General features: G+C 38.0%; 2 protein-coding genes across 2 annotated transcripts; one reads left to right on the plus strand and one right to left on the minus strand.

Moving 5' to 3' along the window:
- Positions 1–506: 506 nt before the first annotated feature.
- On the minus strand, positions 507–95,944 carry SEPTIN10 (septin 10). Its single transcript, XM_049781370.1, is given in 14 exon segments — positions 507–749; positions 752–814; positions 2,343–2,383; positions 2,385–2,423; positions 2,895–3,079; positions 16,002–16,134; positions 23,172–23,340; positions 25,913–26,009; positions 27,188–27,349; positions 34,447–34,633; positions 43,213–43,408; positions 43,956–44,073; positions 55,709–55,768; positions 95,793–95,944. Coding segments are annotated over 14 exon segments (1,599 nt in total). The 5' UTR covers positions 95,820–95,944; the 3' UTR covers positions 507–627.
- A 600-nt stretch (positions 95,945–96,544) lies between these two features.
- SOWAHC (sosondowah ankyrin repeat domain family member C) lies at positions 96,545–98,140 on the plus strand. Its single transcript, XM_049781329.1, has one exon. It carries the CDS (start codon positions 96,545–96,547, stop codon positions 98,120–98,122), a length of 1,578 nt encoding a protein of 525 aa, XP_049637286.1. The 3' UTR covers positions 98,123–98,140.
- Positions 98,141–144,179: the final 46,039 nt, after the last annotated feature.

A 144,179-nucleotide genomic window follows, 5' to 3' on the forward strand; every position in this document is an offset into this window, starting at 1 on the left:
TGAGCATCACCAGGTGTGGCCCAAAAAGTAACTCCCCCCCAAAAGACTTTAGTAAAAAAATTCAGACATACATTTTAATCCAGAAACTGAAACATAGTTTTAAAGAAGTATCCAATTATATCAGTGAAGTAGTTAGCACCCAGGTTCAAGAGTATTCATCATAAAAATTACCTATATGTATTACCTTTAAACATACTTTGATTCATCATAAAAATACATCACCTTGCACATGGCAAGGCACATTGCACAACAGAAAGTTGTCATGTTATATATAATCTACTATAAAAGTTTAGCAATATAATAAATGGGATAACTACTAGAACATTCTATAAAAATATAATGAGATTAGAATTTTAGATACAGAGCACTTTTGAAAATATATTCCAAAATGTTTACTATTGTGTATAAAAATTTTAAAAATGTAATTACAACCAACTAGCCATACATAATTGAGTTCTGCATTCTCAATGAAACTGACACTTTGAGCTGTGTTATAGTCAGTGCAAAAGTAATAACTATAGAACAAGTGTAATAATCCAGATTCAAAACAAATCGGGAATTTACAATCTTCTAAAAAAATTGCAACTTTTAACACATATTTTATAAATGATCATCATACATTTTGTTTTATGTATTGACCTCATACTTACAGTATTTTGCTATAAATAGCATTAACTGTGGCCTTTGCCAGATACAGAATAGTGATACAGCAAATAAAAACAGCAAGAAATCAAAAGTAAGTATAATATTTTAATAAATGTTGCTTTTGATGAACTTCTGTGATCTGGAACCTTTGTTTTACACAAAGTTGGAGCTGGAAAGACAAAAAGAAAACCTTTTGATCAATGCAATGAAAAGCCATAGAGAGAATAAAAACTGCTAAAGCATTTAGATTTACAAAGTTTTTTTTATTCTTGATTTTGGGCTTGTGCTCAGGGATCACTTCTAGCAGTACTTAGGGGATAGTCAGAGGTGCTGGGCATTGAACCCAGGTTGGCCAAATGCAACGCATGTGCCCTACCCACTGTACAATCTTTACAGCTCCGATTTTACAAAGATTTTATAGGAGCAAATATAAATTTTAAATACTACAAAATATATGTCTATAAAGCTTTTGATACAAAAAATTAAAACCTCAACAATCCTTGTTTTGCTTTTGGGTCATACCTGGCAATGCTCAGGGTTTACTCCTGGCTCTGAAATCAGAAATTACTCCTGGAAATAGTTGGAGGACATTAAATGTCAAGCACCGAACTGAGGTCAATCATGTGCAAGGAAAACACTCTATACACTATACTATCTCTCTGGTCTAATCCCTGTTACTTGAGGAAAAAATTTTTCTTATTTCTCATGGCCTTAGCCCTAATTCTTTACACATACTAACAATTTTAAAACATTAGGTAAGTGTAAACTATCTCCATGTGTAAAATTAAACTGGGAATTTAAATTTAGTTAGCACTAGTTTGAGATAAGAGAATAAGGAGGTAAAATTACCGTCAGCTGCATAATAGAAAGTGTATATATAAGAGGTATTAGCTTATAATACTCAAAGCTTTAATACAATTATAATAAATTCTGTTTTAATTTTTTGACAATAAACATGACAGCATATATCAGACACTGTTCTTGATTCTAGGAAGATATGTATCAAGAAACAAAGCAAAACTTCATTTTACTGTAGAGTTTACAATAAAATACAATATAAATTACTTTATTCTTTCCTCTCCAAAACTGCATAATGCATAGATCAATTAAGTCCAATAAAATGGTGGATATACTTCTCCATAGTGAAAAAACAGAAAGACATCATGGGCTAAGGTTATTATTTCTTAATAAAGTATCAAAGTTTTAAGGAGATCATTGCCAACGATTTTTAGGTTTTAGGGAAAGTTCTTTGTGGTTGGGTCACAGCGCCTCACACAAGCAAGGTATGTACTATAAAACTTGAAAATTTTTATAAACCATTTTTAAATTAAATTTACACTATTCTAAAAATTCTGGGTTTGAAATAAGATAGAGAACCAAAAGTGCTGCTGTTAGAAATATAAGGAAGAACTTGAAGCTACTAAGTTAAATAAAAATGGTGAAATAAACTGAGGCACCCTAAAGCAGTATTCTGAAAATAATTATGAATATCAAGAATAGTCAAAGAGACAAACCAACAGGACATGCTATGTAGGGAGAAATAAAATGGAAACAAAGCACAGAGGAAGAAAGGAAACTCAAAGATGTAATCTAAAGCTTTGGTAATTTTGATTTTAACACATACCCCAAATCTACAAGACTTGAGATTATCATTCAAAGCCTATTCATATCTGCCCTGTTGCACTGGACCTTTCTACTTTCCTCTGAATCTTTACGTCCACCACTGGTTTCAGAAGTTGACATCACAGCACAGGAGTTCGAATCGATGGCCTGGTCCCCTTATTAAAATAAAAATTCTCATAAAATCATTATCAGTAGAAATTAATAATAAAAAGAAAATCTAGGAATTGGGACTTTCATAATCAAGAACAATTTTGTATCTATGATTCAAAAAAAATAGTTTCCAGTTGGGCATGAAACTCAAAATAGGCAACAGCCATTTAAATTTAGACTACAACTGGGCTATGGAATACAAGCAGCCATTGTGCCCACCCTCAAAAGTAAACTTGTGATGCTTTTGTAATTTTGTTTATTTAATCATTCATTTTGGAAAATGCATTAACACCCTACAAATTACCGATGTTCTAGATGCAGGAGAAATAGCAATAAAAGATAAGTTCTGTTTTCAAGAAACAGACATTTTAGGAAATATAGTGAGAAGTGAGAAGTGCAATGAAGATAAAATAGGGCAATGAGAGAGTGTGAGGGAACCAGGGATACCAAAGACAAGATGGTTGAGGGTGGCTTACTTCTTACGATCCTTGTCCTTTCTCAAACTGCTGTTTGATGGCAAATAGGTTTGACTGTATATCTCTGAGGTAGCTTTCTTTTTGGAGAAAGCAACTATTTCCTCTTCTAAAAGTCTTTTCATTTCATCAAGCTTCATTCTCTCTTCTAAGTGAAGCCTTTTAAGGTGCTCAAATTTGGTTTGCAGCTGTGAAACAAAGGTGCAATTTCCATTAGTGACACAGTGTGGCAGCACATATGGTTAAGGTTTCAATTGCTAAAATCTGTCTCCATATATGACAAGTAAATTTTGAATATAAAAATATCAACATTAACTAGGCTCTCATGCAAAATATGCACAAATAAGGCAGAAAATAATAAAAAATAAATCCTTTCAAACATGGCTGGTAAGATATTACCGTAAACTGTTTGCTTTGCATTCCAGTACCACACATGCATTCTTTCTACTTCTCTCATTACCATTGTCATGATAGTTGTTAGTGTAGTTATTTCTCTAACTGAACTCACCACTCTGTGGTGAGCTTCATAGCATGGGCGATCCTTCCAATTCTCATCTCTATTGTCTCTGGGTATTATTACAATAATGTCTTTTATTTTCTTTAAATCCCATAGATGAGTGAGACTATTCTGTGTCTATCTCTCTCCCTCTATCTTATTTCATTCAGCATAATAGTTCCTGTGTCCATCCATTTACAGGAAAATTTCATGACTTCATCTCTCCTGACGGCTTCATAGTATTCCATTGTTTATATGCCCCACAGTTCCTTCAGCCATTCTTCTGTTGTCGGGTATCTGGGTTGTCTCAGGATTCTGGCTATTGTGAATAGCAGTGCATGAATATAGGTGTGCAGAAGGCATATTTGTATTGTTTTTTTCCTAGGGTATAGCTGGATCATATGGTAGCTCAGTTTCCATTTTTTTGAATGTTCATATTACTTTTATTTTATTTTTAAAGATTATATTAACAAAATTCTTCTATTTTTGGCAAATGTACTATTAGTCATAACAAAGCAAAATTATTACATTAAGTTAGAATTAGTTTGGGTTACAGCTGCATTTTCTTTTTTATTTAAAATAATTTTTATTTAATTAAATACTTGGTTTACAAAGTTATTGATAGTTGTTTCAGGTATACAATATTTCAACATCAGTAGTTGAAGTTAAGCGTACAATATTTCAATACGAATTCCACCACCAGCATCAAATCCCACTACCAGTGGTCCCATACTAAGTCATCCCCATACCTAACCAACTCCCTATTCACTCACTGCCTGCTACCTTGATAGGCACTTAAAGTTTGGTGGTTTCAGCTTCCATCTCATGTTTTCAGTGTTGTCAAGTCTGCTTTGGATGTATAGCTATAGTACTCTTTCACATTTCACATCAAAGCCTAGAACCAAAGTTCTAGAACCCTGGAATCATTATTTCTCTTACTCATGTTCTTCCATCCCACTTTGACTTTACTTTTTTTTTTCTGAATGATTCAATTTTTTAAAATAATTTTTGTGAACAAATTAAATTACAAACCTTTCACAGTATATTTTAGGTACGTTGTGACATTGATTCAGGGGCATTCACACCACCAGTGTTGTCTTCCCTCTACCCCTGTTCCCATCATGCATCCCTTATCCCCCTCTCTTTATTGCTTTCCATAAAGGCTGGACTAGACAGCATTCCCATGAGTAGAGAAGTAGCTGCTATGAAAAGGCTTAGTATGGAGGCCATGTGAGGTGTGAAATAAAGCTGGCTGACTCCTGAAACTTCATCTGACTGCCTTGTGAATCTCTCCACCCTCACACTGCAACCTTCAGACCTTCCAGACCATAGAGGCTGCGGGAGCCGGTCAAGTCCAGTAAGGCCTCACCATCCCCCTCTAGCTCTAGGACTCTTTAATTTATATCAAGGCAACAAATGGCGCCTGAACCTTGGACTGATTTGAATCCTGGACCCAAGAATAAGACCTCAGCAATGGTGAATGCTAATTGTGTCTTGACCCTTTGGTGGGTTATCACCATGACAGCACCCCCAAGCTAGACTGAATTTGTTCTGCCTATTATTCCTTTTGTGAATGGCTTCATGTTGCTCTGGTCTATCTACCTGCATTTCTTACTCTGGACTGTGTCAGGCTCCCTAGAAATTCACCTGCACACATTCCACAAGAAAGGGAAAGAGTTGAGGACTCTGGGCAGCATCTCAAATGCCACTGTCTTTCCTCTTTCCTCTATGAGGTGCCTTTTGTGGGGACCTCGAACCCCTAACCTGCAGCAGATTACTGAAGAGAGCTCAGCAGCTTAACACAGAAGGTGATGATGGAGAAGATGGAGAATCCAAGACCAGGTGAAGATCGGCTGAAAAGAGGCTTTTAGAATTTCCTGTACCTGGGTTACCTCCAAAAATATCAACTTTTTTTCTAGGCTAATCTTTTGACTCTATTTGCATTGGTCATTGTCTTACTACTTAAATTGTCTCTTATCTCTATGTATCCTATTGTTTTGTTTTATGCCTTACTGCAATAAAACAATTTTGTATCTAATTTTAGTATTTGTTTGCACAATTCTGAAGAAATGCATTTTAGAGTTTTGGAAGTTCTCAGCTATCCTGGTGCATGTTTCCCAATTGCTATGTTATACTGTGTATCATACGTAATAATTTATACATATGTTATAGATTTATCAATAATGCTTCTGTAATAATACAAAAAAAGGTGGAGAATGTGGGTATCTCCCTTCCCCCAACTTCTTATTTATCCCACCTGAATGATCAGAACTGCCCACACCTGGAATGGGCAGGAAGAGGAGTCTGCATGGGGGAGAAAGAAGGGATAAGGAGAATTAGAGAGAGAAGTGTACGAGAGACATCATCATCAAAGATTCAGCATGACCAATTCAGCATTATCACTTGAGCATCATCAAAGAAGCAGCAGCAGTTGCATCACCAAAGGGAGTTAGTCAGCCTGGAAAAAGCAGCTGAAAGGGAGACAGAGGCTGAGAGAGCCGGAAGGAGAAGTAGCTGCTAGGAAAAGGCTTAGTATGGAGGCCATGTGAGGTGTGCATGGCGGAAGGGACTGTGAAATAAAGCTGGCTGACTCCTGAAACTTCATCTGCCTTGTGAATCTCTCCGTCCTCACACTGCAACCTTCAAACCTTCCAGAGTCTGGAATCCAGACCATAGGGGCTGTGGGAGCCGGGTCAAGTCCAGTAAGGCCTCAGGTCCCCCTAGTCAACACTAGAACTCTTTAGTTAAGACAAGAGTTTTGGGATAGCATTGACGTGTGTGTGTGTGTGTGTGTGTGTGTGTGTGTGTGTGTGTGTGTGTGTGTGTGTGTGTGTGTGTGTGAGAGAGAGAGAGAGAGAGAGAGAGAGAGAGAGAGAGAGAGAGAGAGAGAGAGAGAGAGAAATGGTATACACAAAGGGGCAGCAATGGGGGAAGACAAGAGCCTTTGATGCACTCATATGACAAAACCCAGCCTTAGCATTTTGCTTCCTTTGGATATGTTCTAGGTTCCAGAGGCCAGCGGTGGCACATGCTAGGGTTTTATTTGGAGGATTCTCAGTGCAAAAATGCTAGGGAGAAATGGCACATGTGCAGGAGCAGCCAGAGTAAGTCTTTTTTTTTTTTTTTTTTTTTTTTTGGGCCACACCCGGCAGTGCTCATAAATAGCTCCTGGCAGGCACGGGAGACCATATAGGATGCCGGGATTCGAACCAACCACCTTAGGTTCTGGGTCGGCTGCTTGAAAGGCAAACGCCGCTGTGCTATCTCTCCGGCCCCAAGAGTCAGAGTCTTTGATACAACTGTATGACAAAAGAAGCAAGCATTAGCATCATGGCTATTTTTAGGCATGTTCTGGGTTCCAGAAGTATGTGGTGGTTCCTGGTGCAACAGGGCCAGGGTAAATTGGCATACATGCACAGGCAGCAAGAGGGTAGGAATGATCAGAGCTTTTGACCCCCAGTATTGTTAATGCTATGAGTCCTTTCACATTCAACTCATGCTAAGAAGAATAAATTATATGGTCATCTTTCCTCCATCAATTGATATGGCTTGATCTAAAAGGTAATGATTATATTACCAGACTAATTCTCATTCTAGAATATTGTCAAGTTTGGGTTTTATATTATAAAAACTAGTTATGAAGTATCTGAAAATCTTTATAAGGCAGGTTAGTAAAATTACAACCTCTAATGCTATATAATTCAAGTCTTATATAATAAAAGTTTAAAATTCCTGTTACAATTTTGGCTTTTGAATTTAGACTGATTTTACTGTTACTTTAATAAGAAAAGGTTCCGGGCCCGAAGAGATAGCAGAGCGGCGTTTGCCTTGCAAGCAGCCAATCCAGGACCAAAGATGGTTGGTTCGAATCCTGGTGTCCCATATGGTCCCCTGTGCCTGCCAGGAGCTATTTCTGAGTAGACAGCCAGGAGTGACCCCTGAGCAACGCCAGGTGTGGCCCAAAAACCAAAATATAAATAAATAAATAAATAATAATAAAAAAAAAGGTTCCACAAATTAATCACTTCCTTTTCAGAAAAAAAATTGCTTAGCACCATTTTACTTTTTAATATTTCCTACTTAAAAAAAGGAAATCTACCTTTAACACAGCCACCCTGTGTAAGGAATTCTGACCCTGTGGCCATGGCTAAAGGAGAGTACCAGGCTCAAGAGGTTTTAGCTGCATATATTCAAAAGGGAGGGGATTAGGCTTGAAAGGGCTTAGCTGCTATAATTCTTATTGTTTATTTCCTTATGTAGACACAGTTTTCCCTATCCCTTTTTGGAATTTGTTTAGTAGGAAATTCTAGTAGATAAGTTTCTCTTGGGTTCTGAATTCATGTTAGAACCAGGTTATAGAAATTGTTTAGCTTATTATTTTTATTCCAATATGCATGTGGCATTGTTTCTTTTTGACAGGAACATTAAAATGGGGGTAATCTAATGTATAGAAAGAAGTTCTTATATAATAGTGACAAGGCTCATAAATTCTATATTGAAGTGGGGTCTTTCACACTGAACATTTGTCATAGTGACTTTACTTAGTCTTCATCGATCAGACATCAGCCATTCACCCCTGAACCTTGGCTCCCATCTTTGGAGCCAACAAGGTTTTCTGCACCAGCACCAGTAATCAAACTTCTATTAGAGAAGTCCCTGAAGCTGCCCTGACACTGACATTCTACAGAGTGGGTTCATATGGCGCCATGACTTGAAAACAGCAACAACTTGCTTTCAGGAAAGGTTTCCCTGTATCAACACCTAATGGTGAGATGAAAGGAGAAGATACTCCGTGACACCTAGACTTCGACATAGGATCTGTGCCAAAAACAAGATCTCTAATTACAGAAACCTGACTGCGACTACCATGATTGAGAACTTTTACTGGGACTATGAGGAAAGACTTTGTGATTAGACAACTTAATATTCATGGAACCTGTAATTGGTGTTTATGGCAGGATGCTTAATGGGTAAGGTCTCTCTAATTTTAGGCCAAAGGTTTTTCCTTTCTATTTTCCCCAACTTTTGGTGCACCTATGCAAAATAAATGACCCTCCCTTCTGTTTTTTCTTTTTTTAGCTTTTGAGTAGGGGGTACTGTCTTTTTCATAAAACTCTGGGAAACGGAATTATTTTGTTTTACCTTGTATATCTGCATTTTTCTATGAAATTAAGAAAGAAAAAGTGGGGCCCGGAGAGATAGCACAGCGGTGTTTGCCTTGCAAGCAGCCGATCCAGGACCAAAGGTGTTTGGTTCGAATCCCGGTGTCTCATATGGTCCCCCGTGCCTGTCAGGAGCTATTTCTGAGCAGACAGCCAGGAGTAACCCCTGAGCACCGCCGGGTGTGGCCCAAAAACCAAAAAGAAAAGAAAAGAAAAGAAAGAAAGAAAGAAAGAAAGAAAGAAAGAAAGAAAGAAAGAAAGAAAGAAAGAAAGAAAGAAAGAAAGAAAGAAAGAAAGAAAGAAAGAAAGAAAGAAAGAAAGAAAGAAAGAAAGAAAGAAGAAGAAAGAAAGAAAGAAAGAAAGAAAGAAAGAAAGAAAGAAAGAAAGAAAGAAAGAAAGAAAGAAAGAAAGAAAGAAAGAAAGAAAGAAAGAAAGAAAGAAAGAAAGAAAGAAAGAAAGAAAGAAAGAAAGAAAGAGTAATATTCCATGTATGCATAAAGCATAGATTATTTTATTCATTCATCTGTTCCTGGGCACTTCCATATCTTAGATATTGTGAATAGTGTTGCAATAAACATGAGTTCAAATGTTTTTTTCTGTATAGTTTTGGGTACTTGTAGTAAACCCAAGTGGAAATGTTTGGTCATATAGAAACTAAATTTGGAGTTGTCTGAAAACTGTGTATGTTGCTTTCCAAAAGGACTGGACTAATAACATTACCACCAGCTATGGATTAAGGTTCATCCATTCTGCAGATCTAACCCAACTCTGGTTGGTTTTGTTCTTTTAATGTGTCTCATTGGTTAGATATATCTTTGTTGTTTTGATTTGTATTTCCCCATGTCCAATGCTGTAGAGTACCTTTGCATATACCAATTAGCCATCTTTAAGTCTTAAAGAAATTTCTGTTCATTTCTCCTCACCAATTTCTGATGGGACTTATGCGTTATCACGATGTTTAAAATATATCTGATATTGACCCCCTGTCAAATAGTGGGTGCTAACTCTCTGACCCCCGGTACTGGAAGATTTTAAAAGTCTAAAAATATATCTATTTCTTCTCGGTCCTCTAATTTTGCATAAATGTAGTAGTCCCTGATAATCCTTTGAATATCTATGTATCTGATAGTTTAAAAGGGTCTTTATTTTTTCTGAGTCTCGCTAGTGGTTTGTCAATCCAGTTTATTCTTTCAAGGAAAGAGCTCGACTTCATAGTTTAATTGTTTTTGTGGGGTTTTTTTTGTTTTTAATTGATTCCTAATTTAAGTTTCATTATTTCATTCTTTCTTCTTGATTTGAGTTCCTTTTGTTCGTCTTTTAGTACTACCTAAGCTATGCTGTTAGGTTATTTATACAGATCCTTTTGCTTCCTGATCAACACTTGCATCACTATGAACTTTTGCTGTGTCCCATATGTTGTGATAACTCATTTCTTCATTCTCATTTGTTTCCCGAAATCTTTTGACCTCTTCCTTAGCCAAATGATTGTTTAATTGTTAAATTTTCAAGTGTTTCAGTTTTCCCCATAATTCTGTGATTAATTTCCATCATCAAAGCCTCGTGATCTGAGCAGAGTTTGAACAATTTGTCATCTTGATATTGTGCAAGTTTTGTGACCCAATATGGTCTATCTTTAGAAGTGTCAGCACTGGTGGAAATGCCAACTAGTCCAGCCTTTTGGGAAAACAATACAGACATTCCTCAAAAAACTAGTAATTGAGCTCTCATGTGACCTAGCAATTTCACTCCTGGTAATAAACTCTAATAGCCCCCAAACATGATGCAAAAAAGCATCAACACTTCAATGTTCACTAAAGCAATATATACAATATCCAAAATCTGGAAACAACCAAAGTTGAATGGAGATGCTATGACACATCTACACAATGGAATACTATGCAGTCATTGGGAAAAAAATAAAGTCATAATATTTGTTGAGAAATGGATGAACATGGAGAGTATTGTTTGAGTAAAATGAGTCAGAGGGAGAGGGATAGATTTAGAATAATCACACTTATTTGTAAGATAAAAAGAAACATGGAAGAATTTGCAAAGACAATAGAAACAAAAGCTAGGGGAACTTGTTCTTAAAAACGTGAGGATGTGGGCCCGGAGAGATAGCACAGCGGCTATCTGCTTGCAAGCAGCCGATCCAGGACCAAAGGTGGTTGGTTCGAATCCCGGTGTCCCATATGGTCCCCCGTGCCTGCCAGGAGCTATTTCTGAGCAGACAGCCAGGAGTAACTCCTGAGCACCGCCGGGTGTGGCCCAAAAACCAAAAAAAAAAACAAAAACAAAAAAAAAAAACGTGAGGATGAGGTTAGATCAGAGAGGAGAGAGCACATAACAATAAGAGAAGTGATCACTTTGTACAGAATTTGGTGATGAAGAGGGTTAAATAATATGTATAATACACTATCAGTAAAAATATTGCAAACCACAGTGCTTAAAAGGAAAAAAGAAAAAAATATCTTCCTACAGACAAGCTCAGGGGTGGGAGGGAAACTGGGGACGTTGGTGGAAGTAAATGAACGCTAGTGAAGGGACTGGTACCAGAACACTGTATTACGGAAATTCAATCATGAACAAGTTTATAACTTTGTATTTCATTATGATTAAAAAAAAGTCTCAAGGGCACTGGAGAATATGTATACAACTTATTATGGATAAAGGGCCCTATATATGAATGATAGGCCATCTTTCCCATTTCTTTCTTCAAGGCTAGTGTCTCCTTCTTGACTTTTTGCCTCATTAATTTGTGCAATTGTAACAGGGGAATGATAAATGTCTCCAATCACTATTGTGTTATCAACATCTTCCTTAATGTCTAGTAGTACTTGTTTAAAGTATTTTAGGACTGTGATCCCTTGACAAACATTTTTTGGTATTAAATATTTTGGGGGCACAGCTGGTAATATTCAGGGTTTACTCCTGGCTTTGTACTCAATGATCACTCTTGGTGGTATTCAGGCAATCATATGGGTGGGATGCAGAGATTAAACCAACACTGACTGACTATATGGAAAGCAAGTAATGTACTATCTGACTTTTGTCTCCTTAACCTTTTTAAAATTTGAAATCTCTGCAATCTGATAAAGTATGGCTATTATAGTCTGATTAAGGGAATTGTCTGTCTATACGACTATTTTCTAATCTTTGACTTTGTCTCTATATGACTATTGCAGGCTGTATAAAACTAAATTCAGATTTCTGATTCAACTTTCACTCTGTATCTCTTTATTAGGGAATTCAGGTCTTTGGTATTAAGGAACTTACTGAGATGAAGTAATTTATAGCCATAGTTTTGTAAAAATGTGACGTTTGTTTTTTAAAAGAAACTCATTTTCATCCTTTACATACTTTGCTGACTTTACATTTGGTGCATAAATGTTGATCATAATTAGTACTTCTTGGTCTACTGTTCCCCTGATCAATAAGTAGTTTGCATCCTTGTCTCTAATTATTTTCTTGAGGTTGAATGCTATTTGGTCTGATATAGTATGGCTGTCCCAGATTATTTGTTTTCTAGTAGTTTGTATAATTGCTTTCCATCCTTTTACTCTGAGCCTGTGTCTATCCTGAAATTTTAAGTGTGTTTCCTGCAAGAAGCAGATGGCTGGGTTTTGTTTCCTGATCCAACCTGCTACTCTGTGCATTTTGATGGAAATAAGTTTATTTAGTCCACTGACATTTAAAAAAACTATTGACAGAAAGGTCTGTTGTGCTGTTACATTGTGTAGGATTTTTGCTTTTACAATTGGGTATTTAGCTTATATAATTCATCTTTGAATGGTTCCTTTAGAGTCATTTGGGTTAGTGCAAATATTGCGAGTTTTTGGTCTGATAATAATTTTATCCCTCTCTCCCATCTAAATGAAAGGTTTGCTAGATAGTGGACAGTAGGTTGAAAGTTTTTATCATTTAGTAGTTTAAATATGTCATTCCACTCTTTTGCCTGGATTGGTTCAAATGGGGCACATCTGGTCTGATTCTTATGTTCTTTCCTTTATACTTAAGGTTTTTCTTCTCCTTTATTGCTTTAAGAAGTCCATCTCTGCTTATTTTTCTAGTTGGATCACTATATATCTTGGTGTTGTTCTATTTTGTTTGACACCCTTTTTGCCTCTTATGTTAGCAGAGCAGCCTCTTTCCAGAGAGTGGGAAAGATCTTTGCATTAATCTCCCTTACTACTTTGTTCTTCCCTTTTTCCTCCCCTTCTTGTATTCCTGGAGATTATTTCTTGTGTCTTTGTTTATTAAGTATCTTACATTTTCTTCTATTGTTTTGTCTCTCCTTTCTTTATTGAATTCTTTATCAATGCTGGATTGTACTTTGTCTTTAAGTTCATCTAAGCGGTTCTCCACCTTTGTAATTCTGCTACTATGGCTTGCTAACATTTTTTTTCCTTCAGTTCTATTTGTATGGATTATCTTCTGAAAGAGTTCTTCTTTGAAGTCGTTTGAATTGATCATCAATAGATTACTTGATTTCTATTGTTAAAACATTAATGATTCTTGCACACCTGGTTTCAAAGCCGAGTAAGTCCCTAAGCTATATTTTGTCCATGAAGCCTTGTATAACTGCTTATTATCTGAATGATAATCTAGCTGGGTAAATATATGTATATATATATATATATACATATATACATATATATATTTATTGGTTTTGGGGCCACACCTGGCAGCACTCAAAAATGTCTTTTATTTTCTGAAAACTCATACTATTCAGTGTCTATCTCTCCCTCTGACTTATTTCACTCACCAAAATAGATTCTATGTACATCCATGTATCAAAAAGTTGCATGACAAAAAAAAAAGTTGCATGACTTCATATTTCCTGACGGCTGCGTAATATTTCATTGTGTATATGTACCACAGTTTGTTTAGGTATTCATCTATTGAAGGGCACCTTGGTTGCTTCCAGTCTGGCTATTGTAAATAGTGCTGCAACGAATATAGGTGCAAGGAAGGGATTTTTGAATTGTATTTTTGTGTTCCTAGGATGTATCCCTAGGAGAGGTATAGCTCAGTGGTCGGCAACCTTTGTTTTCAATTGAGCCAAATCTCGCCAAAACCACGATTGAAATTTATTTTGAGAGCCACACAGGGCGTGCACTGACAGAGGTTAGGAGCAGAGTCCTGACTCCTGGAGCGGCCGCCGGCACACAGAAGAGTCAAATTAAAAGTGTAAAGAGCCACATGTGGCTCGTGAGCTGCAGGCTGATGACCATTGGTATAGCTGAATCATAGAGAAGCTCTATTTCCAGTTTTGAAGAATCTCCATATTGTTTTCCATAAAGGCTGGACTAGAGGGCATTCCTACCAGCAGTGAATGGGAGTTCCTTTCTCTCCATATCCCCTCCAGCACTGATTGTTCTTGTTCTTCGCAATATGCGCAAGTCTCTGTGGTATGGGATGGTACCTCATTGTTGTTTTGATTTGCATCTCCCTGATGATTAGTGATGAGGAGCATTTTTTCATGTGCTTTTGGCATTTGTATTTCATATTTCTTCTTTGAGAACTTGTTCATTGTTTCTCCCTATTTTTTGATGGGGTTAGATGTCTTTTTCTTATTAAGTTCTGTCAGTAACTTCTATATCTTTGTTATTACCCCCATATCTGATGGAAATTGGGTGAAAAGCTTCTCCAATTCTGTGAATGGGTTTTGTATCCCAGGCATTATTTCCTTTGAGGTGTAGAAGCTTCTCAATTTAATACAGTCCCATCTGTTTCTCTGCTTCCTCCTTAAAGATGCCTTTAGTCTCAATGTCATGGAATGTCATATCTACATGTTGTTCTATATCCCTTATAGCAGGGGTGGCGAACATGTGGCTCTCGAATCGCATGTGGTTCCCGGCCAAAATGAATGCGGCTCTTTGCCAAGTTTGGATTTTGTTATGCTGCTTCTGAGGAGGAACCTCTGAGGAGAGATCTCTGAGCACGTAGTCCCACCCCCAGGCTGTGTCATCCCATCTCCCATCCCTCAGAAACAACTGCATGGGCCAGCGAGTGGGGAGACCCGTGTGTCACATGTTGTGTCACATCTTGCCATTAGTTCTTAGTGTGGAGGACGCAGCACAACCTCACCATCACTGCAGGAATTTTACCCTTACTCAAAATGGCAAAATGCAATATGTGTTTAATATATTATTGTTAAAATTATATGCTTTTGTGTGTCTGTTTTGGCAGGTCACTGCGTGGTGTGGCTCTCTTACTCTCAGTTTAAAATTTTGGCTCTTTGTGTAGAACTTGTTCGCCACCACTGCCTTATAGTTTCAGGTCTTTAATCCATTTGGATTTGACCTTTGTGCATGGTGATAGATGGAGATCTGAGTTCGCTTTTTTGCAAATGGCTGACCAGTTCTCCCAACACCACTTGTTGAAGAGGCTTGAAGAGGCTTTCCTTGCTCCACTTTGCATTTCTTGCCCCTTTATCAAAGATTAATTGATTGTATGTCTGGGGACATTCTCTGAATACTCAAGTCTATTCCATTGATCTGATTGTCTGTGTTCATTCCAGTATACCTTGGAGTCAACTTAACCAAAGAGATGAAGGACCTATATAAAGAAAACTACAAAACCCCTTTTTAAGAAATAAGAGGACACACAAAAATGGAGACACATACCCTGCTCATAGACTGGGAGTATTAACATCATCAAAATGGCAATACTTCCCAAAGCATTGTACAGATTTAATGCAATCCCTTTAAGGATACCCATGATAATCTTCAAAGAAGTGGAATATACACTCCTAAAATTAATTTGGAACAATAAACACCCATGAATAGCTAGAGCAATCCTTGGGAAAAGGAATATGGGAGGCATCATTTTCCCCAACTTTAAATTGCATTACAAAGCTATAGTCATTAAAAGAGCATGGTGCTGTGTTTTATTTATATGTGTAATGACAGAAATAAAACACAGGCTTGAACAAAAAGCCTGAGATCAAATTTAATTCCAAGAATTTCAACAACTTTCAAAAATAAATCAAATATTCCTGGCTCATGACTAACATAGTTAAAACAATTCTTAATAATGTAATGTAGTCCATTGAGGATCACTTCTAATGAAAGACTATTTTCTCATGAAGTTCTTATTTTTATTTTATTTATTTAATGGTTTTTTGGTTCACACCAGTGATGCTCAGGGGTTACTCCTGGCTATGATCTCAGAAATCGCTCCTGGCTTGGGGGACCATATGGGATGCTGGGATTCGAACCACACTCCATCCTGGATGGGCTGTTTGCAAAGCAAACAACCTAATGCTGTACTATTGCTCTGGCTCCAATTTTATAATATTTAGAGTATTTAAAATTTGTTCTAAAAAGAATATTAAGACCTTTTCAAGAGCAAACTGTCCACAGATCAATTAAATTTTTGAGATAGATATCCCTATTAATAAGTCACTTAAAAAAATAAAAGAAAATTTCATCAAACAAGCATACTTGCCTCTCTTTCACTTTGTTTTAAGATGGCTTCTTTCTCCTTTACTCGCTGAATAAACATTTGTTTCATTTCTTCTTCCTTCCTCTGGCGTTCACCATATAATTGATTTTTTTTGGCTTCATAAGTTTCTTGAAGACTGAAAAGTTATTTGAGGCACTTTCATGTTAAAAAGATGATATAACAGACTTACAAACACAAAAGCATCTCGGGTTAAGCTTCATGTCGTAACATGCAGCAACATACTGTTTCATAGAGCAACCTAAAACATAAAATTTCCTATAGCACTAAAAACAAAAAATATCTCCAGAACTACATTTGGCATGGATTCTGGAATTTTGAAATCTCTGCGCTGTCAAGTTCTTCATAAGAAATAGTCAATTCATTCCTCCCAAAATATTGATTTCAATGTTCATTAATGGTATCAGGTCCTGAAAACTGAAGATCTAGAAGATCCTCTTAAACTTTTCCCTTCCTCTAATCCTTACATAAGAAGACCAAGATCTGTGATTTCAGCCTGGGAACCTAAAATCATTTATTCCAGCATGCTTTTGTTGTTTTGTGCCAAACGTAATGTACATGACATCTATTCAGTAATAGTATTGCAAGCCTTGGTACCTATTTGGAGAGAAAAAAATAGGTAGACAGGGGGGAGGGAGGGAGGGATGGGGGAGAGAGAGGAGAGAGAGGAGAGAGAGAGGAGAGAGAGAGAGAGAGAGAGAGAGAGAGAGAGAGAGGAGAGAGAGAGAGAGAGAGAGAGAGAGAGAGAGAGAGAGAGAGAGAGAGAGAGAGAGAGAGAGAGAGAGAGAGAGAGAGAGAGAGAGAGAGAGAGAGAGAGAGAGAGAGAGAGAGAGAGCCAGGCAGCCAGAGGGGGTGAAGCAAACAGACAGAAATATCAATCATACAGACAGGTAGGGAGGAGTGGGAGGGAATTTTGGGACAATGGTAGCTGGGAAATGTGCACTTATGAAAGGACTGGTGTTGGAACACTATAACTTGAATTCAATCACGGATATTTTGCAACTTTGTATTTCATGTTGATTCAATTAAAAAATCTATTATTGGGGCCGGAGAGATAGCATGGAGGTAAGGCGTTTGCCTTCCATGCAGGAGGTCATCGGTTCGAATCCCGGCACCCCATATGGTCCCCCGTGCCTGCCAGGAGCAATTTCTGAGCCTGGAGCCAGGAATAACCCCTGAGCACTGCCAGGTGTGACCCAAAAAAAACAAAACAAAAAAAAAATCTATTATTAAAAAAAATTTTTTTTTGAGCCAGTGAGGTGGCGCTAGAGGTAAGGTGTTTGCCTTGCAAGCGCTAGCCAAGGAAGGACCGCGGTTCAATCCCCCACAATTTCTGAGTGCTTAGCCAGGAGTAACCCCTGAGCATCGAACGGGTGTGGCCCCCCAAAAAAACAAAAATAAATAAATAAATAAATAAATAAAAATAAATAAAATTTGGGAAAAAATATACTTAACAACTAACCCCCCAAATAATTGCTGCTGAATCTTCCCATGTTGTGTGGTCCAGGCTGATACCTTTGGGAGCCTCCTAAAAAAGGGGTGGAGGCAGATTCCCCCTCACTGAAGCCACAGCATCCACAGCCACATCTCTTTTCAATATGTCCTATTTCTTCATTTTATTGCTCAAGGCATTTTCATTTCTAGATGTACTACCCCCCACCACCTGCAATCCCATGCATATACCTTTAAATTAACCATCTAATTGTCTAGACATTTAAGGTAATTCCTTTGGCAGAGCTTTCTCCTGTGGGCACCAGATAAATATCTAACTAAAGTACTCACTTGAATATTTTAGAGGAAATGCAAATTGAACAGGTCCTGAAGCAAGTTTCTAACCTCTAGCAAAACTATTCCTTCTCTAGAGATATGGTACTAGATGAATGATTCAAATGTCTATCAAACCAAAGGAACCATTAACCTGGAAATTAGAAGTGTCCTTCTAGAATATTTTGTTATTTCCTACTGCTTTACTGCATCATACCCAGAATTCAATTTAATCTTCTAACTATTACTAAGACTTTGACTCCTGTCTCCTAGTTCTAATCTTACACAATCACCACTTGTTCAGACAAACTGATTATCCTGCAGTACTAAAAGTTGCCATTCTTTTCCTTGGGGTATCTGTATATGTCATTCTTTAATAACATGCTCTTCCCAATGATATTTAAGAAATCAAGCAAGTAACTGCCTCATGGAAGTCATCCCAAACTTTATTAAATCAGAAAATACCCCTTCCCATTATATATTATCTCTCCTTAGTGTACATTGTACAACCTCAATTTATCATATTATTTAAATTTAAGAATGTTAATACACAAATATAAAATCCATAAGACTTAGAACTACATATTATTATTTAGTGTTATATCTCCAGCATTTAGGATTAGTTCTTGCAAATAGTAGACTTTAAAATACTTGAGGACTGGGGCTGGAGAGATAACATGGAGGTAAGGTTGCCTTGCATATAGAAGGTCGGTGGTTCGAATCCTGGCATCCCATATGGTCCCCCGAGCCTGCCAGGAGCGATTTCTGAGCATAGAGCCAGGAGTAACCCCTGGGTGCTGCCAGGTGTGACCCGAAAACCAATAAAAAACAACAACAAAACCAAACAAAAAAAAAAAACTTGAGGACCAAAGAGATAGTGGAGGAAGGCTTGCTTTGCATATAATTGAGCCAATAATGCTAGGAGTGAGCTAAAAGTAATCACTGAGTACTACCAGATGTACATCCCTAAATCCTAGAAATACATAAAAAATACCTGGAAAATCAAATGTAAAGAGCGAAAAAAAAAAAATCAGTGTTGCATTCTTATGCTCTGGGAATCACATTAAAATTACATCAAAACTTAGAATAATCTACACAGAAGCTGACTTAAAATCCTGACAAATTTTATAAAGCAAGCAACAAAAGGTCAGCTCTAGAATTAGAAATAAAGAAATATCCTCTCTTCTAAAAAATATCACTTATATGGTTATCATCTTGTTGCACAGAGCAACGAGCCATAACTGAGAAGCATCCAAGAGTGCAAAACTTAACTCTCTGTATGATACTAAGCATTGTGCTTAGCACCTACCACCCCAATCTTATGCTCTTCCATAATAGTGAAATGAGAGGAGAAAAATCTATAAGGCATAACAGGGTGTGTGCCAGCACACAATTTCTTAAAAACCTGTTCGACTTGCTGACAGTGGTGCTAGTTTGTCATTGGATCTCACTCTCCAAAGTGGTAAGATCCCCGATGACAATTCCCATGAGGGAGTGCTTGTCATCCATAGCAAACTGCCAACCTGCTAAGGACTAAAAGATAAGATCAAGATGGTTTCTAAAAGTCTAAGACAAACTGGACTAATCTCTCAAACTACATATGACTGTCTTATTTCCATCCTATTACAGCTTAGAGAATTTTAAATCACTTTTTATTCAGTTTCAAAGTTTACAGTTTATTTTTATTACTACCATTTATTTCTACCTTACGTCTCATAGTTTAATAGAATGTAGTTATATGAAATTTTTAAGAATATTTTACATTAATTCAAGATTTGGATCAGAGCAATGTTGGTCCACATGGATTTTCTTTTTCAACACTTTGGACTAACACTGCAAAGTCTGTTTTGAGTAGCAATTCACATTTCCTTTCACTTCTTTTATATTCATTGGAATGCTTTACTCTGATCTATCTGGTGTATAATTTATAGAGTTCAACAAGGTTATTTAATGTATAATTTACATAAAAATTGATATAACCATTTCACTACCCCTGCTACTAGCTCTCTAACTGCTAAATAATTACCTTAAATTTTCAGTTGTTCTAGGTGTCTCAAACTCTCTTCTCTCTTTCAAAGGTGAAAATTTCCACTTTTCAACAGCATTTTTAACCATTCTAGATGGTGTGTTTGTCTTTCCCACAAGCCTATAATTGTAAAATGGAAAGCTTTCTTTTCTGTTTTAACTTCTAAAATCTGTTTTCATTTCTGCATATCCTAATATACTTAGATAGTAACAAGTTTTTGTTTTGTGTTTATATTTTGTATAATTTATATTGTTACCTATAAAGTCCTTATACAATATGAACTTATTCCGTAAGGGTAATACTCTCAAATAGATATCCCTCATAATAAATATAAACATTATCAAAATCTGACTCCTCACTATCATATCACTTATTCTATAGTCCCATTTGCTCATAACTTACCAATCACACTTACTGTCTATAGGCATTCCAAAATAGTTCTCCATTAGGATATTTTTCTTATGTTTGTTTGTTTTAGGGCCATACCCTGCAGCTCAGGGAACCATAAGGGATGCTGTGGATCAAACTCCGGTAGGCCACATGCAAGGCAAAAGCCCTACCTGCTGTGCTATCACTTAGGTCCTATTTTTTTATATTTTTAACTGCAGAATATGTCTAATCCTAATTTTTCACTTACATGGTTGCCCATTTTTATTAAATTATCACTTATTTTTATTTTCTAACTAGAGGTCTCTTAGCTCACCAATGTTATTTGGCCCAGTGGTTTATGCCTGACGTTTGGTGCTGTAGACAGTGGAAAGGATAGAGGTTTACATGAATAAAAGAGATCAAACTCAGCTTCACATACTCTATATATCTAGGCTCTAGAACATCATTTTAGACATCAAGGATGAAAACAGTCAGTTAAAAATGTAAGTAAATGGCCCAGAGCAATAGTATAGTGGGTGGGACATTTAACTTGCATTCAATCAAACATGGATTTGATCCTTGGCAGCCTATATAGTCCTGAGCACGTCCAGGAATGATTCGAGTACAGAGCAAAGAGTATGTGCCCTGATTTCTGATGGTGTGGCCCCAAACCACCTCAAAATAATATGAATAAAGCTAATCTATAATCTTACAAAAGATCTGTACTTAAAATACTAAAGATTTTGTGTAGCATCATACACTGCTGACTCCCAATTTCAGCTTTAACTTCTAAGTCTCTAATTAGCTTACAATCTGAATACTTACTACTAAATAAAATAAATTTAATAATAGTAAACTTAAATTTAATACATCTGAAATATCTCGAATATCAACCACAAACTTTAAAATCTTACTCCGAATCTTATTCGCATCAGTAAACTTCACCACCATTCACTCAATTTCAAGTTAAAATTGTGGGTGATTAGTCATCTTGGTTTCTCTTTCCTTTATGCCCTACATTCAATCCATCTGAGTTCAACTAACTTTACCTTTAGATCACATCCTAATATGCTTCCGATCACTTCTATCATTACCACCTGATTCCAAGTCTCTAGCTTTTCATGCCTAAACTATCCTAGAAGTTTCCTAATGGGGTATTTATGGTATCCTTTCACTTATTAATTTTTTTTTGGTTTTGAGGCTATAACCTCGGCAATGACAAGGGTTACTTCTGGCTCTGCACTCAGGAATCATTATCTGGTGGTGCAAAAAAGGACCATATAAAGGACATATGTTTGTGCAAGGCAAACATCCTATCCACTGTACTATCTTTTTGGCTCCTTCTTTGACTTGATCCGCCTACCATACTCCATATTGGGACAAATTCTCTCTTTTACCGTCATATCTAATAAGTTCTACAAAGATAAAGTCTGTGCAATCCTGTAGTACCTAAATAGCCAGCTAGCATTGTTTTATGAAGATAGTTGATAAACAATAAGTATCTCCTGAATGGCAGTATAAGAATTTTAATCAATTATGAATATCTTTAGGATCCATCCTTACAAGTACTGAACCTCAATTTGCTAAATATCTATAGCATCTTTAATTATTTTTCTTTGACTACTTCAAAGCTGTTCCACTCAAGTCTCAGGGTACATTCTCTCATTAACACTGAGACTTCTGGGTGCGAGAGATTGCACAGCAGCGTTTGCCTTGTAAGCAGCCGACCCAGGACCTGAGGTGGCTGGTTCGAATGCTGTGTCCCATATGGTCCCCCATGCCTGCCAGGAGCTATTTCTGAGCAGATAGCCAGGAGTAACCCCTGAGCGCTGCCAGGTGTGGCCCAAAAACAAAATCAAAAACAAAAAACACTGAGACTTCTAACACTTGTCTTAGAAAAACAGATCCCCCCAGGAAACACTAAATAAGCCAACTCTAGATCTTTAATAGAGAAAATATTCATTTTATCAGAATTGTGCCCAAATTAGAAACTTATGATTGGTGGAGGAGCTTTTAAATATAATAAATTTATTATATAATCAGATCTAAACAAACTTTACCTAAATGTTTACCTAAAATGTTAAATCAATCCTATCTACTATTAAATTTAAAAAATTATATACCATTCAACATAATGTTCTCCTGCCCCTTCCTTTTTTTGTATACTATAGTGCAAAAATTAATTGCCAAAGAATAGAAAATAATACAATAAAGAATGGAAAGGAAATCCTTAATCTCTTAACATAGTTTAAGATAATGTTTAACCTGCTTTTCCTCCATAGAAAACATACCCTAGAATTTTACATCAAAAGAAATTTTACTTAGTATGTTATGGATTTAAATTTCATCTTTACATGTCTTAATTTTAAAAAGGATTATTTATAACACTTAATGCTCCAAATACTGAGCAAAAAGGTCATCAGATTCTAAAACTGTTATCAACCATTTGCATTACTATAAGAAAATCTTTATCTTTTCTTTTAAGAAACAGCTTAATCTCCTTATTCCTTTAATCCTTCCTTTTTAAGATTTAGTACCCTAGAACTAAATCATTTCAAACTTTTCATTAGGATAAAAACTTTTTGTTTAATAGAATTTATAAGCTAACTTTCTTTTATAAAAAAATTACTATTATATTTCATAAATTCAATAATAAAACTAAGTAAATTATTTAAGTTTTCCATAAAAAGATACAAAATTTTGTAGCAGACTTTGCAAAAATTCTTCCTTCTACTTAACAACTTAGAAATCCTCAAAAACAAGGAAGTGTCAAGACCATAAACAGCACAATAACTAACAAATGAAATAAATTAAAATGTTTAATTTATTAATGTTTAATTAAAATAAAAATGTTCTATTTAATAGTGGAGATATCTAAAGAGTTGGATAAACAAAGATAGATTAGACAGACATGTAGGCAGATAGAAGATAGACAGATAAATAGATTGCAATTCTAATTTTTTCTTTGGTTGGCTTAGCAAAGGGACCCTGCTTACCTGACTGGCTTACTCCCTGGGGACATGTCTAGAAAGCCCATTTCCTCCAGTCTGCAACGCCTATACAATTCATAATGCTTTGTGTGGGTCTGTTCTCGAAGATCCTCCATGTTTGTGCAGATGAGCATTTCACGAAGTTTTACAAAATCACAATGGTTTTCATTTTCCACTAGCCAGAAAAGCAAGAAAATAAAATGACCTAGTTTCATCCATAAAACCATCAGTATATTCTAAGTGATGAAATAGATCATGTTTAAAATAATGAAACAGGGGCCGGTGCGATAGCACAACGGTAGGGTGTTTTTCTTGCATGCAGCTGACCCAGGACAGACCTGGTTCGGTCTCCAGCATCCCATGTGGTCCCCCAAGCCAGGAGCAATTTCTAAGCGTATAGACAGGAGCAACCCCTGAGCATCACTGGCCATAAAGTAAAATAAAATAAATAAAATAAAATAAAATAAAATAAAATAATGAAACAGCAAAAATGACAAGTCTGATTAATAACTACCACTGTATCATACAAGTGACTAACATTTCTTTATACAAGAAACTACACTCTGAATTATGAGCAATTATAATGAGCAAACCAAGTCTGCTTTCAATTTAGTAGCCAAGAATAGGAAAGAGGATAAAATGTATTACTTCATTTATTTATTTGTTTGTTTGTTTGTTTTGTCACAGCTGGTGGCGCTCAGGAGTTACTCTTGGCTATGTGCTCAGATACCGCTCCTGGCTTGGAAGACTATATGGGACGCCGGGGGATCAAACCACGGTCCATCTAGGTTAGCAGGTGCAAGGCAGATAGATGCCCTACTGTTTGCTCCACCACTCTGGCCCCTGAAAATGTATTACGTTATGTAACAACAGACTCAAGTTATTTAATTCATCTTCTCTTTAGCAATTTAAAAACTATTCTGACATTTTCTAGCCACTCAAGTGCTTAGAATTAGGAGTAACATCATTTCAATAAAGCTTAAATGTAATAAATTTTGGGGCCAGAACAATAACACAGTAGTAGGGCATTTGCCTTATACATGGCTGATCCAGGACAGACCTGGTTCGATTCCTGGTATCCCATATGGTCCCTCTAGCCAGGTACAATTTCTGTGAGCATAGTCAGGGGTAACCCCTGAGCATCACTCGGTGTGGCCCCAAAACAAAACAAATAAAGAACAACACAAAATATATAACAAATTTTATATAAGACAAATAAAAATATATGTGCATACTATAAATAGTAACTTATTTTTACATAATGCTGCATTTGTGATTCTGTCTTAGGCACTACCCAAAATTAGTAATTTGTAAGTTAGACACCTTCTGCTTTTGATGATCCAAAACTACAAATAAATGTTACTTGGAACAATAGTTTCTGGGTGTACTTACTTTTATAAACTTAGAATGTTTTGCCAAAGTTTAAATACAAAATTTGTCAATTTATAAAATTCATGGATACTCAGTATGTAGTATTTGCACTGCTCCATTATCTACCTATATTAAAAATAATCTATTACTTACAGTACATAGTACAATGTGCATTCTATATACATCATTGTAATTCTGGATTATTCAAGATGAAAGATATGAATGATCGAGTACATAAGCAGCCCTGGTAAAACTATCTAGTATATATTTTCAAAGTATAGATGAACTAAATCTGCAGATAAAAAACCATGGATACTGGGGGAGTGTCTAATTATACTTCATTACAACGCTAGATAAAGCTACTAAACTTAACTTATTTTATTAACCGATTTGTTTTAGAAGTGATAATATTTTGATGAGCAGAAATATACAATAAATTTATGTAAAAATAAATTTATGTAATGTTTAATAGGCCCTGAATTATCCAGTAATTGGTTTATAAAATACATTTGGGCAGGGCTGGAGAGATAGCATGGAGGCATGGCATTTGCCTTGCATGCAGAAAGGCAGTGGTTTGAATCTCGGCATTCCACATAGTCCCTGAGCCTGCCAGGAGCAATTTCTTAGAATAGAGCCAGAAATAACCCGAGTGCTGCCAGGTATGACCCAAAAACCAAAAAACCCAGTAACATTTGGGCATTACTATTCATTCTCTATTTCTATTCAAAGTAAAGATACTCCTCGCTTAACGACCTACTTTTTTAGCCACTGTTCGCACTTAAGACCATCTCTTCACTTTTTTTTTATTTTAAATATCCTTTTACCATCTTGTACACCCTACAGTACAGTACTGTGGTTTTTGGTGCTTTAATGTACCTACTTTACTAATTTTATGTTCTGTAATACATTGCAATACAGTGTGAAAATTATACAACCTATGCAAATTAAAACAAGTGGAAGTTTCAGTTTGATCTTTCTTATTATTTTATTTATTCAGATTACTGTATTGTCAAGTACTATGCATATACTGTACTACTGTATGCAGTACAAGCAGTTCCTCATTTAACGACCTATTCGCTTAACAATCAAGTCTTTGAAACGAAACTTGATCGTTAAGCAAGGAGTATCTGTACTCAAATAATACTTCTCCTTTCTAAATATTTTTGTACACCCAGGAATGTAACATAATGTGTAAACAATGAGCAATGTTGTGTAATGTAGTAAATAAGTAAATTCTGCCAGACTTTATATATTTAGTTAAAACAACACCTAGCGACCAATCATAATTATAAACAGCACCTTTAAAATACATTAAATAGAATTTCCAAAACTACGAGGTAACATAGTATTTCAAAACTTTTGTTTATTTCATTTACCTTGCACAATACCCCAAGGGTACTGGCGGGCTTTGACCATCTTATTTCCAATTTGTATCTCATCCATACTTCCAATAACAGCAAATGGCAAGTGTCCCTGTAAAAGAACCCTATCAATAAGATCTCACACAATGTAAAAAGACTAAAAAAGTTTTATGACTATAATAACAAAGTTATTAAGTAACAATTTATTAAAATAAAACTATTTTTCATGTCCCAATGTTTAAATTCACAATTAATATATACTGCTGCCATCATTTTCAGACCCTATGGAGAAAATTATTTGAATGTCCCTTAATATAATAAAGTATTATGCTTTAGTAACACAAGGAAAAATAAAGACAATAAATTTCACTGATGTGTAAAATATAATGAAACAAATTGAGCAAATTGACAATATAAAAACAAAGCTTTTCATTCTGACTATAGAACTAAGGTTATCAGAGGGAATGCGGTGGCAAAGAATAGAGGAGATTTAATGAGAGAGGCGAAGAAACTGCTAGCATTTTGTGGGTGGACATGGTATGGTAAGAGAATCTGTATTCCTAAAACACATTCAGCATTTATAAAACAATACCAGATTAAGTAAATCAAGAAAAATTATGCTAGGGCTAGAATGACAGAAGAGCAATTAAGGCATTGGCTGTGTTTACAGAAAAACCAAGTTTGATCCTTGGCATCAAAAATAAGCCCTGGATGTGGCAAGGTATAGTTCCTCCCTGCCAAAAAGGAAATTCTTTTATCTATAGTGTCACCTTATATGGCCTGATTCACCCCGCCAGTTGTAATCAGCCATTAATATAAATGTTAATCTCTATAGATTTCCCTATTCAAATCATGTCATATAAATGGAACCATGCAACATGAATTTTTAAAGTTGTTTCTTTCACCGAGAGTAATTATGGTTGATTTAATTAATTAATGGTTATAACATGCTACTGTATCTGTTTAAAAATGTAAACATGGGAGTCAAAGCGGTGGCCAAGCAGTAGGGTGCTTGCCGTGCATGCGCTAACCTAGGATGGACCTCAGTTCGATCCCCTGGCCTCCCATACGTTCCTCTATCCAGGAACAATTTCTGAGCATATAGCCAGGAGAAACCACTTAGTGTGGCTCAAAAACAAAAAACAAAAACAAACAAAAAAAAGTAAACATGAAATTAAAACATATTTCTATATCTAAATTTTTAAAACTTACCTTATATATAAAAATATCTAGTATGTTACTTATGAATTACATTATTAATGTGTAAACAATATTCATCTAGTAGCTTACATTCATTGAAGCATTGATATTAGCAATAGTTTCATCATCCGTTGGAAACTGATATATTTGAACTCCATTGTTGACCAATTCACTCATGAGCTTGATCTTAAATTTCTGTAATTCGATTTTAGAAATTGCATCTGCTTTGGCAATTACTGGTATAATGTTCACCTATTAAGAATAAAGAAAAACAAAAGCTCATAATGGTTTGAATTCTGTATTTCTTTTATGATACTGAATTTCTTTTTTTTTTTTTTTTTTTTTTTTTTTTGGTTTTTTCGGGCCACAACTGTTTGGTGCACAGGGGTTATTCCTGGCTAAGCACTCAGAAATTGCCCCTGGCTTGGGGGGACCATATGGGACACCAGGGGATCAAACCATGGTCCTGATCCTTGGCTAGCGCTTGCAAGGCAGACACCTTGCCTCAAGCGCCACCTCGCCAGCCCAATATTGAATTTCTATATTCAAAATTACTTAGCCTATGACAAATTTCTTTAACCTAGATAAGTAGACAAGAGATCTATTATACCTATATAGTAATGTAAAGGTATACTAGAACACAAATAGGCCCATTCATTTCTATGTAGTTTATGATCACTTTCATGCTGCACTAACAACATTAAATATTTTGATCAGAGACCATAAAACTTATGAAGTTTTATAATCTGACCTCCTTCAAAGAAAAAACTTGCTACCTTGCAGCTGAAATAACTGTCATTCTTTATTGGAAGGATTTGAGATTGGACGACATTCAACGGTGATTAGGAATAACTCCTGGTGGACGCAGGGGACCATATGAAATACTGGGGACTGAAGCTGTGTCAAACACATGCAAGGCAAATGCCACCATGCTATTGCTTGGGCCCATTGTTGTCATTCTTACCAAGGTTGCCCTATATAATCATTCCAATAGATTTTAAAACAGTAGTCTTTTAAAACTTTTTTAAAATCAGAGATCTGATATTATTCACCTCTCATTTTAATTTGATCAAAAATTTCATACTTCTTCAATTTCACTTAGAATTCTAACACACAAAAATAAGCGCCACACCATTAACATAAAAGGAATCTCTAGATTTCTAAAGAAATATTTTGCTAGAAGGCCCACTGTGAAGTCCTTTTCCCTCAAGTGTGGATGGCTGGATAAAGATTCCTGAGAGATATCTCACCAATAATCCCGCTGAGTTTTATCTCTCAGTGTGGATAAACTGGATGAGATGTCTGTTGATGAAACTAACATTCTGCTAACTTTATAACGAAAATTTAATTGGCCTATAGATGATTCTCCCTTCTGCTGTGTGTATACAGTAAAACCTTTTACTTCCTAACATAAGGATTTTTACAGGCAAATGTAGCCTTGATTAAATTTCTCTTTACCTGGAAAAGCTCAGCACCAAAAAGACAGAAACAATTTTTTTCTCTCTATCTTCAAAATGCCCTTGCAGCTTTTGATTTTTGGGATATCTCAAAAGGACACTGAATACTTGCTAACTAATTTTTACCTCAAGAATTAACATCAAAAAGGTTTGGCCAGGATGTAGCTTTGGGCTGTGGAACTTCTACCAAGAAAACAATTGTATCCTTTATAGACATAGTTTGTCTCCTTCATTTGCCCCTTAAACAACAAAACTTCTCTTAGAAATAGGAATTTGATAGAGGAACTCAGCTCCTTGCTAATCCCTTATTTTACATCTGAGGCTAGCTGAACAGGAACTGCTTTGACATGTTAAAATAACTTTCTCCTTTTTAACTCAGGACTTTTACTTAATATTAGGTCTATTCAGGACTGTTTACCACCCTAGCCAGAGGAACTGTTTTGTAAATCAAACAATGTATACTGAGAAAATGTTTCTGTCTACTAGAAAGATATCTGTGCTTTCCTAATGGGAGCATTCTTTTCATACCATAAAAATAATTGACTGGCAATATACCTCATATACACCTGGTTCTGAGATTAAAGTTGAGAACATTGTTCTCCTATATAGATTTTGTGTGGTCTCTCATCTCTTCATTTGTCACTGTTCTTGTCTCCCACTCTCCTTGAGAACCCAAAGTTCTCAATGCAACCAGACCCAAAAGCTAGCCTAGACAAATAAGTAAATCAAAATTATCAGCTTAACTCTCTAGAAATATTTTTTGAGATAACCTAAGTCTTTAACGAGTGATTGTTTAGAAAAACTATTAAATAAAATTTTTTTCTTCTTCTGTTTCCTCTTACTTATCTCAAGAATCAATTTAATTTGCACCCCACAGCAGAACCTCTACCAAGATGTCAAAGAAAAGAAAAACTTTCAAAAAGCTAAAGTTTACATTACTCAAAGAAAAATTTCGTTGCCTTATTTTGCCTATGCTATCATCCTTACTTTCCCATCCCTCCCAGGGTTGGTTGCTGTAGAATTAAATAATTAGAGGCCCTTTGGATGGACCTGGATGGTGATGGGATGAATGGATGGAGGGGTCTTTCTCTGCCGTCCCAGCACTACGTGTCTCCAACCCCCACCAGCTATTGGGTCTATTGGTTCAGGGTGGCATCAAGGAGAAAATCCACTCACAGGCAGGCTTCTTCAGGAGATAACATCTTTATTTGCCCTGGCCAACATGTGTGGCCTATATTATAACCATTTACTCTGGATTCCTATTCAGCCCTGCATTGTACCCTGTCCCTCAGAGATCTCCTCCTGCTTCCTCCTCCATCCTGCATCCATGCAAATTCCCTTTTCCCCCTAAGGCCAAATCTTTTGTAACCTCCCCAAGATATCTCCCAGAAATGGGAGGGTCTTTCTTGTAGGTAAGGTTACAGGAAGAGTGGGGGGTGGGGTTACATCGGCCCCCTTTGTAAAAAGGGGGGCAGATGTAGCCCCATCTCCCCATTCTTTGTGTAACCTTACCTACAGAAAAGACCTGCCCATTCCTGGGCAGAGTCTTTGGTAGGTAACAAAAAGGTTTGGCCTCAGAGGCAAGGGGATTTGCATGACTGGAGAAAGGGCAGGAGGAAAGATTGTTGAAAGTCAAGTTAGAATGCAGGGCTGAATAAGGATTCAGCATAGATGGTTATGATATAGGCCATACATGTTGGGCAGGGCCTGGAATAAAGATGATCTACCTTGAAGCCTGCTTGTGAGTTTTCTACCCGCCACTCTCCTGAACTTTCAGACCCACCGGCTGATGAGAGTTGAAGCCACATGGCCTGGGACAGCAGAGAAAGGCCCCTCCATTCATCCCATCACTATCCAGCTCCATCCAAAGGGCCTCTTAATTATTTAGTTCTACAGTTGCAAATTTTGATTCTTTGGAAAAATAAACAAGATTGATAAATAACTAGCAAAACTCACAAAGAAAGGGAGTGAAACTTAAACAATTTAGAAATGAAAAAAAATGGAGATCAGTACAGATACTACAGAGATTCAAAGGGTAATCAGAGACTACCTTGAGAAACTCTAAGCCACAAAACATAAGAACCTGGAAGAAATGGAAAAATTCTTCTTATAATCTTCCAAGGTTGAATAAAGATTATCAAGCATATTTAAACAGACCCATCACTATTGAGAAAATTAAGATAGTAATCAAAAGTCTTCCTAAAAACAAAGCACAGGCCCAGATGGATTCAATAAACACTTCTCTCAAACCTTCAAGAGGACCTAATGCCTATACTTTTCAGGCTCTTCCAGAAAACTGAAGAAACAGAAACACTATGAAATAGTTTTAATAAAGCTAACATCACCCTAATACCAAAAACAGAGATGCCACAAAAATGAGTACTGGGGCTGGCGATGTGGCACTAGAGGTAAGGTGTCTGCCTTGCAAGTGCTAGCCAAGGAAAGATCGCGACCGTGGTTCGATCCCCCAGCATCCCATATGGTCCCCCCAACCCAGGGGCAATTTCTGAGCACTTAGCCAGGAGTAACTTCTGAGTATCAAACGGGTGTGGCCTGAAAAACCAAACAAACAAACAAAAATGAGTACTACAAACCAACATCCCTTATGAACACAGATGTAAATATTCAACAAAATTCTAGTAAATAGGATCCAATGACTTAGCAAGAAAGTCATTCACCATGAACAAGTAGGATTCATTCTGGAGATGCAGGATGGTTCAACATTTTCAATTCAAATCACGAAAAGAAAAATTAAAAACTACATGATCATAATATAATCAGAGAAAGCATTTGTTAAGATTGATACCCATTCATGATAAAACTCTCAAGAAGATGAAAATGGAAGTAACTTTTCTCAATATAGGCAAGGCCATTTACCAGAAGCTCATGGCAAATGCTATGTTCAATAGACAAAAAGTGAAAGACTTTCCCCTAAGATCTGGCATAAGACAAGGCTATCTCCTAAAGCCTCTCCTATTCAATATAGTACAGGAAATATTTTCCATAACAGTCAGGCAAGATAATGATATAAAGGGCATGTAGAATAGTAACTAAATAAGTCAAGCTCTGACTGTTTGTAGATATCATGCCACTATATTTAGAAAACCCTAAAGGCTCTTACCAAAAAGATTCTAGAAACAATAGATTCATATAGCGAAATGACAGGCTATAAAATTATCACATAAAATTAGTAGATTTCTTGTATACAAATAAAGATAAAGAAATGGACATTAAAAAATATCCCATTCACATTTGTACCATAGAAGTTCAAATACGTTGGAATTAACGTTTCTAATGAGGTGAAGAACCTATACACAAAAAACTACAAATCACTGCTTCAGGAAAAAATAGAACACAAGGAAATGGAGATACCCTGTTCATAAATTGGGAGAGTTAACATCATTAAAATGGCAATTCTCCCCCAAAGAATTATACAGATTTAATATAATTATTCTAAAAACTTCATGACATGCTTCAAAAAAAGTGGATCAAACACTTCTGCAATTCATTTAGAACATAAATGCCCAGGAACAGCTAAAGCAACCCGTAATAAAAAGAAGATAGAGGCATCACTCTACCCAACTTTAAATTGTCTTACAAAACAATAATCATTAAAACAATATGGTACTGGAATAATGACAGATCCTCAGATCAATGGATCAGACTGGAGTATTCCGAGAATGTTCTCCAGAAATACAATTAATTAATTGTTGATAAAGAAGCAAGAACACAAAAAAGGAGTGGGGAGAGATAGCACAGCGGCGTTTGCCTTGCAAGCAGCCGATCCAGGACCAAAGGTGGTTGGTTCGAATCCCGGTGTCCCATATGGTCCCCCGTGCCTGCCAGGAGCTATTTCTGAGCAGACAGCCAGGAGTAACCCCTGAGCACCGCCGGGTGTGACCCCCCCCAAAAAAAAAAAAAAAAAACCAAAAAAAAAAGGAGTGGGGAAAGCCTCTTCAACAAGTGGTATTGGGACAACTGCTCAGCCACATGGAAAAAAGGCAAACTCAGACCTCCATCTAACATCATGCACAAAGCTCAAATCCAAATGGATAATATCAGACCCAGAATCGTAAGATACACAGAACACTTAGGTAAAACGCTGAATGACATTATGACCAAAGGCATCTTCAAGGAGGAAACACTGCTGTCCAAAAAAAATAAATAAAAGCAGATATAAACAAACCTTAATATGAGAAGCTTCTTCACATCAAAGGAATTAGTATCTAGGATACAAAGGCCATCCACAGAATGGGAGAAACTATTCACCCAAACCCATCAGATAAGGGGCTAATATCAAAAATATACAAGATACTGACAGACTTAACAAGAAAAAAAAAATCTAACTCCAGCAAGAAATGGGGAGAAGAAATGAATAAACGCTTCCTTAAAAAAGAAATACAAATGGCCAAAAGACACATGAAAAAAAAATGCTGCACATCACTAATCATCAGGGAAGTGCAAATCAAAAGAACAATGAAGTCCCATCTCATGCCACAGAGATTGCACATATCATAAAGAACAATCAGTGCTTACGAGGATGTGGAGAGAAAGGAGCTTTTATGTATTGCTGGTGGGAACGCTGTCTAGTCCAGCCTTTTTGGCAAATAACACGGAGATTCCTCAAAAAAAAACTGGAAATTGAGCTACTATATGATCCAGCTATACCACTCCTAGAAACACAATAACATAATATAAAAATGCCCTCCATATGCCTATATTCATTGCAGAACTATTTATAATAGTGAAAATCTGGAAACAATCCAGATGCCCAACAACAGATGAGTGGCTAAAGAAACTGTGGTATATATACACAATGGAATACTATGCAGCTGTCAGGAAAAATGAGACCATGAAGTTTTCCTATATTTGGATGGATACGGAAACTATTATGCTGAATGAAGTAAGCCCGAGGGAGAGAGATGGAGACAGAATAGTCTCGCTCATCTGGGTTTTCAGAAAACAAAAGACAGTAAGGTAATAATACTCAGTCAATAAAGATAAGGTCTGGAAGAATTGGCTCATGATATGAAGCTTATCATAAAGAGGGTGAGTGCAGTTAAGAGAAATAACTACACTAACAAAATCATGACATGGTAGTAAGAGAAACAGAATGACTGTCTTGAAAGCAGGCAGAATGGGAAAAGAGGGAGATGGGTGGCATTTGTGGAGGGAAGGCTGTATTGATGAAGAGAGTATACTTTTTATGACTAAAACCCGACTTCAAACATTTTTGTAATCATAGTATATTGTTAAAATATAAAATAAAAAATAAAAGTCAATCAAAAATAGCCTTACTGCTCATGTTCTGTAAATCCAATCTCACTAAATTATTGACAGGGATAATTAAAGTCGCATTTCCTATACAGAGTAACAGAAAGCTCTACTGATTTCTTTTGTAGTAAAATGACAGTAGTATTTAAACATACTATAAACAACTTAAAATTTAATTTGAATTAGTAATGACATCATCTTCATCAATGTATTATGAATCATAATTTTATAACACCTCATATTTATATATTCTTAGCACAGAAATTCAACATATGTGTTTGATATTCCAAATTAAAACAATTTATTATAAAACAGTATACTTTAACCTTTGTCAGTGAACTTCTCTTAACAGTATCATAAAGTAAAATAGTGTCAAATAAGGTATATTAAAAAATAAACGAGTATCTATATTCTCAAAAGCCAATTATTAAAAGATTAAAATTGATGTTAAAGTTTTCTTTTATCTCATTTTCCAATTTGAAAATAACCTAAAGATTACTAATGTTTCAAAAATGCACATGCTTTCACATATATATGTAATTCACATATCATAAAAATATTTTAGTAGTTTCAAATAACTATAAAAGCATAATAAGGTTACTTAGTTTTCAAACCCACCCTGCTATCAAGGCTCTTCATGGTTAAGAGATCAAGTGTCTTCAGAGAGTGGCCTGTAGGTGAAATGAAGTAGAGGCATACATGGATACGAGAATCATGGTAGTTAAAGAGTGAACGCTTAATTCTCAATTCTTCTTGGAGATAGGCTTCAAACTGAGCATCAATGTAGTTAACTATTGGCTGGTAGCTGAAAAACAATTCAAATCTTTAATACAATATATCAATGTTACCTCTAAAGTTTGAAAATTTATTTTACTATTAACAGTTCATATATCTGTTAAGATTCATTATTACCTAAACACAATGTATGGAACATGCATATACCAAAATAAAATGGCAATATGACTATAAGTTTTATAGAAAATAAAAACCTTTTACAATGATTCCTTCTCTCATTCACATGAGTATTTGTCTTTCTGACAAATATTCCTACACACCAAACTGAGTGAGGGTAGGCATTTAAACTGTTATCAAGCTAGATCATGGTGTATCATTTAACTGAGAAAAGGCATTCCAAAATTCTTTGCATCTTAAATTTGTAAGGCATGAAAAGTGTTAGTAAAGTGAGGAAAGATACACATCAAATAAAACTATCTTTATATTAATGAAGTACTAATAAAGTAGGCATATATATAGTAAAAGCACATCACACTATGCTGTGAATCTTTAGATCACATTTAACTGGTAACCCAGCAGGAAGCTGTTTAGGTCTTTGCATCATTAAAGATGAATATCATACCACAGTGCATGTTCAAAAGACTGTAATAATCTTGTTTTGAGATTAGTTTGTAGATATTGTACATTATTATGATATTCTAAACTGTGTGTATAATTCAGCATTCTTCTCTTCACTAGTCTCAATAAGTAAATCTGATTTTTCAAATGACAGTAACAGCAAATAAATTATGTCAAGTCCCTAAACACTTTTTATATTAAGTTAATTAGCCAATACAGCTGCATAATCTGTATAGCTGAGGCACTCAATAAGTGTATTCAGAAGTAAATTTTTCCAAAAATTTATCTGACTATTCTAATCCTTAGGGACTATCACTTCTTTTGAACTCATAGAATACTTCCTTCTATTCATTTACATGATAAGCAATTTGAAGACAGAGGCAGCACATTTTTGTTTCTCTACAAGAAGCATACTACTTTAAACATCAGTGGATGGGCATCATTCTCGGAAAATTGGTGTAAATGTCACTCAACATGATTCCCTCCCCAAACTAAGAAAGTAGTAATTAAAAAGTACTATTTTCAATATAGGCTTTTAAAGAAACTTTTATTAGTGACTGAAAATAAATCTTTAATATTATAAAAACTAAATAGTCAAAAAAGAGTATCTTAAATGCTTTGGCATCATTCTTGTCTTCTTGAAAGCAAAAACATTTTCTCCTAAACAAATACACTTAATATGCCATTAGGATATCTCACTCTTCCAAAGAAATAAGATATTTTGGTTTAAAATATAAAATTTACACCCTTACATTGAAATACTCAAAATGGTAAGAAAATAACCAGATCAAAATTCAAAAGGAAACAGATAAGCAGAAAAGATAACAACACAGACCAAAACAACCTAAAATAAACCTATAAGTGGATCAAATAAAGCCTGAAGGCTGTTTTGTAAATGAATTCTTACTGAAACCAACACAATCAGTTGTTTGTGTCTATGACCGCTTTTATACTCCAATGATAGAGATCAGATAGAAAGCAAATGTTCTGAAATGCTTTAAATAATTGCTTCCCAACCGTTTTTGAAGAAATTTTAATTCTTCTACTAAAATCATCAATGTTAATTTCATTCAGGAGCTATTTGTCATTCTATTTCAAGAAGAAAAAAAAAAGTGAAGTCCAGAAGCCATGCATAGTACTTAGGACCTAAATTCCAGCATCTTAGAAGCCTGAATTCATTTCCATCTTGCTGAAAGTTTTTATCAAGAATGGGTGTTGGATACCACTCCTAGGAATATACCTGAGGAACACAAAAATACAATACAAAAATCCCTTCCTTACTCCTATATTCATTGCAGCGCTATTTACAATAGCCAGACTCTGGAAACAACCAACATGCTCTTCAACAGATGAGTGGCTAAAGAAACTGTGGTACATATACACAATGGAATACTATGCAGCCGTCAGGAGAGATGAAGTCATGAAATTTTCCTATACATGGATGTACATGGAATCTATTATGCTGAGTGAAGTAAGTCAGAGGGAGAGAGAAAGAAGCAGAATGGTTTCACTCATCTATGGGCTTTAAGAAAAATGAAAGACATTTTTAACAGTATCTCAGAAACAAGAGAGATGAGGGCTGGTAGGTGCAGCTCATGACATGAAGCTCATCACATAGAGTGATGAGTACAGTTGGAGAGATGACTACACTGAAAACTATCATAACAATGTGAATGAATGAGGGAAGTAGAAAGCCTGTCTCGAGTACAGGTGTAGGGGGGTGGGGAGAAGGAAGATCTGGGAAATTGGTGGTGGGAATGTTGCACTAGTGAAGGGGGGTGTTCTTTACATGACTGTAATCATACAACTATAATTATGTTTGTAATCACGGTGTTTAAATAAAGATAATTATAAAAAAAAGAATGGGTGTTGGACTTATGAATGTTAAGGATCTTTGCATCTGTGTTTATCAGAGATATTGGCCTGTAATTTTCTTTTTTTTGGGCAGCATTTCAGTCTGGTTTTGGTAACAAAGTGATGTTGGCTTCATAAAACCTATTTGGAAGTGGTTTTTTTTGTTTTTTTTTTTTTTCTTTCCAATTTTATGAAAGATCCGGGCCAGGTTTGGTAGTAGTTTCTCTTGAAAGGTTTGAAAGAATACATTAGTGAATCCATCTGGGCCTGGGCTTCTGTTTTTGGCAGGCATTAAATTACGTTTTTAATTTCCTCAACAGTGATGGGGGTGTTTAGATATGCTACATCCTCCTTATTCAACTGTGGAAGGTTATAAGAGTCCAAGAATTTATCCATTTCTAGGGGCCGGGTAGGTGGCGCTGGAGGTAAGGTGTCTGCCTTGCAAGCGCTAGCCAAGGAAGGACCTCGGTTCGATCCCCCGGCGTCCCATATGGTCCCCCCAAGCCAGGGGCGATTTCTGAGCACATAGCCAGGAGTAACCCCTGAGCATCAAACGGGTGTGGCCCAAAAACCAAAAAAAAAAAAAAAAAAAAAAGAATTTATCCATTTCTTCCTGGTTCTCATGTTTAATGGCACAGAGTTTCTCAAAGTAGTCTCTGATTACCCTTTGAATCTCTGCAATATCTGTAGTGATCTCTCCCTTTTCATTTCTAATACGGGTTATCAAGTTTCTCTTTCTTTTGAGTTTTGCCAATGGTCTATCAATCTTGTTTATTTTTTCAAAGAACCAACTTCTTCTTTCATTGATCTTTCAAATTCTTTTTTGGGTTTCCACTTCATTGATTTCTGCTTTAAGTTTTGTTATTTCCTTCTTTTTCCCTATTTTTGGTTCCTTTTGTTGATCATTTTCTAATTTTATAAGCAGTGTCATTAAGCTGGTTAGATATGCCCCTTCTTTCTTCCTGATGTGTGCTTGCAAAGTTATAAATATTTCTCAGTACTGCTTTTGCTGTGTCCAAAAGATTCTGATAGTTTGTGTCTTCATTGTCGTGTTTCCAGAAAAGTTTTGATTTTTTCTTTGATTTCATCTTGAACCCACTGATTGTAGGCTGTTTAATTTCCAGTTGTTAAATTTTTTCTTGTGTCCCTTTGTAGTTCCCATCTAATTCCAGAGCCTTATGGTCAGCAAATGTAGCTTGCAAAATTTCTATCCTCTTGATTTTATGGAGGTATGCTTTATGTGCCAGCATATAGTCTATCCTGGAGAATGACCCATGTACATTGGAGAAGAATGTCTATCCAAGTTTCTGGGGAGGGAGTGTCCTATGTATATCTACTAGTCCTCTTCCATTTCTCTTTCAGGTCAGCAAATATTTCAAATTGATGTTTTCATATGCTTACAATAAATTTCTAACAGGCTAACAGTGCTGTTGATGGATTGTTGATCATAGTTTTCTAGGGTGAATTACAATTTATGAAGTACTTTTTATGTATATTTTGTTGCTTTTTAAAATGAGAGGGTAGATCCGATTCATATTATTCATGACATTTGGAGATGGTGTTTAATTTTTTTTCTTTTTAATGTTTAACAACTTACTGCACATGGTAGGACTAACTTTATTGTATCTTACTGCGAGGCCATTCTTACGTACTTTCATGTCTCTTCCTTGCTCTTTCTTCCTCCCTTTTCTCCTTTCTTTCCCTTTGCCTTTCCTTTTAGTTAGCATAAATATCTTTCATTATTTGTAAGAGTTAGTTTTTAAAGATCATGTACAGACATTTTCATCAGGTATTAAATTTTATCCTGTTATGAAGATTTTTATCAATTTAAGTTGATGATTCATTTTGTATTGATTATTATTAATACCATCTTGGCTAGTATTTGTGTTACTCTTGTTTTTTGTTTTTTTTTTTGGGGGGGGGGGTTTACATTTGACAGCGCTCAGGGGACCATATGGGATGTCAGGATTTCAACCCCCATCCATCTGCATGCAAGGCAAACGCCTTACCTCCATGCTGTCTCTCCGGTCCCTATGATATAGTTTTTCTAGGGCTCTTTTATAATTTCTCATTTTTTAAATCTCTGATTTGATTTATTTGAGCATTTTCTTTTATTTTCCTTGAATCTAGCCAGTTTTGTTTTGTTTATTCTTTCAAAATCAGCTTGGTTTCTTTTTTTGACTCATTTTATTATTTTCTTGATTCCCATTTATTGATTTATGCTATATATCTTTCTCCAAATTATGCTATTCATTTATTGTTCTTTCTCCAGTTACTTGGGATATGTTTTTGGTTCTTCATTTGAGAAAGCTTTTATTTCTTTATGTAACCCTGTATTGGTATGAATGTCTCCTTTTTTTTTTTTGATGCTTCATAGATTATAATAGTTCTTTCCTTCCTTCCTTCCTTCCTTCCTTCCTTCCTTCCTTCCTTCCTTCCTTCCTTCCTTCCTTCCTTCCTTCCTTCCTTCCCTCCCTCCCTCCCTCCCTCCCTCCTTTCTTCCTTTCTTTTTTTTTCTTTCTTTTTTTAATAATACTTTCATTTAAGCACCATGATGAAAAACATGTTTGTAGTTGGGTTTCACCCCCCCATTTAAAAGAACTGGTACTAACAAATATATAGTTCTTTCCAACATATATATATAATATATATATTATATATATGTTAATGCACATTCTTCTCTTGTATACTCAGAAAATTCTCCAGGATAGATTACATACTACAGATATCTAATTATAAATATACTGATATAAACATCATATTAGCATCCTCTCAGACCACAATGCCATAAAGGTAGAAAATCAACCATAAAAAGAAAATGAGGGGAAAACTCGAACACATGGAACATGAACCAAATGGTGCGAAATACAACTGGATCAAAGAGGAATTATAGTAAGAAATAAAATATTTCTTGAAACTAATGAAAATAAAGGAAAAAACTTAGTAAGAAAAAATAGAATTCCTGTCTCAAATATAAACAGGGGTTAGGGGTGAAGGGAGATGGGAAGCATTGCTGGTGGGAAGGTGAATGGGGGGGGGGGAAATAGTTTGGAGTAAGTTTTTTATTCTTTTCCCCCATTTTTGAGTATGACTCTAAATAATCAAAAACATGGAATCAACTAAATGCTCATCAGTGCATGACTGGATAAAGAAGCCATGATAAATATTTGAAGATATATCACTGCCATTAGAAAACATTAAATTCTGCAGTTTTTGAATGAAACAAATGAATTTTATTTCTTTGGGTTTTCTGGGGGGACACACCCTATGTCGCTCAGGGTTAATCCTAACTATGCGCTCAGAAATCGCTCCTGGCTTGGGGGATCATATGGGATGCCAGGGGATCAAACTGTGGTCCATCCTAGGCTAGTGTGGGCAAGGCAGATGCCTTACCACCTACGTCATCACTCCAGCCCCATAAACAGATGAAATTTAAGGCAATTATGCTAAAGAAAGTAAAAGACGTATGTGCATAAAATGAATAACAAAATAAAAAGGAGCTTCTCAAAACAAAAACAAAACAACAAACTTACTCCTGGACTCAGTGAAAACTATGGTGGCTACCAAAACATAGAATGGGTGATAGAACCAACAGAGGTAGTCCTAGAGCTTTGAGGTTGGAGAGCAGTACTATACCTATCGCGGTGCAAAAGAGAATCAACAAATTCTATAAACCAATGATAAATTAATAAATTACTGTTAAAAGGTCTTTGAGAAGGAAATAAAATTAGGAATGAATTAAGATTCAATAGCTTATGGCCTGGGGGAAGTTCCCATGGTACAGAACACTAAGAGAGCAGTCAGCCTGCTTACCAGGCTGAAAAGATCAGTGCTAAAAGTTCAGGGAGGTCAAAGTCACTGGAATTTATTTAAGAGAACACAGTTGTATCAACAAAAAGTACTAGAGATCTAGAAAGTAGCTCACTCTAGACTTTGGCCATGACCTGTATATGTATGTGAGCAAAATACCTAAGGCCATGGTATTGATAGCAGGCTTCATAACAATTACAAAATTATACCATTGTCAAAATTAATTAAACTGTACATAAAAAATTAGTTCATTAACATATTCTCTATATAAATAAAATATCAAAATTATTTCATAAGAAACAAAAAAGAAGTATATAGTTATATAAAAATCTGAAAAAATTAGAGATGAATTGTTAAAATTAATCACAAAATTTAAGGAAGTTTCTACATTCATGATATTTATTCTCTTTTTTTGGTTTTTTGGCCACACATAGTAATGGTCAGTGGATAATTCCAGTTCAGTATTTGGAATCACTACTGAAGTGTTCTGGATACCATCCAGTGCCAAGGCTCAAACCTGGGGCTCCCGTATGCAAAATGTGTATTTTAGCCCTTTGAACTATCAACTATCAACCTGGATAAAATAAAATAAATTTTATTTCTACACATCAAAACAAAGTGAAGCCAAAAAACGTTTTTTAAAGAAGCTTTGTTTTGATTTTTATTTGTTGGACAATGCCCAGCTGTGCTTAGGGCTTACTTCTGGTCATATTCAAGGAACCATATATGGTCTTAGGAATCACACTGAAGTTGACTGCATGCAAAATATGCTCCTTAATCACAATATTATCTTCTCTGGACCCTGAAATAAATTTCTTTTAAATGGCATTTATGACTTTCAAAACTGAGAAATATTGAATTAGCTTAAGTAAAATTATGTAATAGTTTATTATATAGAATTTTACATAATAAATAGAAAACAGGGCCAGAGAAACTGTATAGTGGTAAGGCACTTGACTTGCATGTAGCTAACTCAAGCTCAATCCCAAAATCCCATATGGTCTCCAGAGCACTGCCATAAATAATTCCTCTAAAGCATCCCTAAATGTGACCCAAAAGCCCACCCACATGCCTTGTCCCACTCAAAAATATGAAAAGGAAAAATACAGAAAATAATATTATATTATAATATATTATTATAATATATTATATTATAATAAGATTATAGAGTTAAGGCAACAAATAAAAGACCAATTATTTCTTAACATTTAAAAAACCAAATGTGTTGAAAGGCTAACAAACTCACAAAATGAGCAAATTCTACAAAATATTTCCCCTTTAAAAAAAAAAGCTTAAGAAACCAGATTATTATCTATAATAAAAATATTTAAATCTCAAAAATGGGGGAAAAGAATAAAAAACTTACTCCAAACTATTTTCCCCCTGTACAGTTTTGAAAACACAAGATCTAAAATTAATCTCTATAATACTTTGGAGTAATAAGGATAAAATAAAAGTTTAAACAGAAATATCAAAATTTTCTGCAGTGATGAATTAACCTTGCGATCCGGTTAAAATTTCATAATAAATTCATGCATAAAGTATTTGGTCATTATATATGTTTGCCACATGTCTTAACTTTATTTTCAATACTGGTAAATTTGGGGCAGAGGAAAAGGCTCAATTAATAGAACAGATGTCTAGCATGTATAAGGCTTTAGTTCAATTCCTGGTACTACAATGGCTTGGCGTGGGCACTGCTTTGGTATACCTTTGTGAACCTTATGCACCAATATTGCAAACAGCAGTGCAATGCTGGGCTTGATTATCCAATTGTCAAGTCTCAATGCTGGCCTAAGCACTGATGGGGGTGACTACTCTATACAAGAATAAAATATAATACTGGTTAAAAATAATCAAAACCAATTTGTTTACTAGAATATACTTCAATAAAAACATTGAAATTATTCTAATGAAATCAGACTAGTGAATTGGAGAGGTAGTACAGTGGGTAGGATACTTGCTTACAGGTGGCCAACCAGGTTGGAACCCTGACATATAGTCCCCCAAGCCTAACCAGGAGTGATCCCTGAGTGCAGAACCAAGAGTAATCACTAAGCTCCACTGGGTGTGTCAATCGCGCTAACCATAACTATCAAGACTAGATAATGTTAACAGAAACTTAACTCTAGAAAGTATGAATTTCCATAATAGAAAATAAAAGGGCTAAAATATTAGTACAGTGGATAGAGGGCTTGCCTTGCACTTGGCCCACTCAGGTTTAAACCATGGCACTCATAAGGTCTCCCAAGCCTAGCAAAGTGATCACTAAGCACAAACAAAATGCCCAGAAAATAAAATGAGTTCATGCAGCAAGAAAACAAAAAACTTGAATGAGAAAAACTTGTTTTATCAAAAGACATTTACCTTTCTTCTTTGTTTATCTGGTCACCAAATCCCACTGTATTCACAACTGTCAGTTTCAATCGAACATCACTTTCCTGGAGTTCATATGTATGAGCCTTAAGTCTAACATGAGGATAAAAATGTGAGGATTCATGGTCTTCAAAATTTGTATTAAACAATGTATCAATCAATGTTGATTTTCCAATTCCTGTCTCGCCTGAAAGAAACAAAGGTATATCTTCAGAACTACAAACTCCTAGAACAAATACAAATATTTCAAAGTTGGTGTCATCTATGAAAGAAATAACATGAGGCTGGCCCAGTGTCATAACATCACTCACACTCACACACACACACACAAATATGTATTCTAAGGCCGGAGAGGTAGCACAGTGGTAGGGTGTTTGCCTTGCACGCAGCCAACCCAGGACTGATTGTGGTTTGATTCCCAGCATCCTATGGTCTCCCAAACCTGCAGGAGCGATTTCTGAGAGTAGAGCTAGGAGTGACCCCGAGCGCCACAAGGTGTGACCACTCCCCGCAAAATGTATTCTAAAGCATTCAGACCACTGAAGACAGCAGTAAAATAAGTTTAGAAAATAAATACATTGAAAGCAATATAATTAAGAAAAACAGAAGTACAAAAATTAAATGACTAAAAATCATGTGATCATCATCTCAAGTTAACAATAGGAACATAAAATTGAATAAAATAAATGTAAGTTATATAAAGGAACAACTTATACTAGGACTTTAGCACTTACCTACACAGAGAATGTTAAAACAGAAGCCTTGCTGAATGGATCTATTGACCAGCTGATCAGGCAAACTCTCAAAACCAACATGGCCACATATAGTTAAAGAACGCACATTTTCTTTTCTCTGAAAAAATATTAAAAAATAAGTTATATTAAAAAAGGTAGGTACATTTAAAATGATTTTCTGTAGAAAGACAAAAACAAAGCTTTATAAAAATAGAGAAAGACATTTAAAAAGATAAAAATAAAAGCCATAACATTTTGTCATCATTGTATCTTCTCCAAGATACATCAGATTAAGTTAATTTATGAAAAATCTATGACCAACTCTTCAAAACATCTATATCTATTCTCTTTATAAAAGGAATACAAAATTATTAATTAAAATATTTTATTTTCAAAAACAGAAAACAATCAAATAATTAAAGCATATTCATTTACAAAACATAATTGTTTAAGCTCATTAAAATGCTTATGACAAATTTTAATAACTCAGTTACATGAAAATCTCATGTGGCATGGACTTAATGTCCCAACAGCTCCACCAGGCAGCCATCAAGCTATACCTGATGTTATTTTTCCTTCAAGGCAGGGAAGTTGGTCCCTATTAACCAATTTCTTGGGGATCCAAGGACAGCCTGGCATAAGGAATTGCTCTTTTTTAGGGGGAACACACCTGGTGACACTCAGAGGTTACCCCTGGCTATGCGCTCAGAAATCACTCCTGGCTTGGGGGACCATATAGGATGCCGGGGGATTGAACCATGGTCAATCTTAGGTTAGCGCATATAAGATGAACACCCTACCGTCTGTGCCACTGCTTCAGCCCCACGAATTGCTCTTTTAAGGAAAGTAAAATCAATCTTAAATCAATACTTAAGCCTTTTGGTCCATTGCCCTTTCAGGAAAAAGTTTCGGGAGTAGACAAAGTAAAATAGAACACATTTGAGAATTAAAGGAAGGTGAATAAGTCTGCTTGCAATGAATTTTTCTAATTTTCTTTCTCTGGAATTATCTTCAATTTTCCATTGTCCTTGTAGGGTATTTTTACTGAGTTTAAGCTATAACAACAGAAGGAGGTGAGACCCAGGAGAACAAGTGGGTGTGTAGAGTAAGTAAAGTGATATGCATAATAACCTATCAATAACAGTATTGTAAACACATGGGGGGGTGTTTTAGGGGGAGGGGGAATGGAGCCTTCCATGGGACATGCTGAATAAACTTGGGACATCAGTAAGGGGAAATGGACACTGGGAAAGAAATTGATATTGGAACATTATATATACTTGAAACTTATTAATAATCTTGTAATTTAATGGGTTCTTTAAGTTAAAAAATTTAAAAATTAAAAAGAAAGAAATGAAGTTATTAGTATGTTTAGAAGAAGATAAATTATTGGAGATCAGACATACATTAAATCTTAAGTTTCTGTATTATATATAAACTAAAATGATATTGTTTGAAGGCAATGATTGTAAGTTCAAGTCTCTAACAATTATATAAAGGTCTAAAAGAGGCCAAAAAGGGCTGATACAGCTACACAAAAACAAGTATTAAATTATTCAGAAACCAGCCCAAACAAAGATGGATAACGGACAACACCCAAAGAGAAACAGAGGAAAACAAAGTAAAGAAAGAAGCTTCGCTTCTTGCCAGTAAATTTTATGGGGTCAGAGCAATAGCATCATGGGATGGCATTTACATGTGGCTGAACCAAATTTGATCTGCTGAGCTTGCCAGGAGTAATTTCTGAGCACAGAGTCAAAAATAAACCGAGTGCCACCAGGTTTGTCCCCCCTAAAAAAAAAAAAAGAATATATGTATATATTTTGCTATAAGAGGTCATTTTACAGGTGCTTGAGCAGGGGGTTGGTTGGGGGGTTAAGTGTGCTAAAGTATTAGTATGTTTAGAAGGAGATACATTATTGGGGATCAGACATACATTAAATCTTAAGTTTCTGTATAATATATAAACTAAAATGATATTGTTTGAAGGCAATGATTATAAGTTCAAGTCTCTAACAATTATGTAAAGGTCTAAAAGTGTTTATCTGGTCACCAAATCCCACTGTATTCACAACTGTCAGTTTCAATCGAACATCACTTTCCTGGAGTTCATATGTATGAGCCTTAAGTCTAATATGAGGATAAAAATGTGAGGATTCATGGTCTTCAAAATTAGTATTAAACAATGTATCAATCAATGTTGATTTTCCAATTCCTGTCTCCCCTGAAAGAAACAAAGGTACATCTTCAGAACTACAAACTCCTAGAACAAATACAAATATTTCAAATATTTCATGCGTCTAGACAAGTGTTCTATCTAGTCACATCCTCAGTTCCAGAAAAAAAGTTCTAAGGTTCAAAACTTTACCTTTAAAAACAAGAGAAGCTGTGCTGAATACCTGGCAATGCAATCCTAACTGACCTTGAGATCAAATCTCTGGGGGAGAGCTTCAACCAGCCTCAGCAAAAAGCTAGCTGGCAGCTGAGACATTTATCAAGACTGCTTGTGCCTAGTCAAAATCTAAATGCTACTATGCAAGTCACAAGCCAAGATAGAAAGTATCCGGCAAACTTCTGAAAGAACATTCAGTAAACAAAGGGACTCAGTGCTAGTTGTGCAAAAAGATTGCCAATTAGATTGTGTTCCCTGCCTTCAGACTCGCTGGAATGGAGAACTTAGTTCATTCTTAAACCTACCTTGAAAAATAAACTTCCCAGCCACCTACTACCCAGATGAATTTGACAACAGTTGTCTAGGAATTACTGAGCACTAGCAACCTGGAACCACTAATCATATTTTAGACCCTATTTTGTTTTGTTTTTTTGTTTTTTTGGGACACACCTGGTGACGCTCAGGGGTTACTCCTGGCTATGTGCTCAGAAGTCGCTCCTGGCTTGGGGGACCATATGGGACACCGGGGGATCGAACCGCAGTCCGTCCTAGGCTAGCGCTGGCAAGGTAGACACCTTACCTCTAGTGCCACCATGCTGGCACTTTAGACCCTCTTAACCTGGCGTCTATGAGCTTTTTGGCACTTGTAACCCTTCAACCACAGGTTATTCCTCATCAAACTTGGTAGATGAACATTCTCCAACACAAACTCCTGATAGCTAACTAGTCAGTTGTAATTTGGCCACCAATACTCCCCTTGAAACTTGTTTTCAACTTTTAGTTGCATATCCAGACTATTCAAGTTTTGCCAAACACTTAAGACTTCATATTCCTAAATAAAGCACGAACTCAGTTGAAGTCTGCATAAGAATTGTTGCCAGAAACCCTGCACAAAATTGAGTATAGAGGTATATTTTATGACTCAATACAATTAGCCAGGCAAATAAAAGCAAAGATAAATGAAACAACATCAAATTATGAAGCTCTGTACAACAACAACAACAAAAAATTGACTAGAATAAAAAATATCCCATAGACTGGGGAAAATATTTGCCATTGCTCATCTGAGAAAGAGTTAATATCCAAGATACATACATACATATATATACATATAAAGCACTTGTAAAACTATTTTAAAATCATCAAAATATGAGAAGAGGACTGGGTAGGGGACTTGCCTTTCACATTGTTGTAATCCTTAGTACCCCATATGGAGGTCACCAGGAGTGATTCTGGAGTTTAAGGCTTCCTAGGAGGAAGCCTAGAACATCTGGGTTGTGGCCCAGAAATCAAATTATAGGGAGAAAACAAGGAGAACATATAACCATAGATTTCCCAAAGACATGTAAATGGCCAATAGAAGCATCACATATCATCAGAAAAAATGCAAATAAAAACAATGAGATCTTACTCTGGTGAGACTTGCATACATCAAAATGGACAAAAACAACCAGTGTTGGCATGAATATGGAGAAAAAGCAACCCCCATCCACTATTGGTGGAAATGTCAACTAATTCCATCTCTTTGGAAAACAATATAAACACATAAATTAAAAATTTTTTAAAAGGAATTGAGTTTCCCCATGACCCAGAAATTGTACTTCTTGGCTTCTACCCCAAAGGCCCAAAGATGCTTTTCACTCCTATGTTCGCTGAAGCTAATATCTGGAAAAAAGACAAGTGATCAAGAAAAAATATATGCATATGTGTATATATCACAGTGAAATACTACTCAGCTCCAAAAGCAAACAAAATAGATAAATTGCCACTATATCGATGAATCTGAAAAGTACCATGCTGAATGAAGTCAGTGAAAAGGAGAGATATTCGAATGATCACTCTCATACATGAGATATAAAGAAACATAATACAGAAATAATAAATAATGGGCAAGAGCCATTACACAGCGGGTAGTGTGTTTGCCTTGCATGCGGCCAACATGGTTTCGATCCCCAGAATCCCATAGGGTTCCTCAAACCTGCCAAGAGTGATTCCTGAGAGCAGAGTCAGGATTAACCCTTAAGTATTGCTGGGTATAACCCAAAAAACAAAATAAAACAAATAGAAATAAAAGAAATAACAAATCACCAAAGAGAACAGAAAATGTGAACTCACTAGAGAACTGAGCTTACCACAAAGGAAAGTGGGTGGAACTAAAAAGGGACACTGATTATCATATTATTAACAGCACTGTATATCACACTGTCTCAAATAAAATTCTAAAACAAAGAAAAGAGAATGGAATGGAACAGAACAGAACAGAATGAAATGGAATGGAATGTGATGCCAATGGTGGTCTCCCCCTGCCTCTATGACTTTTATGAAGTGATAGAGAGGACAGTCCTAAGAAGGGAATATGTGGTGAATTTTCTAGGGGGTAATATGAGGCAGACAGGTAGACAGGAAAGAGCTCTCCACTCCTATGGCAATGAATTCTAGCTAGTCTAAAAACAACTACCGTATTTTCTGGCATATAAGATGACTGGGCCTATAAGACGACCCCTATTTTCCTGTTAAAATATAGGGCGTGGGGCTATATTCGCCATATAAGACTACCTGTCTTTTAACACACACCAAATGGAAATTAAAAAACGTAAGAGATAAAAGAGTAGAACCCTCAAAGGTTAACAATATATGTTTAATAAAGCTAGATTTTGGAGTGCCACAATCATTTTACATTAGTCATTTGTAGTGAGTGTTATGTTTTAATTGTGATCTACATTAACAGGGAGAGGGGACTCCTCCAACAGCTGACTGGGGTGCAGTGATTAATAGGACAGCTAGAGGGAGACAGAGCGCCTCCTTTGTGTCTCATAAAAGCCGAACAAAAGAGTGAGCAGAGGAAAGCCACATACCAGCGATGAAACCTGGTGGCTGGATGAGATGCAGCACTCAGTAAATCAGCTCCTCTGTGTGCACTGAAAGATTAGCAGAGGACAAGCAGAGGACTGAGTGATGATGCCTGGCAGCTGGATGGGATGCAGTGGTGGGGCGGGGGTGGTGGTGGTGATTACTCGTCCCTGAAGCTGGAGTAAATTTCAGCATTCCATATACCAGTGTATAAGACAACCACCAACTTTTAAAACGTTTTCATGGGTTAAAAAGTCATCTTATATGCCAGAAAATATGGTATTGACCAAGACCTGAGAAGATCTTTAACTGGTGCCAGACCAGAGAAGACTGGATCCCCCTCCAGAAGAATAAAGGCAAGCAAAGAAATGTCAAGAAACGGGATAATCCCCAATAATTCCCAATTTTTTTCCATCTGAAGACTAAATATATAAAAGTCAGTCCTAAAAGCCATTCATGGCTCTCTCCACCTTGGGAGAAATCCATGTTCTCTCTTGAGTGCTTTACTCTCTCCCTTTCTTATCTTCTCACTCCCCTTCCTTAGTACCTCAAATAAAATCTATTTTTTACTTTACTGCTCATCTACTCCTGAAATTTTTTTCTTGAGGGAATGTGTAAACTGTATTTGCTCAACTTAAATTAGATTAGAAAATGATCAAAACAGTGTGGTACTGAAATAAAAGCAGGTGTTAATATGTAGATCAAAAGTAAACTCTCACTACATATGAACAGTTTACTAACAAAAAGTCCAAAGCATTAAACAGAAAAGTCTTTTCAATCAATGGAGTTTAGAAAGCTAGTTAACCATACTAAAGACTACTGGTCCAACTAAAATTGAAACAATATCTCAAACCATAAACAAAAGTTAATTCAAAACAGACTGAAAACTTGAACATCAAGAAGTTGAACATCAGACCCATATCCATAAAATGTATCAAAGAAATAATTGGCAGAACACTCCTTAATATTAACCTCATGTGTAAAGACACATGATTTAGCTCTTCTGGCAAATAAAATAAAAGCAAAAAAAGAAAACCACAGAAGAAAAAAATTATCACTCAGCCCAACAGTTTCTATACTGCACAGAAACTATGATCATAATAAAAAGGAACCAGGGAATTAACTCAAAGAGTTAGTGTACATGCTTTGCATGCCAAAGATCCAGCTCAACACTCGGCATCACATCACCAAAATACCTCTGGGAGGAACCATCTGAGCAACACTGAGTATGGTCTGAATACATAAAACGAAATAAAGTAAAGAGACACTGCATGGGGAAAAAATGTTCATTAGTAATTAAGATATATAAAGCACTGAAGGACTCCGCAAGGAAACAACAACCCCATCAAAAAATGGGGAAAATGGCCAGAGTAATAGCATAGCAGTAGGGCATTTGTCTGGCATGCTATCAACCTGGGAAGGACCTGGGTTCGATCTCTGGCATCCCATATGGCTCCCGAAGCCAACCAGGAGCAATTTCTGAGAGCAGAGCCAGGAGTAATCCCTTAGGCCCATGGGTGTGGCCAAAATAAATAAATAAATAAAAATAAATGAGGGAAAGAGTACAACAAAGAACACACACAGAAAACTGGTCGGCATATGAAAGTGTTCATCATTAGTGACTATCAGAGAAAATAAAAACAAAGCAATAAAATATCACTTGTTAAAAGAGCCTCTAGCAACAACAACAGAAAAAACAGTACTGTAAGGCTGGAGCAGTAGTACAGTGGGTAGGACGTTTGCCTTGCATGTGTTTCAATTACCTTGCCACCCGGTTTGATCCCAAAAATCCCATATGGTCCCTCAGAAAAGCCAGGAAAGATTCCTGAGTGCAGAGTCAGGTGTAACCCAAGCACCACTTTCAGGTATGGCCCACAACCTCCCTCCCTCAAAAACATAATGTAAAAGGAAAAGGAAACTCTGGTAATAGGAACTCTTTGATTTTTGGCAGGAACATAGACTAACGTAGCATGTATGGAAATATACAAGCAATAAAACAACTTCTCAAAAAACTGAAAGTAGAATTACCTTATCTAGCAATTATCTAGCAATTCTTCTGGCTTTGATATCTCTTCCAAGGGAAAAACAACCATGTTAATTTGAGTAGATATAAGCACACTGAGTTACTATAGCTAAGATCTAGAAACAACATAAGCATCCAAATACTAAGCTCTAAAATGAAACCATATGTTCTTCCATACATGGGCAGAATTAGAGGGTTTCATGTTAAATCAACAGTCAGGAGGAAAAAGACAACAGATTATCTTGGTCATAAGTAGTACATAAGAGAACAAAACAAGTTAGCAGATAATACCCAACCAAAAAAAAAAAAAAAAAAAGGCTTTAAATACAAAAACTGAGGTTAAGGAGTCGAAGTTAAGACAAGGGAATGGGGAGGAGAAGGGGACAGACATTAAAGGTACCATTGACGGTGCAAACAAAAAACAATCAGGAAGCCAACAAGGAAATAAAAGGCAAAGCACTGGAAAAAAAAAAGTCTAGTATTTAGGGCCCGGAGAGATAGCACAGCGAGACGTTTGCCTTGCAAGCAGCTGATCCAGCACCAAAGGTGGTTGGTTCAAATCCCGGTGTCCCATATGGTCCCCCATGCCTGCCAAGAGCTATTTCTGAGCAGCAGCCAGGAGTAACCCCTGAGCACCGCCGGTGTGGCCCAAAAACCAAAAAAAAAAAAAAAAGTCTAGTATTTAATGAACAAAGACAAAAGAAATAATCTAAGAATTGTAGGTATACCAGAAGGGGAGGAAATAGGGAAAGGGAAAGAACAAGTAGTCAGGGAAATAATAGCAGAAAACTTTCCCACCCTTTGGAAAGAAACTTTGGTGCAAATCCACCAGCCAATGATAAGACAAAATCAGAAGACTTGTCACCCTTTGATCTGTGCAAAAGCCAAGATCGCTATCTACAGATGACTGGCTGTTACAATCATGACTGGACAGTACATATCCTGGAACCAATAAAAAGCCCTAGCCTAGGTTTTGGTCTACGATTTGTACAACAAACAAGATCTCTAATTCCAGAGGTCTGACTGAGACAACTGCAACTGAACGGGTCATCTGAAAACATAATGAAAGACTCTATCCCAGGCACCATCCTAGGATCAGCACAATGACCAAGACCACCAACTATAGGGGACCACTTATTCTAGGGAAGGGAAGGGAAGGGGAGGGGAGGGGAGGGGAGGGGAGGGGAGGGGAGGGGGAAGGGAAGGGAGGGGGAGGGGGAAGGGGGAAGGGAAGGGAAGGGGGAAGGGAAGGGGAAGGGAGGGAAAGGGAAGGGAAGGGGGAAGGGAGGGGGAAGGGAGGGGGAAGAGAGGGAAAGGGAAGGGGGAAAGGAGGGGGGAAGGGAGGGGGAGGGAGGGGTAAGGAAGGGGAAGGGAAGGGGGAAGGGAAGGGGGAAGGGAGGGGGAGGGGAAAGGGGGAGGGGGAAGGGAGGGGAAGGGAAGGGGGAAGGAAAGGGGAAGGGAAGGGGGAAGGAAAGGGGAGGGGGAAGGGAGGGGAAGGGAAGGGGGAAGGGAGGGGGAGGGAGGGGGAGGGAAGGGAAGGGAAGGGAAAAGGGAAGGGAAGGAAGAAGGGAAGGGAGGGGGAAGGGAGGGGGAGGGAGAAGGGAGGGGGAAGGGAGGGAGAAGGGAAGGGAAGGGAAGAAAAAAGGGAAGGGAAGAAAGAAGGGAAGGGGAAGGGGAAAGGGGAAGGGAGGGGGAGGGGGAAGAGAGGGGGAAGGGAGGGGGAAGGGAGGGGGAGGGGAAAGGGAAGGGCAGGAAATGAAAGGAAAGGAAAGAGAAAGGGCAGGGCAGGGAAGGGAAGGAGGGAGGGAAGGAGGAAGGAAGGAAGGAAGGAAGGAAGGAAGGAAGGAAGGAAGGAAGGAAGGAAGGAAGGAAGGAAGGAAGGAAGGAAGGAAGGAAGGAAGGAAATGAGCTTTAGAGAGAATACAGCAAGTAAGGCACTTCTTACATATGGGCTAATTCAGTTTCTACCTATGACACCAAAATGATACCGAGAACTACTAATATTCCTTAGCACAAAGCCAGAAAATAACCTTGAGCACAGAGAAGTGTGGCAAAAAGAGAGGATGAAATAAAAGAAGGGTTCTCAATATACATAAACAATGAATGAATAGGTTTAAAAAAATTGCAACATTTGTATATAAAAGAAAACCATTGATTCAAGCCCTGGCTAAATCTCAAAGTTAAGACTAAAAACAGACATTTTTTTCCCCACACATGACTTGAGTTACTTTATTTTTTTACACATCCAGAAAGATGGATAAATATAAGCATTTTAAGGGATAGTGGTATACTAAAATTAAGCAGTTAGCAGTACCAGCAGTGACTTTGAGGTGTAACTACAGGTAGCTGAAGTAAACTCACTTTTTATTGTAGAAAGTGGCTAGAATTCTAGAATAGAATTCCAAACTCATGGACCCTAGTATAACATCTTTTCATGGTTACTCAAATACTAATCTGGATGCAGCCATTAAGAAATTTTACAAATATAACTAAGGTTCTAAATCAGTTAACCATAGAAAGGAAGATCTTGGGAAGTCAAATTGTGGGAGTCCTTAAGCAGACTGATGAAAAGTAATGAAAAGGCTTTGAACCATGAAATAGGTGCAGTTGAAGTGTAAATGATTCTTTGCTGTAGAAATACAAATCACATGATAAAAGATATAAATATAAATTAAATTAAGAAAATAAAATAAAATAAATTTTTAAATGGGGGCAGATGTGCTGGGGCAGAAGCAGTGGTGCAAGCAGTAAGGTGCTTGCCTTGCTTGCGCTAGCCTACAACAGACCTCAGCTCGATCCCCCGGTGCCCCATATGCTCCCCAAGCCAAGAGCGATTTCTGAGCGCATAGCCAGGAGTAACCCTTTAGTGTCACCAGGTGTGGCCCAGGAACAAATAAAAAAATATGGGGGCAGATATGGCAAGTTTTGGGCGGGTTGTTATTGTTTTTGGCATAAGCACTGCAAATATTGGGGATATTAGAAAAGTAATTCCCTTGGTCTAAGAGATACAAGTTGTCTCTACCCTTGAAGCATACTGTCATGAGACTGACTACAGGCTCCAGGCATGTTAGTTGTCAAACCCCAAGTCAACAACAATAGAACCAAGAAACCCAAACTACAAGCTATAACAAAAGGGACCAGTTACACTAGGAGTCCAGGGGCTAAGTGTGGAGCACTTAGCATGGGATGCATGTTGAACTCTATGATGGAGGAAGGTCAACACGGTTGGTGGGAACAGCCCTAGTTCACTGTCACAACACACCTTAAATACAACTGTGAAAGACTTGTAATTCACATTGATCTCAATAACAATTATATATTAAAAATATATCACATGACAGCCTAAGTACAATCACAGGAACAGATAGGGGAAGGCCATCAAAGAACTAAATTCTACTAACAATCTGAGGGAATTTGGAAGTGGACCTTCCACCTAGAACCCACCTAGATATATTCTGAATGTGACCACAAGTAGAGCAGCAGCTGTTCTGGAATGATTTTCAGACCAAAAAACTATGTGCGCTAGCAAAGTTGTTTTAAGCAAAAGAAATTGTGACAATATGTTATTAAGCAACAGTAACCCTTTATTTCTTTTTAGTCATAAAAACATATTATCTTATCATTAAGAATTGAGACAATAAAGATGTGACTAAGTGAGAGTAAGGGGAGTAAGCATTTGCCTTATAGGCAGTTAACTTCCAGTTCAATCCGTAGTACCATTTATGGTTCTTCTAACAGTATTAGGATTGATCCCTGAGCACAGAGCCAGGAATAAGCCCAAAGGAGAGTCAGGTATGGTCCATAAACTAAAAATACAAAAAGAGATCTAGAGATTGAGAAACAGTAATATTTCCTCTCCCAGTCTGAGAGTATTCAGAAAGATTAGAATATTAAAGTTCTTAAACGATAAACATAAAGTTAAAATAAAATTGTTGAATAATGGGGCTGGAGCAATAATACAGCCGACCAAGGTTTGATTCCTCAGCATCCTATTTGGTACCCAAGCCCCGTCAGGAGTAATTCGGAGCTCAGAGTCAAGAGTAACTCCTGAGCACACACACATGTGGCCCAAGAAACAAACCAAAAAAGCTGAACTAAATGGGTTATATAATCTCGTCTCCTAAAACTGTAATTTTAATATCAATATAGTGCAAATTTAGGGCTACACCATGTAGTGACTGGGTGAATTCCTGGTTTTAGATTTAGGAATCCTTACTAGCAGAGTTTGGAAAGCATAATTTAATGACTTGTGAGCTAGAAAAAACGAGGACTAACCAAGTCCTCCTGGTTGTATAAGCAGCTAGACGTTTAATTTGCTCTATGACAGGTAGGAAAAAGACACTGCATACTGAATCTTTATTCCAGTCATCATGTGAATCAAAGATATCTACAAAGAGAAGTCTGCCAGATTCTTGAGTAGCTATCTGAAACCAGAGACATCTATCATATAAAATCAATCTATTCTGAAGGTAGTATGGTAATACTTACGCTCTGCTCAACATCGCATTCATGTAAGGACATACGAGTTGTTTTCGTTGTCATCTGAGCCTGAAAGTGCCAGAAAAGAAAGAAAAAAAAGAATTTGAAAATAAATGAATCTTTAAAATGCATGAAAATATTGTATTTATAGATTTTTAAATTCTACTATTGCCCTTCTCACTAACTTTTTCACTTGTAACCCATATACCGACCCATTTAAAACATTAGTTTTTTTTTACTGAATTGGTGTATGTATTAGTAATTTAAGTATAATATTCAATATAAACAATAGTGTACTTATCCAAAACACATCAACAAATATAAAAATGATGCATATACAAAACTCCCATCTACATCCAGAAAACAAAGTTACCATAGACCAGGGGTATTCAAACTACGGCCCGCAGGCCACATGCGGCCCGCAGAGGAGTCTGATCCAGCCCGCCAGCACTGAGCGCTGTTTGGTTGCCAAGATATCTGCCAGCATATACACTCAGTGTATATCCAAATATCAGGAACCATGCACTCAAAATGGTAACCATCTTTGGTAGCACTTACGCCTGTGAACAGACTTTTTCAAGAATGAAACATCTGAAATCTCCAACCAGATCAAGATTAACTGATGCCCACTTGCATCACTTGTTATGGCTGGCAGTGACAAATATGGAAGCAGACACTGACCATCTCTTTAGCCAAAAGCAGGCCCATAGTTCCCATTGAAATACTGGTGCGTGATCTGTTTATTTATAAATGGTTTTCATTTTATTTATATAAGATATGTGCAGTGTGAGTAGGAATTAATAGCTCATATAGTCCGGCCCTCCAGCTCTCTAAGGGACCATAATCCGGCCCCCACTGTAAAAAGTTTGAAGACCCCTGCCATAGACTAACAGGCCTAAGGGTTAAGGCACTTGGCCTTACACGAGACCAATCCTGGTTTGGCTCCTAGCACCATATACAGTCTCCCTCAAGCATCACCAGGAGAGACTTTTGATTAACACAGTTCTTATTAAAATTCCAATAATATAGTTGACATAAAATAAAAATACTATGATTTATATAAAATCATAAAATACCTTGAAGAGATATTGAAAGATGTTGGTAGACATGTTGTCTAATTTCCAACTATACCAGTAACAATAGTTAAAATTCTATGCAATTTCAAAAATAAAAGACAAACTAATCAATGGAATAGAAACAAATCTACTCACATAGCGATACAAACTATGAAAAATAAATCATAATACAGAGAAAAATTTCAACAAATGACATTGGGAAACTAAAACAGTCATATACAAAAGAATGCAACTAAATTACTATCTATGAATAAAATAAATTTAAAATGGATGAAAGAGGATGTACAAGATGGAAAATGAGGAGAGATGCTGAACTCTCCTCCTCTTTGAAATTTCAACTAAATGATGAACAATGTGGAATGTAAGGTCAGAAAAAAAGATGGCTAGAGGAATAAAGCTAAGTAGCAGAATCAAAAGGATATGTCAGGAGGTAGGAGGAACCATAAATAAAATCACCTGTGCTTCCCCAAAATTCCCAGCCTCATAACAAGAAAGTAAGTAGTACATGTAAGTATGACATAAAAAGATGAGCTTTTCCTCTGGAGACACCTTCAAAGCAAGCCAAGAGAAGACAGTCTTTCAACTCAATAGACTAGTCAATTTACAATGAAATGAGAGAAACTGTAAAAGAAAAATTACTTTCCCACAATCATGGAACAAAACAGTAACTCAAACAGATGTTCATAAGTATTGGAGCTGAGTAGCCTGCCTGAAGAATTTAAATCAAAATTATAACCACAATAAATAAATTAAATGTAAACAGTATGAAATTTATAATAAAAGAATAAAAACTTTTTTTTTAATTTCCAAGTAGAAATGATGGGCTTGAAACAGTGAACAGGAATGGTGAGTTTAAAAGTATGTTAAAAAAACAAAAGCATACATCTGAAAATGTGGATGCACAGCTATGCTCAATACAGTAGCACCATCAAGATCTGGACATAAAGTCTCCTTCTGGTTTCAGTGCCTTCACTGTTCAACTGCCCTTTGGAGCCAGGCAAGTTGGTGCCTGGGAGAGAATAGAGAACCTCATACCTTAATCCCTTCCACCAAAAGCACCTGGGGCTGTCTTTTTGGGTCTTTCCAAGCATCCATCCATCCTTCCTTCCTTTCCTTCCTTCCCTTCCTTCCCTTCCTCCCTCCCTCCCTCCCTCTCTTCCCTCCCTCCCTCCCTCCCTCCCTTCCTCCTTCCCTCTCTTCCCTCTCCTCCCTCCCTCCCTCCTTCCCTCCCTCCCTCCTTCCCTCTCTTCCCTCCCTCCCCCCCCCCTCCCTCCCTCCCCCCCTCCCTCCCTCCCTCCCTCCCTCCCTCCCTCCCTCCCTCCCTCCCTCCCTTCCTTCCTTCCTTCCTTCCTTCCTTCCTTCCTTCCTTCCTTCCTTCCTATCAGTCCTCATTTTCCCAAACCAAATTGAAATCATTTCAATTTATATCATAGACTCCTGGCAGATTGGTTCTAGCACTTCTTTCAACTGACTGAGAAATCCAACAGTCCAAAGCACTAAATGGGGAAGCTAAAGAAGACACCTACTTTTCGGGATACGGAGAGAAATCCTGGCAAATCTCCAAGTCCACCCAAACGCCTGAACCTTATAGATAAGGAACTAAAATCAACACTTAATGAGTTTAGCAATGGAAATCAAAGAGTCACGAGCCTGTGAAAGTAAGAAAACTATATGTGAACAATTCAACCAATTCAAAGAACTCTTTCAGGAGATGAGAGAATCCATACAAAAGGAACTGAAGAAACTAAAAAGCATGTTAGCAAGCCATAATAGTAGAATTATACAGGTCGAGAATCGCATAGACGAACTTGAAGACAAATTACAAGCCAGCTGGGATAAAAAAGTCAAAAAAGAAAGGAGCCAAAACTCTGAAAGAAAATGTAAGGTAATTAATGAACAAAGACAGGAGAAATAATCTCTGAAGTATAGGAATTCCAGAAGGGAAGAAAATGAAAAAAGGGAAGAACAAGTAGTGAGGGAGATAATAGTAGGGAACTCCCCCACCCTTGGGAAAGAGGTTTCTCTAAAAATCCAAGAGGCAAAAAGAATGCCAAACAAGGCCTCCATGCTAAAGGCCATTTTACCAAGCCTAGGAGGGATGCGGGGCTTGGGCCACCCCAAGAGCCTTCCATCTCCTGCCTCCCGGACTCCAGGGCTTAATCTTTTTGTTATATACAGAATGTCTATGTTGTGTACTTTCCTTCTTTCTTTGGTTCACCACCCAAAAGCTCATTTTTAGTCCTTTACTCCCCCACCCCCACCACCTATTAACCCACATTTAACCATTTTTACCCTCAGTTCTTGGCTCCCCACAAAGCACATCATTATCCCCACTCAAGCCACTCTCAGGCTGAGAAGAAACCAGTACTCTGTTCCAATTTACTATTCTCAGTGGCCTTCTGTCCTCCACCTACCTTCACTGTGTAACTGTGGTTACTACCATACTAGGTTTCTGATAAGAACCCACTCAAAGACATTTCCTGATATGGGACTGCTGGGAGTCATTTTGCAAACTCCAGAAGGCCAAATCACAGATCAAAGTGGTGTTCTGAATTCAACACCCTCCCCCGACTATTTCTTTTTTTTTTTTATATAACTTTTATTTAAGTAACATGATCATAGTTGGGTTACAGTCATAACCAGAACACCCCCCCTTCACCAGTGTAACATTACCCCCTCCCCCTTCCCATTCCCTGCCTGTATTCGAGACAGGCATTCTACTACAGTTATTTGTTTTTAAATTCAGTAAGTTGTATTTTTTTCCTTAAAGGATAAGAGTAAAAAAATATTGTAAAGGTGTGATAGTGGCAATCGCCATTGTTTGCACAGGTCCAGAAAAATGGGGAAAATGGAAAAAAATCCTTGACCTAATTACAAAAAGGCCTCACCCCAGAAGTTTATTGGCATAAGACCGACTCTGGGTTCCAGGCATACCAGTCCATCCAACTCGAGTCATTCTCAAGGTCCTGGTGAAACTTTTTCACACTTTAGCTATTGTTGGTATTAGATTCTTATATTTAAAGACTCTGGATTCTGTGCATTTCTTTCATCGATGTCAGGCTGATGTGGAGCATCCTCTAGTTTCAGCATACCATTAAATGCGGAGGGATCTGCCCTGCATGCAGACTGTTGTTGAGTCGCCTGGGTGTTGGGAGTACTCTTTGGAGTAAGTCAATGCCAAAGCAGTGGTAGGTCTTCCCTGGTAATGTTATAGACAATTGTGGTTGTTTCCATAGATGGTATCCACTGTTCAGATGTGTGTGGGCGATGCCCATTCTTCTGAGGCCTGAGCCAAATCATTATGCCAATGTTCAGGGTAAAAGGCCGAATTACATTACCAAATTTGTGTTCCCATCTCTATTAGATAAGAACTTGTTTGCATATGTATTATTTTCCCATTTTAATGTGTCTATACAAAAGAGAAGCAATGCCACAAGATATTGTTGGTGCATCTGGGGGCCGATGAATAAAGTCCAACATTCCCCGTAACTTGGTACATACATGAAATCTATAGAGATATTCTTCTACCAGTATTGCTTATAAAATAGATCTCAAAGGGGGAAAATCAAACAATCAAATAACAAATCCAGTAGGCAAAATTGATGACATGAAAGGGACATTCATATTACCCTTGAATATCTTAGATGTATTCCCTTAACCGCTATCTCTTATTGCATGTCCTCTTATACAGTGACAATTTTGACCACTTTCATTGTTTTTGTGATATGTTCAATAAGGAATTGAAAGCAACAGTAAATATAAAAGTTCAGTGGGAGGAAACTGGTACATTGACCTGCAGCAAAGCTGTGCATGAGACTTGAACAAAAAAATAAGTGGCTGAGAAAGAAGTTTCAAGTGTCCACCTAAAGAGTTTGACATGATAAAAGCAAAGAAATTCCAGAAAATAACTGTTCAGAGTCCTAAGTTTGACAGAAAACAATACTCATGGCCACAGTATTTCTGATGCTGTCTGCTCACATCTAATTAGCTGTATATCTTGATTTATTCTACAGTTTTAATGAAAAGTAAACTATAAAAAATATTTGGCTGTAGTTTTGAGACCAACCCTCGTACAGAATCCCTAAAGAAAGCTGAGACTGAGGGGCCCTGGACATGCCTGAATAGGGGTGAGTCCAGGTCGCCACCAACGAAGCCACAACTGAGGGCTCCTGAGCGCTGCAGGTCTGAGACTAGCCCGGATACAGGATCCGTGAAGAAAGATCAGACTGCGGTGAACAGGACACTCCTGAAGCCCTGTGAGTCCAGGTTGCCTCCATCTTTACCGAGGGTGCCTGAGCACCATGGGTGTGAGACCAACTCCTGCACAGGATCCCTGAATAAAGCTGAGACTGAGGGGCCCTGGACACACTTGAACAGAGGTGAGTCCGGGTCACCACCACCAACGCCATTACAGAGGGCCAGAGCTTGGGCCCAGAGGAGCACATCTCTAGTAAATGAACTCCACCATAAAACGTAGAAAATAAAAGTGCAGCCGCACACAAACCCCATCACAACACGGAGTAAGAATCACACTTCAAGTATGGCAATGGGGAAACAACGCAGGACAACAGAGAATGAAGGCAGCAGCTGTGATGACTCAAAAATACCAACCACCTAATTAACCTCTCAGATAAGGACTTTAGAATAGAAATATGGAGGATGTTCCTAGAACTCAAAGAAAGCATTGATCGATCTGAACAGTCCACAAATATAGAAATCAGAAAACTCCAAACTGAAATAATGGGAATGAAAAAAGCAGTAGAGGAAAAAAAAAAAAAACTCTATGGAAAGCCTCTCCAGTAGAATTTGCAGCTGAAGACAGAATTAGTGAGCTGGAAGATGAGATGCATAATAGCTCCTTACAGGAGAAGAAATTGGAAAAGAACCTCAAAGTAAATGGACAATGGAAAGAATACTCAAAGATTTTTAACAGATGAAAATAGAAATGTTATGAAATAGAAAATAGAAATTCAACAGAAACAACATAAGAATCATTGAAGTCCCAGAAACCCAGGAAAAAAATCCCCAGGAAGAATCAACAGTCAGAAGATAACAGAGAAACTCCCAGAGACAAAGACTGCATGCAACCAAATACTGCATGCCCGAATAGTACGGCTAAAAGAAAACCAAAGAAAAGCACCCCAAGACACATCCTAGTCACAATGAAGAATCCCTCAGATAGAGATAGAATACTGAAAGCAGCAAAAATTCCCAAAAGGGAAATTACATTCAAAGAGCATCCTTAAAATTTACAACAGACATGTCACAAGAAACTCTCAAGACCAGAAGACAGTGGTGGGATACTGTGACAAGACTGAATGAAATGGATGCTTCACCTAGAATACTGCACCCAGCCCGACGTATGTTCAGGTTTGAAGGAAGGATACTTAACTTCACGGATAAGCAACAGCTCAGAAACTTTACAGATGCAAAACCAGCCTTAAAGGAGAAACTGAAAGGTCTACTTTAAGACAAAAGAAACCAACACATCAAACTTATACACAAAGATGGCATTAATCCCCATGACAATCTTCTCCCTCAATGTTAGTGGACTAAATGCACCAATTAAGACACAGAGTAGTGAAATGGATCAAAAAGATGAGTAGAACCTTCTGCTGCCTACAAGAAACACAACTGAATAGTCAGAGCAAACACAGACTCAAAATCAAAGGCTGGAAGAAAATCATCCAAGCAAACAATACCCTTAAAAAAGCTGGGGTGTGGGACCAGCGAGGTGACGCTAGAGGTAAGGTGTCTGCCTTGCAAGCGCTAGCCAAGAAAGGACCCGTTTGATCCCCCGGCGTCCCATACGGTCCCCACAAGCCAGAGTGCTTAGCCAGGAGTAACCCCTGAGCATCAAACGGGTGTGACCCGTTAAACAAAAAAAAAAAAAAAGCTGGGGTGGACATATTAATATCAGAGGACAATAACTTTAGACTCAGAAAAATTGTAAGGGACAAAGATGGACACTTCGTACTAATCAAGGGATATGTGCAACAGGAAGAAATCATACTATTAAACATATATGCAGCCTATGAGAGACCAGCAAGATATCTAATACAATTATTGACAAAGTTGATAAAAGGACATCAATAATAACACAATAATTGTGGGAGACCTCAACATGGCCCTGACAACATTTGACAGATCAACTACACTGAAACCCAAGAAAAATATACTACATCTGAAAAGAGAAATAGAAGAAAGTGTCCTAGTAGATATATATAGGACACTCCATCCCCCCAACTTGGATATACATTCTCCTCCAGTGTACATGGGCCATCTTCCAGGATAGACCACATGCTGGCAAATAAAACATACCTTCATAAAATCAAGAGGATAGAAATTTTGCAGGCTACCTTCACTGACCATAAGGCTCTGAAATTAAACAGCCTACTACTGAACAACCAGTACGTCCAAGATGAAATCAAAGAGAAAAGAAAAACTTTCCAAGAAAACAAATGACAATGAGGACACAAACTATCAGAATCTATGGGACACAACAAAAGTGGTACTGAGAGGAAAATTTATAGCTTTCCAAGCACACATCATTAAAGAAAAAGGGGCATATCTGAATAGCTTAATGCTGCAGCTTATAAAATTAGAAAATGATCAACAAAAGGAACCAAAAATAAGGAGACAGAAGGAAATAAAGCAGAAATAAATGAAGTGGAAACCCAAAGAACAACCCAAAAGATCAACAAAAGCATAAGTTGGTTCTTGCACAGATTCAAAGGATAATTAGAGACTACTTTGAGAAAGTCTATGCACTAAACATCAGAACCAGGAAGAAATGGATAAATTCTTGGACTCATAACCTTCCACGATTGAATAAGGAGGATGTAGCATATCTAAACACCACCATCACTATTGAGGAAATTAAAATGGTAATCAAATGTCTACTCAAAAACAAAAGCCCAGGGGCCGGGCGGTGGCGCTGGAGGTAAGGTGCCTGCCTTGCCTGTGCTAGTCTAGGACGGACCACGGTTCGATCCCCCAGCATCCCATATGGTCCCCCAAGAAGCCAGGAGCAACTTCTGAGCGCATAGCCAGGAGTAACCCCTGAGCGTCACAGGGTGTGGCCCAAAAACAAAACAAAACAAAAAAAAAAAAGCCCAGGCCCAGATGGATTCACTAATGAAATCTTTCAAACCTATCAAGAGAAACTACTACTAATCCCGGCCAGGCTCTTTCATGAAATTGAAAAAACGGGAATACTTCCAAACATTTCTTATGAAGCCAACATCACCTTGAAACCAAAATCAGACAAGGATGCTGCCAAAAAAGAAAATTACAGACCAATATCTGTGATGAACACAGATGCAAAGATTCTCAACAAAATCCTGGCAAATAGGATTCAATGCCTCATCAAGAAAATAATTCACTACAATCAAGTAGGTTTCATCCCAGGAATGCAAAGCAGATTTAATATCTGTAAATCTATCAACATAATACAAAACATCAAAACCAAGAACAAAAAAAATCACATGATCTTATCAATAGATGCAGAGAAAGCATTTGATAAGGTCCAACACCCATTCTTGATAAAAAAAAAAAAAAACTCTAGCAAGATGGGATATTTCTATTTCTCGAAATAGTTAAAGCTATCTATCAAAAGTCAATGGCAAATATTATCCTCAATGGAAAAAATTAAAAGTATTTCCTCTAAATTTTGGTACAAGACAAGGCTGTCCTCTATCACCACCTCTATTCAACTTAGTACTAGATGTACTTGCTGTAGCGATTAGGCAAGAAAAGATATCAAGGAAATCCAGATAGGAAAGGAAGAAGTCAAGGTCTCACTATTTGCAGATGACGTGATAATCTACTTAGAAAACCCTAAAGATTCTACCAAAAGCTTCTAGAAACAATAGATTCATATAACAATGTGGCAGGCTACAAAATTAACACACAGAAATCAACAGCCTTTTAATATACCAATAATGATAGGAGGAAAAAAATGGACATTAAGAAAACAACCTGGGCCAGGAAGGTGGCACTAGAGGTAAGGTGTCTGCCTTACCAGTGCTAGCATAGGACAGACCGCGGTTCGATCCCCCGGCATCCCATATGGTCCCCCCAAGCCAGGAGTGATTTCTGAGCGCATAGCCAGGAGTAACCCCTGAGCATCAAACGGGTGTGGCCCAAAAACCAAAAAAAAAAAGTTTTGGAGCCTGCGAGGTGGCGCTAGAGGTAAGGTGTCTGCCTTGAAAGCGCTAGCCAAGGAAAGATCGCAACAGCCATTCGATCCCCTGGCGTCCCATATGGTCCCCCAGGCCAGGGGCAATTTCTGAGCACTTAGCCAGGAGTAACCCCTGAGCATCAAATGGATGTGGCCCGAAAAACCAAAATAAAAATAAGAAGAAGAAAACAACCCCATTCACATTAGTGCCACACAAACTCAAAATCTTGGAGTCAACTTGATTAAAGTTGTGAAGGACCTATACAAAGAAAACTGTAAAATCCAAGAAATAAGAGAGGACATGCTAAAATGGAAACACATACCCTGGCAGTATCAACATCATTAAAATGGCAATACTCCCCAAAGCATTGTACATATTTAGTGTGATCCCTCTAAAAATACCCATGACATTCTTCAAAGAAGTAGATCAAACACTTTTGAAATTCATTTGGAATAATAAACACCCTCGAATAGCTAAAGCAATCCTTGGGAAAAGAAATATGGGAGACATTATTTTCCCCAACTTTAAACTGTATTACAAATAATAGTTATCAAAACAGCATGGTATTAGAATAAACACAGACCCTCAGATCAGTGGAATAGGCTTGAATACTCAGAGAATGTTCCCCAGATATACAATCACCTAATTTTTTTATAAAGGAGAAGAAATCCTAAATGGAGCAAGGAAAGCCTCTTCAACTAGTGGTGTTGGCACAACTGGTTAGCCAGTTGCAAAAAAATTGAACTTAGACCCCCAGTTAACATCATGTACAAAGATAAAATCCAAGTGGATTAAAGACCTTACATCAGGCCTGAAACCATAAGGTATATAGAATAACAAGGAGATAAAACACTCCATGACATTGAGACTAAAGGCATCTTTAAGGAGGAAACAGCACTCTCCAAACAAGTGGAAGCTGAGATAAACAGATGGGAATATATTAAGCTTCTATACTTCAAAGGAAATAGTGCCCAGGATACAAGAGCCACCCACTGAGTGGGGGATACTATTCACCCAATACCCATCAGATAAGAAGCTAATATCCAAAACTTACAAGGCACTGACAGAACTTTACAAGAAAAAAAAAAAAACAAAAACAGCTAACCTCATCAAAAAATGGGGAGAAGAAATGAACAGACACTTTGTCAAAGAAGAAATACAAATTGCCAAGACATATGAAAAAATGCTCCACATCACTCATCATCAGGGATATGCAAATCAAAACAACTATGAGGTACCATCTCACACCATAGAGATTGGCACACATCACAAAGAATGCGAACAAGCAGTGCTGGAGGGATGTGGAGAGAAAGGAACTCTTATTCACTGCTGGTGAGAATGCTGTCTATTCCAACCTTTATGGAAAGCGATATGGAGATTCCTCCAAATACTGGAAATCAAGCTCCCATACAATCCAGCTATATACACAATATACCTAATATACAATAACATAATACAAAAATGCCCTCTGCATGCCTATGTTCATTGCAGCACTATTTATAATAGCCAGACTCTGGAAACAACCAAGATAGCACAGCAGTAGGATGTTTGCCTTAGACACAGAAGGACTGTGGTTCAAATTCTGGCATCCCGTATTATTCCCCGAGCCTGCCAGAAGCAATTTTGAGAGAAGAGCCAGGAGTAACCCCAGAGTGCTTCCTGGTTGGACAAAAACAAATTGGTGGGGAGATGGTTTAGGGAGGGAGCACACCCAGAGATGCTCAGGGCTCACTCTTAGCAGGACTCGGGACCTGGTGAAGGATTGAACCTGGGTCAGTTGCATGAAAGGGAAGTGCATGTCATATGCACTGTATTCTCTCACTTTGGCCCTCTAAAAATAATTTTAATGAAGAACTTTTTAGTTTGTATAGAGTAACATATGATTAAATTTTTGTGCAATGCAAAGGGATATTATTTGGCCTTATATTTAAGAAAAGATAAATTGATTTAGCAAAAGCATGGATATATCTGGAGAGTACCATGCTGAGTGAAGTTAGTCAGAGCAGTGACAGACACAAAACAATTTCCCTCTTATATGTGATATAAAGAAACATAATAATAAAAATAACAAAAGTTAAGGGCAACAGGGAACTTGCCTTGGCAGTTGATTTGGGGGGTGAGGGGAGTGAGAAGCAGACTCTGGTGAAAGGTGCTGGAATGTTTTATGCAAGAAACTATAATTTAAACAGTATCATAAATAACAGACCCTAAAATAAAAATGTTTAATTGTTGTAAAATATTTTTCAGATATAATTTGGTTAATAATGCAAAATTTATTTAGAAAACTCAAACGTTTTATACTCCTTTATCTTTAAGCATGCTCTAACAAAACCTAGATTACATTATTGTCATTTATATCAAATATATATCAAATATCCTCCTTTGCTATTCTTTTCTTGTGTTTCTGAGTATCTCCCAAAGCCTAAATCAAATCTAAGGGTAAACATTTTCATCAGGAAGTCAAGTATTTTAAATAGTTGTTTTCGTTATTTTCCACTGGTATTGTTCAACTAGTCAAAGTTCCACAACAGGTTTCAGAATGAAGTTTTTTTAATAATTAACAGAAGGTGAAATTGGAGGTGAAATAACAAGGGAGAAAATAATCAGCCCCATCCCTATAATGGCAGTCCAAAATATTATTTCAGTTTGTTCTTTCACTATTTTTCATGTGCAAATCAGTACTTGTTTAAGAATTCTCTTAAATCCATGTGTCCTGACCATCAAACCACATCAAACAACAATTGCTAATAGGTGATCACAATATCATTCTAAATACAAGGTAGATTATAGTAAAATCACTACTACACTTGATGAATTTGTTTCTCTGTTGCTTTTATTTCATCTATACGAAAATAAACCTACTAGCTAGAAGCAAAAACTTAAATTCCCAGTAAAGGCTACCTTTTTTTTTAAATTTTTGTTTAGTTTGTTTTGAGGACCCACACCTGGCAGTATTGAGAAATTATTCCTGCTCTGTCCTCAAAGTTGGCTCCTGATTATGCTCAAGGGACCATATATACTGAAGATAAGACTAAACATGGATCAAAGTATGCAAAGTAACAACCTGTCTGAATCCTTAACATGTTTTAGCTATTTACATATTACCAGAAAAGTCTCAAAACACTGAGTTAACAAGCAGAACAGATTTTCTTTCTTATTCAAAATTTCAGCTTCAGGGGCTAGAGAGAGTACAGAGAATGGGGTATCTGCAATGTGAATGGCTAACTGGGGTTCAACCCAAGGTATCCCTGCGTGCAAAGCCAGGAGTGACCCCTGGTCACCACTGGGCGTGACCCTCCTAAATCCTCTTCCTCCACAAAATTCAGTTGCAGGTCAGCTGATCATGGGAATAACATTTTTATTTTGGGGCTTTGTTGGGCTACACTTAATAATAGTGCTCAGGGCTTACCTCTTTTCTCAGGGCTCAGCATTGCTTTGGCAGCATTCAGGGGAATATATAGGGTGTAAGGGATTGAATCCAGGTAGGCTGTATATAAGGCAAACGCCTTCCCTCTGACTCATAGATTACAATTCTTCTTACTCTAATTGAAAATATTCCTTAAATTACCTTATAGCCTCTATCCTGAATAACAACAAAGAAATAAAAAAAAAAGGGCAGCTTTACAAATAATTTCATTTTGATGCCACTTTTCCACAATATTTATCTTTCTAAGTTAATTATAAATCATAACCTTTTCTTACTTATCTCCCAGGCTTTTTGAGGCAATGCATAGAATTCTTTAGGACAAAAAGGGGAGGGGTATAAAATGAAATAGAGAGCAACCAAAAGAATTAGCTTTACCAATTTAGGGTGAGGGGAGTTTTAAGAAGATATGGTTCTTTACCTTAAACTTATATATATATGTATATATATATACACATATATATGTATGTATGGGCTTGTTCACAGGTGTCCATAGGGTTCCCCAGCCAGGAGCAATTTCTGCGTGCAAATCCAGGAGTAATCTATGAGTGTCACTGGGTGTGGTTCAATAACAAAAACAAAAACAAACAAACAAAAATAACAAGCAGTGTTTAAGAATGTAGAGCCCAGAAAGTCTTTTGACTTTTGACAGTTGCTCATGAAGCTCATGAAAACCTTCCCAAGTTAAATTAACTTTTCCCAGAAGGTGACTGTGTGGATAAATGAGAGGATGAGAGGGACGTACTCACTGCTATTTTCATTCTTTGTAGTCAGGGTTCAAAGCTCCAGGAATCCATAAACCCTAATCCTGGATCCCTATTGGGATCAAGAAAACCCAAAAGTCTTAAAGATCTGTATAAAGACCACAAAACCACAACATCTATCTAAGTGGAGGGGTAGAGGGGATGAAGGGACTAGGATACGGAAGCAACACTTGGGAAGGAGTGGGGGATCACAAGAGACAAGCTGGAGGTGTCCTGGAAATAAAATCTTGTTTCCATAGGGAGTTCAACCTGACTCACCTCTGTAAGGAAGAGGAAAAAAAGGTATTTTGCAGACCACATCATAAATTAAGTAATTTTATACCCTTGGGCATTAAATAATTCCCTTGTTTTGTTTCAAATATAATTTCCCCCACTTAAAAAAAAAGAAGCTAAAAAGGCAGCTATATAAATATACATGTTAAAAATTTTTTTCTATCTTTTTCAATGGCGTAAGTTGTTATATAAATATACTTCTGAGGTTTGTTTACATACTGTCTGCCTGTTTTCTCATATCCTTTATCAATTATGTCTGATTTCAATGTTTTTAATCACTGACTTAATTCTAATATGTAATACATAGAAAAGTGAGAGTTTTTTTTTTTTTTTTACAAGTGGATATATCTATTTTCCCCAACACCATTTATTAAATGAATGTTTTGCTCCACTTAATGTAACCAACTTCTTTAACACAGCCTAACTGTCCCTATATCTAAAGTTTTTTCTCTGGTCTCTCAATTCTATTTCATTTTTCTGACTCTGAGTTATTCCAGCATCATACCATTTTGATAACTACAAATCTATAGTATAGCTTTAAATTAGAAGTCAGAGAACACAAGATTTAAGGCATCTGTCTTGCATATATTCAACTACAGTCTGACTCCACAGAACTGCATCTGATTCCCCCAAGCATTGCCAGGAATGAGTCCAGAGCACAGAGCCAGAGATAAGCTTTGATTTCTATTGGATGTGCAAAACTAAATTGAATTAAAGAACATAATAGTTTGCACTATTTTCTCCCACAGAATTGCTTTGGAAATTTGGAAAAGTTCTATAATTCCATACAAATTTTAATAGTTTGTTCTAAATTCTTGAAGAATTTCATCAGAATTTTGATGAATCTGAATGCTTCAGGTAGGATCGTTATTTTTACAGTAGTGATTCATCCAACCCATGATTATGGAATATTTTACCAATTCCTGGTAACCTCTTGTATTTCTATTGTTAATGATTCATAATTTTCAAAATATAGTCCTTTACCTCCTTCATTAAGTTCAATCCTAGGTATCATAATTTGGGGGACATTATTCTAAAATGATTTATCTTTATTCATTTTTCTCTTCTAGCTTGTTTGCATAAATACATGCAAGACTTCTATTTACAGTGCATAGCCTACTAATTTGTTATGTTGATCTTCTGCATTAGAAGATTTTTGGTGGAGATATTACATTTTTCTGTTCATATTATCATCATCTGTAAATAATGATAATTTAACTTCTTTCCCAATTTGAGTTTCTTTGGTAACTTTTTCTTGCTTAATGATACAGAAAACACTTCTGAAACTATACTAAATAACAGAAAAAATAGGTAGCCTTGCCTTATGCCTAACCACAAAGGAATGGCATTCAGCTTTTTACTATTGAGTATAACTTTCTCTATGGGTCTGTGGTAGATGGTCTTTACTTTTTGAGACAGTTCATTATGTTCCTATTTTGTTAAAAAAACTAATTGTCACAAATGGGTGCTAAATCTTTTTATTTACTTTATTTAAAAGCATGTATCACAGAGTTAACAGTTGATTGTAATACATTTATTTTTAAATTGTTTTTTTGTTTTTACCTATTCCCAGTGTTTCACTGTATTCCAGTGAAAAGTCTGTTTTGCATCTGACAGAGCATTTCTCTCCTTTCTAACAGTCCCCATTAGCCTTCATCCCTTTGCAAGCTATTGTGCTCTGTGTATGCAGAATTACTTAAAAAAAAAAAGAAAAGAAAAGAAAAGAAATAGGGACAAACAAATCTGTGAAGATTATTGCATCTCCAATAAGGTCATTAAGTTGTTAAAGGATTTAGAAGCTCTTGTTGCCAACTGACTATTATACTCTTCATGTTTCTGAATACTAGATGACTTCAGCTATATACTGGCATCTAAATTGGTATATTTCTAAGAGGATGACAGTGTTAAATAAAAATGGACTTGGTGCATGGCGGCATTTGCAGCCATGTGGTCCAGGAATTCCAATCACTATCACTGATACTGCAGCTTTTGTGATGCATGTTTTCAGCTGCCAGATCTCCCAGAAGGCTGGGGTAGGGGTGCTTGCACTCACTCCCAAAGTTCTGGTGATATAAGCCCAAATACCAGCATACCTAGAGTTCTCCTCAGACTGATGGCCCTAAAGAGTCCTAGAAGAGTCATAAAGCATGGCCACAGAAAAAGCTGTTATATGGGTGATAGGTGCAGCAGGTATAGCTTCAGAAGGAAGAAGACTGGGCCTGACCTTTTCTTCTGAGTTGCCAGCTTTCCACTGCATGGCAGGTATACCCACAATTCTCTTTCAAGACTGATATTATGTAGCTGGCCAGGTGCAGACATGGTAACTGCCAGGTACTAAATCTTGTACAAAATTATCTCTGTATCAACTAATATAAACAAAACTCTTGTTTCCTTTTGTTGATATGATGCATTATAATCATTAATTGCAAAGCTTGATACATAGGCAGGCAAAGATTACTATACAACTTCAAGGTCAATATTCCTCATGAATGTTGAGTTAAAGAGCCTCAAAAGAATCTTAGTGAGGGGCTGGATAGATAGCATGGAAGTAAGGCGTTTGCCTTTCATGCAGAATGTCATTGGTTTGAATCCCGGCATTCCATATGATCCCCCCAGCCTGCCAGGAGCGATTTCTGAGCATGGAGCCAGGAGTGACCCCTGAGCGCTGCCGGGTGTGACCCAAAACCAAAAGAAAAAAAAAGGAAAAAAGAATCTTAGTGAATTGAATCCAGCATTCTCTCAAAATACACTGTGATAAAGGAAGATTCCTCTTAGATATATGGTATCTCTCTTTATCCCTGGTTTCTTGATTGTTTCCTACATGTTTGGAAAATGCCACTGCAGTCTAACCTATTCCCAGTGTTTCACTGTATTCCAGAGAAAAGTCTGTTTTGCTCTGACAGTGCATTTTTCTCCTTTCTAACAGTACTCATTAGCCTTCATCCCTTTGCAAGCTATTGTGCTCTGTTCTTGAGAAAACACTACTCCTTTGGCCAACACTTATAATTTAGTGTGAAACAAAAGCAGCCAAGTATAAATAACAAATCCAAAGTTTTTGGCCAGAGGAACAAGGAGGAAGGAACTAACTAGAACTGGAACCATTGTCAAAGAAGCATTGAGGAAGACCAGAAGTCCTTGGAAAATGTTAAATTACAAATGCCTATCAGAGATAGAAGGAAAGGTACTGATGAACAAACCGAGTTTATAAATGGTCTGATGGAAAAAAATTCTTTAGTCACTGATTCATAAGTAGACATGATGTTGTGGAATAATATCAAATCAGAGAGTAAAGGTATACAGAAAAGACACAATAAAATTGAGCCCAGGTGGCCCAGGTGTCAGCCATTTAATGGTTGACAAACTGAAGGACAAAACCAATCCAAAAGACTGAATCTGAATAGTCAGAGTGAGGACAAAAAATCCAGAAGTGTAGAGACTGGGAAACAGGTGGAGTGTGTCTTGTTCGTTTACATCAGGGGCCTCAAACTCAATTTACCTGAGGGCCGCAGGAGGCAAAGTCAGGGTGATCCTTGAGTGCAAAGTCAGTAGTAAGCCTAGAACATTGGGGGGTGTGACCCAAACAACTAAAACAAAAAAAGATTCCTCTAGGGCAAGGCCACAAAATGTATGGAGGGCCGCAAATGGCCCGCGGCTGTGAGTTTGAGACCCGTGATTTACATATTGTATGGAACTGTTTTTAGAATACAATGGCAAGAGCTGAACAGTGTTAACAGAATTCATGGATCACAAAACCAAATATATTTACCATGTGATCTATCCCTTAAGTAAACTGTTTACTACCCTTGGATCTAGTCATTAATAATGAGTGTGAATGAAGAATATGCAAAGCATGAAGATATCAAGTTTAATGAACATACTACAAAAATGAGACTACTCAGCAAGATTTTCTTCTAGCATATTTAGCTGTGAGGGACAAAAATAAACTCTGAGGGACCAGAACATACATATTACAAACTAGCAATGGTAGTGAGATTCCAAATGCCAGAAAAAAAAACAAAACTGATGATATGACCCATAGATCAAAGACCAAACCAAAAGGCACAGCTTTCAGAAAGGATATGAGAACAAACTCTGAGAGGGTGTCTGAGGGATCAGGATCTGGACAAACATAGTGGAATTGACAGCCATAGGACCCCATTTGCCTATACAAACAGGACTCTACTGCATGTCTCTAAAAGGTTTGCCACTAATGCTCCACTGCAAGATAATCTCCATCCCCCAAAAAGCTCTGTCAAAGAACTAACTTCCTGGCAGTGGGAAAGATTCTGACAGTGACAGAGGAAACAAGAACTTCCAGACTACAAAAGGAGGCATTATAAAACAACACAGAACTGTTAACACATTTTTTTTTTGAAAAATAAATAATTTTAAAAAATTAACAAAACAGAAACAACTGAAAAAAGAAATAAGCATGGTAAGGAGAGGACAGAGAGACAGATGAGAATCAATTGGGAGACAGAGGTCAAGAGGTACAGGTATATCAGCAGTATCAAGAAATGGTAGAGCTAATATCCAAGCCACCAAGTCAACAGCATTGAAATCTTTTTTTTTTCTTTTTTTTTTTTATCTTTATTTAAACATCATGTAAAGAGCACCCCCCTTCACCGGTGCAACATTCCCACCACCAATTTCCCAGATCTCCCTCCTCCCCACCCCCCTACACCTGTACTCGAGACAGGCTTTCTACTTCCCTCATTCATTCACATTTTATGATAGTTTTCAGTGTAGTCATCTCTGCAACTGCACTCATCACTCTATGTGATGAGCTGCATGTCCTGAGCTGCACCTACCAGCCCTCATCTCTCTTGTCTCTGAGATATTGTTAAAAATGTCCTTCATTTTTCTTAAAGCCCATAGATGAGTGAAACCATTCTGCGTCTTTCTCTCTCCCTCTGACTTACTTCACTCAGCATAATAGATTCCATGTACATCCATGTATTGGAAAATTTCATGACTTCATCTCTCCTGATGGCTGCATAGTATTCCATTGTGTATATGTACCACAGTTTCTTCAGCCACTCATCTGTTGAAGGGCATCTTGGTTGTTTCCAGAGTCTGGCTATTGTAAATAGCGCTGCAATGAATATAGGAGTAAGGAAGGGTTTTTTGTATTGTATATTTGTGTTTCTTGGGTATATTCCTAGGAGTGGTATAGCTGGATCGTATGGAAGCTCAATTTCCAGTTTGTGAAGGAATCTCCATATCGCTTTCCATAAAGGTTGTACTAGACGGCATTCCCACCAGCAGTGAAAAAGAGTTCCTTTCTCTCCACATCCCCGCCAGCACTGCTTGTTTTCCTTTCTTGTGATGTGTGCCAATCTCAGTGGCGTGAGGTGGTACCTCATAGTAGTTTTGATTTGCATCTCCCTGACGATTAGTGATGTTGAACATCTTTTCATGTGCCTTTTGGCCATTTGCCTTTCTTCTTTTTCAAAGTGTCTGTTCATTTCTTCTCCCCATTTTTTGATGGGGTTAGTTGTTTTTTTCTTGTATAGTTCTGTCAGTACCTTGTAAATTTTGGATATTAGCCCTTTATCTGATGTGTATTGGGTGAATAATTTCTCCCACTCAGTGGGTGGCCTTTGTATTCTGGGCACTATTTCCTTTGAGATGCAGAAGCTTTTCAGCTTAATATAGTCCCATCTGTTTATCTCTGCTTCCACTTGCTTGGAAAGTGCTGTCTCCTCCTTAAAGATGCCTTTAGTCTCAATGTCCTGGAGTGTTTCACCTACATGTTGTTCTATATACCTTATAGTTTCAGTTCTGATATCAAGGTCTTTAATCCATTTGGATTTTACCTTTGTATATGGTGTTAGCTGGGGGTCTGAGTTCGCTTTTTTGCAAGTGGTTAACCAGTTGTGCCAACACCACTTGTTGAATAGGCTTTCCCTGCTCCATTTAGGATTTTTTGCTCCTTTATCAAAAACAAGGTGGTTATATGTCTGAGGAACCTTCTCTGAGTACTCAAGCCTATTCCACTGATCTGAGGGTCTGTTTTTATTCCAATACCATGCTGTTTTTATAACTGTTGCTTTGTAATACAACTTAAAATTGGGGAAAGTAATGCCTCCCATATTCCTTTTCCCAAGGAGTGCTTTAGCTATTCGAGGTTGTTTGTTGTTCCAGATGAATTTCAGAAGTATTTGATCCACTTCTTTGAAAAATGTCATGGGTATCTTTAGAGGAATCGCGTTAAATCTGTACAATGCTTTTGGAAGTATTGCCATTTTAATGATGTTGATCCTGCCAATCCATGAGCATGGTATGTGTTTCCATTTCCGCGTGTCCTCTCTTATTTCTTGGAGCAGTGTTTTGTAGTTTTCTTTGTATAGATCCTTCACATCTTTAGTCAGGTTGACTCCAAGATATTTGAGTTTGTGTGGAACTAATGTGAATGGGATTGTTCTCTTAATGTCCATTTCTTCCCTATCATTATTAGTGTATAAAAAGGCCATTGATTTTTGTGTGTTAATTTTGTATCCTGCCACTTTGCTATACAAATCTATTATTTCTAGAAGCTTTTTGGTAGAGTCTTTAGGGTTTTCTAAGTAGAGTATCATGTCATCTGCAAACAGTGAGAGCTTGACTTCTTCCTTTCCTATCTGGATTCCCTTGATATCTTTTTCTTGCCTAATCGCTATAGCAAGTGCTTCCAGTGCTATGTTGAATAGGAGTGGTGAGAGAGGACAGCCTTGTCTTGTACCAGAATTTAGAGGAAAGGATTTTAGTTTTTCTCCATTGAGGATAATATTTGCCACTGGCTTCTGGTAGATGGCTTTGACTATATTGAGAAAGGTTCCTTTTATTCCTATCTTGCTGAGAGTTTTCATCAAGAATGGGTGTTGAACCTTATCAGATGCTTTTTCTGCATCTATTGATATGACCATGTGATTTTTATTTTTGTTGTTTATGTTGTGTATTATATTGATAGATTTACGGATGTTAAACCATCCTTGCATTCCTGGGATGAAACCTACTTGATCAAAGTGGATGATCTTCTTGATGAGGCACTGGATCCTGTTCGCCAGGATTTTGTTGAGGATCTTTGCATCTGTGTTCATCAGGGATATTGGTCTGTAATTTTCTTTTTTGGCAGCATCTCTATCAGGTTTTGGTATTAAGGTGATGTTGGCTTCATAAAAGCTATTTGGAAGTATTCCTGTTTTTTCGATTTCATAAAAGAGCCTGGCCAGAATTGGTAGTAGTTCCTCTTGAAAGGTTTGAAAGAATTCATTCGTGAATCCATCAGGGCCTGGGCTTTTGTTTTTGGGTAAATTTTTGATTACAGTTTTAATTTCCTCAATAGTGATGGGGGTGTTTAGATATGCTACCTCTTCTTTATTCAACCGTGGAAGGTTATATGAGTTCAGAAATTTATCCATTTCTTCCAGGTTCTCATATTTAGTGGCATAGAGTTTCTCAAAGTATTCTCTGAATACCCTTTGAATCTCTGCAGTATCTGTAGTGATCTCCCCCTTTTCATTTCTAATACGCGTTATCAAGTTTCTCTCTTCCTTTTGCTTTGTGAGTTTTGCCAATGGTCTATCAATCTTGTTTATTTTTTCAAAGAACCAACTTCTGCTTTCGTTGATCTTTCGGATTGTTTTTTGGGTTTCCACTTCGTTGATTTCTGCTCTCAGCTTTGTTATTTCCTTCTGTCTCCCTATTTTTGGGTCCTTTTGTTGAGCACTTTCTAGTTCTATTAGCTGTGTCATTAAGCTACTCAGGTAAGCTCCTTCTTCCTTCCTGATGTGTGCTTGCAAAGCTATAAATCTTCCTCTCAGTACTGCTTTTGCTGTGTCCCATAAGTTCTGATAGTTTGTGTCTTTATTGTCATTTGTTTCCAGGAACCTTTTGATTTCCTCCTTGATTTCATCTCGGACCCACTGGTTATTGAGTATGAGGCTGTTTAACTTCCAGGTGTTAATTTTTTTCTTCTGTGTCCCTTTGCAGTTCACATCTAACTTCAGAGCCTTGTGTTAACACATTTTTAAAGGGGTTAAGGTTAAGGGGTGATGTTTCCCCCTCCCCCACCCAGCCAACTGCAATTGGACTGGGACATGCCACCTGTAAAGGCCCACTGCCAATATATAAAAGGTGAAGCCTGGCAGTTAGATGAGGGACCAAGGAGGAGAGCCTGTGGGCCAGCTCAATGGAGTCCCAGGCCTCCTGCCAGGTTGGGCTTAATACCTAGCATCAGCAGGATGCAACTTGCCTTTCCCTCTGCATGAAATACAGCAAGCAGTATGACCCCGGAGCAACAGGATTCCTCCAGTCCTCCTTGTACTCTTGCATGTAAACTCTCCTCACTTTCAACATTCATGTTAATAGTTCATGTCTTTGTCTCTGTGAGGTCTCCACTTTAAAGTCCAGGATTGAATTGTGTCTACCCATTCTGGGCATCAAGTGCTGGAGCTCACCCAGGTCACCAAATGTACTGACTTCAAAACATAGCATAAACTGTGAGGAAGGGGGTGGGGAGAGAGGAAGGGAGGGGAGGGGAATAACAACTAAGCCTTTTAATACTATGCAACAAACACCTTAAGCTTGAAGGAGAAGGGGGGGAAATCACCTGTGAGAGTGCCAGTTAAGAGGAAACCTGTAGCTCCTGGGCCACACTGCAGTATTTTAAGCAGAGAGAAAGAAAGAGAGAAACGCAGAGCAAGCTGCCTCTTGCTGATACTGTCCGTGATGCCTGGGCCTCTAGGCAGCAGCCTGAAGGCTCTCCTCCTAGACCCCTCCTCTAACTGCCAAGCTTCCCCTTTAATACTTTGGCAGTTACAGGGGGGTATTAGCACCCCTTAAATATGTGTAATCCTCTTAAAAATACATTAACATTAAATGCTTTACTCACAAGTAGTGAGTAAAGGCTGTAATTCTAAAGACCCTATACATCAGAGTAGAAAAGCTTAGGATCTTCAAAAAACTCAAAGAAATAATGGAATAAGCTGCTAATAAAGCACAAGAGGATATTAGAGGAGAAATGAGAAAAATACAAACAAATGACAATTGAAAAACTTGAGAGGCGAAATGAAAAATTGTCTAGCCAGCAAAGCAACAGCTGTGAGGACTGAGCCAGTGAGTTCAAAGATGAAGTGCAGAAAATCTCCAAACAAAAGATAGTAAAAAGTCTCAAAATAAATGAACAGATAACAAAAGAACTTTGGGATCAACTCAAAAGAATAATAAGAAACTGATACTAGGGGCCGGGCGGTGGCGCTGGAGGTAAGGTGCCTGCCTTGCCTGCGCTAGCCTAGGACAGACCTCGGTTCGATCCCCCCGGCGTCCCATATGGTCCCCATATGTTGCCAGGAGCAACTTCTGAGCGCATAGCCAGGAGTAACCCCTGAGCGTCACAGAGTGTGGCCCAAAAACCAAAAAAAAAAAAAAAAAAAGAAACTGATACTAAAGGAGAGGAGGTAAAAATCTGAAAACAAAAGTACTAAATTGATAATCTATATCGATATTGAAATCACCCAGTAATGCAATGGGCTAACGTTAACCAAAGAGAATGAATGAGCACATTACCCATTAGACACAGAGTTTCAGAAGTAATGACAAAAAAGGGAAATTTAGGGGCCGGGCGGTGGCGCTGGAGGTAAGGTGCCTGACTTGCCTGCGCTAGCCTAGGACGGACCGCGGTTCGATCCCCCGGCGTCCCATATGGTCCCCCAAGAAGCCAGGAGCAACTTCTGAGCACATAGCCAGGAGTAACCCCTGAGCGTCACAGGGTGTGGCCCAAAAACCAAAAAAAAAAAAAAAGGGAAATTTAGTATATAGTATTATAGCTGAGTCAGAAACAAAACTGAGAACATTTGAAAATGAAATGGCAAAAGTTCCATAAAAGTTGCAAGAAAGTTGGAGCACGAGTGGCAGTAGGGTATTTTTGCCTTGCATGCCGTTGACCCCGGACTGACCAGGGTTCAAATCCCAGCATTTCATATGGTCTGCCAAGCCAGCCAGGAGCAATTTTTGAGCACAGAACTAGGAGTAACCATGAGTACCACCAGATGTTGCCCAAAACAAACAAACAACAACAACAACAAAAAAAAAATAAGTCGTAGGAAAGATTATTGTGGTCAACTTAGAATTCCATGTACTAAAGACTGTTCATTAATGACCTACAGCTCCTAAAAGATTCCTCTCTGAGAATTTACTTAAAAGTAAAATTAGGGGGCCCGAGAGATAGCACAGCGATCCAGGACGAAAGGTGGTTGGTTCGAATCCCGGTGTCCCATATGGTCCCCCATGCCTGCCAGGAGCTATTTTTGAGCAGATAGCCAGGAGTAACCCCAAGCACCGCCGGGTGTGGCCCAAAAACAAACAAACAAACAAAAAGTAAAATTAGGGGCCCGAGAGATAGTGCAGCAGGTAGGATGCTACAATTGTCCCAGGTTCAAACTCCAGCATCCCATATGCTCCACCAAGCATCACTAGAAATAAAGCCTAAGAGTCAGGAATAGCCCCTGAGCTTTACTCAGTGTGGCCCAAGAAAGAAACAAAACAAAACGTGAAAATCATTATTATATTCTGAATAAAATTATAAATATATAAGGAAAGCTTAATCTATTTTAACCTTGGCTTTTCCTTAAAAAAGCTATAAGCAGACTTTATAGATATTTGAAGAAAAAATATAGTAATTACTAAGCAAAAGTTATCCTGATTCCACTTCCACTCGTACTGGAACAAATTGAACACTATTCTTTGATATGCCCTATTTCTCAGGCAACTTTTCTATACTAAGCTGTACTTTAGTTCCCACATGCCCTTTTTACGGTCCTAAAATATATGACCTCCACTCATTTCTCCAGCTTCATCTTGTTCCTATGTTTTCTTTTGTCATGTTTCATACATGTCAAAATCTATTCCACCATAAACATTTTGCATCTGCCATTCCATATATTTTGTCTTACACTAAAAGTTTCTGTTCTCGAAGAGTTAACTTTATAGAAAAGAGAATGCAGTTAAACTTTAAACACACAAACGATTTTCTGAGGAAGACCAACAGATGGCCAAAGGCACATGAAAAAACACTCATCATCACTTATCATTAAGGAAATCCAAAGCAAGACAACAATGAGATATAATCTTACACCAGCAAGGATGACACATATCAAATATACTGGGAACAATCTCTGTTGGCAAGGATGTGATGAGAAAGGAACTCTTATCCACTGCTTGTAGAAATGCTGCCTTTCCAACCCCTCTGAAAAAACATTATGGAGGGTTCTCAGTAAATTTATAAGAGCAGTTTTTAAAGTCTATGTAGGGCCCGGAGAGATAGCACAGTGGTGTTTCCCTTGCAAGCAGCCAATCCAGGACCAAAGGTGGTTGGTTCGAATCCCGGTGTCCCATATGGTCCCCCGTGCCTGCCAGGGGTGATTTCTGAGCAGACAGCCAGGAGTAACCCCTGAGCACCGCCGGGTGTGTCCCAAAAACCAAAAAAAAAAAAAAAAAAAAAAAATCTATGTAAATTCAATACAAATTAGACAACATACTTTTAAAAATAAAAAATAGATCTGAACAAACTTGTCATCATGGATATTAGAATGGAAAATAAAAATATGGGGGAAATGTTTAATATTATATGCCACTAAGTAAATAAAATTATATATTATATCATGAGATATTATATACTCTTTTATATTCCATCTTCTATGGGTAGGACTGAAATGATAGTACATGTAGGGTGTTAGCTATGCACACCAAGCATATCTAAGAGTAATTTCTGAATGCAGACTCAGAAGTAATTCCTGAGCAAAAAAGAAAAACTTCAATACTGGCAAGAATGCAAATCAGCAGGATCCTAGCCCAGTCATAACTGATAAAAATAAAAACTGATACAAACATTTAGGAAAATAGTTTGATGTTTTTGTAATAAACACATACAGCAAGCTATGTTTAGATCTCAATTCAAGGGCCTGGAGAGATAGCTCAGCGGCATTTGCCTTGCAAGCAACCGATCCAGAACCAAAGGTGGTTGGTTCGAATCCCAGTGTCCCATACTGTCCCCCATGCCTGCCAGGAGCTATTTCTGAGCAGACAGCCAGGAGTAACCCCTGAGCACCGCCAGGTGTGGCCCAAAAAAAAAAAAAAAAAAAGAAATCAAGTAAAATGAAAACATATATATACAGAAAAAATCTGTAGATCAAAATTGTACATAACTTTATTCAAAACTATTAAAAAAACAAACCTTCATCAGAGAAAGGCTCAACTGTGGAATATTATATATATAATATTATATATATTATATATAAAGATGTATTAATCAGTGATAAAAATAGTAACTACTCAGTGACAAAAAAAGAATATGTAATAATATGAATGAATCTCTTAATTAGGAGAAAGAACAGAAGGTAAAGTGCTTGTCTTGCAGGAAGCTGACCCAAGTTTAATCCTGAGGTCTATCAACACCACAAGGAGTGACTCCTAGCATCATTGAGTGATGATGACCTGAATAGGAATCAGACATAAGCTCTCAGCACTACCACGTATAAGCTCTCCCTCCTTAAAAAAAGAAAGCCTTAAGAAGTCAATGCAAAAGCCATGATCTACATCAGAGATCAGTTATGAACAAAAACTAAAGAGAAATATAAATTTAGGAGGAGATGGTGGAACTATTTTTTTTTATTATGGTGCCATTATGAACTTTATATTTTCATCAAAACTCATGAACTTTATACTAAAAGGATAAACTTACACTGCATTAAAAAATTTCACAAAGAAAAACTGTCTAAAAGTAATCAATATATAAAGTAGTAGCGAATAGAAACAATCATTTTCTGAGGATAACAAAATGATTAAGATAACATCATGCTTTGAGACCAGAGAAAGAACTCAAAGACTGCAACATTTATTTCCTTTGCCTGCCAGAAATCCTGGGAATTTTCCTGAATGGTTTCCAGGTCTATGAGGTATGCTCCCAAAACAAACAAACAAAAAAGATAAGTCATGATTACCAGTTTGTTTTGTTGGAGGGGAAGGGCTGGGACATACTCTGTGGTACTAAGAAGCTATTCCTGTCAAAAGTGGCCCAGAGGTGCTCAGAAGACTGTATTTAGTAGTAGTAAAGACTGAAACAGATACTGGATACAGATCAAATGTATACAAAGCAAGCAACTTACCTACTGTATTATTTATAAGAAACAATACAAATGTGGCAAAATATAGTAAAGTATACAGATAAAATGACATTAAAATATTTAATTGTTTAAATTACAATTAACTATTAGGTTTTCTGAAGCTCAGAGCTATGTAAAAACTACAAGTTAGGGGCCAGGCGGTGGCGCTAAAGGTAAGGTGCCTGCCTTGCCTGCGCTAGCCTTGGACGGACCGCGGTTCGATCCCCCGGTGTCCCATATGGTCCCCATATGTTGCCAGGAGCAACTTCTGAGCACATAGCCAGGAGTAACCCCTGAGCGTTGCCGGGTGTGGCCCAAAAACCAAAAAAAAAAACAAAAAAACTACAAGTTATAATTCTTTCCTATACAACAGAATGTCTGTTGCTATATAACAAGTAGCTTATCTTATCAAAAAACTGAGAGCTCCTTGAAATTCTCTCAATGACTCATTTTGCAATAGAAAAGAGTTAACAAAACATCAACATAAATGAATGACAAGAAAGAATTAGTTCTATGTGGTGGCAACAGTCACAAACTGAGAGAGCATTAAATAACTGCCACAAAGGCATGTGACAGAAGAATGACATTGACCAAAAATTTCCCTATGTTTGTTTGATTGTTTCTTTTTTTTGGTTGGGGCCACATGTAACAAGGAGTTACTCCTTGACTCTGCACTTGGAAGTTATTCCTGGCCTGACCAGCTCAGGGCTGGCACTGTGCAAGGTGAGCACCCTACCCACTGTGCTATTGCTCTATCCCCTCCTCCAAAACGTCTTAACAAAATGTGAGATGCCCTCATCTACATTGATATGTAAGTAACACTACTTAACAGTACCCTTGGGAGGGTAAATGTGATAATGCAAAATAATGCCTGACAAGTGAATACTGTATACTTAGTTTGGTAGTATTCAGCAGCCGAGGACATAGCCATATAAAAACAAATTATTTAATATTTTCAAAAAATCTTAAAGACTATTAGAACATTCTATAAAAGTAAAAATAGGATCAGGGATATATGTCAAAGAGCTGGAATGCATGCTTTATAAGCATGAGGCCTTTGTTTGCTTTCTGGCATTGAATAATCATCCAAGCATTGCCAGGAGCAACCCTTCTTGAACTAAGCAAGAAAAAACCCTGAGTTCCACCAGGCATGACGACTAAAACAAAATTTAAGTCTCCAGAAGTTAAAAATGATGGCTAAAGCTCCCTAAAACTCAAAATATACACACTAAATAAACTTATAAACCAATATTAGCTCAAATAACTTTTTCTCAAATACATACGTACATTAAAGAAAATCATCAAAGATTTATTTCATAATAAGTTGAATACAATTGAAAGGCATCTATAGTATTTTAAGGATGAATGAATAAACCAATGTTCTTCAGTCGTTTTACACCAGTATCAGTCAACAGACCAGCAGGAAAAACCAAGGTGGGAGTCCAATGGTTTTCAATTTTCTATCCTGCAGATGGCATCACTTTGTGAACAGTAGTTAAAAAACATTGGCAAAACAAACAAACAAACAAACAAACAAAAACCATTGGCATAAACCTTCCTACCTAAAATGTCCAGTCAGTTTTCGTCTGATAATCTATACATTTTAGGTAGGAAGGTTTATACTAATATACTGCCTATCAGGGCCACTTCCCTGCATTTCTTGTTTGCTTCCTTGCATTACCTTCTAATTTATGTTTTGTATTGCTATTTAACTTTTACCCCTGCAGAATAGCTTTTCTGTAGGAGTACACTAACTTAGAGGCCAATGTGTGTCTTAAGCCACAGAATGTTCAGAAACAAAGACAACAAAATGATAAACTAGCAACAAGAGCCTACTAAATCTTCTGACAATGACTTAATAACCGCATTGCAAGATACAATAATTTTCAAATTTTTCTTGCTATTGTATTCTTTTTTCCTTTCCTCCATGCCAGGAGCAATTTCTGAGCGTATAGCTAGAAATAACCCATGAGCGTCACTGGTGTGCCCCCCCCCAAAAAAAAAAACAAAAACTAAGATTCACACAAATAAGTTCAACTGTATTGTAATAAAAGCACACAAACAGGGCCCGGAGAGATAGCACAGCTGCGTTTGCCTTGCAAGCAGCCAATCCAGGACCAAAGGTGGTTGGTTCGAATCTCGGTGTCCCATATGGTCCCCCGTGCCTGCCAGGAGCTATTTTTGAGCAGACAGCCAGGAGTAACCCATGGGCATCACCAGGTGTGGCCCAAAAAACCAAAAAAAAAAAAAAAAAAAAAAAAACAATAACAACAACAAAAAACACAAAAAAACATACAAACAATTCATTAAAGGTAAAATAGTCTTTCAACAAAAAATGCCAGATTGGTATAGTTCAAAAATACTAAATTTAATTCTTATACTTCAGATTAAAATTTAACTTAAAAAGGTAAGCAACTTATATGTTCGGTCTCCAACATCCCATATAGTCCCCCGAGCCCACCAGGAGTGATTCCTGAGTGTAGGGCTAGGAGTAACCCATAAGCATCACCAGATATGCTACAAGAAACAAAGCAAACAATTTTATCCAAATTTTAAATTATTTCACTACAAAAATTTTAACAAATTTTTATCAAGAATATAATATATATAGGGGCTGGAGAGATAGAACAGCGGTAGTGTGTTTGCCTTGCACGCAGCTGATTCAGGATGGATGGTGGCTCGAATCCTTACATCCCATATGGTCCACTGTGCCTGCCAGGAGCAATTTCTGAGCACAGTGCCTGGAGTAACCCCTGAGTGCTGCCAGGTGTGATTCATAAACCAAAAACCTAATAATAATAATAATATAATTACGTATGGAGAAATGTTTACAAAACATTTCAAAAAAGGGGGGCCGGGCAGTGGCGCTAAAGGTAAGGTGCCTGCCTTGCCTGCGCTAACCTTGGACGGACCGCGGTTCGATCCCCCGGTGTCCTATATGGTCCCCCGAGCCAGGAGCAACTTCTGAGCACATAGCCAGGAGTAACCCCTGAGCGTTACCGGGTGTGGCCCAAAAACCAAAAAAAAAAAAAAAAAAATTTTTCAAAAAAGGACTAGTACCCAAAAACCAAAAAGAAGGACTAGTAATTGGAATTTATTAAAATATCTAAAATTTGGGCTAGAAATGTAGTATAATTGGTAGGGTATTTGCCATGCATGGGGCCCCCGAACCCAGATGCAATTTCTAAATGCAGAGCCAGGAGAAACCCCTGAGGGCTTTGCCAAAGATGTGACCCAAAAAAAAAAAAATCTAAAATCACATGAACAAGGAAGGAGTTATAGGTAGAATTAAGAATTACTTTAAAGGGATCAAAGAGATAGCATGGAGGTAGGGCGTTTGCCTTGCATGTACAAGGACAGTGGTCTCCGGAGCTTGCCGGGAGCAATTTCTGAGCGGAGAGCCAGGAGTTACCCAAAATAAAAAACAAACAAAAAACAAACAAAAAAGAGTTACTTTAAAGAATTACTTTAAAAATCCAATGAGAAAATAAGCATAGAAATGGAGTTGCAGAAGTTCAACCAAAGCAGTTCAGTCAGTGATGAGCATGATTGCCCTGCACACACGTGCCAGTTCAGCAGCCTACCTGACTAGGGAAGCAAATGGCTGCTACTGGTAACTGCCCAAGACTGTCCTTCGTATCTTATGGGGAACATCCAGTGGAATATTACACTAAACTTGAGTAGCTTTGCTGCTTTTAAGCACATAGCTTAACATCAACTTAATCTTAGCTCCAATATCCAACTCTCATAAAAACTCACAAAGGTAATGGTAATAGTAAGAAGTTCTACAATTCTAGAGCCCAGAAAACTAAGACAACAAAATGTCACTCAGTCCCCACCAGCACCATGTAAGCAACACCTCCACTACATCAGACCCTGATGGACCCAGAAAATGGAGCCATCATTTTACTTAGAAAGTTTGACAGGGAATGAAGAGAGTACCAAAAACAAGCTGTTGAAGAGCTCTCAGGTGATGGAGTGGTACTAACAGGGTACAAGGGGTAAGAGTGCAGAACCCCACCATGCTAGTGAATGTAGTACCTCTGAAGATTCAACTAGCACTAACCACCAATATAACCTCTCAAATAAAGACTTTAGAAAGGAAAGTGTGTTCAATGAACTCAAAGAAACAATGTAAAACAAAATAATTAAAACAATGAATTTACTGAACAACCAGTGAATTCAGAGGAAATCAGCATATTAAAAAAATTCCAGGAAACAATAGAGAATGAGGACACGAGCTACCAGACTGTGTGGAACACAGCAAAAGTGATAATAAGAGAAAGGGTCACAGTTCTGCAAACACTAATCATAAAGGAAGAAAAGACCTACATAAATATCCTAACAGCACAGCTTAAAAAACTGGAAAGGGACCAACAAAAGGAATCCAAAACAGGAAAAAGGAAGGAAATAATAAAACAGCAAAAATTAACGAACCTGAATTTTTTTTTTGGGGGGGGGGGGTACACCCGGTGACGCTCAGGGATTACTCCTGGCTATGTACTCAGAAATTGCTCCTGGCTTGGGGGACCTTATGGGGCGCCCGGGGATTGAACTGCAGTCCGTCCTAGGCTAGTGCGGGCAAGGCAGACACCTTACCACTTGTGCCACCGCTCCAGTCCCCGAACCTGAATTTCAAAAAAATCCAAAATATTAATAAACCAAGAGCTGGTTCTTTGAAAAAATAAATGAGATCAATACTGCTAGCAAGACTAAGAAAGAAAACCCTAGTAAACACATTTTTTAAGAAAGGACTGTGATGGTCTATTATATCCAAATAAGCAACATTATTTCAATAACAGAAAAAAAGTAAAAATCATATGATCATATCAATAGATGCAGAGAAATCATGACAAGATTCAGCACTTGTTCATGATAAAAAAAAATGTCAAGAAAATGGAAATTGGGGGCCGGGCGGTGGCGCTAGAGGTAAGGTGCCTGCCTAGCCTGCGCTAGCCTTGGATGGACCGCGGTTCGATCCCCCCGGTTTCCCATATGGTCCCCCAAGCCAGGAGTAACCCCTGAGCATCACTGGGTGTGGCCCAAAAACCAAAAAAAAAAAAAAAAAGGAAACTGAAGAAACTTTCATCAGTATATTCAAAGCCATTTACCATAAGCCCATAGCAAACATTATTCTCAATGTGAAAAAATGAAAGCCTAGGGCCGGCAAGGTGGCGCTAGAGGTAAGGTGTCTGTCTGCCTTGCAAGCGCTAGCCAAGGAAGGACCACGGTTCGATCCCCAGGCGTCCCATATGGTCCCCCCAAACCAGGGGCCATTTCTAAGTGCTTAGCCAGGAGTAACCCCTGAGCATCAAATGGGTGTGGCCAAAAACAAACAAACAAACAAAAAAATGAAAGTCTTCCCTCTAAGATCAGGCACAAGATAAGGTATCACTTCTATTCAATATAGTACTGGAAGTACTTACCATGGCATTTAGTCAAGAAAAAGATTGATGACATCCAGTCCTATCTCAAATGGCATATTATACATAGAAAAGTTCCCCAAAAGTTCCTAAAACCAACACATTTGTATAGTCCAGTGGCTACAAAAAAAACAAAAAAAAAATTCTTTAAGCAAATAACAAAATAAAAAAAGAGAACTTTAAGAAAATTCCACTCACAATTTGTGCCTCGGGAAATTAAGTTCAAGTAATCAACTTAAAAGAAATAAAAGACCTATACCAAGAAAACTACAAACACTACTCAAGAAATAAAGGGGAGGGCCCGGAGAGATAGCACAGCGGTGTTTGCCTTGCAAGCAGCCGATCCAGGACCAAAGGTGGTTGGTTCGAATCCCGGTGTCCCATATGGTCCCCCGTGCCTGCCAGGAGCTATTTCTGAGCAGACAGCCAGGAGTAACCCCTGAGCACCGCCGAGTGTGGCCCAAAAACCAAAAAAAAAAAAAAAAAAGAAATAAAGGGGAAAGGTGGGGGGATACACACACAAGAGAATGAAAAATACATTTCACGCTCATGAACTGTGAGGAATAACATCATCAAAATATCATAACTCTCCAAACATTATACAGATCCAGTGAATTTCCTTTAAGGATGCTCTAACATTTTTCCAAAGAAATAGATCAAACACTGCTAAAATTCCTATGGAACAATGACCTCCCCAACCTCACTCTTGAATAGCCAAAACAATACTCAGAAAAAAGAAAATGGAAGGCACTGCTTTCCTTGATTTCAAACTGCACAACAAAGTGACAGTAATTAAACAGTATCATACTGTACTAAGACTCAAAGATCAGTGGAATAGAACAGAAAAATCCAGGGACAAATTCTAAGGAATAAGGTCAGTTAATAAACATTGATAAAGGAGCAGAAAATAAAAGTGAAGCAAGAAAACTACCTCAACAAATGGCGTTGAGAAAATTGGTCAACCACATGCAAAATATTTAACTCATACCCCTTTTTAATACTATTCACAGAAGTAGAATAAAAATGGATTTCAGGGGTCGGATAGATAGCAAAGCAGATAGGGAGTTTGCCTTGCACTCAGTCAACCTAAGTTCAATCTCCATCATCCCATATGGTCCTACCACGACCTGGAGTAATGCTTGAGGCCAGAGTCAGTAATTCCTGAGCACCACTGAGTGTAGCCCAAAACAAAATAAAAAATGTTTCCAACATAAATCCTTAATTTACACTAACTACAACATTGGCAGAACTCTCCATGGCACTGAAGCCAGAGGTGTATAATAGTTAAGGATGCAATTGGCCAAGCAGTGGAAGCAAAGATAAATGAATGAGATGATATTAAATTAAGAAGCTTTATACTTCAAAGGAAATAATAACCAGAATATAGACACCCCACAAACTGGAAGAAATTATTAATCCAAACTCATCAAAGTTCCTATGTAAGATATATAAAGCACTGGTAGAAACTTACAAGAAATAATCACCCACCCAACCAAAAATGGGGAAAAGATATCAATAGAAACCTTCTCTGAAAAGACATACAAATGACCAAATAGCACATGAATAAAAAAAAAATACTCTGCACCACTCATCATCAGAGAAATGCAAATCAAAATGAGATAGCGCCTCTCAACACAGAAACTAGCACATATCAAAAAAAGTAAGAACTAGTGTGGGCATTGCTGGTGGCCTTGTCGACTGGTCCAGCCATTTTGGACAACAATATATAAAATATATGTTATATATAGTTATATATAACAAAATATAAAAACCTCATTAATATATAAGAATTGAATTTTCATTTGGCCCAGCAATTCTACTCCTTAGAAGATATCCCAAGTGCTCAAAAACATGATGCAGGAAAAGACATCTGAACTCCTATGTTAACTGCAGCACTAGTCACAAAAATCAAAATCTGGAAATAATCTACTTGCCCAAGAACAGAAAGCATAATACATATATACATAATTAAATACTATTTGGTTGTAGAAAAAGATGAGTCATGCAATTTGCAGCTATGTGGATAATCATACTGAGTGAAGTGAGTCAACAGGAAAAAGGCATACACTGAATGATCTCTCTTATGCAGGATATAAACAAGCATAGGAGGAGAATAGAAAGAAAATAGAAAGGAAGAGCAAGAAAAACTGGCCTTAAATAGAAAGCATACACCTGGAGTAGGGATATGAAGACTAGTCAAGGAAAAGACAACTATGACAATGGTAGAGGCAAGGCAAAGAGTACCTAGGCAAGCTAGATGCTAGGAGGGAAACTAGGGACATTGAAATAGGGAAATGGACAATAGTGAAGGGACTGATGGTGAAACAGTGTACACTTAAATCATGAGGAACATTGTAATTCAGGGTGATTGAAAATAAAATATAAAGTTTTAAGTGAAGATATGTCCCCACTGAGCCCTCCCAGGTAGCAATTTCCCACTGATAGATATATCTGCAACCTTCTCAGCATGGGTGTATGCCAAGTCTCCACCCTACGGAAATGAATATCAAACTGGTAAGTCATCCCAGTTCCACAACTCCAGAGCACAAATAGCTGTATAACATCTCCAAATTTCATAGTACTGACAATACAGTAGGAGTAGAGCAAATTAGATGGAAAAATTGTGTAGACGCCCACTAAACTCAATGAACAAAAACAGTAACACAGAAAGATCAACTAGCAACAGCTTAGTAAATCCTCAGACAATGACTTTTTAATAATACCATTGGGTATATGTTGTAACAAGCAATATAAAGTGAACTATTTTGTACCTGCTAGGTGGACAGGCTTGAGAGGTGGATGGGAGGGAAGGTCACACTAGTAGTAGGTTTGGTGTTGGCACATTAAATAACTGAAATAGGGGCCGGGCGGTGGCGCTGGAGGTAAGGTGCCTGCCTTGCCTGCGCTAGCCTAGGACGGACCGCGGTTCGATCCCCCGGCGCCCCATATGGTCCCCCAAGAAGCCAGGAGCAACTTCTGAGCGCATAGCCAGGAGTAACCCCTGAGCGTCACAGGGTGTGGCCCAAAAACCCCCCAAAAAATAAATAAATAAAAAAATAACTGAAATAACTGTATTTTGAACAACTTTGTAATTCACTGTTTAAATAGTTTCAAACATTAAAAAGCCATTCAATAAAGGCAAGGTTACAAATTAAAAGAAAAAGAATTGAAGGAACATTTTACTAGATAATATGTAGATGCCAAATAACATAAGAAATGGTATTTGACATCATTGTCAGAGAAATGCAAGTTAAAAACCACAAAGAGGAGGGCTGAAACATGACTGTAGAGCAGGGGTGGCGAACAAGTTCGACACAAAGAGCCAAAATTTTAAACTGTGAGAGTCAGAGAGCTACACCACGCAGTGACCTGCCAAAACAAACACTCACACAAAAGCATATAATTTCAATAATATATTAAACACATATTGCATTTTGCCATTTGGAGTGAGAGTACAAATCCTGCAATGATGGTGAGGGTGTGCTGAGTCCTCCACACTCAGAACTAACGGCAAGATGTGACCCAAAATGTGCCACACGGGTCCCTCGCTCGCTAGCCTGTGCAGTTGTTTCAGAGGGATGGGAGACAGGACTACGCGCTCGGAGATCTCTCCTCAGAGGTCCCTCTTCAGAAGCAGCAGAACAAAATCCAAACTTGGCGAAGAGCCACAGTATACAAAATAATGGTAAGAGGCAAAGAGCCGCATTCATTTTGGCTGGGAGCCATTCGCCACCCCTGCTGTAGAGCATTTGCCTTGCATATGACTTAACTAAGAGCAAATGAGAATATTTGTCTCTCAGCCCTTGGTTTAATTCCTAGAAACACAAAACAAAATAAACAAAACAAAAACCCTCACTAACACAATAAAGTCTCACTACATACTCAAAATGTAACAGAACACTAACATCCACTAGGAGAACAGTGCAACCACTAGGAAAATGAGGTACTGTTGGGTTATACCTTATTTTACCCAAAACAAATATCATCTCTGGTTTCTTTGTATGTTTGTTTATAACTTGGACTTACCCCAAAACATAAATTATCTTACTTGTAAACCTGGGTGGGTTTACTGCCCCATCCAGGGGTGGTCCCTGTACTCAATTTAAACGGCAGTTCTGGCAGGCAGCTCTGGATACTAAGTAGACCTACAAGTGTTTTGTAGGTCTCAGGCTGGTTTGGTTTGGGTTATTTCATCTGCGACCCTGATTCAGACTTGTTCACCTGGAGTTGGAAATATGGTATGTGGGGTGATTTTCTAGGGAACAATGGAAAAGAGCATGGAGATTTCTCAGAAATCTAATAATTGAGCTGTCGTTTGACCAAGCAATTCCTCTTCTGGGTATTCCTCAGGATAAAAACATTCATTTAAAAGGACACATGTATACTATTATTACTGCAGCACTTAATACACTATGGGATCAACCTAAGCGTCCAACAATAGATGAGTGAATTATGAAGATGTAGTATGCATACACAATGGAGGAATTCTATGCAGATGCAAGAAATGATGAAATAATGCTTGGATGAAATTGTAAGGTATGTTAAGTGAAGTTTATCCAGAAGAAAGGTGAACACAGAAGATCTTGCTAATCTGTGGTTTTTAGAGTAGCTAAGTGGACAAGGGAATGCAACATAAAAAAGGGATGCTTAGATCATCCTGACTCCAGAGTAGAGGAAGGACAGAAAAGAAATGGTGAAGGGGAGTAAGAAGAGACGGATGAGTAGGATGAGAAGGATCTAGGGCCTCAGATACATTAGTGGTGTAAAGGAGTAGTTTAGCTATATATCCAAACTACAGTCAATTAGATTCAAAGCAAAACAACCAAACTTATAAATGTGTCTATTAAAGTGGCAGGCTAGGGTGGGAGGGAACATGGGAAGGAAGTTGACGCTGGTGGTGGGACTGGTGCTAGTACATAGTATGCTAAAACTCATATATGAAGAATTTTGTAAATCATGGTGGTGTCATAATTTTTTTTAAAAAAAATTCAAAAGGAAAGAGGAAAGTTTATCAGTTTCTTTTTTTTTTTTTTTTTTTTGGTTTTTGGGCCACACCCGGCGGTGCTCAGGGGTTATTCCTGGCTGTCTGCTCAGAAATAGCTCCTGGCAGGCACGGGGGACCATATGGGACACCGGGATTCGAACCAACCACCTTTGGTCCTGGATCGGCTGCTTGCAAGGCAAACGCCGCTGTGCTATCTCTCCGGGCCCCAGTTTATCAGTTTCTTATGAAACTAAGAATACAACTACTAGGTGACTCGGAAACTATACCCCTGAGCATTTAACTCAAAGAACTGAAGATTTAGATTTACTCTGTGGCACGTGTATAGCAGCTTTATAATAATCCAACAAGACAAAAACCTAAATGTTCCTTAGATTATGTGGAAAAACCATATCATAATCAACAATTAAAAAGAACCAAACTAGGGGTCAGATCAATAGCACAGTGAGTTGCCTTGCACATGGCCAACCCAGGTTTGATCCCTGGCATACCATATAATCCCCTGAACCTGCCAGGAGTAATTTCTGAGCACAAAACTGGGAGTAACCCTAAGTGCTGCCAGGTACCACACACAAACAAAGACAAACAAACAAACAAAAATCTAGACAATCACCCAGATATGTATGCTGTTTGAAAAACAAAACCCTCCCAAAAGATTAGGTCTGTGTAAAATAATAATAACAGAAATAAAAACCAAATTAGTCAATAATTGAGCTAGGGCCAAGTAGAGCAGACAAGGCACTTGCCTTGACCAGGGCTCAATCCCTGGCATTCCATAAGATACCCCCAGCAAAATGAGGAGTAATTCCTGAATGCAGAGCCAGAAGTCCTGAGGATTGCCACCAGTTTCCCCCAAATAAATGAGTTGAAAAGGTGGATATAACTATAAAAAGGCAACCTGAAATACACTTGTAGTAAAAGAAATATTTTCATTTTCCAATGCAATGTCCTAAAAGTATCTCATGATTTTTCAAGATGTTGTAACTGAAGAAAGTGAGTAGTGGGGACAAGGAATGTTATTATTTGTTTTTGCAATTAAACAAGAATCTACAATTATTTCCAAAAGAGTTACTCAGAAATAAAAGTTACTTTATTATTGCAAAAGTTATCACTTTTGGGGTGGGAGTGGTAGTACAGTGGTAGGGCATGTGGTAGGTAGGTAATGCATGCGGCTGACGCAGGACGAACACAGGTTTGATCCTCAGCATCCCACATGGTTGCCCAAGCCAGGAACGATTTCTGGGCGCAGAGATAGGAGTAACCCCTGAGCACCGCTGAGTGTGGCCAAAAATACAAAAAGGAAAAAAAGTTATTACTTTTATTATGTCAACATAAATTAAATGAAGTGCTCTCATGCTCAAACCTAACGTTAAAGACTATTCTCTGAACAAGAGATGTATTTAAATAGATATACAAATATTAAGAGGTCAGATTCAGCAAGGTACTTCAGACACAAAAACTGAGATTTTTGTCAACAAACAATGGAGTGGAGACCCAGGCGGTAGCATGAAGAAAAAAAAGTCTTAGTGTAGCATCTAAAAAATCTAGCTGAATAATTTTGGAGTAAAAATAAATCGCCTTAACATTCAGGCTGCTATATGAACTTGTATGCTATAAACTGCTAACTTCTAGAAGACCAGTTGTTCTCAAACCATTTAGTAATCAGGCCTCAAAGAGCTTTTATTGCCGGAACATCACTTAACGTTTACAATATTCAAGACTAAAACTGAAAAATCTTTTAAAGGTTAGTGGAGGTCAAAGGATCCCCACCCTCGAACAGTGAGATCACTGTATATCATGAAGCCTCTGCAAAAGTCCTTTCAAAAGTCCTCTCAGAGTAGACTTGTTGGAAAAGGCAAGTAACATCTATTATGCAAACGGAGGGCAAACTTAACAGAGTGCAAATAAGATGGACTTCACAAAATCTTTGAAAGGAACTTAAAAATACTAAACAAATCGCGAGTTCTTTTAAAGAAAAAGGCTGCAGAGGCAAAAAAATAAAAATAAAAAGATAAAAAAGAAACGAGATTCAAGTCCAAGTCAGAATGGAAATTCTGACAAGTCAGAATGGAGATTCAAGTCCAAGTCAGAGTCACTTGGAAAATGTCACAGCAGGGTACAGGGCCGGAGAGATAGCATGGAGGTAGAGCATTTGCCTTGCATGCAGAAGGACGGTGGTTCGAACCCCTGCATCCCATATGGTCCCCCGAGCCGGCCAAGAGCGATTTCTGAGCATAGAGCCATCAGTTTTTCATTCGAAACCGTTATAAAAATAATTGTGGAGAAAGCACAGCAATAGTAGAGTGGCAGGAAGGCTTGCCTCGTACAAGGCCACCCGGATTCCATCCCTGGCACCCCATTCTTCTAGGGTCCCGAGCCACCGCCAGGAAGCAAGCCCTGGCGTAGAGCCCAGAGGAGTAACGCCTTGAGCATCGCTGGGTGTGGCCCCCAAACCTAAATCAACAGAGATAACAGTGGAATCGAGTCAGTTATCTGCAACTTGGGAAACTCTCCACTGGGTCCACCAGACGTGGGCCTTGCCGGGCCGAACAGCCCCGGGCCCCCCCGGGATCGCTCCTCCAGCCCCAGTGCGGCCGGCCGGCCAGCGGCTGCGGAGGGGCGCGCGGGTCACAATCGCCGGGGATCCGGCCCGGGATGCCGCCGGCCGCTGAGTTGAGGAAGCGCCCGGCCAGGGAGAAAGCGGCGGGACGGGACCGACCGGGCAGAGCAGGGAGTTGCGGGAGCGACTCGGGAGAGGGTCGCTTCACAGCCACTTCACTTAATTCAACACGCCCGGCTCACTCACCGGCTGCCGCGACGTCTCCGAGGTCATAATGCCGAGCGGGAGTCGAGGGAAGGCCGCGGAGGACGGCAGGGAGGAGGACAGCCTCAGCGGGAACCAGCGGGCTCAGCCCCGACCCCTCCTCAGCGGCGTCCGGGCGGCAGAGGGAGCCAGGGGGGCCGGGCCGGGTGGAAAGCGCGGGGAGCCGTCGCGGGGCGGAGTAACGGGCGGGGCGGGGCGGGGGCGGGGCTTAGCCTGGTCACCACGGCAACGCGCTGGCGAACCCGGGCCGAGCAGCGCGCGCTCTCTCTCCAGGAATGGCGCCAAATCACGGCGTGCGCGCGCACACACCCCGAAAGACCTTCCAGAAACCGGCACGACGCTCCGGTAAGCGGATGACTGACGGCGGGACTTTGGGAATCTGAGGCAGGAGAAGCCTAGTCCATCCAACGGGCCATTCTGTCTGGGGTGGAAAAGGCTACCCAAGGAAGACCGGAAGTGGGCGCGACGTGCGGAGAGGGGCGTGTCCGAGCCTCGGCCGGCGAGTGGCGGGAGCGAGCCGTGATTGCGGCCCGCGCGAGGGCCGGGACCGGAAGTGGGCGTGGCCTCGGTGGGCGTGCCCCTGCGGGGGAGGCGTGGCCTCTCGAGACGGGAGGCGGCGGCTGGCTGCTGCTTCTGGCCTCAGAACCTGAGGTGCGGTTCGAACTCGACGTCTCTCGGCGCTCTGGGATGGGGCTGGCTTGAGCCGCGCGAGGACCGTCCCGTCGCGGCCACGGATGGAGGGGCCGGGGGAGCTGAGCTCCGAGGCGGTGCTGAGCTTCCTCGCGGCGCGAGGGGGCCGGGTCCGTCACGCGGAGCTGGTGCAGCACTTTCAGGGCGCCCTGGGCGGCGAGGCGGAGCAGCGCGCCCGCGCCCGGGCTCACTTCAAGGAGCTGGTCAACGCCGTGGCCAAGGTGCGCGCCGACCCCGCCGACGGCACCAAGTACGTGCACCTCAAGAGGCGGTTCTGCGAGGGAGCCCCGCCGTCGGCGTCGGAGGCCGGAGTCCCGCCCAGCAGCAGCAGCAGCAGCAGCATCGCGGCGGCCGCCGCCGCCCAGAAAGCCCCCCGGGAGGAGCGGGCGGAGTCGACGGAGACGACCCCAAGTCAGGACTGCGATGGGCTGGGTCCCGCTGTCGTGCTCGGGGACCCCCCGAGCGACGGGGCCCGGACGGAGGAGGACTCGCGGCCCTTGCAGCCAGCTCCTGATCGGGGACCAGCCCCGGGCTGCAGCGTGGACCCGGAGCACCCCCAGACATCCAGCTTGGAGGACCCGGACGCGGGCAGCGCTCCCGGGGGCGGCCCCGCCCCGAGGTCCGCCCGCCAGAACCTCCGCGATCTGCTCACGATGGGTGGCGGCGGCGGCGGCAGCTCCCCGCAACTGAAGCGCAGCCCCAATCCGGCGGCGGCGGGCTGCAGCCCGGGAAACTTGTCCGGAGGCGGCCGCGGGAAAAGCGGGGCTGACTCGGACACCGCGTCCGTCGCCTCGTCGTCGGCCGAAGATGACAGCACCGGCGGGGGTTCCGTGACGCTGGACCCCCTGGAGCACGCCTGGATGCTGTCGGCGTCCGACGGCAAGTGGGACAGCCTGGAAGAGCTGCTGACCTACGAGCCGGGCTTGCTGACCAAGCGGGACTTCATCACCGGCTTCACCTGCCTGCACTGGGCCGCCAAGCACGGCAGGCAGGAGCTGCTGGCCCTGCTGGTCAACTTCGCCAGCAAGCACCAGCTGCCCGTCAACATCAACGCCAGAACCAGCGGCGGCTACACCGCCCTGCACTTGGCGGCCATGCACGGTCACGTCGAGGTGGTGAAGTTGCTGGTGGGCGCCTACGACGCCGACGTGGACATCAGGGACTACAGCGGCAAGAAGGCGTCCCAGTACCTGAGTCAGAGCACGGCCGAGGAGATCAAGAACCTGGTGGGGGCCCTGGAGGAGGAGGAAGAAGAAAGCGCCGCCAGCAGTGGGAGTGGGCGCTGGAGGCTTTCCAAGGTGCTGCCCTCGCACCTCATCACCCACAGACTCTCTCATGTCCCCGAGGATGGAGTGGATCATCACTACCATCATCACCTGGCTGACGGATGGGCTGGAGGCAAAGTGAAGGATCCGGCCCGCAAAATCGCTGGCAGCTCCAGTGGGCGAATCCGACCCAGGCTCAACAAAATTCGATTCCGAACTCAAATTGTCCACACCACACCCTCCTTCAAAGACCTGGAGCAGCCTCTGGAGGAGGGAGACGAGGAAGACCTGGACAGGTCTCTTAAAGGACACTCATCTGCTTTCAAATTTAGACCAAAGTCCAATGTGTTTGGGTAAAAATCATTTCATTTAGAAGACTCTAAGGTTTACTTTTGTCGCTGAGAATAGACAACTAGGTATAAAAAAAAAAAAGAAAAAAAAATAAGAGGTCAGGAAAGACTAAAGCCAAATTCTTCACTTTTATTGTTGGGTTGTAGTGGATTGGTAGTGATTTCATCCCCACCCCACCCCACGCCCCCGTGCTAAACCTGACTTGATTCTGGTTTTAAGGACTAGCTCTTTATCTAAACTGGGGGTAGATATTGATGACCCAGGATTCAGTTTTTTTGAATAACTGGTTACCTTGCAGAATGTGTAGTTCTTTTATGTATCTGTCTTTAAATGTGATTACACTTCGAAGAACAAAAAGAAACAAATTGTGGTGAAACTGGTAATGTTAATGTGAAACTGATGTTAGTCTGTTGTCCTAGTTTTTTTTAACTACTGAAGGTCAAAGCAGAGTGAAATTAACACTAAGAAAATAACGTTATGGGGGGGGGGGTAAGAAATTCCTGCTATTGCCCTAGGTACATTCAGTTTTTTTTTTTAATTCAGATTTAATTATTGAAGAAGTAGGCAATGTTCACTTGAATAATCTGCAGTATGATTTTCTCGATATTATGGTACATACTAACAAATCCGTTTTCAAGAAACCTGGTACTTCTAAAAATATTTCTTTGGTTCTGATTATAACATGTTTTACTCTTCTAAAAGTCTAAATTTGCTGAGGTTTTGCCCAGAAAATCATGCAGTCAGTGACTTTTTTCATGACCCTAATTGATGACCCAGAGTTGAATTGCTCATAAAAATCTTATCTAGTTGATTAGCAAAAATTGGAATAAAAATTAGTCAGCTTATGCTTTTGTGAAGTAGTAATGAAGTAATAATTTTCACTTAAGGTACACTTTATTTTACTTTTAAATACATTTATATATGCTTTGTAGCAATGCTCGAAATACTAATCCTTTCAGTTTTCCATTATTTCCTAGAATCTAGTATAAACTTACATTGAAGTTACTGAAAAGCTGAGTAGTAACTCTGCTCAGTTAAATATAGCACTTTATAAAAAAGAAGAGAACAGATGGGTCTATTTCTATACTTACGTGCTGCTGGCTGTTGAATCCCTTTGTATATACATGGAAAATAGCATTCATTAAATGCTTATTTAAGTGCAGTTCTTAATTGCATTTCACTCAGATATATTAGGATAAGTGTCTTTATAATTATTTAAAAGTTCACCTTACAAACAATAACTTGTAACAAGGTTCAAAACAACTTTTTTGTGTGAGACTAATTACAACAAATCCTCTCTTAGTGGGGTTCTTTTTTTTTTTTTGGTCTCTTAATTTATGAAACCTAAATATCTGTTAGCCTATAAAGATTACCAAGTGAGCTAACAGCTTGGAGCATGATTAAAACAATATGAATTAATCAGAACTGCAGTGTACAGACCTTTAGTTTCCCAAATAGAAATATGTGACATTTGTCGCATCTCTAGAGAGCAAATTATGTCTAAAGAGTATTGAAAAATATTCACATAGCATATATAAAACTAGCCTTTTGTGTGCCTTTACTTTTTTTGTTTTTAGGATTATGGAAATGGACCATGTTCAAATAATAAGCACTTTTATCTATACATGTAGGTGAAAAGAAGTCTACTTTTGTACAAGTCAGAAAGAGTTCTGTGGGCCAGAGATTTACTCAAAATGTTAAATGCAGGGTTTTGCCTGTAGGAGTCCCAGGCTCAGTCTCTAGCAACATCAGGAGTAACATCCAGGAGTAGCTTCTGAGTATTGCCAAATATGGCACAAAAAACAAACAAAATATAACAAAAAAATTCCTTAAATGTGAGCATTTTTCCCTACATATATACCTGTATATGTTTACCTGTATCAATTCAGAATAAGCTATAATTTCCCATTGAGTAACCATACATGTCATTTATTGATATGAAAAACAAAAGTAAAATTTAAAGAATAAACACTTCAGAACAATATAAATGCTTTGTTAAATGGTCAGTATTAAACTTGTATGTGTGTTAGTAACTAGCACAAAAGTCTATAATTTGCTAGATCTTTAGGTACTAAGTCAATATTTAAATTGATTTTCACACTGAAAATTTTTACTTTCCCAGTAGAATATACTTTAAATTAAAAAATAAATCGGGGCCAGAGATTTAGCACAGCGGTAGGGCGTTTGCCTTGCTTGCAGAAGGGTGGTGGTTCGAATCCCGGCATCCCAAATGGTCCCCTGAGCCTGCCTGGGGCGATTTCTGAGCCTAGAGCCAGGAGTAGCCCCTGAGCGCTGCAGGGTGTGACCCAAAAACCAAATAAATAAATAAATAAATAAATAAATAAATAAATAAATAACTCATTCCTGAGAACTGCTTCTCACATTTTGTTTATTTGGCTACTTAAACATTCCTATTTTTTAGTTTCCAAATCAAGATTAATAAAACCTAATTGCTTATGTGTTTTGATATTTGTGGAGTTATGCCATATTCATGAAAAGTTTGGCATGAGTTTTTTACATGTTTGTTGATATGAAATTGTTGATAAGAAAGCCCAAGAATGTCTTATGTATTTCTTATAGATACAATGAAACTAGTGTATGTCACAATTCTCTTCTTTTTACAGTATATAAAACATATCTAGTTTACATAATTTGAAAAATCTGGTACTATTTTATTTAGTTCTGAAATCTTGGAATTCAGGGTGCCTTGTGTCTTATTTTTTAAATAAATGAAACTCTAGAAGTTTAGAATATAAATCTCTATAGTTTGTGATGTCAAAATAAATTGTTCACATATTTTTTCTCTGAATTATTTAAACCACTGTATTCTTTTATACTTTTGGCCTATATAGTGTTTTATGATTCACACAGAGCTTTTTGAAATTTTAACTTATTTGATCCCTTTTATAAAAGTTATTGGACATATGTACCTAATTTACAGAATCGCAGTAGATGAATCAAATTAGGTTTACTAAATCTAACTGGCAATAAGATTCCATGCTGCAAGGTGAGGATGGGGACTGGTGGGAGGGCTGGGGAGTTGGAGAGATAGTATTGCGGTTAAGCCTTGCATCCAGCTGAAGCTAGTTCAATGCTAGCATATTACAAGGTCTCCCAAGCACTACTTACCCCATGTCTCCCCAAATCAGTACTATAGTAGCATATTTTTTGCATTTCAAATTGACAGCTTGGAAACTACAGTAATTTGAAACCAGTGACAGGAAATAACCTAATACCTTTAAAAGTAAACCTCATGGTTCTATTTTATTTTTCTTTTTAATTAGGGTTCACTGATGGCTGGCACTGGGGACCATTTGCATTGCCAGGGATCAAACCCAAGCTTCCTGCAGAGCAAACAATTCATTGAACTATTTGTCCCAAAACTTCCATTGAATTTTATTTAACCAAATGCACCTCTAAGAGGTAGGAAGCCCTGTAATAGGTAAATGGCAGTCCTTGTAGTTTTCTACTACTCTTCTTTCTAGGGACAATCCCATAAAGAATGCTTCTGAGTGGTAGGGATGTAACTCAGTGGTAGATCACTTGTATTTGTCCCTAGAGGGGTAAGGGAGTTGCTTCCTTTTGTTGTTGCTTCTTTTGATTAGAAGATTGTTTAATTTCTGATCTAGAATGAAATTCTTTTTTTTTTTTTTTTTTTTTTTTTTTAGTTTTTGGGCCACACCCAGCGGTGCTCAGGGGTTACTCCTGGCTATCTGCTCAGAAATAGCTCCTGGCAGGCGCGGGGGACCATATGGGACACCGGGATTCGAACCAACCACCTTTGGTCCTGAATTGGCTGCTTGCAAGGCAAACGCCGCTGTGCTATCTCTCTGGGCCCTAGAATGAAATTCTTAACATGTCTCTTAAAAGGAGTCACTGTATAGTGAAGACATTTCTGTATTATTCCCAGAAAAATGACTGATTTTGTTAAATAAATAATACTAGTTTCTTGTAAATTAATCTTATTTTTGTCCATTTATGTAGATTATTCCTGTAGTGCTAAGAGTAATGAGCATACAGTACCAGAGATAAATCTGTAGGCTCACACATGCAAAGCACTTCTCTCTACAGCTTGAGTCATATTCCCAACTTGTAAATTCATCTTGAAGGTTAACAGTTTGGGAATTTGCTGCAAAGTATTGTTGCATTAATAATGAAACATTTTTTCATGAAATATTAAAAGTTTGTAGGTGACAATTTGTGAGGTATGTGTGTGTGTGCACGCATGCACACGAGAGTGCTCCTTATGTGTGTTAAGAAGTTTGGGGTGAGAAGGGTGGGTCTGGTGATGTTTGGAGGTTACTCCTGTGAAATCACTCCTAGTGGTGCTCAGGGACCAATGCCAATGTTTTGGAGAAGAGGGGATAGTTGGTTTTTTTTGTTTGTTTGTTTGTTTTGGTTTGGTTTTTGGGTCACACCCGGCAGCTCTCAGGGGTTACTCCTGGCAGGCTCAATGGACCATATGGGATGCCGGCATTCGAACCACCATCTTTCTGCATGCGAGGCAAATGCCCAACCTCCATGCTACCTGTCCTCTCTCTAGCCCCTATTTTTAATTTTGATCTTCTGTTGTGATAACAGGAGACCACACCTTTGATGTAGTGCTCACATACTTGGTTGTGATGTGCTGGAGGAGACCCCAGAAGTCAACGATGTCTTGATCACACTACTTATTGAATTTGTGACCTCATGCCTACAAGACAGGCTCTATAACACTAAGTTATCTCTGGATCTCAGTATTGTTGTTCAAGATACTGTCATAGTTATATTTATCACTTATTTTGGTTATGCCCCCTTAAGGAATGCTATTTTCATATTACTATAGGTTTTTTATTATTGTTGTTTTTACCTTAATTTTCTTTTTGATGTCAGTTTACCCCAAAAAGTGAGTCTCCCATTCGGTTAATAATTGCCAGATCCCCATCCCAAACTTTTTAAATGTCTGCCATTGTTTTGTTGTTTTTGTTTTTGTTTGTTTGTTTCTTGGTTTTTGGGTCACACCCAGCAGCCTCAGGGGTTACCCCTGGCTCCCTGCTCATAAATCTCTCCTGGCAGGCTCAGTGGACCATATGGGATGCCGGGATTTGAACCACCATCTTTCTGCATGCAAGGCAAACATCTTACCTCCATGTCATCTCTCTGGTCCCTAAATGTCTGCCATGTTTAAGGTAATCAATATATATTTGAGTTTTTGTTTCTAAAATGTAAATCACAAAAGAAATAAATTATAATGTTATATTGATGAAGTTCAATACTAGGTGTTCATGTCAAATAAATGAAGATATTTGTCCAATGATATTGCTCCTAACTACCATCTTATCACTTCATTTGCAGCCTAGCTGAAAGAAAAACAATCTAATCTTTTTGTTTGTTTTTATTTTGGGGTCACACAAGTAATGCTCAGGTGTTACTTCTAGCTATGCACTCAGAAATCGCTCATGGTTTGGGGACCATATGGGACACCTGGGAATCAAACCACAGTCCATCATAGGCTAGCGCAGGCAAGGCAGATGCCTTACCGCTTGCACCACAGGTCCAGCCCCGCAAAAAACAGTTTAATCTTAATGCTCAAAACAAAAAACTTCATTTGTATTTCACTTTGTGAGCAATTTTAGATTTCAGTGATAAATTTTATTATAAAAATAATGAAATAATAATAAAATATTAGGATGTCAAAAGTTGACTCAAATGGACCAGGGAAATAATACAGGAGGTAAGCTACTTGCCTAGCATGTGGGACCTTCTGTCTTCTGTCAATCTTGGTTAGAGCCCTGTAATCACATTTGGTCTTCCAGGGGTCACTCCTGAGTATTGCTGGGTGTATCCCCAAATCAAAACAAAACAAAAATGTATCGAGGCAGAACACAATACATCACTTTGGTGATTAGGTTTAAGATATCACATTTTTTTCTCTTGTGTTTATTAGGATTATATCAGAGACTATTTGGAATCTCTAAACATGTGTAATCTAAATTTGCAGATTTATCACAAATATCATAGATATCACAAATTTTATGCCAAAATATTTTTGTCAAAAATGTATGCAACCATATGTAACAACTTTTAAAATTTTATGCTGGTATTACTTTAATACATATTGGAATGATTATGTGTTGGCAGGGTTTATAGAAGAACACATTAAGTCCATAAATAATTTGCATTCAAGAGGCAACTAAGTACTGTAGCCACTTGCTAAGTGAGCACTAAAGAGATGGGCTGAAGGATTTTCATAAATGTATGAAAGCAGCTAATAATTTCATCAAGCTTCCTATACATGTCAGGCATGTACTTAATTCTTCACAATTCCCTTCTCCATTCAATTCTAATATTTCTATTTTATTGTTAGTATTTCATTTATTGTCAGTAACCAGCTTCTTGTCCAAGATCACAAGATGGTTTTAAAAAAAAAATCTGTCCTTTAAGTTAGGCAGATTGGTTTTGGGCAAGAAACAATTTGGTGGTACTCCAGGAACATAAGCTTACATGTGCTACCATTTAATGATACAGAAAATATATAGAAAAATCAATCCCTTGGGGCCAGAGAAATAGCATGGAGGTAAGGTGTTTGCCTTTCATGCAGAAGGACTGTGGTTTGAATCCCGGCATCCCATGTGGTCCCCCAAGGAAGAAAAATCAGTCCCCATATAAAATACCTAATAAAATCACACCTTACTGCTTTCATAGACATTTTGGTGATTTGGATTTGGATTTTGAATTGATTTGGATCTTATCTGAATAACTTGTTTGGGCTGGGAAGGAAAGGTCAAACTGTTAAAATATATAGGGTGTGATCATATTTGTTTTTTGCATCATCTTTCCTCTTTCCTGTATCCACCCACCTGAGTAAGTTTTACTGTAATTGTTTATTAGGCTTCTACATCATCCTAAAACTAAAGGTCAATCTACAAGAAAACCAGCCACACATAAATATCTGAATTTTTAATCCAAGAAATCTAAATTTTGATAACTCATTTTGAAATAAGCACAAACTTACCTTTGCTCCATTATGAAGGGTTCTATTTGTTATTAAGAACATGGGCTTTAAAGTTATTTGTTCATTCTTTGGAAACTGCTCTTAAAAATGAGTCACAGCAACTTCAATACCAGGTTAACTATTCACAGACTTTAAATAAATTAAGGGGCCAGAGAAATAGTACAGCAGTAAGTAAGCGTACTTTGCATGCAGCCAGCCAGATTCAATACCTGGCACCACAAAAGATCCCATGAGTATCACCTATAGCTTCCCCAGTATTAAAAGGAATGATCATTATTAACAGTCAGGAGTAAGCCCCTCATTACTTAGGTTAGCCTAAAGACAAAATTAATGAAAATGCCTCCTTTGTTGACTTTACATGTATATAATTATGTACCAACATATTAAAAATGTGTGATAATTTCATGAATCTAAACAAATATCAAAATCGAAGCAGAATAAAAAAAAATTATGACTACCCATTTTCCCTTCTGTTTATATCCTCCATATCACTAAAGCTAAAGGTTCCCTCTCTATTTTGGAGTAACCTCTGAGCATCAAACGGGTGTGCCCCCCACCCAAAAAAAAGAGAGATGAGAGTAGGACTTGTTATAATTTAGATTTCTCAAGAAACTTCTCTGAGACCCTAACTATATTCAAGTGCCTATATTGCCAGTTCTTTACATCCTTTCCAGAGGCAGATTTTCTTTTTGTTTTGTTTGTTTTTGTTTTTTTGGGTCACACCCAGCAGCGCTCAGGGGTTATTCCTGGTTCTATGCTCAGAAATCGCTCCTGGCAGGCTCGGGGGACCATATGGGATACCGGGATTCAAACCACCGTCTTTCTGCATGCAAGGCAAGTGCCTTACCTCCATGCTATCTCTACGGCCCCTGGAAGCAGATTTTCAAAGAAGGCTTTTTAATTTTATTGGTTTATTATTCCTGTTTTTATCTCCTGCCACAATACCTGTCCCACATCACAATTAAGATACACAAAACTCCTGTGATTCTCAGAGCACCAATTCTGGTTTCCATCTTTCTTTGTTGTTGTTTTTTTTTTTTCAAATTGTGTTGATGGCTGGAACTTTACTTTTCCATTACTGTCTGGAAATCTATCATCTCCTCCCCATTGAACCTTGACCCCAGTCCAGTTGATGGTATCTTCTATGCTTCCACTATTCATTATGTTTTCTTGGACCCCAGTTTTCTTGCCATTATCTGTTGTCTAAAACATATTTCAGTCATGCCAGGACATCCTAATAGATTCATGTATTTAAGAATTGTTAAAAATTAAAGGAATAAACAGTTTATCTTATCACCTGACCTACCATAATTTGCACCCCACAAAATTCGATCTCTTAGGGATAGACTAAAACTGCTTTTTTCCAGACTTGCATGGCCGTAGCAAATTAATCTGGTATCTTGTGGTATAATATTTTTCTTCACTTATTTTAGTAATTATTGTTGTCAGAGTGTTACTAAAAGGAGCTGCCAGGTCAAGATTGAGAAGGCGGAAAGAAGAGAGGAATAGTCACACTTTAGTGTAATTGACTATGAAAAACTAAAGATATATTTTTCTCCTTGAAAGGATCACTTTGTCTTGATCATTAGAGAATTTGTCATTAAACTTAATCATGCTGGGGCCAGAGAGATAGCACAGCGGTAAGGCGTTTGCCTTGCATAGAGAAGGAAGGTGGTTCGAATCCCAGCATCCCATATTTGTCCCCCGAGCCTGCTGGGGGTGATTTCTGAGCGTGGAGCCAGGAGTAACCCCTGAGCGCTGCCAGGTATGAACCAAAACCAAACAAACAAACAAAAATAATGCTATATATTTTTAGTTTCAGTAGCTCATTACAAATGTGTAATATATTACTTTGGCCAATTAAAGTTTTTTAATTCATTTTCAAGGTATTTTACTGACAGACCTTGTTACCTTATCAAAGCAACTTAATACAGTACATTGAATTACTTATGATGGCTTTTTAAACTTTACAAGATATATTTAAATGAAATCTGTTTTTTTTTTTCTGAAGAAGTTAGTGTTCTCTGGCTAATATAAAATACATAGATAATACTGAATAATTACCAGTAAACAAACATTACTTGACTTAAAGTAAATTTTTTAGGGGTAGAGGGTTTGGTCTACTCATGGAAGTGTTTAAGGCCATTACTCATTTCTCTGTATGTAGATTGCTCACAGTGGTTCTTGGGAACCATTTGGTGCCAGAGATTGAACAGAGGTCACCAAATATAGGGTGATGACATAAAACCCTACATTAAATTTCTAATCTCTAAGATAGCTTTTTTTTGGGGGGCCACACCATGTGAAGCTCAGGAGTTACTCCTGGCTGTGCACTCAGAAATCGCTCCTGGCTTGGGGAACAATATGGGGCACCAGGGATCAAATCAAGGTCTTTCCTGGATTGGCTGCATGCAAGTCAAAAGCCCTACTGCTGTGCTATTACTCTGGCTCTATCTCTAAAGTGATTTTTAAAAATATATTAAATTTAAATTTTCTGGGTTTTTTTCCATTAGCATTAAAAGAGATGAATTATGGCACTTGCCTTGCAAGTACCACAGACCTTGGTTATAATCCTCAACACCACATATAGTTTATATGGTTCCTGGATATTTATCAGGAATAGCCTGTCAGTACTCTTGATATAGTTTAAACCCCTCCTGAGATAAATTCTTGCAATAATTTTTAAAGTAATTCAATTATTCATCAATTTACTAATTTATATTGGTAATCAAGGTGTTTAAATAAAAATATTAATTAAAAATTTTACTAATTTATCTGCTAATTTAAGAATTTTTAAATCTCAATACCACCCTAGTTTAACAAATATGCTTGAAATTGTATGAATATGGTATGTTTACAAATATATAGTACATATATACACATATGTTCACTCTACTAATATTTATTTATTAACAAACAAGAATTTGAGTGGTGGTTTGGGACCTGCCTTATAAATGTAAGTCAAAATTAAATGTTAAAGAATAATGGGGCCAGAGGGATAGCATGGAGGTAAGGCATTCGCCTTGTATGCAGAAGGTCGGTGGTTCGAATCCTGGCATCCCATATGGTCCCCTGAGCCTGCCAGGAGTGATTTCTGAGCATAGAGCCAGGAGTATCCCCTGAACGCGGCTGGGTATGACCCAAAAACAAAAAACAAAAACAGAAAAAGAATAAAAATATTTTTAAAAATTAATTCTGGCACTCAAAATTAAAGAGTATCAATATACTTCATTCTAGAAAACTGGATCAGCCACATACAAGGAACGTACTTTACCTGCTGTACTGTTTCTCTAGTCCCTATTCTAATGCCTCTTTTAAGACAGTAAAATAATGCTGTCTTCAAACAAGTAAAATTGAAAAATCAGCTCTTAATATTATTCATCTTTAAGAATCATAGTAGTTCTTGGGCCTGGAGCGATATCACAGGGGTATGGCATTTGCCTTGCACATGGCCGATCCAGGATGGACTTGGTTCGATCCTGGCATCCCATATGGTCCCCCTAACCAGGAGCAATTTCTAAGTGCATAGCCAGGGGTAACTATTAGTGTCACCTGGTGTGACTGAAAAACAAACAAAAACGAACAAACAAAAGAATTATAGTAGTTCTATGTGGGAGGTCTGAAATGTGAGTAATTATGTCTGTACTGAGGTACATGTGATAAATAAGAATACTGATGAAATAAGAGCAATCATCAGTAACACTAAAAGTGAAGAGAATGAACATAGAAGTTAGATCTGCACACAAAAGCAACCAAATTTTCTCTATAATATGGGTAAACTTTGAAAAATACCTGTTAATAGGATACTTACTTATACATGGAATTTCTTATAACATGATCTAAATTTATACTATTAATACATACTATATTTTCTCAATATTTTATTTCCTTTAGATTTATTAAAAGTATATGCATAACTTATAAAATATGTTAATAAACTTTTTTGTAATGGAAAGATAATTAACTGAAGTTTTTTTGTTTGTTTGTTTGTTTTGTGGTTTTTGGGTCACACCCGGCAGTTCTCAGGGGTTTTTCCTGGCTCTGTGCTCAGAAATTGCTCCTGGCATGCACGGGGGACCATATGGGACGCCGGGATTCGAACTGATGACCTTCTGCATGAAAGGTAAATGCCTTACCTCCATGCTATCTCTCCGGCCCCCTTAACTGAAGTTTTTGAGGAGTCAAAAGTTCAATATGGATTTGGGAGGTTAATGTCTCTTATGCCTGCATTGTTAAGGTATCACTGATTATTGAATGCAATACAGTCACAATAAAAAATGAGTATCCAGAGCTGGAGAGATAGCATGAAAGTAGGGCATTTGCCTTGCATGCAGAAGGACGGTGGTTCAAATCCCAGTATCCCATATGGTCCCCCAAGCCTGCCAGGAGCAACCCTTGAGCGCTGCCAAGTGTGACCCAAAAAACTAACAAAAAAGAAAAAAAAATGAGTATCCATAAAGAATTTTTTTCAAGAAGGAAAACATCATAATAAAGACCATAATTTCTTTCTGATGAAATGTTCCATTGCTGAAATATTTACTTATTTTTGTCACCAATGAAAGTTTAGTAACTTCTTATAAACTATGCTGGCACTTAACAGTTAACAGCAACCTATCTAGAAACCTCAAACTGATGAGGTGCTATCCCAGAATTTTCTATAAATTTCAAAGTCAATCAAGTTTAAATGTTAGTTATTTAGTTTTTTAGCTAAATGTATTAAGTTTTACTCTTTAACAGAAGTAAGAAACTACTTGTATTTTAGCTATTTATTGATTCAGTTGTCCAACATTCTTCACTACTGGAGTGAACAGCAGACATTTCTGCTGAGAATATCACCCATAGTTTGTAATTAATGGCTGTCAGATCCCATGTTAACTGAAGATGCCAAGATCAAGACAAAGAGAATAAACTCATAAAGATAAATTGTGAAGAAAAAAATCACAAGTGCTCTCTCCACAAATAATTCACTCATTAAATATTTGAGTTGCAAATATGAATGATTATTTAGTCAAATAGTAGAAATTGTTATGTAAACACAGAATCATAGTATGCATCAGATAGTGATTTAGAATTCTCTTGAGTTTGTTATTTACAAAGAACATACAAAGCTATATTTTTTATTAAAAATTATTTTGCATCAGGATAATTTGCCTCCTGATATGAGGCACTGAAGTAATTTAACCAAAAGTGTATAAGTTGGAATATAAGAAAAATATTGGACAACACATTAGACCCAAATGGAGAATCTTTCTAATTTACACCAAAAATGTCAGTATCATAAAAGATAACAATGAGAAAATACCCCATATTAAAGAATTCTAAAAAGTGATGTCAGAGATGGGACAAGAGAGATACTACAATGGTAGAGTTTGTGTGCTTGTGTTTGACCCAGGTTTAATTCCTTGCACTTCTCTGTTCCTCTGAATTCCTCCAGAAGTGATTCCTAGAGTCAGGAGTAAGCTCTGAGGACTGCTAGATGTATCTCCCAAACTTAAATAAATAAATAATATTTTTAATGTCACCTAAGAGAGATGTAACCTGCTCAGTTTTACAGTTTTATGGTTAATCTCAAAAGATATGTCAAGCAGATGAAATCACAAGCACACTCGTTTCTGGGCTGAAAAACCAGGGTCCCCCTAGGGAGGAGTCAGGGAATGAGTCCCTGCCTTGCCAAAGCTTCAGCATCCACACCTATACCCACAGCCTCTGACACATAAATGGACCAGCTTTATTACATCATGACTTTTCTCGGAAGAAATGTCAAGGCAATGAAAAAAGGTATACTGATCTTCAGATTGAAACGTCTGAGACCTTGGAGTAGGGCTGCAATCCTCCCCCAATCTCTACTCCATACTTTTGGAGTAGCCACACCCACATCCCGCAAACTCCACTATGTAAATAACCCTGCTTCATAGTTTCAAATCTTGATATTGTGAAAGACACAACAAGCTGATAAAATTCATAGGTATACAAGTCTCCTCGCAAAAAATCTGGGTACCACTCACAGGGATCAAGCCAAAAATTGCCTCGGTTCTATTGATTATGGAGAACTTGGCCATCAGTTCCACAATACTATGCCCAGAGGAGTATATCTAATTAGATGAAAAAGTAGCAGAGAAGCGCATTAAGCTCAATAAGCAAAACAAAAAATTTTTGGTTTTACAGAGATTCATCCAGCAACAAGCAACTCAAATCTTCAGACATGCCTCTATAACCCTCATTGTGAGATATAACAGTTTTCACAAAATTTTTTTTACCGAACTGTTTTTTTTATAATTTCACTTACCATTTTATTGTAAAAAGCAATATAAAATAAATTACTTTGTGCCTGGTTAGGTGGCAGGCTTGAGGGGTGGTTAGAAAAATGAGACAATGGGAAAGTGAAGGTCACACTGCTGAAACACTGAATGCCCAAAACAATGATATTATGAACAACTGATGGCGTTTAAATAAAAGTATAAAATAAGTTAAAATGTTGGCTGAATGCAATACATAATTGCAAGTTTTATTTTAATATAAAATGATTTATTAAGATAATTTAACAATGGAATACTACATAGTTGTAAGGAGTGACTCAATCATTCTGCAACATGGAAGGAACCAGAAATTATTAGGTTAAATGAAGTAAGCCACAAAAAGAATAAATACAGAATAATAGCACTTACATGTAGTATTTAGAATAAACAAACAAAGAAACACAGGGGCCGGCATGGTGGCACTAGAGGTAAGGTGTCTGCCTTGCCAGCACTCGCCTAGGACGGACCCCGGTTCGATTCCCCAACGTCCCATATGGTTCCCCCAAGCCAGGAGCAACTTCTGAATGCATAGCCAGGAGTAACCCCTGAGCATCACCGGGTGTGGCCCCTCCAAAAAAAAATAAAGAAAAAAATAAAGAAGCACAATGGTCTAAATGGCAGTTGGCTTGAACATCATTGGCTGCAGAGGATAGCAAGAAGAAGGAAAGAAACTGAGTGGAAGAGGAGAAATACAAATATGAAAAGATGGGGGCCAGGTTTCAATTGATTTCAGGTGCATTGGTAGTGTTAATAAAGGACAGAACTAAATATCCAGGCAAAGACAACAACAATGGAATCAAGGGATCCAAAATATAACGATATAAACTTAAAACAGGACTATTATACTGGCAGCCTGGGGGGCGAGGGGCGTTGCATGAGATGTATTTGGGCAACATTGATGGGGGTAGGTCGACACTGATAGTGGGATTTTCCCTGATTCATTATATGTCTGAACTCAACTATGAAGAACTTTGTAAATCACAATGGTTTCAATTAAATAAAATCAAAGAAAGATCATTCAATTGGACAAATTTAATATGGTCTTGTATATTAAAATGTCCTTGTTTCTAAAAATAGATACTAACTGAACAGAGGAAAATTATGTATAGACTGAATAAAAATATATATAAAAAAAGATAAAAATAAAGAGAAGGGTAAAGCAGGTATTCAAAACAGGCTTTCTACTTCTCTCACTCTTTGACATTGTTATGATAGTCCTCAATGTAGTTATTTTTCTATCTGTACTCACCAGTCTTTGTGGTGAGCTTCATGTCTTGAGCCGGTCCTTCCCTCATCTCTGGGAATTATTTCAATAATGTCTTTTATTTTTCTTAAAACCCATAGATAAGTGAGACTATTCTGTGTTTTTCTCTGTCCCTCTGACTTATTTCACTCAGCATAATAGATTCCATGTACATCCATGTATAGGAAAATACACTCCGCACTCTGCGACTTCATCACTCCAGACGGCTGCATAATATTCTATTGTGTATATGTATTAGGGTTTCTTTAGTCATTCGTCTATTGAAGGGCATCTTGGTTGTTTCCAGAGTCTGGCTATTGTAAATAGTGCTGCAATAAATACAGGTGTGAGGAAGGGATTTTTGTATTGCGTTTTTGTGTTCCTACAGTATATCCCTAGGAGTGGAATAGCTGGATCATATGGGAGCTCAATTTCCAGTTTTTTGAGGAATCTCCATATCGCTTTCCATAAAGGTTGGACTAGACAACATTCCCACCAATGGTGAATGAGAGTTCCTTTAAGTGTCAAGGCAAAAGGGTTTCTTTTCTATCTTCTCAGTGCTCTTCTTAAAATATATAACTAGTGAATCAGACACTAGTAAAATAAACAACTAGTGATTAGAACAAAAACTGAATTGGATTATAAAGAGAAATTAAATGGCTGTAAAATCTAAAGTATATTTTAAATTAAGTGGGACAAACAGGTTGAAGGGATTGCAGGGTGGTATCTTGATCTAAGGATTGATTGGTGAGGAACCTAGGGCCTCAAGGAAGGACAGAATTTCACTTTATTTGACAAAACCTCTATTCTAGATGTTATCTTCCTTTTGTCAGAGTTCACTGACAAAAGTTAATTTCTGAAGATATTTCTAAATTCGGGTTAATTGTATTCTTTAAAAAGATGGTGATAGCTTTTTTATAGTTTTGATTAACTTCAGTTCCACATAATAAGGTGTTGTGTACTGAATATAAATTGTGGAAAAAATTCTGAGAGTCAGTTCTCATAAAAGCTGTAGAGCAAAAATCTGTACTAAAAAAAAAAAACAAAAAACCACAAAGCAAGTGTTTCCTTATCTGAAAATTGTGGTAACAAGAATCCCCTCAAAATCTCCTGCCATTTTTCCCCTTGGTGCTGGGAAAGTGAGTTGCTCCCACGACTGCACTCTGAGAGATTCAGAGGACCTCAAAATGGTTGCAAGGAATGTGCCTTAACTCCCATATTATCTTTTTGGCACCCTTTCTGCCAGATTTTAATTGATATTTTGGCTTCAGAAAACGTGAAAAAGCTATAATTGTGAAACTTATGCCATTTACAAAAAAAAAGTAGTAGGTCATCATATTTTTGAATTGTACAACATTAAGACAAAAGAGAAAAACATAAGAAACTTTCAGTTCTTAAAGGGCTAGGAAATTATTTTCTCCTGCCTTGATTTTTTTTAAAGATTACATAAGCATGGTAAAGAATTCACACAAATACTTATAATTATATGATTCCCTTCTATTTCTAAGTCAAGTGTTTAATATTTAATCACTATAGCTCCAAACTGTGCATAATATAGTATTTTCTTTTCCCCCCCTAAGACCAGGTAAGTTCAACTGGGGCAGAGTTTATTACTTAGAGAATCATAGACATGATTTATTACTGCATACGTACGTCATTAGGGTACTCAACGCCACTTCCAGCTTCCAGTTGTTTCTATGAATCACAGTATCAAGCAGTCACTTCTAGATGGCCAGCTGAGATTCTTGGGCTCTCTTCTCAACATGTCCAACTACTGTTTAGAAAACCTTTGTTATAATTCCTCATACTAATATAATGAAGCATCTGTTAATCAAAATCAAGTCCAGGTACAAAAAGGACTAAGATAGATGCCTGAATGTATATATACATACAGCTTAAACCTTCAGATCATTGACAAATCTGACAACTAAAAGCTGCTGCTCTCATGTGGGGCATGCCAACGCTAAATATTGAAAGTACTCTATAATTACTAAAACAAATAAGATGGAGAAGAAAGAAAATATTTAAAATGCTTAAGAAATAACTGCCAATAATGGTCCCCAAACATGGGTTGGGCCTTTTTCTCAATGAATTGAAAGTAGAAACTTGGGGCCGGGCGGTGGCGCTCGAGGTAAGGTGCCTGCCTTACCTGCGCTAGCCTAGGAGACGGACCGCGGTTCGATCCCCCGGCGTCCCATATGGTCCCCCAAGCCAGGAGCGACTTCTGAGCGCATAGCCAGGAGTAACCCCTGAGCGTCACCGGGTATGGCCCAAAAAAACCAAAAAAAAAAAAAGAAAGTAGAAACTTGAATAGATAGGTAGGTCAATATTCTAGCCTTTTATTGAGCCACCTACCTGGATAGCCAAGAATCACTAGGAAGGGGCTGTTGGGTCCTCTTGGACTGCTTGGGAGACTCCTACTCTAAACATCCACCCCAAAGAATTTAGTACACTGGAGCCAAAAAGCCTTGTATTAGAAATAAATACTTATGGAAGACATTTTTCAATGTATGACAGTAGGCTTGCAGCATAAACTTGTAATGACATTTATGTTTGTGAATTGTGGCATTATCGTTTAGGGCCACACAGTCATGAAAACAAAAGTTGTTTAGCTTTAGCTACATTGTTATTCCTGGGGTGGGAACTAGCAGGAAGAAGCAAACAACAACAACAAAAAAGTCCCTAAAAGTAGACAGTTTTACCAGAGTGATTTTTATTGACTTCCTTTTTTATTTGTTTTGAGTAATAGGTCTTGGCAATAGATTGAGTCTTGTGATCTGGAAATCAAATATTGACAAGAACTAGTAGAAGCAGAGCAGAAAATATGGTTCGGGTTTAGATGACAGACACCCTCTCCCCCATTTTATTTCGAACAGACAGTGCTGGCCAGATGCCTTAATATGAGTCCAAGGCTGTATACAGGCAATGTTGCTACAGCTTCAGCAACATTGTTTTAGATCTTTTTGGGGTAAAACTTCTCTGGTTGGAATGTTGTTCCAAATATAAAATACTATTCTCTTTTACACTTTGAAAAAGATGATTTCTTAGTTATTCATCTTAGATTCTAGAAAATTTTAACTTTAATACAAACTTTCTTTAACAATACTCGTTCTGGAACCGGAGAAATAGCACAGCAGTTGGGCATTTGTCTTGCATGCGGCTGACCCGGGAGAGACCCTGTTTAATTCCTGGAATCCCATATGGTCCCCCAGCCAGCCAGGGGTGATTTTTGAGCCAGAGCCAGGAGTGACCCCTGAGTGCTGCTGGGTGTGGCCCAGAAACCAATTAATCAATGATTCAATCAATAAAGTTTTAAAGACAACAACACCCTTTCTTTAGTGACCTAATTAAGTTATATGGGGTATTCTATGGGTTTTTTTGTTGTGGGGTGTTTTTTTTTGTTTGTTTGTTTGGGTTGTTTTTTTGTTTTTGTTTTGGTTTTGGTTTTTGGGCCACATCCAGTGACGCTCAGGGGTTACTCCTGGCTATGCACTCAGAAATCGCTCCTGGCTTGGGGGGACCATATTGATTCTCTGTGGAATCAAACCGTGGTCCATCGTAGGCTAGAGCAGGCAAAGCAGAGGCCTTACCACTAGCGCCACCACTCTAGCCCCTAAATTTTATAGTTTTAAGTACACTCTATTGAACAATAACTAATAATGTAAGTCTCCAACATCTCTATGTAAGATTATATGTATATATATATATGTCTATATAACTAATAATGTAATTCTCTAACATCTCTGAGCTTCAAGGTTAGATTATATATCCAAATACGGATTGACATTATTTTTTAATTTTTTGTTTGGATTGACATTTTTAATTGTCATACTCAGCATCGTAAAAATGGAAAGTATGAGTTCTGAATACAGCTCCCAGATTTTTGTTTTCCTTATTTTCTTCTAAGAAATTCATAGGAAGCATTCCAGAAGTACAAAGACACAGTTTTAGGAATCATAACCTGTTTCTCCTTTCCAATCACTAGAAAACAATTATATTCACCCTCCAAATATATCCTGAATTCCTCAAATACCTCAGCCACACTAATGTTGTGAATATTAGGCACCTTTGTCCTCTGCCCAGAGCTATACTGTAAAAAGTTTTGCTTTCCCTCCTCCTCCTTTACTTGTTTTAAGTCTATAGGAAACTGGCCCTTAACTTTGAGAGCTACACTCAAAATTAAAAATCAGAAAACTGTGGGCAGAACAATTGCCCATATCTTTTTCTTAGTTTCAAAATCCTAAGATAAGAATAGATTGAACTCTTAGAAACCTGATTTGCAAATGAGTTTTTCAAGTTGTAGGGATAAAGGTTGGGGAGGAGGAGGAGAATGGCTTCTCAGTTTGGTCCAGGAGGAAATTTGTTGATTATTTTGGCACATACCTGCTCCTAAATCTGACTCTTTCTAAATATCTGCTTTCTTGGGTTTTTTTCCCCCAATAAATAGTGCTTCTTATGACTAAGTAGATTGTTTAGTTTGAGGATCTGAGTCCACTCTTATCTAACATTAATATTTCTGCAAACTTGCAGCTTTTTTTGCCTGTCAGTATCACCATCTCTTAATTAATTGGCCATCAAGTGACATTGGAATCTAACCTTACAATTTGGTGAGAAAGGAACAGTTGAAGTTCAGATGGTTTCGGAAAATTTAACTTCCTTGGTTGACTAACAGACATTTATTTTTTGCCCTGAGGATTTTTTGTTTTGTTTTGGGGTCACAACTGGTGGCAGTGTTCAGGTGTTACTCCTGACTTTGCAGTTAGGTAGGGGTTATTCCTAGCTGTGCTCAGGGGACCATATGGGATGTCAGAGATGGAACCTGGGTTGGCTGCATTTAAGGCAAGCACCCTAACCACTGTGCCATTGCTCCTCACCCTGGGGACTTTTTTTTTTTTTTGCCCTCTTACTTGTCCTGTAGCTGGCAGCCACCCACACCACACTTCATGGGCCAAAAATACAGCTGTTGGGTAAGTGGCTCAATCATGTCTATAGATCACTTCCTTGTTTCTAAGTAGGGAATATTTTGAAGTTTTCTCTGAAGAACTTCCTTCTTTTTTGTCTGATACCCATTTCCCAATTTTACATGGAGTAATCCATTAGCAAACACAAGTTTAAAGTTAAGAATAATTGTGGTACTTTGATTCAGAATATGTTAATCAGTTCATCTGGAGTGGGGTGGGGGGCGGCATCACACCCATTGATGCTCAGGAGTTAATCCTGGCTCTGTAGTTAGGAATCACTCCTGATAATGCTTGGGGGACTTTATGGAATGCTGCTGATGAAACCCTTGTTAGCTGAGTGCAAGGCAAACAGTATCAGCTATGCTATCGCTCCATTCCCTACTTATGTCAGTTTGTGTGTTGATCACTTCTGTATCTGTTATTTCTTGATAAAGCATACCAAGGAAGCGAAATTCTAGTTTAAATTTCAGGGACTTCATTACTATCCTTCCCCCATATGTAGAATTCTTAAAATGAAACCTGGATGAACCTGGTTAGAGTATGAAGTGGAAAACTTGTGTTTGGACTATTTGGAGTAACAAGTTGGCAAAGAATGGACTAAGTCATTGATGGAGACCCAGGTGAGGAACTAAGAGAGTAGTTAACAACCTAAGGAACCTAGGAATCCCATAGTAATAAAATGGCTCCTACCATAACTTTGCACAGTTGGAAGAGATTAAGGATTAGATGACTTTTCATGTGCCTATTTTTATTCATGTTATATATTATGAGCCAAAATTACTAAGTTTGCCAAGTCTGAAAATATGGAGAGTTTTATATAGTTTTACTTGTGTGACATCCAGGATCTTTTTCTTAAAATCAGATTCATTGTGCTTAGAACTTATTTTTGGTCATGTACTAAGGGATCACTGTTGTTTGGGGAACCATATAAGATATGGGGCCAATCTTGTGCAAAGCTATATTGCCTTACTGGCTTCTTAATTTACGAAAGTAAATTATGGAAGTCAAAGGTACAGATTTTGGTGGACATGACTATAGTTTGTGATTTGAAGAACCCATGACTTGACTAAAACTGTTAAATAGTTTAGGTCTTCTCTTGTGACCAAGTTTCAAAAAAGCTAGATTCTAAATTGTGTACTTAAGTACAAAAAGTGTTTTTTTTTTTTTTTTTTACATGGGGTTTATAACAATAGAAATAAGGTAAAAGATCTTGGTCTATCTATCTCCTTCTCTACTTGCCACTGCCTGCCATCTCACTTTTGTGACCTTCCTAAAGGGGAAATTCAGTTTTTAAAATGCTGAAGCTCTACTAAGAGAGGCAATAAAGGCAGACACTGGCAAGATCTGTGCATATAACCCAGTATATTTGGCAAGCCTCAGGAATTGAAGAATTAGTCTCGGAATACAGGTGTTACAGGTGAATCCTGATGCTGATACCTGAGTAATGAGAGAAAAAAATGGACCCCTAAGCTCCCAAAAGGTATTGAGCTCAATCTAAAATTCATTGATTTAAAAAAAAAATCACAGCACAAAATATTAAGAGATAGTTTCTCTGGCCTTATGGTACTTGCAAAAATAACTTACCGAGTTTGTTATTATTGTCATAATTAGTAGAATAGGAGGTGACAAGAAAAATGTGCTTTAAATATATACTTTTTGTGGAGATCAGATTCTAATCTTCTTAATATATTTGTTGTTGTGAGAAGATTTGGTGAGGATCTGTATATCCAACTATCTTTAGGGCATACTCCTGCATTTGTGCGCATATATAACTCCTGACTGAACTCATGCAACCTTATACAGTGCCAAGGATTGAATCCGAGTAGGCTGAGTGCAAGGCAAGCACTTTACTGCTATACTATCTTTTCAATCCCTATTTTTTCTTAAGTTTTTGCTATTTACATGTATGCTGGAATAAAAAATGATAATTTCTAACTATACTTTTCTTAACTAACATTTCCAGTTTTTCTAGTTAACCTGAATTAAGAATTGGGACTGTTCTTTTCTAAGGATCAGGCATGTTGCAGATGGAAAGCTTGATAATGATTGAAAGAAAATTCACCATCATAATTATACTTGAATAAAACTTATATTTTTTAAATATCTGATCACAATCAGAGAAGTTTAAAAAAAAGAGAGCTGGTCATCAACAGATGCTCTGACTGACATCTAGAAATTAATTTCTCCTCCCAGTTGTCAACTGGATTTTTCACTTAGTTCCACTTAAATATCTATTTTGTCTTTATAGAACTTTTATTTTCCCTTCAAAAGCTGATTTATTTTTATGACTGAAGCTGATTCTATGAAACAATAGGACAAAACCATTTCCGAGTTACAGAGCTTCTCAGGAAGTTTCAACTGGGGGCAGGGAGTGGTCCGTAGGGCTGTAGCACATGTGTCAGATTTCTGGGAATCACACATCCTTGTTATGGTGCCTACACACACCTTACAGTGTTTGTGCTCAGTGCATGTGGCAGCAGCATGGAACTTATGATCTCACATTTGCAATGCAAGTTTTCTAAGCCACTGTGCTTTTTTTAAGCTATATGTAAGAAAAAAATTTAAGACAAACTATTTGATTATATTTATGGCCCTTCATGCACACTCCCTTTCCATTGTTGCTGTTTTGATGACCAAACAAACCCTTCATTAAGTTACTTATATACACAAGATATGTGGTGCACTGAAGATTTTAATTTGGTAGCTGCACTGGGGATCTCAAACGGCATCGTATCCAGGATAATGCTAGTTTCATATAAGGTATCACTAAGGATCAAACTTTGGGGCTAGAGAAGTCTTTATCAATTGAGTGCATGCTAGACTATTGAGTTTGATCACTAGCATCAATATTTCTATGAGCACTGCCAGGGATGAGCCTCAAATACAGGGAGTATTACAGCCTCAAATCAGGGAGTAGTCCCTGATCATAACCTCAAACAAACAAAAAAACCTGCAGCCTTAAACTTGCAAGGAGGATGCACTACCTCAGAACTAGCCCAGAGCCCTTGTTTCAAGATATTTTGTTTTTGTTTTGGGACCACACCCAGCAGTATTCATGACTTACTCCTGGCTTTGAGCTCAGTGATTTATCCTAGTGGGGCATGGGAGACCTTATGTAATGCTGGGGATCTGACCCAAATTGGCCATATGCAAAACAAGCATCGTACACACTGTACTATCTCTCCAGCTCTGTTCCAGAAATTTTTTTGCTAGTTTGTTTTTGGGTCACAGCAGGCGGTGCTCAGGGGTTACTCCTGGCTTTGCAATCAGAAATCACTCCTGGCAGGCACAGGAGATTATATGCGACGCCGGGATTCGAACCACTGTCTGTCCTGGATTGGCTGCGTGCAAGGAAAATGCCCTACCACTGTGCTATCTCTCCGGCTCTGTTCCAGAAACTTTTTTTTTTTTTTTGGTTTTTGGGTCACACCCTGTGACGCTCAGGGGTTACTCCTGGATATGCGCTCAGAAGTTGCTCCTGGCTTCTTGGGGGACCATATGGGACGCCGGGGGATCGAACCGCGGTCCGTCCTAGGCTAGCGCAGGCAAGGCAGGCACTTTACCTCCAGCGCCACCGCCCGGCCCCTGTTCCAGAAACTTTTAAAGAAATACCTATGGGTCTGATTGATAGTGTAGTAAGTAAGGTGTTTGCCCTGCACATGGCTGTACAGATTGAATTTCTGCATCCCATAGGGGCCCCAAGCCTGTTAGGAGTAATTTCTGAGAGCAGATCCAGGAGTAACTTCTGAGCATTGCCAGGTGTGGCCCCAAAACAAATAAAAAGGAAACTAAACCGAAAAAAAAAAACAAAAAAAAAAACAAAACAAAAAAAAAAAAACACCTTTGTGAATCTCTAATCAGTTAGAAAATGTTTAGATATATAATAATTGATAATTTCCAACCCATAATATGTTTCTTTGTAATAAAGTTTGAGCTGATTATTTTTAAGAAATAGATAAATCTCTATGCATAAGGGTGTCTCCTTCATTGTACCAGGAAGAGGGCAATGATCAAATCTCTTGATTTCTTATCAAGGGAGAAGGAAGTGCTTCAAAGCTGCCAAACAACCATAGTCTTGTTTGCTGTGCTTTCTCTGACAATCTCCAATTAACATTCTTCCGTTCTCCACTTAATTCCTTGCCTTTAGCCAAAGATTTAATTTAAGGAAGTGGCCTGAACCATTTAGGTTCTTGAAGTTACTCACTGTTGCCTGGATTCTCCCTTGCATATAAAAAGTATCAGTATTATTAAACTTCTGTAGTTTTCTCCTGATTACCTTCTTTTTATTGTAGGACTATGTCTACCGAGTATACACAAAAACTGAAAGGAAAATAACTTTTTCCTACTGTACTATCACTACTATATTATTATCATATCTAAAAATAAGTGATGGCCTTTTAATATAGTTCATATTATCTGAGGAACTTACTGTCTATATTTTCTTTCATAAAATTGGAAAAATATTTCCATAAATTGTAAATGACCAATATCCACATTTGTATGTTTAAGAGAGGAGAATAATTTCCCATTATACCTATGGATTCCTCTCCAGGTGATCAAGAAATCAAGTTATGACATTCCCGAATTCTGTGAACCATTTCTCAAACTCTACAAGACCATAAGATGGGATGAAACTGTGCTCTGGATTCTACACCCTCCAACTATCTTAAAAGACTTAAAGGGAATTTCTATATTTCTTTTGTATGTTTCTATAGATGCATTTCCTTAACAGTTATAATTCTTAGTGTCTATTTCCATATGTAAAGGTAACTTCCCCCATCCCTGCTGTGGGTCTGCTTAATAGGAAATTCTTGTAGAAAAGTTGGGGCCGGGCGGTGGCGCTGGAGGTAAGGTGCTTGCCTTGCCTGCGCTAGCCTAGGACGGACCGCGGTTCGATCCCCCGGCGTCCTATATGGTCCTCCAAGAAGCCAGGAGCAACTTCTGAGTGCATAGCCAGGAGTAACCCCTGAGCGTCACAGGGTGTAGCCCAAAAACAAAAAAAAAAAAAAAAAAAAAAAGAAAAGTCATGGTTGGGTGTTAAAGTCAGGTTATAGAGATTGTTTAGTTATTTTTACCCCCATATGCACCAGGAGTATCATGGGGCATTGTTTCTTTTTGCATAATCACACTAAAATGGGGAAATATTACATATAGAAAGAAGTTCTTATCTATTAGGGATAGGAACTCATAAATTTTATAGAGCAGGGCTGCCTTTCATCCTGAACATTTGTCATGGATACTTGATTTAGGCCTCATCTACCATCCAACCCCCGAACCTCAGATCCCAACATTGGTACCTGCACAGTTTAGGCACCAGCTCCAGAAATCATACTTTCCCTAGGGGAGGGCCGTGTGCTGCCCTGGCATCAACATGCTCCAGGGTATGTCAATAAGACCCCTGACAATGACAAGGAAAGAGCAACAACTTGATCTACAGCAGTGCTTCTCAAATAGTGGGGCATGCCCTCCAGGGGAGGTGCGAGGCTCCATGAAGGGGGGTGCATTTGACTTCGGCAAACACTGTCATAACAAGCTAAGCCCCGTGTTTATGTCTCTGTATGTCTCTGGAGCTAAGAGTTGCTGTGTCCTGCTTCAAACCCCTCTTCAAAAAGCTATGCATTGCAAAACGTGCTCATTGTAGCCATTAATCCATACATCACCTCTGATTTAAAAACCAGCTCCAATTATTTTATATATTTTTGTTTTGCAGGTTAAATTTTTTAATAAAGATGCTATTTACAGTCACGCGGAGGGGGCACGAAAAATGTTTTCTTCTTCCTAGGGGGGCATGACAGAAAATAATTGAGAAGCACTGATCTACAGGCAGGTGTCCCTACCTCACCTCCCCCCGCCATAGGTGAACTGTGAGATGAAATCAGAATATGCTCCATCTTAAGATCTGTGCAAGATCTAAGATCTCTTACTACACAAGACTGACTACAACAACCACGACTAAGCAGAATTTGTCCTGGGACCATAAAGAAAGACTTTATCCTAGGACCTTTGTAAAAACCAAGATTGCTAACTACAGAAGACTAACTTTGACAACTGTGACTGAGCAGAACTTTCTTTGGGATCATAAAGAGAGACATTGAGGTTAGACAGTCAGCAAGCCTGGTGCCTATAGTCAGTCTTTTGACAGTTTGCTACATGGATGGAGATATCCTGTATCTCTTAGGCCAATGGAATTTCCTTTCTAATTTCCCCAACATTTGCTGTTCCTACTCAAAAAGAAAAAAAAAAAGTCCATGTCCCCCCCTTTTTTTTTCTTTTATTAATTTTACTTATATTCTAGATAGGGGCTCCTGCCTTTTTTATAGAAGCATAGAATTTGAGTCATTTTTACCTGTCTCATATTTCTATGTTTCCTACAAATTGAGAAAAGAAAAAAAAAAGTGGATTGAGTTTGGGGGCCAAGCGGTCTCAAGAGCATTTACTGATTAAAAGTTTTTTTTTTTAAGATAAAATTAATTTATTTGCCCTCACAATGCCCTGAGCACCTGGGGCCCCATGGTCCAGTCAGCAGCAAGCCTGCAACCATGCGTGGGGTGTACAGTTCCCTAGAATGCCTAGTTTAGAGCTGCCTGCAACCGACTCCTTCCTGATCTAAATACCCATCCCAAAGTCAACAACAATAGAATCAAGAGACCCAAACTGAAACAAGCTAAACACAAAATGGACCTGTTACACTAGTAATCCTGGGAGCTAAGGGTGGAAGTATGGGATACATGCGGGGAACTAGGGTGGAGGGAGGTCAACACTAGTGGTAGGAATGGTCCTAATTCACTGTCACTAAATGCCTGAAATACAACTATGAAAGACTTGTAATTCACATTGGTCTAAATTAAAACATAAATTTTAAAAATTAAATTAAAAAGCCTAATACATAAAAAATAAGAAATCAAGTTATAGGGGCCAGAAATAGTTCAGCAGGTAGGGCAATTGCCTTGCACATGACCCACAAAGTTTCAATCTTCAGCATCTCATGTGGTCCTCTGAACACTACCTGTAGTGATTACTGAGTGCAGAGCCAGGAGTAACACCTGAGCACTGCAGGGTGTGGCTCAAAAGCTAAAAGCCAAAAGAAAAAAATTTAAAAAAGAAGGCAAATATCACAAATGTGACAAATTTCTACTACTGAAAGATGGCACAAAACTCCATACAAAATATTGGCCAAATTAAAAAATAAGGAATATCATGGTTGCTTTAGATTCAGGCAGAGATAAAGGGCCCTACAATATGGATGACTCAGAGGACAAGAAGAGATGCTTTGTAACTGCACTTGTCTTCCATAGTGATATTTGTTTCTGATAACTTTTAATAAAAGCCTAAATCTGGATAGCAAGTCAATTTAAAACAAAATTTTTTTTGGTCTTTGGGTCATACCCAGCAGTGCTCAGGGGTTATTCCTGGCTCTATGCCCAGAAATCGCTTCTGGCAGGCTCAGGTGACCATATGGGATGCCGGGATTCCAACCACCATCCTTCTGCATGCAAGGCAAATGTCCTACCTCTGTGTTATCTCTCTGGACCCTAATTTAAAAAAAATTATTAAATCGCCATGAGATGCAGGGTTACAAACTTGTTGATGGGTTTCAGTCATACAATGTTCCAACACCCTCCCTTCACCAGTGTTAATTTCTGGCCAACAATATCCTTCTCACTCCTATCTCATCCCCAACTTCTAACCTAGCCTGTTTATATGGTAGACACTTTCAATATCCTTCTCTCTCTCACACTCACTCACTCACTCACTCACTCACTCACTCATTCACTCACTCACTCACTCTCCTTCCTGGTAGCAAACCAATTTTTATTGTTCAAGGCAGTACAGGTGGTGGTAAAAAAAAAAAAGTGTTATTCTGAGGGCCTTAATTTATATCAATTTAAAATAATCTACATGTTAAAGTAAGTCGTCTTGGGAAGGTCTATTTAGAACATTTTAGTGATGTCTTTTAGCTTATTCAGAAAATTCTGCCCTTTCCCCTTATTAAATTGTGACTCCCCAAGTTATGATATGAAATATTTTTTAGAATATTTTAGTATCTATCATTTTTTGCTAGAAGTAAACTCTCTGAATAGGAGCCTCCATCTATTCCTCAGTTCATTCATTCTCCAGTACCTATATCTGTGGGTGACAAAGGTAGGCACTTCCTAGATATTAGTATATATAGACAAACACTTTGGGTAATATCAGTATCTTTAGATATTAGTATATATAGACAAACACTTTGGGTAATACCAGTATCTTATCCATGATACCAAAACCATCCTAGAAGTTATAGATACTTAGTGACAAAGAAATTACATTCTTTAGTAAAAAAAATTTTTTTCTTGGGTAGAAAGATAGCTCAATCGACCAGAGTGATAGCTCAGTATACTGAAGTCTCAGGTTAGTTCTTGGACATTCCATGGTCCTCCAAGCAGTCAGGATCGGTTCCAGAAAGTGAGTAGCACCTAAGTACTGACAAGTGTGTTCCCTAAAACAAACAAAACAAGAAAAATGTTTGTTTTTAGATTTAATACTCACAACTCATTTTAAAAACACTAATGTAGCTGCAGAAATGGAGATTTAGGACATGCTTTGTGTAGTTGCCAACCATAGTTCAATCCCTTTTATCATAGGATCTCCTGAGTAGTATAGGGCTGCACCTAAGATTGTAGTCCCTCCAATAAAGGACCCTTGGGTCAAGCGTCACTGGGAATAGCCCCAGGGATTCCTAGGCATCAATCAGAAACCCCCTTATCCCATCTCCCAAATATTTTCTACCAGTGTTATTAGCAGTACTTATCTAAGTTACCATTTGGTAGCAGCTCTTATGGGGCACTTAGTGCAGGTCTGGGTTTGGATCAGTCCTCCTTTCTTTCTAATGGGGTAAATTAGTTTGATAATGTATGAATATTAACATAGAAATTATTCCATTTTATGAACAGTATAATAGAGGCAATAGTGGTGCTCAGGGGGTTACTATGTGCTCAGAAATTGCTCCTGACTCAAGAGGACCATATGAGACATTGGGAGGATCAAACCAAGGTCTGTCCTAGATCGGCTACATGCAAGGCAATTGCCCTACTACTGTGCTATCGTTCCGGCCCCTAGGAGATGTATTTTCAGAACAGCATCAGGAAGCAATAAATTTCACTGAGCATCTACTTCTTTTTTTATAATGCTTTAGCTCCCACTGTTTATGATCAATCTTCTTCTCCATAAGACCTCTATACTTCCTTCCCTTCTTGAACATATAGAACATCATTTGACTGAAATATATTGTAGTATATATTTCAAAAGGTAGAATTGTTTTTGAAAGCATAACTAGGATTTCTCTTTGTGTTGCTAGAACTTTTCTTTCCACTATCATGTAGATGCCAAATTCAAAATTCCTAGCAGGAATCTGAGGATCATATTATTAATGTAGTAAGAAATTTATGGGAGACTTTAAAGAGAGGAATGACATGATTGTATATTTTTTCAGAAGGAATACTGCTGACTTCATTATGTGGAATGGATTTGTAGAAGAGAGTGACAATTGGGGAGTAAGATACTGAGCACTATAGTCCAAAAGATAATTATACCAAGGCCAGATGAAAGTGTGGATATTGCTAGAGCAGAGCTGACTCTAGAGCCATTTTGAATTTGGCTTCCACCTCCAGGAATGATCTAGGGCTAACTGGATTCTTGATCAAAGTGAATAAATTCCTTTCTCTTCCACCCACCTGGGCTTCTATCTATATTCTTTTTCTATTCTCCAAGAAGAAAAAATGTCTGCTACAGAGGCAAGCAATAGGGAAGACAGGGGAGAAGGCAGGAGGGAACCTGTGATCATTAGTGGCTGGTAATGTGCACTGGTGAAGGGTGCTGTACATTGTATGACTGAAACTCTATCTTGAACCATTTTATAACTGTATTTCACTGTGATTCAATTAAAATATTATTTAAAAACCCCAAAGCCTATATTTTTTAATTTGGATGGATAAAATCCGAGGTGATTGTGAAACATTCAAATGTAAAAGTAAAGTAAGGAGTCTGGAGAAAGAAATGAGTCAGGACCTGGAGCTCAGAGATTTTATGAAATTATATGCAAAGCCAGACTGATACTGCATGAATATTAACATCACCCAAGACTATGATACCTCATATCCAAACCTGGGACTTAGAGGGGAGATAAGGCTATTAGATATTAAGGGTGTCTGTTCTATGAGGTAGCAGTAGCTTTTGTCATACTGAACATGCCTGAACTGGTAATACCATCATTTTCTATGGGTAGAAATAGGTTATTATACATAAGCCTCTGGAATATCAGGAATGTACATATGGCTGCATCCTGACCAAAGTATACATTTTCTGTCTCTGAACATTAATTAGTAGCATGGAGAGTTAGTACATTAATTGCCAGTCTTCCAAACACTAGTAGATTGTGGTAATTCATACTCCTAACAAAAAAAATAATTCGAAGGATGGAATATGTCTCTATGTAAAATAAAACTATTTAAGGTCTTTTAGATGTAGAGGCAGCATAGACAAATAGAACAGAAAAAAATCAAGTCTCAAATATTATTTTAAGGATACTGTCTGATTAACTATGTGAAATGCTCCAGCCTTGACTCTTTGTGTACCTATTGAATATTGATGTGGTAACTAATTGCACTTAATGTCTCTGGCAACAATGGTTTATCGGTTGGAAGCCTGGTGGGATTGGGGAGTGTGATATTTTATTGTGCTCTTATATTAAATAAATGGCAGCCCTGTGAGCTAAAGGATGGCTACCCAGATGGCCCTAAATCTTGGACCGATCTCAGTTATTGTGTTGTCAGAAGCACCTGTTAGGACTAAAGCCCCTAGGAAAGAATTCCAGCATGAATCAAAGAAATAAAATAATGTAAACTATTTATTCAAGAATAAAAGAAAAAAAAGAAAAGCTTATGAATCACAGTGAAGCTTAAAGAGAGTAGCATTGCTTCTAAATAAGGCAGCTTATTTCAGAGAGCTCTAGCACCATTTCTAAGAATACAGGTCATTTATATGAAGCAAGAGTACTTCCTGCAAGAGTCATAGTGTGAGCATACTCCAAAGAAATTAGCTCTGGTTCTACACAATTTCTAGTTAAGAAGATATTGACATGGAGTAACTTAATAATGGGAAGACTATTCATTTTCTTTCATAGAAGATGAAGGACTTTAGGGTGGTTATTTTCAGGATTCAAGTATCACCCAGATTTGAACCACTTTCGAAAACTTCCTGGGAAACATGAAGACAAACCTTCAACCATGTACCCCTTAAACATTTAAGGGAGTTAAATATCTAGAGTGTACAATGTTGCAGACAGGAAGAAAAGGGTGCCCTGATAATGTATGAAAAAGAAATACATTTTCTGGAACCTAAAATAATACCAAAGACATGAAGTCCCCTTTGACACAAAAGACCCATCTTTGTGCAAAAGCAAAGCAGAACAAAGCAAAATAAAACACTGGCTTGGGTTGCATAATACCAGGTCTGTTGCAAGGATGGCTTTCTGAGAGGAGAGGTTCTATTGTTGGAACAAAGGCCTTGAGAAGAATGTTAAATAAAGATATTACATGGGACTAACTTAATAAATTATTCTTTTTGATACAATCCTAGCATTAAGTTGGGGGACATTTGGAAAACTATACATAAACTAACTTGAAAGAGGAAGAGGTGAGCCTGAAGAGATAGCACAGCGGCGTTTGCCTTGCAAGCAGCCAATCCAGAACCAAAGGTGGTTGGTTCAAATCCCGGTGTCCCATATGGTCCCCCGTGCCTGCCAGGAGCTATTTCTGAGCAGACAGCCAGGAGTAACCCCTGAGCACCGCCGGGTGTGGCCCCCCCCCCCAAAAAAAAAAAGAGGAAGAGGTGTGCACTTGCATGAACTTCATTTTGATTTGTATAATTTCTGAGTCTTGCCTTGCTTCTTTGGCCCACTTCTGCCTTAATATTTACTTTCTTCCTTTGGGGCACATTTCCCCATTCTTGACATCCCTGCTTTTTTGTCCATGCAGGAGAAGCCTATGTTCTCTTTTGAACATGTGTCTTTCCTTTCTTTATTTTCTGAATAAACTTGTTTTACTTAATATTTGCCTCTTTGTGAAATTCTTTTTCTGTGAGGAAAAAAATGACAGACCTGAAAAGCCTGAGTAAGATTTACGACTAACTTTTTTTTCTTGAACAGACAATTCCTTGCTCCAGTCTGGATTTCATGATTCCCCCCACCCAGTCACTCCCTCCCCATAAAGCACAGACATTATTTCACATGAGGGGCAGGACAAATGGACTTCAGGCACAGTTTGAAGCTGTCTCATGGCTGATAAGACAGGAGGTCTGTACCATTCAGATACTCTTTGCAAGCTCTCACCAGTTCTATATTATCCAGGCAATTCTTTGAATGACCTGGGTAGTTAGGGAGGAAAGTGTCAGAGTCCTTTCTAAAGGCTGCCACCTCTATCCTTTTCACTTTACATAAACCTAATTCTTTGAAAGTGTATGTCATATCTCCCACCAGCAACAATAGCAGTTGTAAACAATTGTGGTGTGTGTATGTGATTTTTACTATGCTAAGACATTGTATATATAAAGAAGCTATCTAGTTAAGTCATTTGGTTCCCCATTTGAATGTTTTCTTTTTGTTTTTGTTTTTGTATTTTTTTTTTGTTTTTGTTTTTGGCTCTAACTGATCTTTGGCTCCAATAGTCTCAGACAACATTGTTCTTACCTTTTGAGGTATTCAGCACATGTAACACATTAACTTCTGTGACAAAACATTAAGATTCCCAGCATTGTATATGACAAGATGGGAGCTGATCAAATATTGAAAGGAATGTAATGCTGATATGTGAAAGGACAGGGACAAAAGTTACATGTTCCTTTATAAACACAGTTGTTTGCTTAAGGGAATAACAGAATGTTATAGTTGATAAGCTTTGCAATGTCTGCACAAGGAATATTTTCCCATGAGTCGACATTTTCTTATTTTTTTCCCATCTAGGTCAGTTGCAGATTTTATTTACATTGGGCAGAAGAAGAAGAAAGAAAAAATTATTTGTTATATTTCTCTTTACTCTATACTACCCCTTGCAATCTAAAAAAAAAAAAAAAAAAAGATGAAGAGCTGGTTTCCAATCCACTGACTGAAAGAATAAATGCTATTTCTTCAAATATGATAAGAACTCTTTCCTAGGTACCACCAGGAAATGTTTCATCTCTGAAGTGGCAGATTCCCTGGATTCAGGTTCTCACCTCCTCTGAAGGGAGGCAGTGGACATTAGTGGGTACATGGCTGAGGAAAGGCTCACCTCTCTTCATACTTCTGTCTTCTCTTCGACTCCTTTAATAGACCCAGAAGACCAATACTACATAAAGACATAAAGAATGCCTCAGAGCCTAATTCTATTTGAAAAACTGATACCTGTGAGGTCATTTTAAAATTACCAGAGCAATAGCACAGCTGTAGGGCTTTAGCCTTGCATGCGGCTCACCCAGGACGGACCTCGCTTCAATCCCCAGCGTCCCATATGGTCCCCCAAGCCAGGAGCGTTTTCTGAGCGCATAGCCAGGAGTAACCCCTGAGCGTCACTGAAAGTGGCCCAAAAACCAATAAATAAATAAATAAATAATATAAAAATAGAGACCTTGTATTTTCACTATAAATTGTTCAATACTAATTGTTCTAAGAACCCATTAAGTAAATGATTGCGTGAGAGGTATTATTTAAAATAAATACATCACTACTCCATTGAGGAAAGGAGAAAAAGCCCTTTTTTAGAATTTTAGTTTAGGGCTACCTGGAAGGAGACAACTTGAAGTTCTGATTAGTTGATTCCCTGCCTCCTATAATACAAAGTTCAAATTACATTGCAGTAGAAATAGATATTCTATTCTCAATAGGAGGAAACTTGCTATATACAAAAAAGTAACTAATATTTAAATTATCAAATCAATTTTCTTTGATGGTAATTTCTCATATCTAATACTTACGGATTACCTTTAGGGGTCTATAAGGTACAGGGTGTGGAACCTTGGTCTCCTGTTTACAAGCCAGGTACTTTGAACTACTTCTACCCATAAATACACATATTGAACTCAGAAAGTCTCTGTGAGCCAAAAATTAATTCTAAGAGGAAGGAAAATACAGTTAAGAACATAATTTTTTAATGTGGCCATTTGGTGTTTGTGAATAGACCAATCTGTCTCTTATGCTGTCACAGCTTTGACCAGAATGTAGAGGTTCAAGGATTTTCCACAGCCCCGATGGGAAGGGTTATCTTTAAATGGCTAATTAAAAACTTCTGCAAATTTACCTCCTCTGTGATGTTTACTCCCTAAAAGGAGAACTGTTAATTTTAAAAATTTAGTTAAAGAAGAGAATCAGCAAGATATTTCTTAATCATTTCTAGAGCCAGTAAACAATTATTCACTGGCAAAGAAAAGCTTTAGTTTTGTTTTTTGTTTTTTGTTTTTTTTTGGACAGGAAACAACTATTTTCTTTAGCCATTTATCTCACTTTATACTTTTTTCACCCATAAACCTCCTAACTATAATTTTATGATTTCATGTTTATGTGTATGGTGTAGTGGGGTATAGTGGTGAAGCACATTTTTAGTTTTCTTTATTAGTAGCAATTTTTTAATCCCAGAAAAATATGACTAGACTTTTGTTATGGGATCACTATTATGAGATACAGTTACAAAGTTGTTGATGGTTGGGTTTCAGTCATACAATGTTCCAATATTTATCCCTACACCAATGTACAGTTACCATTGAGGATGTTACCTATTTCCCACACATCCATTCCCCACAGCCCATCTCTATGGCAGACACTATTCTCTCTCTTAGAATATCTTTTTTTTTTTTTTTTTGCTCTTTTTCCCTCTATAAGGCACTTTGCTTTGCAATACAGTGAATGAAAATGTATCAGGCATTTTGCTTGATCTCCTTTAAGTGCACCAGTTTGGCATATCTTTTCCCCATTTTTAGATGGGTTGCTGTAAAATAAGTCCCTGCACCATATTTTTTTAACCCTGCGTGAGATGGCCTAAAGTAGGGTCGAGTGTGAACTAATAAACCAAGCTAAACAGGAGGAAATCATAGAGTCAGGTGGCTTCTTGCCTTGTGGTCTCTCTGGGCCCACCAAAATTAAAATCTCTCTTCATTTGTCAAAGGTGAAAAGGAAAGAAGAAGCTTGAGAATATATTTGGGGTAAAACCAAGTTGTTAATAAACAAATACAAAGAAAGCATGGAGAGGGGCTGGAGCAATAGCATAGTGTAGGGCATTTGCCTTGCATGCAGAATACCCAGGACAGACCCGAGTTTGTTCCCCGGCATCCCATATAGTCCCCCGAGACTGTCAGGAGTGATTTCTGAGGGCAGAGCCAGGAGTAACATCTGAGTACCACTGGGTGTGGCCCAAAATAAAAAAAAAAGAAAGAAACCATCGATTTTTGTTTTGAGAAAAACAAGGTAAATCCAACTAACTAGTTGGATTTTTTTTCTTGTCAAGTTCTAGCAGTACCTCATATATCTTGAATATTAACCCCTTGTAATGAAAGATGTTGGGTAAATAATCTCTCTCAGTCAGTGGGCAGTCTTTGTATCATAATTATTGTTTCCTTTGAGGTACAGAATTTTCTCGAGGGTTCTCTTGGCTCTGCACTGAGAATTTATTCCTGGCATGCTTGGGAGCCATATGGGATGGGAAGGATTGATTGGATGTAAGGCAAACACCCTATCCTCTATGCTATCACTGTGGTCCTAGTGCACTAGCTTCTTATTTTAATGTAGTCCCTGTCTCTTTATCTTTGCTTGCACTTGCTTGGTTATACATACTTATCTTTGAAAATACCTTTAGCTTCATTGTCATTAAAAGTTCTGCCTATGTTTTCACTTTGTTTTGTAACATTCTGCCTATGTTGAATCTTCTATGTACCTTATAAATTCAGGTATGATATTAAGACATTCAATCAAAATTTTACTTGACCTTTGTGAATGGTGTTAGAAAGAAGTCTAAATTTATATTTTGTACATATAACTTACAAGTTTTCCCAACATCACTTTTTTAATATTTTTATTTAAACACCTTGGTTACAAACATGATTGTGGTTGGGTTTCAGTCATATAAGATGACACCCCCCATCACCAGTGCAACATTCCCATCACCAATGTCCCATATATCCTTCCATCCCTCCCTGCCCCCACCTGTACTCTAGACAGGCTTTCTATTTCCCTCATTCATTCTCATTGTTAGGATAGTTAGAAATGTAGTTATGTCTCTAACTAAACTCATCACTCTTTGTGGTGAGGTTCTTGAGGTGGGCTATAACGTCCAGCCTTCCTCTCTTTTGTCTCTAAAAATTGTTGAGAAATTTTTCTCATTTCATTTTTCTTAAAACCCATAGATGAGTGAGACCATACTGCACCTTTCTCTCTCACACTCTGATTTATTTCACTCAGCATAATAGATTCCATGTACATCCATGTCTAGGAAAATTTCATGACTTCATCTCTCCTGATGGCTGCATAATATTTCATTGTGCTATGTACCACAGTTTCTTTAGCCATTCATCTGTTGAAGGGCATCTTGGTTGTTTCCAGAGTCTTGCTATGGTAAATAGTGCTGTAATAAATATAGGTGTAAGGAAGGGATTGTTGTATTGTATTTTTGTGTTCCTAGGGTATATTCCTAGGAGTGGTATAGCTGGATTGTATGGGAGCTCAATTTCCAGTTTTTGGAGGAATCTCCATATTGCTCTCCAGAAAGGTTGTACTAGCCGGCAATCCCACCAGCAGTGGATAAGAATTCCTGTCTCACCGCATCCCTGCCAATACTGCTTGTTCTCATTCTTTGTGATGTGTGCCAATCTCTGTGGTGTGAGGTGGTACTTCATAGTTGTTTTGATTTGCATCTCCCTGATGATTAGTGATGAGAAGCATTTTTTCATGTGCCTTTTGGCCATTTGTATTTCTTCTTTATCAAAGTGTCTGTCCATTTCTTCTCCCCATTTTTGATGGGATTAGAGTTTTTTTCTTATAGAGTTCTGTCAGTGCCTTGTATATTTTGGATAATAGCCCTTTGTCTGATGGGTATTGGGTGAATAATTTCTCCTAATTAGTGGGTGGCTCTTGTATCCTGGGCACTATTTCCTTCGAGGTGCACAAGCTTCTCAGCTTAATATAGTCCCATCTGTTAATTTCTGCTTTCACTTGTTTGGAGAGTGCAGTTTCCTCCTTGAAGATGCCTTTGGTCTCAATGTCATGGAGTGTTTTACATACATGTTCTATATACCTTATGGTATTAGGTCTGATATCGAGGTCTTTAATCCATTTGGATTTTACCTTCATACATGATCCAACATTACTTGTTAAAGAAGGCTTTCTTGCTGGACTTTATATTTTTTGCTTCTTTATTGAAGACTAACTACTGTTCATATATCAAGAGTCTGCCTTTACATGTAAAATACCGTAGAATTACAATACCATGCTTCTTTAAAGAATATTGTTTGTAATACAGTTGAAGTAGAGGAAGGTGATACGTCTAATCTCCTCCTCCCAGGAATGCTTTAGCTATTTGGGGTGGGGAATGGGAGTTATTTTTCTGTCAGGATTTCAGGCAGTGTTTGATCTATTTCTTTTTTTTTTTTTTTTTGGTTTTGGGGCCACACTCGGCGGTGCTCAGGGGTTACTCCTGGCTGTTTGCTCAGAAATAGCTCCTCGCAGGCACGAGGGACCATATGGGATCCTGGGATTCGAACCAACCACCTTTGGTCCTGGATCCGCTGCTTGCAAGGCAAATGCCGCTGTGCTATCTCTCCGGGCCCTAATCTATTTCTTTGAAAATTGTCATGAGTTAAGGTACATAGAGGAAGATATAGGCAGGAAACTCCATGACACTGAAGTTAAAGGCATCTTCAAGAATGAAACACCACTGTTCAATCATGTGGAAGTCAAGATTGACAAATGAGACTACATTAAATGGAGGAATTCTGCACTTCAAAGGAATTAATGACTAGGTTACAAAGACTACTCACGGAATGGAAGAAACTATTCACCCATTACCCATCAGATACCATCAGGGGTTAATATATAAGATATACAGATCACTGGTTGAACTGTACAAAAATAAAACATCTAAGTCCCTCCAAAAATGGGGAGAAGAAATGAGCAGACATTTTCTCAAAGAAATGTAGATGGCCAAGAGGCACATGAAAAAAATGCTTCACTTTACTAATCATCAGAGAGATACAAATCAAAACAACAATTCAATATAATATCATACCACAGAGACCAGCATACATTAAAAAAATAACAAGAACAACCAGTGCTGCCATGGATGTGGGGATAATGAGACTCTTTCACTGCTGGTGGGAATGCAGACTGGTCAAACCTTTTTGGAAAACAACTTGGGCATTCCTCCAAAAGCTAGAAATTGAGCTTACATATGATCCAGCAATATCACTCCTAAGGCTATACCCCAGAAACATAAGAACACAATACAAAAACAACCTCTGCATTCCTATGTTTAGCACAGTACTATTTGCAATAGCCAGAATCTGGAAGCAACCCAGATTATCTGCAAATCAATAAAGAATAAGTAGACCAGGCTATCTTGGACTTACAAACTATCTCCACCCATTAGAACTAATCCACGACAAAATGCTAACTTTATTGGAACTCTTTTTAGGGGGGCATACCTGGCATACCTAGGCTTATTCCTGCCACTGTGGTCAAGGAATCCTGAGTCCTACAAATTGAGTTTGTAGGACTATAAAGGTTACTAGAGATAGAACCCAGGTTGGCCGTATGCAAGACAAGTGCCCTACTCACTGTTTTCTCTCTCTAGCTTCTTATTAACACTTATACTACCTCCATCAAACAAAAAGTCAAAGAATAGTGCTTATTAAAAACTAAATTTTTATATTGGAAGATATAGCTATGGATTCTGTAAATGGTGGAAAACCAAGTTTCATTTAATTGAAAATAGAAAAACTTGGGAAATTGTCCAGAGTAATCATTTCCAAAGATTATTGTTATAGTCATCCATTTTTTGCCCTAACTGCACTTCCATGCTATTTGTGGCAAACTTCCTACCATGGTCTGGTCCTCTTGGTCCTTGTCTCTGTTGTCTCTGAAAATTATTGTCATACTATTTTTTAAATGATATCCAACAAATGCATGCTATCATTCTATGTATATCCCTCTCCCTTTGACTCATTTTTCTCAGTATAGGACTCTCCATATACATACATTGTAAATCATGGTGTCTCAATAAATTTTGAAAATTAGAAATGAACCTTGAGGGGCCGGAGTGATAGCACAGTAGTAGGGTGTTAGCTTCCCTGGTGTCCCATATGGTCCCCCAAGCCAATATCGATTTCAGAGATCATAGCCAGGAGTAATCTCTGAGTGTCCCCGGGTATGGCCCAAGAACCAAAAACAAACAAACAAATTTAACTTTGAAAAATTGCTTATAGAACAAGAACAGTTACCATTAATTCCAAAAGTCCTACCAAACAAAAGACACTTTCTTTTTTTTTATACTCTCTTTAGCCCTTTGAAAAGTGAATTTTTGTTCCAGTTGGGTTCAGTGGTTAAAACCTACTTGTAACTTTTTGTTTGCTCTTTTCTTTGCTATTCTTCAGTGCTCCCCATGTGACTATCACCTGATTCTCATTAATTTTTTTTATTTCTAATAATATCTTTATTTAAACACCATAGTTAAAAACATGTTCATAGTTGGGTTTCAGTCATAAAAATGTACACCCTCCTTCACCAGTGCAACCTTTCCATCAACAATGTTCATCATCTCCCTCTGGCCCCTCTTCCTGCCTGTCTTCAAGTTAGGCATTCTAGGGCTCGGAGAGATAGCACAGTGGCGTTTGCCTTGCAAGCAGCCGATCCAGGACCAAAGGTGGTTGGTTTGAGTCCCGGTGTCCCATATGGTCCCCCGTGCCTGCCAGGAGCTATTTCTGAGCAGACAGCCAGGAGTAACCCCTGAGCACCACCGGGTGTGGGCCCCCCCCCAAAAAAAAAGATAGGCATTTTATTTCATTGTCATGATCATTGTAAGTATGGTTATTTCTCTAACTGCACTTACCAATCTTTGTGGTAAGCTTCAAATCAGGGCTGGTCTCTTCAAACCCCATCTCTATTGTCTCTGGATATTATTACCATACTATCTTTTATTATTTTTAAATCCCACAGATGAGTGAGACTATTCTGTATCTATCTCTTTCTGACTTATTTCACTCAGCATAACAGTTTCCATGTCTATTCATGTATAGGAAATTTTCATGATTACTCTTCTCCTAAAAGCTACGTAGTATTCATTGAATTCATAGTATTTATGCATAGTATTCCATTGTGTTTATGTATCAGTTTCTTTAGCCACACATCTGTTGTTGGGCACCTGGTTTGTTTCCGGATTCTGGCACTGCAATGAACATAGGCATGCAGAGGGCATTATTGTATTGCATTGTTGTGTTCTTAAGGTATATCCCAAGGAGACAAAATACACATTCTAATGTAAAATCAGCCCCCCAAAATGGTATCTTAGATATATTCAGGAGCTAAGTATTCATAAGTATTTTGAATTTATAGTTATTTTGAATATTTGTCTCTTGTTTTTCTTACATCCCACAAATGAGTAAGATAATTCTGTCTATCCCTTTCCCTCCAGCTCATTTCATTCAGCAAAATCTCCATATAATAATATCAAGATATCTCAGGGCTGGCGAGGTGGTGCTAGCAAGTGCTAGCCAAGGATCAGGACCTCGGTTTGATCCCCTGGCATCCCATATGGTCCCCTCAGCCAGGGGAAATTTCTGAGCTCTTAGCCAGGAGTAACCCCTGAGCATCAAAAGGGTGTGGCTCGAAAAACAAAACAAAAAAAATAATATCAAGATATCTTTATATCATACCTTTATATAATAATCTCAATATCCATCCATGTAGAAGCAAATTTCATGACCTCATTTTCTGAACAGCTGTATAGTATTCCATAGCATAGATTTTAAACAGTTTTCTTAGCCAGTCCTGTAAAAACACAGGAGTGTTTCCAGATTGTGAATATTGTAAATAGTACTGCAATGAACATAGGTGTGCAGAGGGCATTTTTATATTGTGTTTTAGTGTTCCTGGAGAATATCCCTGGCAGTGGTATTCCTGGATCATCTGGCAGCTCAATTTCCAGATTTTTTTTTTAAAAGATTTGATCAGTTTGCATTCCCATTCACATCATCACTGGCTGTTCTCTCCTTAACCCCCACCACCCATACCAGCACTGGATGTTTTTGGGGGTTTTTTTGTAATGTGTTTCAGTCTGTGGTGTGAATTATATATAATTGTTGTTTTGATTTGAATATCTCTGGTGATTAATGATGTGGAGTACTTTTTATGTGTCTTTGGTCATATCTATTTCTTCTTCCCATTTTTGGATGGGGCTATAAATTTTTTTATTTGATGTTTGTTTTTCTTTTTTGGGTCTCATCTGGCATTGCTCAGGGTTTACTCCTGGCTCTATGCTCAGAAATTGCTCCTAGCAGGCTTGGGAGACCATATGGGATGCCGGGATTTGAACCACTGTCCTTCTGATGCAAGGCAAATGCACTACCTCCATGCTATCTCTCTGGCCCCTATATATATATTTTTAGAGTACAATCAGTGCCTTGTATGCCTTATATATTGACCCCTTATCTCATGGGTATTGTAAATAGCCTTTGCATCCTACTCAAAAGCTTCTTTGTTTAATATAATCCCATTTATTTATTTTTGCTTCTACTGAATTGAATAATGGTGTTTTATCCTTGAAGATGCCATTAGCTTCAATGTCATAGGGTATTCTGCCTATCTTTTCCTCTGTGTACCTATGGGTTTATGTCTGATATCAAGGTCTTTTATCTATGTTTATTTGACCTTTGTGCATGGCATTAAGGAAAGAGGGGTCTGAGGTTTTTTTGTTTGTTTGTTTGTTTGTTTGCTTTTACATGTAGTTGACCAGTTTTCCCAGATCTTCAGCAAGGAAAGCCATTTGTGGAAGAGACTTTACTTGCTCCACTTTGTAATTATTTTTTATCAAAAATTAATTGTTTGTAAACCTGTGGGTTCATATCTGAATATTCAAGTTTATTCCATTCATCTGAAGGTCTGTCTTCATTCCAGTATCACTGCGTTCAGTGGTTACTCCTGGCTCTACACTTAGAAATCGCTCCTAGCAGGCTTAGGAGAGCATATGGGATGCTGGAATTCAAACCACTGTTTCTCCATGTGCAAGGCAAATGCCCTACCTCCGTGCTATCTCTCCAGCCCCAGTACCATGAATTTATTTTCTTTTTTTTTTTTTTTTTTTTTTGGTTTTTGGGCCACACTCAGGAGTTAGTCCTGGCTCTACGCTCAGAAATCGCTCCTGGCAGGGTCAGGGGACCATATGGGATGCTGGGATTCGAATCACCATCCTTCTACACGCAAGGCAAATGCTATGTCCATGCTATCTCTCAGGCCCAGTACCATGATTTTTTTTAATGTAAACTGCTTTGTAGTACAGTTTAATGTTTGACAAAGTGAGTTCTCCCATTTTATTTATTTTTTTTCCAAGGATTGCTTTAGGTATTAGTGGATGATTATTTATTCATATGAATTTTAGGACCATCTGATCCATTTATTTGAATTTTTAATGAGATTGCATTAAATCTATACAATGCTTTAGGAATATATATATATACATACATATATATATATTTAGGAATATCTTAATGATATTAATTCTCCCTGTGCATGAACAGGGTAAATATCTTAACTTCTTTGTGTCTCTTTAATTTCTTTTTAATATAAATATTTATTTAAAAATATTTATTTAAGCACTATGATTACAAGCATGCTTGCAGAACACCCCTGTCACCAGTGCAACATTCCCATCAACAGTGGGCCCCCTCCTGCCTTCCCAACCCTTGCCTGTTTTGAGACAGGCATTCTGCTTCTCTCACTCATTAAGATTGCCATGATAGTTGTTAGTATAGGTATTGCCCCAACTGCACCACACTAGTCTTTGTGGTAAGCTTCGTATTGTGAGCTGGTCCATTCAGCTCTCATCTCCATAGTCTCTGAGCATTATTACAATAATGGACTTAATTTTTCTTAAGACCCATAGATGAAAAAAACTCCAGAGATGAGTGATACTATTCTATGTCTATCTCTCTACCTCTGACTTATTTCACTCAGCATAATAGATTCCATGTACAACCAAGTACAGAAAAATTTCATGACTTCATCTCTCCTGACAGCTGCATAATATTTCATTGTGTATATGTACCACAGTTTCTTTAGCCATTCATCTGTTGAAGGGCATCTTGGTTGTTTCCAGTGTCTGGCTACTGTACATAGCACTGCAATGAATATAGGTGTGAGGAAGGGATTTTTGAACTGTATTTTTTTTTGTTTTGTTTTTTGGGTTACACCCTGTGACGCTCAGGGGTTACTCCTGACTATGCGCTCAGAAGTTACTCCTGGCTTCTTGGGGGACCATATGGGACGCCGGGGGATCGAACCGCGGTCCGTCCTAGGCTAGCGCAGGCAAGGCAGGCACCTTACCTCCAGCGCCACCGCCCGGCCCCTTGAACTGTATTTTTGTGTTTCTAGGGTATATCCCTAGGAGTGGTATACCTGGATCATATGGGAGCTCAATTTCTAGGTTTTATGTTTTTTGGTTTTTTTTGGGGTCTTTTTGTTTTTTTGGGGGGGTCACATCCAGTTGTGCTCAGGAGTTACTACTGGCTTTGTGCTCAGAAGTCGCTCTGGCAGGCTCAGGGGGACAATATGAGATGCCGGGATTCGAACTGAAGCCTGTCCTGTGCTGGCTGAGTGCAAGGCAAGCACCTTACCGCTGTGCTATCTCTCTGGCCCCCAATTTCCAGTTTTTGAGGAATCTCCATATTGTTTTCCATAAAGGCTGGACTAGACAGCATTCCCATCAACAGTGAATAAGAGTTCCTTTCTCTCCACATCCCATACAGCACTGATTGTTCTTCATCTTTGTGATGTGTGCCAGTGCCTGTGGTATAAAATGGTACCTCATTGTGTTTTGATTTGCACCTCCCTGATGATTAGTGATGTGGAGAATTTTTCATGTGTCTTTTGGGCATTTGTATTTCTTCTTTGACAAAGTGTCTGTTCATTTCTTCTCCCCATTTTTTTATGGAGTTAGATTTTTTTCTTGTTCTGTTAGTACCTTATATATTTTCAATATTAGCCTCTTGTCTGATGGGTATTGGATGAATAGTTTCTCTCATTGTGTGGGTGGCTTTTGTATCTTAGGTACTATTTCCTTTGAGGTGTAGAAGCTTCTCAGCTTAATATAGTCCCATCCATTTATCTCTGCTTGCATTTGTTTGGAGAGCACTGCTTCCTCCTTGAAGATGCCTTTAGTCTCAATATCATGGAGTGTTTTACCTATGTGTTGTTCTATATACCTGATGGTTTCAGGCCTGATATCAAGGTCTTTAATCCAGTTGGATTTGACCTTTGTGCATTGTGTTAGTTGTGGGTCTGAGTTTGCTTTTTTGCAAGTGGCTAACTAGTTTTGCCAATGCCACTTGTTGAAGAGGCTTTCTTTGCGCCATTTTGGTTTTCTTGAGCCTTTTTCAAAGATTATTTGATTAAATGCCTGAGAAACATTCTCTGAATATTCAAGTCTATTCCACTGATTGGAGGATCTGTCTTTATTCCAACACCATGCTGTATTAATAACTATTGCTTTGTAATACAGTTTAAAATTGGGAAAAGTAATGCCTCCCATTATTCCTTTCCCCAAGGATTGCTTTAGCTTTTCATGGGTGTTTATTGTTCCAAATGAATTTCAGAAGTGTATGATCCACTTCTTTGAAGAATGTCATGGGTATCTTTAGAGATATTGCATTAAATCTGTACAATGTTTTGGGGAATAATGCCCTTCTAATATATTAATCCTGCCAATCCATGAGCAGGGTATGTGCCTCCATTTCCTTAGTCCTCTTTTATTTTTTGAAGCTGAGTTTTGTAGTTTTCTTTGTATGGTTCCTTCACCTCTTTAGTTAAGTTGACTCCAAGATATTTGAGTTTGTGTGGCACTAATGTGACTGGGGTATTTTTTGTCCATTTCTTCTTTATCATTATTAGTGTATAAGAAGGCTACTCACTTTTGTGTTAATTTTGTCCTCTTTAATTTCTGGAAGCAGTGGTTTATAGTTTTTTTTAAATATATATAGCTTTTTCTTTTTTTTTTTTTTTTTTTTTGGTTTTTGGGCCACACCCAGTAACGCTCAGGGGTTACTCCTGGCTATGTGCTCAGAAGTTGCTCCTGGCTTGGGGGACCATATGGGACACCGGGGGATGGAACCGCGGTCCGTCCAAGGCTAGCGCAGGCAAGGCAGGCACCTTACCTTTAGCGCCACCGCCCGGCCCCATATATAGCTTTTTCACCTCGTTAGTTACAATGACCCCAGGCACTTGATTTTCTGAGGCACAATTTTGAATGGGATTATTTTTTAATATCAATTTTTTAAATATTTTTAATTTTCTTTAATTATTAGTATATAGAAAATCCATGGATTTTTGCATATTAACTTTGTAGCCTGCACTTTATTATACACCTCTATTGTTTCTAGAAGTTATTTTGCAGAGTCTATAGGATTTTCTAGACACAGAATCATGTCATCTGCAAACAAAAGCTTCACTTCTTCCTTTCCTATGTGGTTGCTCTTGATATTTTTTTTCCTACCTAATTGCTATAGCAAGTACTTCCAGTATTAAATTAACTAGAAGTGGTGAGAGGGGGTAACCTAGTCTTGTGCAAGATCTTAGTGGAAAGTCATTTTGTCTTTCCCTGTTGCTTATAATGTTTGCAATGTTGTAAAAGTCGCGTGTTTGTGAGACCTGTTTTCTTAAAGTATACCCTTCAGTTGTTCTTTTAAAGTTGGCTTTGAGTCTGAAAACTTCCTGATCTGTTGTTTTTGTGTGAAGCAAACCTAGCTAGGTAAAGTATTATTGGTGAGGCATTTATTTCACGGACTTTTTCATTATATCCCACCACTGCCTGTGGGCCTGGAGTGTGGCTCATGATAAATCTGCTATAAATTTTAAGAATGGGATTGGCCTTAAAACAAATATATTATGAGCAATTATATAATACATAGTCTTAAAATAAATTAAACTAAAAAAGCTTTCAATGGAAAGAACATATGGTTTGTACATTTTTATTAATGTGATTATTATGTTAATTGATTTGTTATGTTGAACCATCCTTGCGACGCTCAAAGAATCCCACTTGATCAGAGTGTATGATTATTTATTTGTACTTGATTTGGTTAACAAATATTTTGTTAAAGATTTTGGCATTTATGTGCAGCAGGGCAATTAGTCTGAAATTTTCTTATCTGGAAAAGTCTCCATTTGGGTATTTCTGTATGTTATTTTCATAGAAGATGTTAGGAAGGAATCCTGTATCTTTGAATGCTTTGGAAGAACTTAATGAGTCAGTGTAGTAAATCTCCTCTGAAGGTTTGATAGAGCTCACCAATAAACTAATCTGAACCAAAA

This window comes from Suncus etruscus, chromosome 9 (assembly GCF_024139225.1).
Source record: "Suncus etruscus isolate mSunEtr1 chromosome 9, mSunEtr1.pri.cur, whole genome shotgun sequence".
Classification (NCBI taxonomy): domain Eukaryota; kingdom Metazoa; phylum Chordata; class Mammalia; order Eulipotyphla; family Soricidae; genus Suncus; species Suncus etruscus.

Bases quoted from the DNA above. Each gene is read 5' to 3' on its own strand.
- SOWAHC (XM_049781329.1), top strand. From the start codon at position 96,545: ATGGAGGGGCCGGGGGAGCTGAGCTCCGAGGCGGTGCTGAGCTTCCTC.